General features: G+C 37.4%; 3 protein-coding genes, 1 long non-coding RNA gene and 1 pseudogene across 14 annotated transcripts in view; 3 read left to right on the top strand and 2 right to left on the bottom strand.

Annotated features, from left to right (window-relative positions):
* The window catches only part of LOC100623504 (UDP-glucuronosyltransferase 2B31-like), a 13,906-nt gene extending 5,375 nt beyond the window's left edge, over window positions 1–8,531 (top strand). The window contains exons 4-6 of one of the 4 annotated variants that reach the window (XM_021101404.2): window positions 1,729–1,816; window positions 3,077–3,296; window positions 6,695–8,531. In XM_021101404.2, coding sequence (XP_020957063.2) covers window positions 1,729–1,816; window positions 3,077–3,296; window positions 6,695–6,974 — 588 coding nt within the window. In that variant the 3' untranslated portion in view covers window positions 6,975–8,531. Of the gene's footprint in view, window positions 375–1,625; window positions 1,817–3,076; window positions 3,297–6,694 lie in introns of those variants that run through there. The other 3 variants (XR_014812630.1, XR_014812629.1, XR_014812631.1) reach the window with 3 other exon arrangements.
* A 20,625-nt stretch (window positions 8,532–29,156) lies between these two features.
* LOC146400839 (UDP-glucuronosyltransferase 2B4-like) lies at window positions 29,157–31,495 on the top strand. Its single transcript, XM_021101407.2, has 2 exons — window positions 29,157–30,632; window positions 31,238–31,495. Exons 1-2 carry the CDS (start codon window positions 29,909–29,911, stop codon window positions 31,465–31,467), a joined length of 954 nt encoding a protein of 317 aa, XP_020957066.2. The 5' UTR covers window positions 29,157–29,908; the 3' UTR covers window positions 31,468–31,495.
* Window positions 31,496–48,662: 17,167 nt separating this feature from the next.
* Window positions 48,663–56,082, top strand: LOC146400838 (UDP-glucuronosyltransferase 2B18-like; annotated as a pseudogene).
* Window positions 56,083–67,936: 11,854 nt separating this feature from the next.
* Window positions 67,937–71,508, bottom strand: LOC146400837 (uncharacterized). The gene is made up of 2 exons (XR_014812632.1): window positions 68,520–71,508; window positions 67,937–68,391 (listed from the first exon to the last, which is right to left on the bottom strand). It is a non-coding gene; the product is annotated as an uncharacterized LOC146400837 (long non-coding RNA).
* A 6,749-nt stretch (window positions 71,509–78,257) lies between these two features.
* Window positions 78,258–136,937, bottom strand: YTHDC1 (YTH N6-methyladenosine RNA binding protein C1). 8 transcript variants are annotated; one of them, XM_084972412.1, is made up of 17 exons: window positions 136,680–136,937; window positions 103,029–103,130; window positions 102,334–102,662; window positions 101,775–102,213; window positions 96,478–96,567; window positions 95,970–96,023; window positions 95,121–95,215; window positions 93,300–93,408; window positions 93,101–93,218; window positions 88,520–88,604; window positions 87,098–87,264; window positions 84,403–84,485; window positions 83,095–83,131; window positions 82,959–83,022; window positions 82,789–82,851; window positions 80,751–80,885; window positions 78,258–79,260 (listed from the first exon to the last, which is right to left on the bottom strand). In XM_084972412.1, the coding sequence occupies exons 3-17, from the start codon at window positions 102,637–102,639 to the stop codon at window positions 79,036–79,038; spliced, it is 2,070 nt and encodes a 689-aa protein (XP_084828538.1). In that variant the 5' UTR covers window positions 102,640–102,662; window positions 103,029–103,130; window positions 136,680–136,937; the 3' UTR covers window positions 78,258–79,035. The 8 variants fall into 8 exon arrangements, with proteins under 8 accessions (XP_084828538.1, XP_084828539.1, XP_020957058.1 ...); XM_084972413.1 differs by having other exon boundaries at window positions 82,959–82,998; XM_021101399.2 differs by lacking the exon at window positions 136,680–136,937 and adding an exon at window positions 114,032–114,432.
* Between the last annotated feature and the right edge of the window lie 7,242 nt (window positions 136,938–144,179).

Here is a 144,179-nt window from a genome sequence, read left to right as displayed (position 1 = left end):
CTCAGATATAAAGCCAAAATATACATGGCATATACATGGCAGGTGCTATACAGGGACTGTCTTTTTTTTTTTTTTTTAACAGCCACACCTGTGGCATATAGAAGTTTCAGGCTAGGGGGCGAATCCCTGCTGCAGCTGAAGCCAATGCTGCAGCCATGGCAACATTGGATCCAAGCAGCATCTTTGACCTACACCACAGCTGGCAGCAATGCTGGATCCTTAATCCACTAAGCGATGCCAGGGACTGAACCTATATCTTCATGGAGACTAAGTTGGGTCCTTAACCCGCTGAGCCACAGTGGGAACTCTCAGAAAGTGTCTTTGACTGACAATAATTTTGGATTAAGTTTTAATCAAAAAGAAATATATTCATAGTGCAGTGGAAACTAATCCAACTAGGAACCATGACGTTGAGGGTTCGATCCCTGGCCTCACTCAGTGGGTTAAGGATCCAGTGTTGCTGTGAGCTGTGGTGTAGGTCACAGACATGGCTCAGATCTGGCATTGCTGTGGCTGTGGCGTAGGCCAGTCACAACAGTTCTGATTAGACCCCTAGCCTAGGAACTTCCATATGCCCCGGATGTGGCCAGGAAAACCAAAAAAAAAAAAAAGAAAGAAAGAAATATATTTAAGAGATGCATTGTAAATTTTGGTATTATAATAGGATTGTGAACAGGTAAAGAAATCCCAAATTTTGCCTTATCATTTGCTCCTTTTCCTTGAAGGAATTCTGAGGACATGGTACACATACAAATGTTCTCAAAAGTGAAATTTTAACAATAGATAAACTTGTGCAATAATGTTAAGCAATACTGATGAAAGTCCAGAATACAACATGCAGTTTGTACTTACTAAGTAATCCTGGATCTTCTACTTCCTTAAGTTTTGGAAAAGACCCATTCAGGGTGGTTGTCAGGGTGCTATTCAGAGAAAGGATGGCCAGTGCTTAGGAGCTGCTTCCAGATACCCCTGCAGCCACAGTGAAAGAGAAACCTCAGCCTCCCCTATCTGACTGGGTTGTTCCTGTCTGAAGCAGGAAGACAAAAGAGAAAAGGTCAAGCTGGGGTCTTGCCCTTAAAGTGAACCCTGTGCATTGTAAAGTCTGGCCCTTAATGAACTCTGCTGCTAACCCTTCAGAGTACCCCTCCTCATTGAGGAAGGAGGAGGAACAGTAAGAAGGAGTCAAGCGTGAGGAAGATGAGCATGGAAGAGGTTCAGCTGCCTCCTTTTCCATAAAATATAGCAGCAAATTATTCTCTAATATATAAAATACACCTGGGGTCTTTGGATATTTGTAAACTACTTTTTTTTTTTCCTTGTTACAGCTGCACCTGCAGCATATGGAATTTCCCAGGCCAGAGATTGAATTGGATCCACATCGGCAACCTACACCACAGTTTACAGGAACAGTAAATTCTTTTTTTTCTTTTTGGGGCCACGCTGGCAGCATGTGGAGGTTCCCAGGCTAGGGGTCGAATCGGAGCTATCGCTGCCAGCCTGCCCACAGCCACAGCAATGCCAGATCCAAGCTGAGTCTGCAACCTACACCACAGCTCATGGCAACACCGAATCCTTAACCCACTGAGTGAGGCCAGGGATGGAACCAGCAACCTCATGGTTCCTAGTCGGATTAGTTTCCATTGCGCCATGGCAGGAACTCTCACAGAATTCTAACATTATAACTTTGAAGTTCAACTCATAGAATAAGAGATTTCTTTATCCTATCAGGTTCTGTGGAGGTACGATGGCAAGAAACCAGATACCTTAGGATCTAATACTCGGTTGTATAAGTGGATGCCCCAGAATGACCTTCTTGGTAAGAGCTGGCAGAACAAATACTGAAAATATGAATAGCAGCTGAGTGAAGTGATAATACTTCAACAGGAAACAATCTTATTGAGTATTTATTGCAACACTTAAAAAAACTCTATTCCTTTATTATTTCCAGCCCTAAGTGAAGAAAATGTAACAGTTGGAATTTTATTAGACACAGTCAGGTCCCTTAGGGCTAGAAACAAATATCTTTATCTATAGTTACTTCTAGCGAATTTTTTTTTCTTTTTTTTTTTTTTTTTTTTTTCTTTTTATGGCTGATCCTGAGGCATGTGGAGCTTCCCAGCCTAGGGTTCAAATTGGAGCTGTGGCCACTGGCCTACACCACAGCTATGCAGAATCCAAGCCGCGTCTGGACCTACATGACCTCTCATGGCAATGCCAGATCCTTAACCCAGTGAACAAGGCCAGAGATTCCAACCTGCATCCTCATGGATGCTAGTCAGATTCGTTTCTGCTGAGCCATAATGGGAAGGCCTCTCCTGGTGAAATTTTAAAGAATTTCAGTATTGGTGTTCTGTCTCTGAATTCTCTTCTTAACAATAATCATTTCCCCTCTGTGAGATATTTTAAATGCTAATGAAAAATAACAGCTCCTCTTTTATTAATACTGGCTCTCCATCTTCTATAGAAAAAAATTCACAATCTTTATCTTGAAAGGATTACACATTTCATGATACAATGTAGCTTTTCCTTCCTCTGTTTCCAGCACCACTACCTTCACCCCTCCGATTGTATTGATACCCTTCCTGTCAGACTAAACGACTTCACCTTTTCTTTAAGAGTATGTTTCTGGGATTTCCCTGGTGGCCCAGCAGTTAAGGATTCAGTGTTTTTATTGCTATGGCTTGGGTTCCAACTCTGGCCAGAGAACTTCCATATGCCATGGGCACAGACCAAAAAAAAAAAAAAAAGAGTATATATTTCTGACATGTTTTTCCCTGTTTTCTTATGATGTGGTTTCTTCTACCCAGAATATTCTTTAAATTTGTTCACCTACCAATCTTGAGTTCATTTGTGAAGTCAACTTACACAGCATTTCTTTCATATGGTCTTCACTGACCTCTCCAGCAGACCAAAGGGTTTCTTGCACTGAGTTTTGAAAGCAATTTAAATGCAGATTCATGAGTATAATCATGTCATCTAAAAGATGCTGCTTCTTTCAGTGTCTTTTAATGCTTATTGCTTATTTCATTTCTAAGACTTAAAATTAATACTTTTCTTGAAATTCACTCAATCCTAGGTCATCCCAAAACCAAGGCTTTTATAACTCATGGTGGCACCAATGGCATTTATGAGGCCATCTACCATGGGGTCCCTATGGTGGGCATTCCTCTGTTTGCTGATCAGCCTGATAACATCGCTCACATGACAGCCAAGGGAGCGGCTGTCAGATTGGACTTGGAAAAAATGTCAAGAACGGATTTGGTCAATGCCTTGAAGCAAGTCATTAATAATCCTTCGTGAGTATAATTTTTTTTATTTGATACTGTTTCTAGAGTTGTTCTCATATGAAGACCAGGGAGGAAGCAGTAAATCTTGACATAAACCCAATGAGGGGACTGCACAACACTTTGAAAACATTCAACAACCTATTGTGAGGGTGACATTAAGTAGTTTCCAGGTAGTTCCCATTTTGGCGCAGTACAAACAAATCCAACTAGTATCCAACAGGATGCAGGTTCAATCCCTGGCCTCTCTCAATGGGTGGGGGATCCAGCATTACCATGGGCTGTGATATAGGCCACAGAATGGCTTGGATCTGGCATTGTTGTGGCTGTGGCCTACACAGTTACCTGTAGCTACATCGACCCCTAGCCTGGGAACTTTCATATGCCATGGGTGTAGCCCTAAAAAGCAAAAAAAAAAAAAAAAAAGTATTTTCTAGTGATTTTAGAGAAAGGTTTGTCAGAGGTTTAAAGATACTGGAGAAATTTTGAAAGAGCTAATCATTAGAATGAAGAATCACTGAAATGGTAACATGAGAATTAAACAGAAGCACGGAGAACAAAGTTAAAGTGGGGAACAATGAATGTTAAAAGAGTGCCCATTTGCACACTTATAACTTTTAACATGTAAACTCCTCATGTTTTAAACTCTTCTAAGATGGTTTTATTTTTGACATAATCAATCTCAAATTCCCGTTACATTTATAACTTTCCAAGTTTTCTGTGCTAATATTTTGACCCCATCAGTGATAAAAGGTAAACATCTAGATCTTTCTAATATACTGAATTACAACCATGTAGAGACTACTTATAAGTGTTAGTACATCCTTAGTGCCCTTGGTTGTACTTGCTTTTGTCTTATTTGAAAGAATTCTAAAATCAAAAAGTAATTCACTTGGAAGAGACATGTTGGGATATTCCTATATAAAAGGCAAACATTCTAGAGGTTCCCGTCATGGCACAGTGAAAATGGATCCAACTAGGAACTATGAGGTTGTGGGTTCGATCCCTGGCCTCACTCAGTGGGTTAAGGATCTGGCCTTGCTGTGAGCTATAGTGTAGGCTGCAGATGCGGCTTGGATCCCCCAAGGCTGTGGCTGTGATGTAGGCCGGCAGCTATAACTCTGATTAGATCCCTAGCTGGGAACTTCCATATGCCATGGGTGCGGCCCTAAAAAGCAAAAAAATAAATAAAATAAAAGGCAAATATCCTAAAACCAGAAACATTTGACTTTCAAATCATTTCATTAAGAATGAACGCTATTAAGATCGGTTAAAATATTACTATTAAAATCATAAGTATGATGTATATATTTTCCCCCTTCAATTCATAATGACTTTGGAAAGAAAATATTTTGAGACTATATTGGTAATAATAGCAAAACGGGAATTTGTGTTTTTAAAAAGGTGCTATTTAATTTTAATTTTAGCACAATCATTATCCTAAATGAACACTGTAAGAAAAGTTTCTTCTTTTTTAAGCCATATATCTTTTTGTTTGGTAGTTTTATGTAAAAATAAATCTCTGTAATATCATTATACTTTTTTTTTTTTTGCTTTTTGGGGCCACATTTGAGACATATGGAAGTTCCCAGGCTAGGAGTCAAATTGGAGCTGCAGCTGCCAGGTTACACCACAGTTCACAGCAACACCAGATCCTTAACCCACTGAGCGAGGCCTAGGAATTGAACCTGCATCCTCATGGTTACTAGTCAGGTCCATTACCGCTGAGACACAATGGGAACTCCCTCTTTATAGATTTTTATTTTTATTTATTTATTGTTTTGCTTTTTAGGGCCACACCCATGGCATATGAAGGTTCCCAGGCTAGGGGTCCAATCAGAGCTACAGTTGCTGGCCTCCACCACAGCCACAGCAACGTCAGATCCAAGCCACGTCTGCGACCTACACCATAGCTCATGGCAACACAGGATCCTTAACCCACTGAGCGAGGCCAGGGATCGAACCTGCCACCTCATGGTTACCAGTCGGATTTGTTTCTGCTGTGCCACAACAGGAACTCCTACATTTTAAAATTTTTAATAATGTAAAGCTGGTTTCAAAAAATGAAGTTCGTTTATTAGCCAATATACACTGAATGTTTACCATATGCTACACATTTTACAAAGTCCTTCGCACATATTAATAACTTTTTCATTATAGTCTTTCCTACTGTACAACAAAAAATGTTTCCAGATTACAGCCCTTCTTTCAAAATTCCAGTGCTCCCCCTGTGACTTTTACGGAACAGGAATTAAGTTTACCTCCATTGTTATTGCTATGGGTGCCATGCCTCAGCACTTTGTGATTCAGAGTCCATGAGCCATAACTCTTTATTCTTCCTTATTCCTTGCCTGCTAGTCCATCATTTTTACCATAGAAACAAATGTAATTGCAATGCCTGAAAGGGAAAATTTGAGGCACACTCCTAATTCTAAAATAACAAGAAAAACAACAATACTAGCAAACATTTACTGAGTATCTGCTATATGCTAGGAATACTTCTAAGAATCAATATATTACCCCTCAAAAGAGGCAGATAAGATACTAGTCTTAGCCATGCCATTCAGCATCAAAAACTGATGAACAGAAAATACAGAGGCAGGCAGTAAGGTAAGTGTCAGAGTCAAAATTCAAACCAAGGCAATTCACTTTCACACTTTTAACCATCACGTCACAAGGATAAGGTCAACACCAACTCTTGACCATTGCTTCCTGGACTTATATCTAAACTTCACTATGGATTTACCTCCTATCTCTGGATTAGGATAGTATTTTAAAACTCAGAGTACCCATCATGGCTCAGCAGAAACAAATCTGACTAGCGTCCATGAGGATGCAAGTTCAATCTCTGGCCTTGCTTTGTAACTTAAGTATCTGGCATTGCCATGAGCTGTGGTGTAGGTTGCAAATGCAGCTCAGATCCCGCATTGCTGTGGTTGTGATATAGGCCAGCATCTATAGCTCCAATTCGACCCTTAGCCTGGGAATTTCCATATGCTGTGGGTGCAGCCCTAAAAAGACCAAAAAAAAAAAAAATTGTCCACCAGATCTAGTAACAATTCATTAATGGATAACTCAAGCTTTGAACACTCAAATCATATATTTCTTTTCTTCCTTTCTTTTCTTTCTTTCTTTCGTTTTTGCCTTTGGGACTTCTTAACTCATTCCATTTTTTAGATTATAAGTGTTTCTCCTCACTCATCTCCTCTCTTTTCTTCATAACTTGAAATGCTACACATTTAACAAATTCTAGCCCATAAGCCAAGATCTCTATAATCATCTCTGAGGAAAATAATCTATTTCTCTTCCACTCTATATGGCACTCATTTTTTATTTTCTGCATGAAAATTTCACATATTTATCTTCTCTTCTTTATTCTATAAGTTGAAGTCTGTTTTCTTTTCATCTAGCTACAAAGAGAATGCAATGTGGTTATCAACCATTCAACATGATCAACCTGTAAAGCCCCTGGACCGGGCGGTCTTCTGGATTGAGTTTGTCATGCGCCACAAAGGAGCCAAGCACCTGCGGCCAGCAGCCCACAACCTCACCTGGTACCAGTACCACTCTCTGGATGTCATTGGGTTTCTACTGGCCTGTGTGGCAACTACTATAATTATCATCACAAAGTGTTGTATGTTTTGTTGTCGGAAGTTTGTTAAAATAGGAAAGAAAGAAAAAAGGGAGTAGCTGTATCTGAAGCCTAACACAGGCATGCCCAGTAGATGGAACTCTTCCGTTTATTCCAGCAGGAAGGAGGTATGATAAAGCTCCTGTTCTCCTGGAACAAAATGACTTTTCACAATTTAGCATCTCAGATCAAATCTTGTTTTCAAGAGATTTTCTACTGATTTAAGAGTTAGTCATCCCAAGAGAAAAATTGATGAAAAATTAAAAAGAAATAAAAATATAGGTATATATTAGATGCCAAGACCAGCTCAGCAGGATGAGGCTGAAGAATGGGTGCTGTGAAACTTAAGGAAAAAAGTTAACATAAAACAAGACACAGAGACACTTAAGTAAAGATGGGAACCGAGGAACTCAAGGTCTCAGGGACCAAGAGCACCACCTCAAGAAACCACACTGCTTTTATTGTGCTCTTGAGGATTATGCCAAGTGAGAAGGGGATTGTAAATGCAGGATATAGGGGTTTTTTTTAAGTTATTTTAAAAGTCACAAAGCCAGTTGCTGATTAAGCTTTTATTCTGACCTTTAGGCATTTAACAATCATTAGCATTTGAGGAAGCTTGGCGTCAGCTCTCTATGCATAGCATCTAGAAAATAACCATTGTGCTTCTTGCCTATCTGCAGCAACCCTGCGGGCCTAGGTTTGCACCTGGTTCTCCTTGCTAATGCATATCCTGCTAATGACCCCTCATAACCTCTTGGGGCCATGAGGCTCCTCTGTCTTTTCTTTTTAAGAGGACGTATTTTGCTGTGCAAACCGCATGCCAATCTGCACAGGTCCAGCGTGCCTAGACCGACACATTAAATCCTCATTCAGCTGACCCTATGAATAATTTATGCCTTTAGGTCTTTGTTCTTAAGCTTAAGTCATTTACCAGCACTGCAGCACTGCGACTGTTTTCCAAGCAGGAAGATGGGGTAAAGTAAAACAGGACAAGATGTAGTTTTCAGCAAAGAAGCTAAGAAAATATTGTAGAAACGTGTCTCGTGACAATTAGAGATTATTGTTTTAATTCAAAAGTTATACTAAAAATTACTGAATGTAAGAGTGTTTCACATGTTGTGCATAGATACAAGAACCATAACAAATCTACTTGGATATTCATATAATTTTGCAGATATTCAGAATATTTTAACTTCATTTTGGTCTACAATTTTATATGTTATCTTGCTACAGAAACTGTTCAAAATTGGAATTATTTAAAAAGACTCACTCTTTCCATTTTATTTGTGAGACCACTAACATTTCTTGGTTTTCACCCTGCATCCAGTCTCAGCATCACTTCTTATCTAAAACCAAGGCAAGTCATTTGCCCTCACCCAGTTTAACTCTTTTCCCTTTGGAATGTTTGCAGAATTAGAAATAAAGCAACTGCTACCTGCTTCTTATTACAGAATTGAGCTATTTGTGAAAATCATTGATTTCATTGCCTAATTCTCTTTTTCACATCAGCTTTCAAAATATTCACCTGATTATTTACACTGCCATATTCAGCCTTTGATAATGAATGTAAGTTCTCAATTAAAAATTAAGAAAATATATATAATATGTATTCTAAAGGGACTTAATGAATTTTTATTCTCTCTAGTTGTATCTGAATATATCTATTTATCTTATCTATACTATACTAATATTTATATCTATATATGTATACATAGATACATTCTTTCAAAACAAGACATGGCATCACATAGCCACTTGCAGATGCAGTTACGAAATTCGATGTGTTTGCTGAACACAGACTGTATTAATGACCATTATATTATAATCGACTATCACCATACTTTAGATCAGCATGTCCCCATCTTTTGTTTTTTTACTCAGAGCTTATTGCTTCGTCCTCCTGTGATATTTATATGTAAAATTCCATCCTTTGGTGTTCCCGTTATGGCGCAGTGGTTAACGAATCCGACTAGGTACTATGAGGTTGTGGGTTTGATCCCTGGCCTTGCTCAGTGGGTTAAGGATCCGGTGTTGCCATGAGCTGTGGTGCAGGTCACAGACTTGGATCTCACATTGCTGTGGCTGTGGCTGTGGCGTAGGCCGGCAGCTGTAGCTCTGATTAGATCCCTAGCCTGGGAACCTCCATATGCTGTGGTCGCAGCCCTAGAAAAGGCAAAAAGACAAAAAAAAAAAAATTCCATCCTTTGTTGTGACAAAAAAATAGTATAGACATCATTTTACTTAAACCTAGGCTCACTATAACTGTCACAATCAATAAGCAAAATATAAAAATTATATAAACTTTAGGGAAAATTGGTAAATCAAGTGAAAGCAATCTGAAGGCACTCCTGAAAACTGAACATCGGGAAAGCATTTTATGATCAAAATGGTCCAGGTGAGGAAAAATGTACTTCTCTTATTGATCAAGAGGAACATCATCTAAGTCATATGACAAATATTCTTTAGCCTAAGGCATAAATGATTTTAAATTTAAATTAAAACATTGATGCTTGGGAAAGTATTGGGAAAATTTACCACAGAATTTTCCATTCAAACCCTCTAGATAATGGATATATTTGTAAAGAAAAATAGAACTTATATGGTCCCATCTTAGATAATATTGTTAAATAATGCATTTAGGTTAATCACTTTTCCTCAAATCTATCATGCAACACTAGAAACAGAAAAAGGATTGGTAGTCATTGTACAGTGAAAATTACTGCAAATCTCACACAAAAAATCAAATAGTCCAATATGACAATAAATAAAAGATATCAACAGGAAATTCACAGAAAAGTGAAATGGCTAATGAGATATAAAAGATGACAAAGTTCACTGATGCTTTGGGAAATGGAAATCAAATTATAAATTATTTCCTACAAATTATTTGTGGAGCGGATAATCTGATAGGACCGTTTTTCTGAAAGTATATGTGGAAATATCCTTTTAAATAAAATTTAAACATACTCTTTGACCTTGTCACTATATATCTAGGAATCTATCATGCAGAAAGACTTGCACATGTTCATAATTTTATTCTGAATATTCCCACTGGCACTTAAATGGCTATCAGTTAGTGAAGGCACTTACTTACAGCATTACATTGGTTAAATAGCCATGAGTGGAATGGATTGATTATAGATCATATTATTGAATGCTCTACATGTCACATTACTAAATAAAAAATAAGTTCCAGAAATTATAAAAAATAAGTATGACACTCTTCTTTGGAAATAAAATAAAATATAGGTAAATTTTATACCACAGAGAAAATGATATTAAAGAAAATGCTGAATTTTCAATGAATAGAATTTAAATTTTTATTCTACATACTTCTCCATTTTTTGACCTTTCATGTTTTCATGTATTATGTGAATTTACATAACTAGTAAACATATTGATTCATGATATTAAGTCCTAAGATACACATAACATGTTATCATGATGTAAACATTCAATCTTCAAAGTACAAAGGCACACACCAAAAAAAAAAAAAAACCACCACAAAAAAACTTCAAGACTGTAATAGACAACTGTTTTCCTAAATTCAAAGAGATAGAGAAGGTTCAGTGAGAAATACTCCCAAGGCAGAGGAAATACTCCCAAATAGAAGAGCAAGAAAAATCCCAGAATAAATTATGAAAGAATAAATAATGAAATTGTCATCACCAGTCTACCATATCCTGAGTTCAAAAAGGATGAAATAAAAATGCTAATTGAATTATGAAAAATTATAGATGTAAACATTGATCTCTGTAATATGGAGTTAGAATTTTAAAGATCAACCATTCTAAATAGATAATTTAATTTTTGAGATTAAAAAAACTGGAAGTAATAAATTACTGACTAAATGACACAGAAGAACACATAAATTATCTGGGTGATAAATAATGGAAATTACCTAATCAGAAGAGCACACAGAAAAACAAATTTTAAAAAATGAAAGCAACATATGAGACCTATGTGATAATGTAAGAAGTGCCAATTTACACGATAGGGGTCTAGAAGGAGAAGAGATAGAGAATGGGACCAAAAATGTATTTGAAAAAGTTAAGGATGGAAACTTCCCAAACACAAAAAAGGAAAAAGATTTCCAGGTACAGAAAGCACAAAGGGTATAAAATGAACCCAAACAGATTCACAACAAGACATATTATAATTAATACAGCAAAAATTAATGATAAATACAGATTTCAAGGCAGCAAGAAAAAAACAGTCATTTTCAAGGGAACTTCCATAAGGCTCTCAGCTTATGTCTTTACAGAAACTTTGCAGGCCATTAGGAGAGTCATGCTCTACACAAAATCCTGAATGGGAAAACCCTGTACCTAGGATACTCTTACCAGCAAGATTATTATTTAGAATAAAAGGAAAAATAAAGAATTTCTCAGATATGCAAAACCTAAAAGAATTCAGTAGTACCAAACACACCTGAAAGAAATATTGAATGGCCTTCTCTAAATGTGAAAGAAGCAAGAATTTTTGAGAATGTGAAATCCCAGTGTGAAAGGTAGATACATAATAATGACTGAAGATCATTTAAATAAGCCAATACATAGATTTAAAAACAAACAAAAAATTGTATAAGTGTATATAATTATAAGAAACAGTAAATGAATAAGATCAATGGTGAAAATAGGACAGCAAAATTAAAAAATGTAGGAAAAAGTAAAAATCTAGGCACATGAAAAGATGCTTAAAATTTCTAATTATTAGAGAAATACAAATCAAAACCATAATGAAGTATCACTTCACACTGCTCAGAATGGCTATCAGCAAAAAGCCTACAAATAGTAAATGCTTAAGAAGACATGGAGAAAAGGAAAACTTCATACAATGCTGCTAAGAATGAAAATCGGCACAACCAACACGGAGAATGGTATGGAGATTCCTTTAAAAACTAAAACTGAACTATTACATGATTGAGCAATTCTACTTCAGGTTAAATATCAAAAAAATTAGAAAACTCTAATTCAAAAGATACATGCACTTCAATATTCATACCAATACTATTTACAATAGCCAAAACAGGGAAACAACCCATGTGCCCATCAATGGACAACTGTCTTAAAAAGATGTGAGATATATGTACAATGGAATATTACTCAACCATAAACAAGGATGAAATAATGTCATTTGCATCAACATGGATGGACTTAGAGAATATTATGCTAAGTGAAATAAGCCAGAGAAAGAAAATATCATAAAATATGAATTATATTTTGAATCTAAAAATTAATACAAATGAATTAATATACAAAATAGAAACAGATTCACAGACAGAGAGAAACTGATGATTACCAAATGGGGAGGGAAAAAGGACAAATTAGGAGCAGATTAAACTACTATACAAAAAACAGATGGACAACAAGAATTTATTGAACTGCAAGAAGAATTATACCTAATATGTTGCAATAACCTATAATGATATTTAATCTACAACAATACTAAATCATTATGCTGTACACCTTAAACTAACAAAGAAATATTGTAAATCTTCATAGGATGGAGGCTCCATGATGAAAGAGGCAAACTAAAAATAGAGGCAACTGTTTTATCCCCAAAGCATAGATGTCAGTCAGAGAGAAGTGTGCCACTGTCCCTATCCCCAGCTCTGGAAACCAAGATTCAGAGAGTTTGACCAGAGGGAGGCTCGGGACACAAAACAGAGAGCTCTAAGCTATGACCGAGGAACTCACGTTATTTGAAGGAGGCCCTGGGAAGATCAAGCCTAAGAGTGCCCTCAAAGTATGAAAGATTGTTGGTAGGCAGTTAAGAGGATACTGATTGCTTGACGATAGATACAGGCTAAACCAGAGGCAAGCTAGTTTATCAGAGAAGACCAGAGAAAAATACAACTAAGTGCCTTTCTGAAGTCAGAATATGCCTCGAATTCTGACTTCAAAGAATATCTCTGCAAAAGAGCCTGAACTTTTTGGGATCAGACTCTGGGGCAATTTATGTTTCCAAGATATTATTAAAAAAAAAAAAAAAAAACAAAACTATGGCACAATCACCCAACAATTGGTGAAAACTAAAAGTAAGAAAAGAGACAGTCAAAGGCTCGCACAACTAAAATGACTGTTAGCCCAGGAATGTGACTATGTCCAGGTCTGCACCATGTCATGTCAGAGGTTTTACACTGTAGGGGAAAGAGACTTCACCAAAATAGTCCATTTAGTCACAAACAAATAATATTAAGAATACATGGAACTAGACCTGGAGAGGGCCAGTACCCAGAATTGTTATACTCAATTACCTAAATGTTACAGTTTAACAATAATTTCCCAAAACATGTAAAGAAATACAAATATGTAACCTAAATAGGGAGAAAAAAATCAGGCAATACAAACTGCCTGTGAGAGGGACTAATGATTAGTTCTAACAGGGAGGACTTCAAATTAGCTGTTGTAAATAGAGTCAATGACCAAAAAGAAACTACTGTAAAGATAGAATACACAAATAAATAAATTGAGAAATTAAAATAAAAAATATAAATGATCATGAGTCTGATGTGGATCATTATATTCCAACAAACTGGAGAATTAAAAAAAAATGGATTAATTCCTAAAAGCATGCAACCTATCTTCAGCAAGCCAGGCTTAAAGAAGTATAATAACAATGCCCCATTCAATGGTGTCTATAAAAAAAAAAAAGATAGAAATCATATTTTTCAAAATTATCAAATGGAAATTTTGAAGTTGGAAATTACAGTAACTAAAATTTTAAAAATTCTCTAGAGGGAATCAACAGTAAATCTAAGAAGCTGATGAAAAACCCTGCAAACTTGAAGGGAGATTAATAATATAATCCAACGAACAGAGATAAAAGAATAAGGAAAATGAGGAGTTCCCATCGTGATGTAGCAGAAACAAATCCGACTAGGAACATGAGGTTGTGGGTTTGATCCCTGGCCTCACTCAGTGGGTTAAGGATCTGGCGTTGCCATGAGCTGTGGTGTAGGTTGCAGACATGGCTGGGATCTGGTGTTGCTATGGCTCTGGAGTAGGCTGGCAGCTATATAGCTCTGATTAGACCTCTATCCTGGGAACCTCCATATGCTGCAGGTGTGGCACTAAAAAAGCAAAAAAAAAAAAAGAAAAGAAAAGAAAAGAAAGAATAAAGAAAATGAATGAAGGGGTTAAGAATTGTAGGACAGGAGTTCCCGTGTGGCACAGTGGTTAACGAATCCAACTAGAAGCCATGAGGTTGTGGGTTCTGTCCCTGGCCTTGCTCAGTGGGTTAAGGATCCAGCGTTGCCATGAGCTGTGGTGTAGGTTGCAGACGCAGCTCGGATCCCGCGTTGCTGTGGCTGTGGCATAAGCTGGCGGCTGCAGCTCCGACTGGACCCCTAGCCTGGGAACCTCCATATGCCGTGGGAATGGCCCTAGAAAAGGCAAAAAGACAAAAAAATAAAAAAATTTTAAAAAAAAGGAATTGTGGGACATAATTAAGCATACTAACATACACAAAATAAAAGTGTCAGAAGGAAAGATAGTAGAGCAAAATAGTCAAAAAATAATGCCTGAAAACATCACAAATATAAAAACATATTAATGTACAAATCACAATTGTTCAACCAATTCCAAGCAGGATAAACATAGAACAGCCATACACAGATATTGGTGGAATGTTGAAATCTAAAGACAGAAAAATCTTGAAGCACTAAGAAAAAAATAACTAATCTATACAAGTGAACTCCTTAAAACACTACTTCTATCTCGTTAGAAAAAAAGGATGCTATGTGGCAGTAGGATGACATTCAAAGTGCTGAAAAAACAAAACTTTTAACAAAAATCCTGTATTCAACAAAACTACCATTCAAAAATTAAGGCAAAAAAAAATAAGATATTCCTCTTCTCCCACCACCCAGAACTAGAATTCATTGCTGGGACACCTGTCTTACAGGAAAAACTAAAGGAAGTTCTTCAGGCTGAGGAAAGTAAACCCAGACTGCAATTCTAATCACCATGAAAATCCAAAGAGCACTGGTGGAGATAATTAAGTAATTATACAAGACAGTGTAAGTGCTTATTTCTTCTGCTTTCTTCCCTTAACAAATATTAAAAAACAACCATGTAAATTGTGTATACAGTTGTATTGTTAGGCATGTGACAATTATTATATTTGTCAAATGCAAGACAAAGGAGGCGGTTGGAAACAAACAATATTGAAGAAAGGAGTAACACTAAATGATAACATGAATATGCAGAAGTAAGTAGAGACAACAAGAGTTAGTAACTATAAAGGTTATTATAACCACATGTAATTATATATGTTTTCCTTTCTTTTCTCAGCTTATGAAAGTTATGCAAATACTAATAACTATATTGCTGGGTTTATAACATATATAGATATAATATGTATAATAATAACAGCACAAAATTTTGCAATAAACAAGAGCTATTTAAGAGTAATTTTTCTGTATTTTTTTGTTCTTTTTTGGCCATCCCACAACATATGGAGTTCTCAGGCCAGGGATCAGATCCAAGCTGCACTGGTGACCTACGCTGCAGCTGCAGCAACCCCAGATCCTTAACCCACTATCTGGGCCAGGGATCTAACCTGCATCACAGAGCTCCCAAGATGCTCCCAATTCTACTGTGCCACAGTGGGAACTCCTATTTTTTCTATATTAAATATGAATCAAGTTAGTATAAAGCTAAAGTAAATTCTGACAATTTAACATGTATATATAATAAATCATAGCACAGCTGCTACAAAAATAATTTCAAAAATAGTGAAAAATAATTATTTGAGTTATAATGTACTAGTAAATATTTATTTAATGTAGATGAAAGAAATTTTTAAAAACAGGAAATGACATACATAAAAATGTAAAACATATAAATAACAGCTGTAACAGATATAAATCTACCAAGAGCAATAGTAAACACTAAATGTAAGTACACTAAAAATTCAATCAGAAGACATATATTAGAGACTGTATTTAAAAATATTCAACTATGCTACTTAAAGAGACATAGTATAGGAGTTTCCACTGTGTCTCAGTGGGTAAGAATCCGACTAGCATCCATGAGGAGGTGGGTTCATTCCTAGCCTTGCTCAGTGGGTTAAAGGATCCGGCAATGCTGTGAGCTGAGGTGTAGGTGCAGCTCAGATCTGGTGTTACCGTGGCTGTGGTGAGGGCTGGAAGCTACAGCTCCAATTTGACCCCTAGCCTGGGAACATCCATATGCCACAGGAGCGGCCCTAAAAAGAAAAATAAATAAATAAATACATAGACAATATAAATTCAAACATACAAAGGACTGAAATAAAAGAATAAAAGAAGCTATATCATATGACCAGCAACCATACAAAAGCTGGAATAAGAGCATCAGCCACACTGACATTAAAACCAAAAATGTTACCAGAGATGAGGCATATTTAAAATTATAAAAGTATCACTCTTAGGAATGTATGCATACATATATATTACAATTTACATATAAAGATATATTAACATCAGAGACCAAAACATATGAAGAAAAAGCAGGCAGAAATTAAATAGAATTAGACCATTCAACATTAATAGTTGGATACTTTATTTTATATTTAATAATAAATAGAAAAACTAGGCAAAAATCAACAAGGAAATGAAAGATTGCAATAGCACTATAGCTGGACCTAAGAGACATCGACAGAATATGCTCCATTCCCAAAACAACCAAGTATGCAATCTACTCAAGTGCACATAAACGTTTTCTGAGATAGAGAATTTTAAGTCTCAGTAAATTTAAAAAATGTAAAACATATAAGCGTATGCTCTCTGGCCCAAATAGAATAACCATTAAAAAATAACAATAGGATATTGAGTAATTCACAAATACATGGAAGTTATACAATATGTTCCAAAAATAAATGGATGACAGATGAAAACAAAAGAAAATTTTTAAATAATTTAAGAAAATGAAAGAAAAAAATTTAAAAAAATGGCAATGTATTTTAAGAGGGACATTTATAACCCTAAGCACCTACACTAAATAAAAATATTTCAGGTCAATGGCTGAACTTATGCCTGAAGAAATCAGAGAGCCTGGAGAAATACAGGTTCCAGTCCAAGAAGGAATGCACAGGCATAAGTTGTTTCACAGTTGGACCCAATAAAATCTAGCCTCTTTTGCAGGAATGGTTTTCAGAGTCAGTATTTGTGGCCAGTTCTGACCCCAATAAGGCTTTGCTTAGCTGTGCCTTTCTCTGGTTTTCTCTAATAAACTAGCTTGCCGGTGGTACAGCTGGTATCTCTCACAAGGCTGCAGCCTGAGGGTAAAGCTTCTAATTTAAGCAACCATCTAAGGCCCAACTGACATCTTCAAAGAGCAGGGAGGCTGGTAAGGGCCATCCTCACTCTCCACTCCAGGTTGCTGTTCTCTCCCTAAAAAGAGCTGCTGCACGTATCTGGTACTCTCATATCGAGGCTTCCACCCAGGGGATCCACAGCTTAACAACCTAACTCTGGTGGCTCACAGAAATTGAGTCCCCAGTTCCATAAGATTGAGGCAAAAAAAAGAAACTCTCCTTTATCAGCTCTCCCCCTAAGAATCAGCACAGAGGAAGGAGGCAGAAATGCCTGTCTCCCAGTCGATTCCCTGCAAGAGGTCTATTTGCATACTTCAAAAACTTCTGCCTGAGGACCAGGATTCATATTTAGCACACAATGAGGAACAGACTGCAAACCTCCCCAAAGTCAAGGCAGGTCCCACCTCCAAGTTCTCCCTCTGTTCTACTCCAGGTCACCACTGTCCCCTTGGAATGAGCTTGTAAATATGTGTCGCACTGGCTTTTGTGATAATTGCACAGGGGACACAAGCCTTGATAATCTGGCTCTGAGATTTGCATCTTCAGGTTGCATAGGGCTCTAACAGAGAAATATTTTTAATGGTCTTTCCCCTAATGGCTTAGTCCTGAGAGAGGAAAAAAATAGGTCCACCTTCAGTCATTCCCTGAAGGAGCTCTCTGACATACTTTATTTTTTAAATTTTGTATTATAGTTGATTTACAATATTCTGTCAATCTCTCCCATACAGCAAAGGGACCAGTTGTACATATATAAATATATATCTTTTTCTCGTATTGTCTTTTCTCAAATTATTTTCCATAAAATTCCATCACAAGTGATTTGCTATAGTTCCCTGTACTGGAACCTCATTGCTTAAACATTCTAAATGTAATAGTTTGCATCTACTAACCCCAAATTTCCAGTCCACCCACTCCCTCCCCCTCCTTCTTGGCAACCACAAGTCTATTCTCTATATTCATGAGTTTGTTTCTGTTCTATAGATAGGTTCATTTGCGCAATACTTTAGAGGCCACATATCAGTGATATATGGTATTTGTCTTTCTCTTTCTGACTTACTTCACTTAGTATGAGAATCTCTGGTTATTTCCATGTTGTTGTAAATGGCATTATTTTGTTCTTTTTATAGCTGAGTAGTATTCCATTGTGTATCCATACCACATCATCTTAACCCATTCATTTGTTGATGGACATTTACATTGCTTCCACGTCTTAGCTATTGTGAATAGTGCTGCAATGAACATAGGGGTACAAGTATCTTTTTGAATGAAAGTTTTGTCCATATATATACCCAGAGTGGAATTGCTAGATCATATGGTAGTTCTATATTCAGTTTTCTGAGGTTCCTCCATGCTGTTTTCCATAGTGGTTGTACCAATTTACATTCCCACCAACAATGAAGAAGGGTACCCCTTTCTCCACACCCTCTCCATCATTTGTTGTTTGTGGGCTTATTAATGATAACCGTTCTGACAAGTGTGAGGTGTATCTCCTTATAGTTTTGATTTGCATTTCTCTAATAATTAGTGATGTTGAGCATCTCTTCATGTGCCTGCTGGCCATCTGTATGTTTTCTTTTGAGAAATGTCTATTTAGGTTTTCTGCCCATTTTTTTCAATTGGGTTGTTTTTTTGCTGTTGAGCTATATGAGTTGTTTGCATATTTTGCAGATTAAGCCCTTCTCAGTTGTGTTGCTTGCAACTATTTTCTCCCATTCTGTAGCTTGTCTTTTTTTTTTTTTTTTTTTAGGGCCACACCCACAGCATATGGAGGTTCCCAGGCTAGAGGTCGAATTGGAACTGGCCAGCCTATACCACAGCCACAGCAATGCCAGATCTGAGCCATGTCTGCAACATATGCTGCAGCTTGAGGCAATGCCAGATCCCTAACCCACTGAGTGAGGCCAGGGATCAAACCTGCATTCTCATGCATACTAGTTGGATTCTTAAACTGCTGATCCACAACAGAACTCCATTTTTTTTTAATGGTTTCCTTTGCTGTGCAAAAGCTTGTAAGTTTGATTAGGTCCATTTTTTTTTTTAATCTTCATTTTTATTTCTATTGCCTTGGAAAACTGACCTAAAAAACATTTGTACAGTTGATATCAATGTATTATTTTGAATGTTTTGCCTATGTTCTCTTCTAGGAGTTTTATAGTGTCTTGTCTCATGTTTAAGTTTTTAAGCCATTTTTAGTTTATTTTTGTGCATGATGTAAGGGTGTGTTCTGGTTTCACTGATGACATGCAGCTGTCCACTTTTCCCAGCACAACATGCTAAAGAGACTGTCCTTTCCCTACTTTATAGTTTTTCCCACTTTGTTGAAGATTAATTGATCATAGGTGTCTGGGTCCTCTATTCTGTGCCATTGGTCTGTATGTCTGTTTTTGTACCAGTACCACACTGTCTTGATTACTTTAGCTTTGTAATATTTTCTGAAGTCTAGGAGAGTTATTCTTCCTGCTTGTCTTTTTTTCCTTAAGATTGCTTTGTCATTCTGGGTCTTTTATGGTTCCATATAAATTTTGGATTGCTCTAGTTTGGTGAAAAATGTCATGGGTAATTTAATAGGGATTGCATTGAATCTGTAGACTGCTTTATGTAGTATGGCCATTTTAATGACATTAATTCTTCCAATCCAGGAGAATGGAATATCTTTCCATTTCTTTGAATCTCTTAATCTCCTTGATTACTGTTTAATTGTTTTCAGTATATAAGTCTTTCACCTCCTTGGTTAGGTTTATTCCTAGGTATTTAATTTTGGGGGGTGCGATTTTAAAAGATATTGTGTTTCTATATTCCTTTGCCAATATTTCATTATTAGTATACATAATACAATCAGTTTCTGAATGTGAATCTTGTATCCTGCTACTTTGCTGAATTTTTTGATTGGTTCAAATAGTTTTTTGTGTGGAGTCTTTAGGGTTTTCTATATATAATATCCTATCATCTGCATAGATTGACAGTTTCACCTCTTCTTTTCCAATTTGGAAATATTTATTTCTTTTGTTTGATTGCTGTGGCTTAGATGTCCAATACTATGTGGAATAAAAGCAGTGAGAGTGGGCAACCTTATCTTGTTCCTGATTTTAGTGTGTAAGGCTTTCAGCTTTTCTCCATTGAGTAATATGTTGACTGTGGGTTTGTCATAAATGGCTTTTATTATGTTAAGGTATGTTTCCTCAATACCTGCTTTCTAAACATTGGCATTGATTATCAGAAGGAGAACTTTAAAAAGTGATACCATTTACAATTACATCCATAAAAGATAAAATTATTTATGAGTACATTTAACTGAGGAGAAAAAAGAAGCTGTACACTGAAAACTATAAAACACTGATGAAAAAAAGTGAAGAGCACAAATAAATAGGATGATATTTCATGTTTATAGATTGGAAAAATTAATACTGTTGAAATGTCCATGCTAACCAAAGCCAATTACAGATTCCATATAATCTTATCTAAGTTCCAGTGGCATTTTTCATAGAAATGAAACAACCCTAAAATCTGTGTGAAAGTGCAGAAGACGACTTTCCCACCTAGGGAAAGCAATCTTGAGAAAGAACTGCAAAGCTGGAAACATCACACTTCCTCATTTCAATTCATGTTACAAAGTAAGCAAAACAGCATGATACTGGAATAAAAAAGAAAAACAGATCAATGAAACAGAATCAAAAGCTAGAAATAAGCTCACATATATGGTCAATTAACTTATAACAAAGAAGATAGGAAAATACAATGAGGAAAAGACAGTCTCTTCAATAAATGATGCTGGGAAAACTAGACAGCCTCATCCAAAATAAGGAAACTGGACTCCTTTCTTAAACCATACACAAAAATTAATTCTAAATAGATTAAAGAATTGAATATAAGAGCTGAAACCACAAACTGTATAGTATGAAATATAGAGGGGCAGCTCCTTGACATTGGCTTTTATAATAATTTCTTTAATGAGGCGTGACAAGAATGACAAAAGAGGCAAAAACAGATAAGTGGGACTAAACAAACTAAAAAGCTTCTGCATAGCCAACGAAACTATCAACAAAAACAAAATGATATCTATAGAGTGAGAGAAAATATTTGCTAGTTAGGTATCTGATTAAAGGTTCATATCCAAAATATGAAGAACACACAGCTCAACAGCAAAATAATAAACAATCCAATTTTTAAAATGGGCACAGGAACCAAATAGATATTTTTGTGAAGACACACAAATGGCCAACAAATATAAGAAAAGGTGTTCAACATCACTAATCATCTGGGAAAGGACAAAAATAAGACAAATTGTAACTATATGAGGTGATGGATATAAATTAAAATACGATCATCATTTTGTGATCTATACATATATCAAATTATTATGTGGTACACCTTAAACTAATACAGTGTTACTTGCCAATATATCTCAGTAAAAATGGAAAATAATTTTAAAGGAAAACCAGAAACTAGAAAAAGAAAGAACTAAACTCAAAGCTCATGGAAGTAAGGAAATAATAACGATGAGGTTTAAGACACCAATAATAGAAACTAAAAACCAATAAAGGAACAAAATCGAAAATTTCTTTCTTTGGAAAATCATTTGCTTTTTTTTCAAAATCTGATGAAATTAAGCTGGCTAGATGGACACTCCAAAAAAGAGAAGACTTACATTTCTAAAATCAGAATATCATTATTAACAATCTTGGAAAAATAAAAAGAATTGCAAGAGAATACAAACAGCAATTGTACGCCAACATATGTGATAGCTAGAGGAAAAGGATAAAACATTAGAAACACATGAAATCAGACACAGACTTAGAAGGAACAGAAAATGTGAATAGACCTATAACAAAAAAAGTGATTTACTTTTTATAAAATACTACCCACAAAGGAAAGTTCAGGCACAGATGGATTTACTGATTGAGTCTATAAAAAATTTAAGATTAACATCGATTTTTCTAAAAATCCTCCAAAATTATGAGACGAAAACACATTCAAAAAGATATGACAATAAAAATAATGACGTCACAAGAAAAGTACAGACTAATATCTCTATGGATATACATTAAAAATCTTCAATCAAAAACTGACAAATAAAATCCTGAAGTTCCCATTGTGGCTCAACAGGTTAAGAATCCAGCTAGTATCCATGAGGATGTGGCTTTACTCAGTGGGTTAAAGGATGCAGCGTTGCTGTGAGCTGTGGTCTGGGTCATAGATGTGGCTCGGATCTGGTGTTGCTGTGGTTTTGGCAAAGGCCAGCAGCTGCAGCTCTGATTCCAACCCTGGCCCAGGACCTTCCATATGCCAAAGGTACAGCCCTAAAAAAGAGAAATCAAATCAAATCGAATTAAATCAAATCAAATCAAATCATTAAGCATGCTACAATAAACATTAGGGTGGGTTATCTTTTTGAATTATATTTTTCTCTGGATATATGCCCAATATTTGGATCACTGGATCATATGTTAACTCTACTTTTAATTTTTTAAGGAACCTTCTTACTGTTATTCATGGTGGTTGCACCAGTTTACATTCCCACCAACACTGTAGTAGTGTTCCTTTTTCCCCATACCCTCCCCAGCATTTAATGTTTATAGACATTTTGATGATAGCCATTCTGACAGATGTAAGGTGATACCTAATTGTAGTCTTAATTTGTGTTTTTTCTAGTTATTAGCAATGTTGAGCATTTTTTCAAGTGCCTATCAGCCATCTGTATGCCATCTTTGGAGAAATGTCTTTTTATACTACTGTCCATTTTTTGATTGTTTTTTTTTTAATATTGACCTGTATGGATGGTTTGTATAATTTGGAAATAAATTCCTTTTCAGGTGCATCAGATGCCAATATTTTTCTCCCATTCCCTAGGTTGTCTTTTCATTGTTTGTGGTTTCCTCTTCCATGCAAAACCTTGTAAGTTGATTAGGTCCCATTTGTTTATTTTTTATTTCCATTACTCTAGTAGACTGATTCACCTCCACTACAAATTTTATAGTATCCAATTTTAATTTAGATTTTTAATCTACTTTGAGTTTATTTTTATAGAGAATATTTTATTCTTTTACATATAGCTGACAAGTTTTCCCAGCATCACTTATGGAAGATACCTGTCTTCTCCCATTTGTATATTCTTGCCTCCTTGGTCATGGATAAATTGACCACAGGTGTGTGGGTTTATTTCTATACTTTCTATACCGTCCCAGTATGTCTGTGTTAGTGCCAGTACCACACTATTTTGATGACTATAGCTTTGTAGTATGGTCTGAAGTCAGGGAGCCTGATTCCTCCAGATCTATTTTTCTTCAAGATTGCTTTGGCTATTCATGGTCTTTTGTGTTTTTATGCAAATTTTCAAAATTTTGTTCTAGTTTTGTGAAAAATGCTGCTGACAATTTGATAGAGATTGCATTTAATATATAGATTATCTTGGATAGTACAGTCATTTTGGCAATATTTATTCTTCCAACCCAAGAACACAGTGTATCTTTCCATCTGTGTCATCTTCAATTTCTTTTATCAGTGTCTTATAGTTTTCAAGAGTACAGATGTTTGCCTCCTTACGTAGGTTCACTGGTAGGTATTTGATTCATTTTAATGTGATGGTAAATGTGATTATTTCCATAATTTCTCTCTCAGATCTTTTGTCATTAGCATATAGAAATGCAAGGAATTTCTGTATTAATTACATATCCCGCAAATTTACCAAATTCACTGATGAGCTCTAGCAGTTTTCTGGAGGCATCTTTAGGATTCCCTATGTATACTATCAAGTCATATGCAAACAGTGATGATTTTTCTTCTTCTTTTCCAATTTGGAGTCTTTTTATTTCTTTTTTTCTCTGATTGCTGTGACTAGGACTTCCAAAACTATGTTGAATAAGACTGGTGAGAGTAGTCATCCTTAACTTACTCCTGATCTTAGAGGAAATGCTTTCTGCTTTTCACACTGAGTATGAAGTTAGCTGTGGTTTGTCATATATGAGCTTTGTTATGTTGAGTTTCCCTCTATGCCCACTTTCTGGAGAGTTGCTATCATAAATGGATGTTGAATTTCATCCAAAAGTTTTCCTGCATCAATTGAGATGATCATGAGGTCTTTATTCCTCAACATGTTAATGTGGAGTATCAAACTGATTGACTTTTGGATATTAAAGAATCCTTACATTCGGGGATAAATCCATTTGATCATGGTATATGACCCTTTTAATATATTGTTGGATTGAGGTCACTAGTATTTTTTTGAGAATTTTTGCATTTGTATTCATCATTGGTATTGGCCTATAATTTTCTTTTTTGTGATATCTTTGGTTTTGGTATCAGGGGCCTCATAAAATGAATTCAAAATTGTTCTTTACTCTGCAGTTTTTTGGAATAGCTTCAGAAGGATATGTTAACTCTTTTCTAAATGTTTGGGAGAATTTACCTGTGAAGCCATCGGATCCTGGACTTTTGTTTTTTGGGGAGTTTTTAAATTACTGATTCAATGTCAGTACTGGTAACTGGTCTGTTCATATGTTGTTCAGCTTCCATATGTTTGGGCTTCTGCAGCTTTTTTTTTCTCACAGTTGATTTCTAATCTCATTGTGTTGTGGTCGGAAAATAGGCTTATGATTTCAATTTTCATAAATTTACTGAGGCTTGCTGCTTTGAGGCCCAGCATGTGATTTATCCTAGAGAATATTCCTCATGAACTTAAAGAATATGTTTTGTGGCTCTCAGAGAAATATCAATTAGGTTTATTTGGCCTAATGTGTCATTTAATGCCCATATTTCTGTACTGATTTTCCATCTGGATGATCTGTCAATTGATATAATTAGGGTGTTAAAGTCCTCCTCTATTTTGTGTTACTGTCAATTTCTCCTTTTATGTCTGTTAACAGCTGCCTTATATATTGAGGTGCTCCTACATTGGGTGCATATATATTTACACTTGCTGTATCTTCTTGGATTGATCATTTGATCATTATGTCGTGTCCTTCCTTGTCTCTTGTAATAGTCTTTATTATATTTTATTTAATTTTAATTTTATTTTAGTATTCTCTGTCCACACCCATGGCTTGTGGAAGTTTCAGAATCAAGGACTGAGCCTGCACCATAGCAGTGACACAAGCTACAGCAGTGACAATGCCAGACCCTAAATCTCCTGGGCTACCAGGGAACTCCAATGGTCTTTATTTTAAAGAATATTTTGTCTGATATGAGTATTACTACTCCAGCATTCTTTTGATTTCCACTTGCATGGAATAATTTTTTCCATCCCCTCATTTTCTGCATGTAGAGTCTGTGTGTATCTCTAGATATGAAGGGGTCTCGTGTAGACAGCATATATATATGGGTCCTGTTTTTGTATCCATTCAGCCAGTCTGTGTCTTTTGGTTGGAGCATTTAATTCATTTATATTTAAGGTAATTATTGATATGTAAGTGTCTATTGCCATTTTGTTAATCATTTTGGACTTTTTTGTAAATTTCTTTTCTTTCTTTTGTTCTCTTCTCTTGTGGTTTGTTGACTAGCTTTAGTGTTATGCTGGGATTTCTCTTTCTTTTTTATATGTATATCCCTTATGGATTTTTGGTTTGGTTTACAGTTACCATAAGATTTGGGTATAGCAGTCCCCCACCAAACTGTGTGTGTGTTTTAAGTTGATGATCTCAATTTCAAATGCATTTTAAATACCCTGAATTGGTATCCTCCTCCTCTCACAAGTACAGATTTTGATATCATATTTTACATTTAATTGTTCTGAGTATCCCCTAAATTCTTATTGTGGATACAGATGATTTTACTACTTTTGTTTTTTAGCCTCCCTACTAGTCTGTGCATAGATGATTCCTAGCTTTACTGCATGCTCTCCTTTGCCAGTGACCTTTCCAATTTTTAAATTTTTTTTCTAGTTTTTGGCCTATTCTTTTTCACTTAGAGAATTTCCATTAGCATTTGTTATAAAACTGATTTGGTTGAGCTAAATTCATTAAGCTTTTACTTGTCTGTAAAGCTAGTGATTTTCTGTCAAATCTGAATGACAGCCTTGCTGGCTAGAGTATCCTTGGTTGTAGGTCTCTCTGTTTCTTCACTTTAAACATATGGTGCCACTTTCTCTGGCCTGCAGAGTTTCTGCTGGAAAATCAGCTGATAACCTTATAGGGATTCCCTTGTATGTTATTTGTTGCTTTTCCCTTATTGCTCTTCGTGTTTTCTCATTATTTTTAATTTTTTTCATTTGATTACAGTGTGTCTCATGTTTCTCATTGAGTTAATCATGTATGAGACTCTTTGCATTTTCTGGATTGGAGGACTATATCCCCTCCTCGGTTAGCAAAGTTTTCAACTATTATCTCTTCATATACATTCTTGGCTCCTTTCATTCTTCCTTTCTCCACCCCCCACCCCACAACTCCTTCTAGGACCACTACAATATGAATGTCAGTGTGCTTGATATTGTCCAGTTGTCTCTTGAACTGTCCTCAATTCTTTATTTTGTATCATGACAGTGATTTCCACCACTCTGTATTCTAACTCATTTTTCTGTTCTTCTGTTCCATTTATTCTTCTTTAGATCCCTTCCATGTATTTTCACTTCAGTTATTCTTCAACTCTGTTCTGTTTTTCTTTATATTTTCTGTTAAAAACAACTTCTAACTTCTCACTCTGTTACAATTCTTTCCCTTTGCAATCATTACTCTGAACTCTTTCTAGGGTAGATTTTCTATCTCCACTTACTTATTCTGGAGTTTTATTTAGTTCCTCTGTCTAGAATGTATTCCTTTGCCATTTCATTGTGTCTAAAATTCTATTTGTGTTTTTATGTATGTGGAAATATGTTTCTCAATCTTGAAGAAGTGGCCCTCTGTAGGGAATGTCTCATATGTCCTAGCAGTACACTCCCTTTGCATCACTCAAGGGTCTGTAACCAGCTGGTCCCAAGGTAGAGTTTGACCTGTGTTTGTGGACTCAGTTCCAAAGACTGCAGGATCATAATTTTCTTGCTTCTAGTGTCTGTTCCCTGGTGGGAGAGGCTAGTCTAGAGGCTTGTGCAAGCTTCCCGTTTGGGGGGACTGGTGCCTGACCACTGGTGGGTGGAGCTGTGTTCTGGCCCTCTGGGGGAAAGACCTTGTCAGGGTAGTGTGTAGAAGTGGCTGTGGGGTTAGGAAGACTTTGGGCAGCCTCTCTGCCAATGGGTGGGGCTGTGTTCCTTACCATTTGGCTATTTGGCGTGAGCATCCCAGCACTAGAGCCTATTGGCTATTTGGTGCAGCTAGGGCTTGGCATTAATGACCCATGCTGGATGTCAGCCTCCAGTGAGAACTCATACAGATTAATATTCCCCAATATGTCCATCACCTTACTGATGTCTCCAGAGTAAGACACAGCTGCCTGCTGCTTCCCCAGGAAACCCTCCAAAGACAAGCAGGTAGGTCTGGTTCAAACTCCCATGAAGTTATTGCTTTTGCCCTTGGTCTTGTTACACATGAGATTTTGCGTGTGCCGTATAAGACTGAAGTCTCTGTTTCTTGTTTGGGGATATTTGAATTTCATGTATTGGATGGCCACCTCTCTCTGCAGATTTGGGAAATTTTCATTCATTAATTTTTTTAATAGGCTTTCTTTCTTTTCTTTTTGCTCTTCTCCTTCTGGGATTCCCATAATGTGAACCTTGTGTCCTTAACAATATACCACATTTCACAGATATTTTCTCCTTTTTCACTCTTTTTTCTTCCCTAACTGAACAGTATGAAGAAATGTACTATAAGTAGATTCTTTCTTCTGCTTAATTTAGCTTCTTGTTAAAGCTCTCTATTGAATGTATTCATTGTATTCTTCAGCTCCAAAATTTTTGCATAGTTGCTTTTAAAATTAATTTTTTAACTTCTCATGTTGTTCATGAATCATTTTTACTGACTTGATTTATTTCTGTCCTCCTAAATCTCACTGATATTCCTTACATAATCACTTGGAATTGTTTTCTGGAAATTTGTTAATCTCCACTTCTGTAGGATCACTTATCTGTGCAGACTGTAGAGGCTTTCAGTGACCAAGGTTATAGAGGTCTGGCTGGTGAAAGTAGTGGCTAAGGATCTTGGCGTCATTGGCAATGAAGTCACCAGAGACCTGTTCCTGAAGTTCTTTTTTGGCCAATGGTAGATAGCTGTATCTGAAAAGATATATCTTGGCACCAGGTCCAATGCATTGGCACTCAGAGTGGCAGTATAGCCATGTCTTGGGATCAGGCTCATGTGGAACTACTACATTTTTTTTACCTGAGGAGCAAGTGTACTTGCTGGAACAGTGTACCAATGTCTCAGTTGCAATCATGTTCATATTTCCCATGGAATTTGGGTCTGTCTCTATGGTTTGCCTCAGCAACTTGCAGGAGGTAGGGGCAGGATGTAGCAGTGCTTCAGACCGAGATAACAAGGTGCAGCAATGGCTTGGGTTCAGGGGACAGGCACTTATAGCAGTACAGCTTGGGGATGGTTTGTCAAAGAACCCACCTCTGGCTCCAGAGAAAGTCACAGAGTAGCAGCATAATGTTCCCAGGGATGGCCTATTAAAGCCACATGTCATAACCCATGGAGTGGGGTGTAGAGAAACAGTGGTGTGGTCTCGCTAATGAGGGGTCAAGGCCCAGATATAAGACCCACAGTAAGGTGCAAAGTAGCAGCACTGTGGGAAAAGCAATAATATGTTAAAGCTGAGGCTTAGAACTCAGGGATGGGATGTAGAGCACTAGGAACTCAGCCTAGGTAAGGACCAATCAAAGCCACAACTAGGTATACAAGGTGATGTAGAAAGCAAGAGCAGCATGGCCCCAGTTATGGCAGGACAAAGCATATAGGATCTGAGGGCAGGGCACAGAGCAAAAGCTCTGGTCCCAAAGATGGTAAGGTTTTGTAGCATTCCAACCAGAGAAATAAGGTGATAAAAACAGAGGCCCCAAGGGTCAGGTCTCACCAGAGCAACAGCTCCAGCCTCGAGAGAGACAAAAGCAGGGTCTCTAGGCAGCTCTGTCATCTGGAATCAGTGTTGGTGAAAAGTGTGGAAGTCCTAAGCAGCAAAAGCTGAAAACATTTATGGTAGTCAGGCTTGCTGAGGTTTTCCTGCTCTCCTGCTGCCTGTGTGGTAAAATTTTCTGAGGGATCCCTGCTGGTGCCAAGTTCCTCTGAACTGGAGGATGGAGTGAGGTAAGTAAAATTTCCCTATGCTTTCTACATGGCCATCCTCAGTTGCACTCTGCAGGGTTTCTTCTGCTGCTTCATTGTAGTCCAGTGTTCTCTCAAGATAGTTTTCATTGGTTTATAGTCATGCATTTATTGGTTTTTGTTTGTTTTTGTTGGGGATACAAGAGTGCAGACCTCCTAACCCTCCATCTCACTGATGTCACCTTATTTCTAATTATGGGTCAAAGAGACTGCAGATACAAGAGACTCTTACTTGCCACTGTTGTTCCTCAAGTCTCACCTCTTACAAAATGTTTGACTTCCACGTGCAAGGACATTGACTTAGATGGGTGATAGCATTGACAAAACAGTATTAAACTTACTGTATAATCATTAAGTATTCTACACTTTGCCCTTTCATCTGCTTTCTACAGGTGCTGGCTCTTCATGGAATGTGTTTACTTGAGGTGTGGGAGTTATATTTTAACTTCCTGATTGAGTTTTCCTTGGATATAAGCTTGAGAAATGGCAAAAGGATACAGTAATTTTTGCACATGAACAAGATGTCTCTGAAATGTCTCTCATTTTTGCTGCTACAGCTGACTTGCTACTTTAGCTCTGGGAGGTGTGGAAAGGTGCTGGTGTGGCCAGTGGAACACAGTCACTGGATTAACATCAACACAATTCTGGATGAACTTGCCACCAGGGATCACGAAGTAACTGTTCTGGCATCTCCAGCTTCCATTCTTATTGATCCCAACAAACCATCTGTTACTAAATTTGAGACTTTTCCTTCATCTTTAACTAAAGATGATTATAAAAAATTTATCAATCGTTATGTCAAGACAAGCATGTATGCAGCAAAAGTTTCATTTTGGACATATTTTTCAACATGGAAAAATTTATTTAAGGAATATACTGATATTACTCTGAAGCTCTGTCAAGATGCTGTTTCCAACAAAAGACTTATGGCAAAACTACAAGAATCAAGGTTTGATGTTGTTCTTGCAGATGCCATTGAACTCTGTGGTGAGCTGCTTGCTGAGATACTCAACATACCTCTGGTGTACAGTCTCCACTTCTCTCCTGGTTATTTAGTTGAAAAGCACAGTGTAAAGCTTCCATTCCCACCATCCTATGTACCTGTTGTTATGTCAGAACTTAGTGATCACATGACATTCACAGAGAGGGTAAAAAACATAATATTTATACTTTATTTTGACTTTTGGTTCCAGACATTTAATGAGAAGTGGAATCAATTTTACAGTGAAGCACTAGGTAAGTCCTATTTTTAGTTGGTGGTATGAAGTCCTAACTTTCCTACTCCCTTCAAAAATGAGTTTGTATAAATATAAAGTCATAGGAATTGGTCTCCTATAAGTGAAATGATGACAAGAAAATATAAAATGATCCATTGAACTCATTAATATTATGGCAAAACTTAATTGAGATAGAACCCTGTGGCCCATTACTGTTATAGGATGTTCCAGGAAGTAATAAAACACAAATTTAAGTACTTACAATTCTCCAAGCAACTATATATCCATCTTATTAAAATTCTAGTTTTAACTTTAAAAAAGTCACTAGAAACCTCTTAAAATTTCTTGATAGATGAAGACACACATTGAAGAGTTACATATCTGTAGCATAAGTATCTAGGTAGCACTGAAAAATTTTTTTCTATTTGTGTATCTGTTTCCTTAATTATGTTATATATATTATATATTATACATACACATATATTTTTTAAATCAAATAGACACTTTCAAACATCTTTGTCTACATCACTGCAAGCTTCTTTCCAAAATTTATGTAATATAGTCCCATGACCATATTCTCATTTCACCTTTTATTCTTGTTTTTGTTTTTGTTTTTCCTTTCAGGAAGACCCACTACATTATTTGAAGCAATGGGGAAAGCTGACATGTGGCTCATTCAAACTTGCTGGGATTTTGAATTTCCTCCCCGACTGCTACCAAATTTTGAATTTGTTGGAGGCCTTCACTGCAAACCTGCCAAACCCCTACCTAAGATCACATATTCCTGTTTTGCTTTATTTACTTTACATTTTCTTTATTTTGAATGTTTGATTACAGTGAGTCAAATGTGGTAAGCCATATAAAGTGACCTGCCAATTAAAATCTCCTATATTTATTTCTATAACAACATAAGTATCTGAATTTCATTATCACTACAGAATAAAGTGGAGTAATTGGGAGTCTTTGAGACTACATCAGTTAAATTATGACTTTATTATTCCGCACGTAATAAAGCATCAGACAGTCATTAGATAATTATAAAGTGACTAGCATGTTCCCAAGTTAAGTGCTAGCAGGCAGAGAAATGGTGTAGACAGAGATTCTGTCACCTGACACTGCACGGGGAAAGACAGACTATAAGTAATCATAAAAACTGTGTGAGAAGTGTTATAAGGAAAGATTAGAATTTTAAGGAAACATGCATCAGGAATCATAAAAAGTATCTCTGAGGCATTGGTAATTAAGGTGAGATCTGAAGGAGGTACAGAAATAAGAAGAAAGGATGGGGTGGAGGAAGACACAAAAGAAAAACAAGTAAAGTGGTAATGCCAGTTCCCAAGAAGGCCAAGTTTAGTTTGAACAGGAAGAGGCTGAGAGGCAGATGATGCTGAAGAGTTAATTTGGAGACACAATTATGAGAAGTTTGAAGCATCTAATAAAGGCATTAGGAAGAAAACTAGAAGGGTTAAGAAATGAAGGAGTTCCTGTTGTGGCTTGGCAGTAACAAACCCGACTAGGATCCATGAGGATGCAGGTTTGATCCCTGGCCTCACTCAGTGGGTTAAGGATCTGGCATTGCCTTGAGCTGTGGTGTAGGTTGCAGATGCGGCTCAGACCCTGAATTGCTGTGGCTGTGGATACAGCTCCAATTCGACCCCTAGCCTGGGAACTTCCATATGCCTCAGATGTGGCCATAAAAAGAAAAAAACAAACAAACAAAAAAAACCCAAAAAGGTTAAGAAACGAAGAGATGAGATCACATTTTCTCCAAACCCCGCCCCCCAAAAAACCAAACAAAAACCCAGAGCATGTAGTCAGTGGGTTGGATTGTAAAGGAGTGGTAGTGGAAAAGGATACCATTTAGCAGGTTATTGAAAGACACAGGCAACAATGATGAAAACTAGACCACAATGTTCATAGAGACACAACCCCACACTTCTCTTATAATAGTAGTGCCAACCTCAAATTGTTGTTTTGAGGAAGAAAGTTGTTTAGTACATATGAAACATCTAAAATGTCACTGACACATGTTCAGTGACCGAGGAGAAATACTGTCATTATTGTTATTTTGTTAGTATTACATACTATCAAAAACCCAATGTGGATCAGCCACCTGGATCTAACTCCTAATTAATAAGAACTGGTTTTCTAACACATCAAGGTTATATTCTCTAGCAAAGTCCTAGACAGTGGATATCACAAAGAGGTTTTTTTTAATTAAAAATAAAGGTAGGAGTTCCCGTTGTGGCTCAGTGGTTAACGAATCCGACTAGGAACCATGAGGTTACATGTTTGATCCCTAGACTTGCTCAGTGGGTGAAGGATCTGGGTTGCTGTGAGATGTGGTGTAGGTTGCATATGTGGCTCAGATCCCACGTTGCTGGGGCTCTGGCGCAGGCCGGCGGCTACAGCTCCAATTAGACCCCTAGCCTGGGAACCTCCATATGCCGCGGGAGCGGCTCAAGAAAACGCAAAAAAAGACAAAAAAAAAAAAAAAGTAATTTAAAGTCTTAATACATTTTTAAAGCTAATTTAAATAAAATATAAGTAAATACATTTAATTTAAAAATTTTAACAATAAGAATTTTTTAAGGTTTCTGGCAATCAGATGAGCAAGATAAAATGCTAAAATTGGGAGAGAGGACAAGATGGCGGAGGAATAGGGGGACATGCTCGCCCTCTCCCACAAACACAACAAAAAAATCACATCTACAGAATAAATGACTCTCACAGAACAGCAACCAATCGCTGGCAGAGGAACCTAAACTCCAATAACGGCAAGAAGTTCGTGACATTTCTGGGCAGAACGGGAGAAAGGAGGAGAGTGAGAGAAGGTGAATCCGAGCGAGACGGGCGCTCCCAAAAGGGAACTGCAGAGGAGAAAGTGATCCCGCACCATAGAAAGTCACCTACACGGGGGAAAGATCAAACGAACCGGAGGAATCTCCAGATGCAGAGAAGAGTGTAGCAGTAAGTTGGAGTACGGAAAAGCCAATCAAGAACCGAACGGACCATCTGAACTACCGGCACAGTCACCAAAAATTGAGACGCCTGGGTGGGGGCTGGGCACCGAGACCTCGGCTCCAGAGGTTAGTCCCCGAGAACAGGCGGGGGGGGCGGGGCAGAGCGGAAACTGCTTGGGAGGTCTAGAAACCATTTGACGGGGCAGAGACTGCCTGGGAGACTAGAAAACAAAGCTGTGGCAGAGGAAGGGAGCAATACTCTAGGGGCGGGGAAGTGGAAAGCCACATCAGAGGGAACCTGGGAGAAGAGCCTGGTCTGCGCCCGTGCTGGGGAGGGGAGAGAAGAAGGGGTGGGTCCCCATAGAATACCCCACACACCACAGCAAGCTTACAGGCCCACTAGCTAGCTGAAAGCTGTGCTTCCCAGTGCATCCCCTCCCCCAACCCCCGCCACACCCTACGCTCTCGCCAAACCTGGGGCTGCCTGCCATCCAGGAGGGCTGGCCTCAACAATTGCCTGAAGCCTACCACCGCAGGGGCTGTCCCTGCACAGGCCTGCTTGCCCTTTGGAGGGGATACACTTCCACAGAGCAGCACCAAACACCACCACCCCTGAGAAAAGGCCTGCAGCCCAGAAAAGCTGCAACAAGCCTAGCCAGGCCATGAATAGATCTGCCAAATTCTCGGACAGTTTTTCTGAGTCAGGCTACCCCGGGGAGGAGCCTCTTGGGTTTCCAACGGCCCTGCTACATGCCCAAGCCCCCAGGGGGTGCCCCACTCCCTCGGAATAGCTGCTCAGCACCACCAGCCCCCTGGAGTACCCCCTGCAGCCCAGAAAAGCTGCAACAAGCTTGGCCAGGCTGTGAAAAGATCCGCCTACATTCGCAGGCCGTCCTTCTGAGTTGGGCTGCCCTAGGGAAGAGCCTCTTAGGTTCTCAGTGACCCAGATAGCTGCTCCAGCCCCCAGGGGGTGCTGCACTCCTGAGGAATAGCTGCCCAACACCACCAACCTCCTGCAAGAACCCCACAGCCTAAAAACACCAGAGCAAGCTCTGCATGACCAAGTGAAATCTGCTACCATCGTGGGGTGGACCTCCCAGTCCTGTCTGCCCTCAGGAAGTCCTCCTTTGCTTCAAAGAAACACTGTTAGCCCCATCAACACTCCAGAAAAGCCACACTGCCTCAAAAAAGATTGACCAACAACGCCAGCCCTCAGGAAATATTCCACGGCAGTGACAAGGCAAACACTGCCCGACAACGGAGAGTACAACTCCCTCAGGAGAAAGAAAACAACAAGCAAGATGAAGAAGCTGAGAAACCACCCCCAGTCAAACCAACAGGAGAACTCACCTAAAACAGTCAACAATGAAACAGATCTCGGCAGTCAGACAGACCTGGAGTTCAAAAGAGAAATAGTGAAAATACTGAAGGAATTAAGAGAAGATATGAACAGTAATGCAGATACCCTCAGAAAGGAACTAACAAATATAAGGAGAAGCCAAAAAGAACTAGAACATTCATTTGCAGAGATGCAAACTGAACTAAGGGCAGTAAAAACCAGAATGAATAATGCAGAAGAACGAATCAGTGATATGGAAGATAGAATAATGGAAATCACTCAATCCGGTCAACAGACAGAAAACCGAATCAAAAAACTGGAAAGCAATATAAGAGACCTATGGGATAATATAAAGCGGGCCAATCTACGCATAATAGGAATTCCAGAGGAGTAGAAAAAGATAAGGGGATGGAAAATATATTTGAAGAAATTATCGCTGGAAACTTCCCAAATCTAAAGGATACTGGATTCAAGATACAAGAAGCACAGAGGGCCCCAAACAAACTGAACCCAAACAGACCCACACCAAGACACATCATAATAAAAATGGCAAAAGTTAGTGATAAAGAGAGGATCCTAAAGGCAGCAAGAGAAAAACAGAATGTTACCTACAAGGGAACCCCCATAAGAATATCAGCTGATTTCTCTACAGAAACACTACAGGCCAGGAGGGAATGGCAAGAGATATTTAAAGTGCTCAAAGGAAAAAATATGCAACCTAGAATACTCTATCCAGCAAGAATATCATTTAAAATAGAAGGGGAAATAAAAATTTTTCCCAACAAACAAAAACTTAAAGAATACAGCAACACAAAACCCAGGTTAAAGGAAATATTGAAAGGGCTTCTCTAAACCAAAAAGAAAGGAAGGAAAGGGAAGAAAAAAGAAAAGAAAAAAAAAAAAAAAGAAGAAGAGGAAGAACTAGGACTGAGGAAACCGCAATCAGAGAGCAGTCACTCAAATAAGCCAGCATACAGATTTAATCATGAACATGCTTCAAACAAAATAAAATTAAAAAGAAAAAAATAAAAAAGAGTCATCAAAACCATAAAATGTGGGCAAGGGAAGTTAGGAGGTAAATAACCCATTTTGTTTGTATGTATGTCTCTCTTCTTAATTTTAATATAGTAATGAAGTGTTTGAACTTACAGGACCATCAGGCTAAAACACACAATTATGGGAAGGGGTTAGCATACTTAAAAAACAGGGCAACCACAAGCCAAAACCAAATATTGCACTTGCAAAAAATGAAAAAAAAAATACACTCAAGCAGATAATAACAGGAGACCATCCAACCAAAAAAAAAAAAAAAAAAAAAAAAGAAAGGAAGAATGGAGAACCATAGAATAGAAGCAACTGGAACACGAGGTTCAAATGGCAATAATAATCATCTATCAATTATCACCTTAAATGTCAAAGGACTGAATGCCCCAATCAAAAGACACAGAGTGGCTGAGTGGATAAAAAGGTAAAAACCTTCAATATGCTGCCTACAAGAAACTCACCTTAGGACAAAAGATACATATAGATTGAAAGTGAAAGGGTGGGGAAAAATATTTCACGCCAATAGACATGACAGAAAAGCAGGAGTCGCAACACTCATATCAGACAAAATAGACTTTAAAACAAAAGACATAAAGAAAGACAAAGAAGGACACTACTTAATGATTAAGGGATCCATCCAAGGAGAGGATGTTACTATCGTCAACATATATGCCCCAAATACAGAAGCACCCAGATACATACAACAAATATTAACAGACATAAAGGGAGATATTGATGAGAATACAATCATAGTAGGAGACCTTAATACCCCCCTCACATCAATGGACAGATCCTCTAGACAGAAAACCAATAAAGCAACAGAGATCCTAAAGGAAACAATAGAAAAGACAGACTTAATTGATATCTTCAGGACACTACATCCAAAAAAAGCAGAATACACATTCTTCTCAAATGCTCATGGAACATTCTCAAGAATCGACCACATATTGGGACACAAAGCGAATCTCAATAAATTTAGGAGTGTAGAAATTATCTCAAGTATCTTCTCTGACCACAATGCCATGAAATTAGAAATCAACCATGGGAAAAGCAAAGACAAAAACCTACTCCATGGAGACTAAACAACATGCTACTAAAAAACCAATGGGTCAATGAGGAAATCAAGAAGGAAATTAAAAACTACCTTGAAACAAATGATAATGAAGAAACAACCTCTCAAAATCTATGGGATGCTGCGAAAGCAGTGCTCAGAGGGAAATTTATAGCAGTCCAGGCCTTTCTCAAAAATGAAGATAGATCCCAAATTGACAACTTAACCCTCCACCTAAATGAATTAGAAAAAGAAGAACAAAGAAGTCCTAAAGTCAGCAGAAGGAAGGAAATTATAAAGATCAAAGAAGAAATCAATAAAATAGAGACTCAAAAAACAATAGAGAAAATTAATAAAACCAAGAGCTGGTTCTTTGAAAAGGTGAATAAAATTGACAAACCCCTGGCCAGACTCACTAAAAAGAGGAGAGAAAGAACCCAAATAACCAAAATTATAAATGAAAAAGGAGAAATCACAATGGATACAGCAGAAATACAAAAAACCATAAGAGAATACTATGAACAACTATATGGCAATAAGTTTGACAATCTGGAAGAAATGGACAATTTTCTAGAATCTTACAGCCTGCCAAAACTGAATCAAGCAGAAACAGACCAACTGAACAGACCCATCACTAGAAATGAAATTGAAGAGGTCATAAAATCACTCCCTACAAATAAAAGTCCAGGACCAGATGGCCTCACAGGTGAATTTTATCAAACATATAAAGAGGAATTGGTGCCCATCCTCCTTAAACTCTTTCAAAAGGTTGAAGAAGAAGGAATACTCCCAAAGACATTCTATGATGCCACCATCACCCTAATTCCAAAACCAGACAGAGATACCACCAAAAAAGAAAACTATCGCCCAATATCATTGATGAATATAGATGCAAAAATTCTCAACAAAATCTTAGCCAACCGAATGCAACAACATACCAAAAAAATTATACACCATGACCAGGTTGGGTTCATCCCAGGTTCACAACGATGGTTCAACATATGCAAATCAATCAGCATCATACACCACATTAACAAAAAAAAAGTCAAAAATCATATGATCATCTCAATAGACGCAGAAAAAGCATTTGAAAAAGTCCAACATCCATTCATGATCAAGACCCTCGCCAAAGTGGGTATAGAGGGAACATTCCTGAATATAATCAAAGCCATTTATGATAAACCCACAGCAAATATAATCCTCAATGGGGAAAAACTGAAAGCCTTCTCACTCAAATCAGGAACAAGACAGGGATGCCCACTCTCACCACTGCTCTTCAACATCGTTTTGGAAGTCCTAGCCACAGCAATTAGACAAACAAAAGAAATAAAAGGCATCCATATAGGAAGAGAAGAGATAAAACTGTCACTGTATGCAGACGACATGATACTATACATAGAAAACCCTAAGGACTCAATGCAAAAACTACTGGAATGGATTAATAAATTCAGCAAAGTAGCAGGATATAAGATTAACATTCAGAAGTCAGTTGCATTTCTGTATACCAGCAATGAAACATTAGAAAAGGAATACAAAAATACGATACCTTTTAAAATTGCACCTCACAAAATCAAATACCTCGGAATACACATGACCAAAGAGGTAAAGGACCTATATGCCGAGAACTATAAAACTTTAATCAAAGAAATCAAAGAAGATGTAAAGAAATGGAAAGAGATTCCATGTTCCTGGATTGGAAAAATCAATATTGTGAAAATGGCCATACTACCCAAAGCAATCTACAGATTCAATGCAATCCCTATCAAATTACCCAGGACATTTTTCACAGAACTAGAACAAACAATCCAAACATTTATATGGAAAAACAAAAGACCCAGAATCGCCAAAGCAATCCTGAGAAGCAAAAACCAAGCAGGAGGCATAACTCTCCCAGACTTCAAGAAATACTGCAAAGCCACAGTCATCAAAACAGTGTGGTACTGGTATCAAAACAGACAGACAGACCAATGGAACAGAATAGAGAACCCGGAAATAAACCCTGACACCTATGGTCAATTAATCTTTGACAAGGGAGGCAAGAACATAAAATGGGAAAAGGAAAGTCTATTCAGCAAGCATTGCTGGGAAACCTGGACAGCTGCATGCAAAGCAATGAAACTAGAACACACCCTCACACCATGCACAAAAATACACTCAAAATGGCTGAAAGACTTAAATATACGACAGGACACCATCAAACTCCTAGAAGAAAACATAGGCAAAACACTCTCTGACATCAACATCATGAATATTTTCTCAGGTCAGTCTCCCAAAGCAATAGAAATTAGAGCAAAAATAAACCCATGGGACCTAATCAAACTGAAAAGCTTTTGCACAGCAAAGGAAACCAAAAAGAAAACAAAAAGACAACTTACAGAATGGGAGAAAACAGTTTCAAATGATGCAACTGACAAGGGCTTAATCTCTAGAATATATAAGCAACTTATACAACCCAACAGCAAAAAAACCAATCAATCAATGGAAAAATGGGCAAAAGACCTGAATAGACATTTCTCCAAAGAAGATATACAGATGGCCAACAAACACATGAAAAAATGCTCCACATCGCTGATTATAAGAGAAATGCAAATCAAAACTACCATGAGATACCACCTCACACCAGTCAGAATGGCCATCATTAATACATCCACAAATAACAAGTGCTGGAGGGGCTGTGGAGAAAAGGGAACCCTCCTGCACTGTTGGTGGGAATATAAACTGGTACAGCCACTATGGAGAACAGTTTGGAGATACCTTAGAAATCTATACATAGAACTTCCATATGACCCCACAATCCCACTCTTGGGCATCTATCCAGACAAAATTCTACTTAAAAGAGACACGTGCACCCACATGTTCATTGCAGCACTATTCACAATAGCCAGGACATGGAAACAATCCAAATGTCCATCGACAGATGATTGGATTCGGAAGAGGTGGTATATATACACAATGGAATACTACTCAGCCATAAAAAAGGATGACATAATGCCATTTGCAGCAACATGGATGGAACTAGAGAATCTCATACTGAGTGAAATGAGCCAGAAAGACAAAGACAAATACCATATGATATCACTTATAACTGGAATCTAACAGCCAGCACAAATGAACATCTCCTCAGAAAAGAAAATCATGGACTTGGAGAAGAGACTTGTGGTTGCCTGATGGGAGGGGGAGGGAGTGGGAGGGATCGGGAGCTTGGGCTTATCAGACACAACTTAGAATAGATTTCCAAGGAGATCCTGCTGAGTAGCATTGAGAACTTTGTCTAGATACTCATGTTGCAACAGAACAAAGGGTGGGGAAAAAAATGTAATTGTAATGTATACATGTAAGGATAACTTGATCCCCTTGCTGTACAGTGGGAAAAATAAAAAAAAATTATAAAAAAAGAAATGCTAAAATTGTTTTTGTATGGGTTGAGGCTCTACGCCAGTGCTTGAGCTAAACAGAAGACCATTGAGAACTATGTCTAGATACTTACATTGCAACAGAACAAAGGGTGGAAAAAAAAATGTATACATGTAAGTGTAACTTGGCCCCCATGGTGTACAGCCGAAAAATAAATTAATTAATTTTAAAAAAAAGAAAATAGAAAAAAAAAAAGAAGACCGTTTTTCAATAATATAAAGGTCTGCCGTAATAATTTTTGCAGCCAAATCCAACTTTGGCTTGCTTCCACAACAGCTTCTAAATCATTCCTCATTTACAGTTCCAGGTTTCCTATCTTAACAGAACAAAAGGGAGAACTCAGCATGTAAGAACAGGTGTTTTCTGCCTACACTAACACTATGGAAAATCTCAGTAAAGCTCCATTAAAGAATGTTAGTTGTAGCTGCCTGACAGAATGAACACAAAGAAAATGTACACTGCATGTACAAGAACCACAAATTCTGCGCTTATAAGAAAGACCAAATAATTTCCCCCATATAAATCTTAAAATTGCCCATAGTTTAAAATTATAGAGAATCCCCTTTAAAGGATGATATTCCTTATGAAAGAAAGCAAGAATCTAATTTGTTTTCAATTGAAACAATCCATTTTAAATTGATTTAAGACATAAATAGGAAACAAGCAATCTTTGTTTTTCTTTTTCTTTTTTCTTTTTTTGCTTTTTAGGGCTGCACCCACAGCATATGGAGGTTCCCAGCCTAGTGGTCAAATGGGAGCTGTGGCCGCCGGCCTACACCACAGACAGAGCAACAAAGGATCCGAGCCGCCTCTGCAACCTATACCACAGCTCACAGCAACTCCGGATCCTTAACCCACTGAGCAAGGCCAGGGATCAAACCTGCATCCTCATGGATGCTAGTCAGATTCATTAATCTCTGAGCCACGACGGGAACTCTGGAAACAAGCAATTTTTGGCTATTTTGTCATCTCTTAAGAGATCTTTTTGTCTACTCCTGATTGGTGGCAAAATAAAACTGCTATCTTTTTCAAAGGTAAACACAATATCACTTTTGACTGCAAAGTTTGGGTTATCTATGGTAACTTTCACTGTGCCCCAAGGCTGAGTTGTTCTGTGCTATAGAACCCTATTTTTTGAAATAGTTCCTCATTCTCATTTCAGGAAAGTGACAATTTTAGTAGGAGAGGAGGCTAGGAGGAGATGAAGAAGGTCAAAGAGAAAGACTGATAGCAGTAAAAATAATTAGTAATGTTAGGTGTTATTAAGTTACAAAAACAAGATTTGAATGTGAGCCAATGATTGTGAAGACTTCATTAAATAAAGAAACTATTCCTTCAAATGTTAACTCTTCCATTAATTATTAGGTTCTTAGAAAATTTCAGTAAAGAATTAAGTCATTTGGCAAAATGTATCAAGAATCTTTGTGGGGTTTTTTTTGTTTTTTGTTTTTTTTGTCTTTTTTTAGGGCTATACCTGTGGCATATGGAGGTTCCCAGCATAGGGGCCGAATTGGAGCTGTAGCCGCTGGCCTACACCACCGCCACAGCAAGGCCAGATCAGAGATCTGTGACCTACACCACAGCTCACTGTGACACTAGATCCTTAATCCACTGAGCGAGGCCAGGGATTGAAACTTCATCTTCAGGAATACTAGCCAGGTTCATTTCTGCTGAGCCATGACGGGAACTCGAGAATTTTAAAATGCTTTTATGGCCTTTGGCTTCATAATATACTGCTATAAAACTCTACTGAGAAAAATAATCAAGTTGTGCAAAAACAATATTTGGAGAATTCATAAATGTCAACACTGGAAGTAATTTAAATATCCAAACTTAGGCCATGATTAAATAATGTATAAATGTGCACATCACACCATTCCAATCATATTATCAATGAATGCTAAATTACACAAAGCTAAATTACACGAAACAGGGTGAAACAGGGTGAAAATAACAAATATAGTAAGACCATAAGAATACAAGTTAGGATAACAATTTCCAAAATATATGTCATAATGTGTATTTAATTATAGGAGTAGAATAAAGAAGAAAATGAAAGCACAAATTTTAGCATATCCTCACAGTCCATCCATGTTGTCTAATATGGCAGAATTTCCTTCTCTCTCATGGATGACTAATCTTCCAATGTGTGTGTGTGTGTGTGTGTATGTTGTGTGCATCTCAGACCTTCTTTATGCATTCATCAATGGATGGGCACTTAGGATGTTCCCCTTGGCTACTGTGTATAATTCTGCAAGAAAGGGAATTGCTCTCCTTGTTGTTATTTTCTTTGGGCATATACCTAGAAGTGGAATTGCTAATTCATGTAGTAGATCTAGTTTAATTTTCTTTCTTTTTTTTTTTCTTTTTTTTTTGGTCTTTCTGCTATTTCTTGGGCCACTCCCGTGGCATATGGAGGTTCCCAGGCTAGGGGTCGAATCGGAGCTGTAGCCACAAGCCTACGCCAGAGCTGCAGCAACGCAGGATCCGAGCCGTGTCTGCAACCTACACCACAGCTCACGGCAATGCCGGATCATTAACCCACTGAGCAAGGGCAGGGATCGAACCCGCAACCTCATGGTTCCTAGTCAGATTCGTTAACCACTGCGCCACGACGGGAACTCCTAGTTTAATTTTCTTAGGAACCTTCATTTTGTTTTCCATAGAGGCTGAACCAATTTATGTTCCCACTGACAGCACACAAGGACTCCCTTTACTTCACATTCTTGCCAACACTTATCTCTTGTTCTGGATGGTAGCCTTACCAACAGGTGTGAGATGATATCTCTGTGGTTTTGATTTGCATTTTTCTGATGATTATTGATGTTGAACATCTTGTCATATACCTGTTAGCCATTTGGATGTCATCTTTGGAAAAGTGCTATTTTGTTCATCTACCCATTTTTAATTAAATTTTGTTTGGTTGTATAAGTTCTATATATATTTAGATATTAATCTTTCATTCATTATATGGTTTGTAAATTTTTTTTCTCCCATTCTGTAGGTTGCAATTTTTCCCTTGTTTATTGTTTCCTTTGCTGTACAGAAACTTTTAACTTTGATTTAGCCTTTATTGGTGTTGTCTTTGGTTGTAGTTGCTACGTTATATCCAAAAAAAACAAAAAAACAAAAAAACAATCATTTTAGAGATCAGTATTAAGGAGCTTGTTCCCTATATTTTCTTTTAGGAGTGTTGTGGTTTATGGTCTAATGTTTGACTCCTAGATCCATTTTGAGTTAATTTTTGTGAAAGATGTAAGATAGGAGTCTCATTTCATTTTTTGCATGTATTTATCTAGTTTTCTCAGAGGAGAAAGAAGAGACTATTCTTTCCTCACTGGGTATTCTTGCCTCACTTGTTGAATATTAGTTGACTATATATGCTGGGATTTAATTATGAATAACCCTGTATTCTGTTCCATTGGTGTATATGTCTTTTTTTAGGCTAATTCTATATTGTTTAAATACTATAGCTTTATAGTATAACTTGAAATTGAAAGGTGTGATGTATTTCACTTTGGATAGTGTGGACATTTTAACAGTATTAATTCTTCTGATCCATGAACACAAGATGCCTTTCCATTTATTTGCGTTTTATTCTATTTTTCTCAATAAAGTCTTGTAGTTATCACTAGATAACTCTTTCACTTCATTGGTGAAATTTATTTAATTAATTATTTTATTGTTTTGATGCTATTGTGAATGGGAAAGGTTTTTTTTCAGATGTTTCCTTACTAGTATATAGAAATTAAACTGATTTCTATCTGGTGATTTTATATTCTGCAACTTTTTTTAATTGAATTGCTGGGGTTTTTCATCTTAAAAAACTCTGTAATCTGCAATAAATGTCACTTCTTCCTTTTTGAATTGGATATCTTACTTCTTGTATTGCCGAGTTGTTCTAGCTAAGACTTCTAGTTCTATATTGAATAAGTATGAGTGGGCTCCATGTCTTGTTCTTGATCTCTAAGAAAAAGTTTCCAAATTTTCACTGTTGAGTGTAATTTAACTTTGGGTTTGTCGTATATGACTTTTATTACTGAGGTATGTTCCTTCAATAACCAATACGCTGAGATATGTTCCTTATATTCCCAGTATGTTGAAGGTTTTATCAGGAAAGGTTATGATATTTTGTCAAATGCTTTTCTACATCTATTGAGATGATCAAGTTATTTTGTCTATCAATGCCATGTATTACATTGACTGATATGATTATGTTAATCTATCCTTGCATCCCAGGGATAAATCCCACTTGGTCATGGCATATAAGCAGTTTAATGTGTTCTTGAATTTGGCTTGCTGATATTTTTGCACCTATGTTCATCCTGGATGTTCCCGATAGTTTTCTTATCTTGAAATGTTCTGATCTATTTAATATCAGGGTAATGTTTGCCTTGCAGACAAAGTTTGGAAATGTTTTCTTCCTCCTTTTCAAATTTCTTGGTAGAGCTTTGGAAAGACTTGCATTAGTTATTCTTTTTTGTTTTATTTTTGTGGTTTTTCTGTTTTTTTTTCAGAGGGGCTAAAGATGCAGCATATGGAAGTTCCCAGGATAGGGGTTAAATTGGAGCTGCAACTGCCAGAATATGCCACAGCCACAGCAAGGCAGGATCCAAGTGGCGTCTGCAAACTGCACCACAGCTCATGGCAATGACAGATCCCTAACCCACTGAGTGAGGCCAGGGATCAAACCTGCATCCTCACAGATACTGGTCGGGTTGGTAACCCACTGAGCCACACTGGGAACTCTTTAATTATTCTTTAAATGTTTCATAAAATTCATCAGTGAGGCCATCTTGTCCTAGAGTTTTCTGTGTAGGGAGGTTTTTAAATTACTGATTCATTATGTTTACTGATTATGACTGTTCAGATTTTCTATTTCTTCCTGATTCAGTATTAGGAGGACGTGTATTTCTAGAAATTTATCGATTTTTCTTGGTTATGAAATTCGTTAGCATATAATTCTTCATAGAAATCTCTTATGAGCCTATGTATTTCTGTACTATTAGCTTAAATGTCTCCACTTTCATTTCTAATTTTATTAATTCAAAACTTTTTTTTTTTGCTTAGTCTAGCTAAAGGGGGTCAAGTTTGTTTATTTTTTTTAAAAGACAGATAAAGAAAAATGCTATTTGATATCCCTTATACATGGAATCTAAAAAATCAAACTTATAAAAACATTGAGTAATATGGTGTTACCAGGGGCTGGGAGAATAAAAGAGATGTATAAACGTGAATCTTATAGTAAATAAATCATAGAGATCTAAGGTACTGTATAGTGAATAGAGACAATAATATTATTTTGTAATCATCAAACTTGCTAAAAGACTAGATCTAAATAATTCCAACCACAAAAACAGAAATGATAATCATATGACATTACAGAGGTACATACCATCATTAAAACAGCAATTGTATTATAATATATAAATGTATCAAAACACATCATAGGAGTTCCCGTCGTGGCGCAGTGGTTAACGAATCCGACTAGGAACTATGAGGTTGCGGGTTCGATCCCTGCCCTTGCTCAGTGGGTCAAGGTTACGGCATTGCCGTGAGCTGTGGTGTAGGTCACAGACGCGGCTCGGATCCTGCGTTGCTGTGGCTCTGGCGTAGGCTGGCAGCTACAGCTCCGATTCGACCTCTAGCCCGGGAACCTCCATATGCCGCAGGAGCGGCCCAAGAAATGGCAAAAAGACAAAAAAAAAAAAAAAAAAAAAGAAAAAATCATAAACTTTAAACTACATTATGTTATACATCAAATGTATTTCAATTTTTTAAAAAAGCATACAAATTTTAAACTAAGGATATGCATGGATAAAGATTATAGGTAAATCTTACTTCTTTTTTATAATTTTTCATACTTATTCATATTTTCTTGCCATGAGCTCATATTATTTTCATAAGGATTTCAGAGAATTATAATAACCACATAGTGTTAGTGACTAATTGTAAGAGAGGATGTATTACAATAATACTGCAGGGATCAATTTTCCACAAGAAAGATAAAGCAGCTTTGGGAAGCAAGCCAATGGAAAAAAAAAAAAAAAGAAGACACTGAAAACAAGTTTACAGCAAACTGTAACATTTGGAATGGATGGGCAGTGGGGTCCTACTGTATAGCACAGGGAACTGTGTGATTGGGTCACTTTTCTGTACAACAGAAATTGAAGAAACACTGTAAATCAACTATACTTTAATAATAAAAAAAAAGAAAAACAAGTAAGTTTAAATGTAGCTAAGGTCCCTGGAAATACACACAATTACCTGAAGGTACCATGTAAATCATAGGAAAATACAGTGACCTTAATTGAGTAAAACTATAATTTTGAAGAACATTCTATACAAAACATAATAAGCAAAGTTAAATTTTGGAAAAAAAAAGATTTCCTCTTTTTTTCTGTTAAAAATAGTTTGGGAAAAAAACTAAGACTATAATTAGGACAGGAAAGTATATAATTTATGATGAAAGCATTGGGTCATATTTTCCAGACAGAAAAGAATAATGAATTTTAAAATGAAGAAAGAAACAAATTTAAAAAAGAGAGATGGGTATACTGTTTTGATCAGATATCCAGGAAATTTTTACTCCTCTATATTTTCCTTACACATTAAGCAATGTGGACTTATTCTAGTATGCAAAGTGGCAACATTCTTTCTAATTGGTAAGGATCTGGGACCACAAGACAGAATAATTCTGAAACAATTCCAGGCAAATACAGCTTCACCAAGGAGCTTTCTTTAGTTTGAAATGCATTGTTCAAAAAGGTGACCTCTGCTGCAGAAAGTTGTGGTGTACGTCTCCCCCTGCGGGACAGGCCTTCTGGGGGACTCAGTGAGGTGAAGGTGAGGGCCCCTCACAGCCAGTTACACATTCACATCCTACTGCAACATCAATTCAGGGCTAAAGAAGTCTTACGTAAACAAATGCAGCAATATGGTCACTCAAAGATGAAAAAGCACAAGTATATTACTAGGTTGTAAATAAGACTGTTCCACAGAAATTCCAGACAGCAATACTAAGACTCCTCAATATCAGCGAGCAGTGATTTAGACAGAGAGTTTAGGAAATTTGGACAAAGTTTAAAGTATAAGGATTACAGACCTTAGAGAATGATAGAAGTGAAATCATCTGAATTACAATTTTTCCTTGGTGTTTCCTCATAGTCAGGGAAATGAAATACTAATGACTAAAGTAATCTTCCAGAAAGTCTGGCTGGAGTAAACAAACACTTCAGTAGAACTGTAATAATCAACAATTAAAGGTGAGTTAAATCCTACATGGCCACTCTCCAAGAATCTACTTAAAAATTAACAGCGTTAACTGATGATGATTCTGAGTTGTAACACTGTTTAACAGTACCTTCTCCTCACTACTGTGTACTGGCTCTATCTCATTTCTTATTAATACACACACACACACACACACACACACACACACACACACACACACACTTGCACAAACAGACAGCAGAAGAAACTGACATTAGATCAGACTTCAATCACCTTTCCAAGGACCACAGGGGTGAGGTCTGTTTAGAACAGCCATGACTGAAAACAATATGGCATTTCCTCAAAAAATAAAAATAGAATTACCATGTAGTCCAGCAATTCCTCTTCTGGGTACATATCCCCCCCCAAAAAAAATGAAATTAGGTTCCCAATGAGATATTTGTACACCATATTCCTAAAAGCACTACTCATGAGTCAAGAGGTTGAGGCAACCCGATAGCTCATCAACAGGTAAAGCAACAAACAAAATGAGATTTCTACAAACAATGAAATAATACTCAGCTTTTAAAAGGAAGTTGCAAGCACATGTTGCACTGTGGATGAAACTTATGCTAAACAAAATAAGTCAGTCACCAAAAGACTAAAATACTGTATAATTCAACTTACATGAGGTACCCAGACTAGTCAAATTTGAGGAAACACAGAGTAGAATGAAGGTTGCCAGGGCCTGTGGAAAGAGGAAAATTGAGTCTTAAATGGGCATAAATTTCTAGTTTTACCACATGAAAAATCCCAGAGATTGGTACACAATGTGAATATAGTTAACACTTTTACTTGTGCACGTGGGAATGATTGAGACAGATAAATTTAATATTATATGTAGTTTATCACACTATTTCAAAAATAGCACTACTCAATTCCAGATAAGATAATATCAGATTTTATCTTATTCGTAGCAATCCTTTCCACTTTTTTTGGTCATTGAGCAAATATTTTTCACAGGAAATGGAAGAGTTTGTCCAGAGCTCTGGAGAAAATGGCATTGTGGTATTTTCTTTGGGGTCAATAGTCATTAACCTGACAGAAGAAAGAACCAATACAATTGCATCAGCCCTTACCCAGATTCCACAAAAGGTAGATAAAAATAACTTAATAGTAGACAATGATTTAATGAGTATGTTAATCTCTATAAAAGGTCTGTTTACAGAAATTTTCTGCAAGAAGTACAAAGTATTATGATAGCTCCAAAGTATCTCAGATATATTTAAAAACCAAAATTAACCTGGCAGGTCTTATAACCATACAGAGAGTGTGTGGTCCACAATAGTTCTGGATTAACATTGTAATCAAAAAGAAATTTATTTAGGAGATGCAGTGTGAATTTTGGTATTATAATGAGATTGTGGACAGGAAAAGAAATCACTAAATTCTACCTTGTCATTTGCTCCTTTTCCTTGAAGGACTCCTAAGGACGTGGTACACATAGAGATGTTCTCAGGAGCTAAATTTTAACAGTAGGTGAACTTGTACAGTAATGTTAAGCAATACTGATGAAAGTCTGGAATACGACATGCAGTTCATACTTTCTAGGTAATCCTGCCACATTTTACTTCTCCTAAATTTTAGAAGAGACCCATTCAGTGTGGTTTCCAGGCTGCTGTTCAGAGAAAGGATGGCCAGGGCTCACTGAGCTGCCTCTAGGTACCCCTGCAGCCGCAGTGATTTAAAGAAACAGAAACATCAGCCTGCCCTGGTTGACTGGGTCCTGCCAAAGTCTGAAGCAGGAAGATAAAAGAAAAGATGAAGATGGGGTCTTGCCCTTAGTGTGAACCCTGTGCACTGTAAAGTCTGGCCCTTAATGAACTCTGCTTCTAACCTATCAGAGTACCCCTCCTCATTGAGGAAGAAGGAACAATAAAAAGAAGAGGAGCATGGAAATGGTTCAGCTGCCTCCTTCTCCGTAAAATATGGCAGAAACTTATTTTCTAATATGCAAAATACACCTGGGGTCTTTGGACATTTACAAACTACTTTTTAGCTTACAATCTGGTATTGTTATTATTCTCCTAACCACCTATGCTATTTTATTTATTTATTTATTTTTGGCTAGAAACCTAAAATTACTTCATAGCAAATAAAAGTTAAACACTTGTAAATTACAATCTGGTTTATGCAAATTATTTAGGAATTCCGAAGTTAGTAACTCATTTTGGTACTGTGCATAGAAACCACATTAATCAATGCTGTCAATGCTTTGTGCTTCATGGTTGAAGTGTTTAGGGCCAGTTAAATAAATATTAGCATCACTATTTTGAAACTTTTCAACAGCACTATCGACACTTATAAGTTATCAACAGGCTCTTCTTTTCTAAATTTAAACAATTTCCATGCCCAATAATAGTGGTAATACTCTGGATTCATGTCAAAAATTACCAATTGTCATTTTTCTTGGAAATAGTGCCTCACAATTTGTAGTCTAAGAAGTTATACTCTCTAGGCAGCATTAATTAACTTATTATTAATAAATTATAAATAAGCAGAAATATTTATTTCTCCTAAGTGGTGGTGCATGCATTTTCATTTGGTAAAGAAAAAGATGTAAAACTAAAAAACAAGGTATATTAATAAGTGGATATAACTTAACTACCTTCTATAATAGTTAAAAAAAAATAAGCCATTAAATATCTTATTTGAAAGTGAGAGCTAGTATATAAAGCAAAACAAAGTACAGGGGTTATTAACAATTTGCCACAGCCTGTTTGCACTAGAATCAAGACCATCGAACAATTTCTTAAAAATTTGAATTTGTCATTGAAAATCTCATTTGTTTATGTCATCATCTGTGATATGTCATGATTGCAGTCCATACCTGATTGAACATAACAATAAGTATATAAAATGTGGTTATTCCTATAGATGTTAGTGCATTAGCAGTTATCATTACTTTAGACCTCTTGCCCTTGTTTTTTTATCTGTCATATGGAAGACATTTCACCAGAGGTCTTCTAATCTCTTTGGAACTCTAATGTTAAAACCCTGAAGTCCAACATGTGGAATAAGCTATTTTCTTTACCCTAACAGGTTCTGTGGAAATATGATGGCAAGAAACCAGATACTTAGGACCCAATACTCAGCTGTATAAGTGGATCCCCCAGAACGACCTTCTTGATAAGACGTGGAAGAACAAATACTGAAAACATGAGTAACAGCTGATCAGAGTGATAATACTTCAGGAAATAAATTCATTGGGCATTTATTATTGAAACACATAAAAAGAAAACTTTATACATTCATTGTTATTTCCAGCTCTAGGTAAAAAAAAAAAAAAAAGGAAAGAAAGAGAGAGAGAGAGAAAGAAAGGAAGGAAGGAAGAAAAGAAAGAAGAAAGAAAGAAAGAAAGAAAGAAAGAAAGAAAGAAAGAAAGAAAGAAAGAAAGAAAGAAAGAAAGAAAGAAAGAAAAAGAAAGAGAGAGAGAGAGAAAGAAGGAAGGAAGGAAGGAAGGAAATAGAGCAGTTGATATTTTATTATGTACAGTCATGTCCCTTATGGCCAGAATCCAATATCTTCATTTTGGCTGTAACTACTTCTTACTCTGAATAACTTTGGGGATTGTTGTTCTGTTTCTGAATTCTTGCCTTACACCTAACTTTTCTCCTCTGTAGGGATGCTTTAAAGGCTATTAAAAAGTAACAGCTCCTCTTTTTGTTAGAGAGAGTCCACGGACTCTGTATTTTCTATACTGAAAAAATCCACAATCTTTTTCTTGAAGCAATTATGCATTTCATGATACAATGTAGCTTTTCCTTCCTCTGTTTCCAGCCCCACTACCTTTATCCTTCCTGCTGCCTGACATCCTTCCTACCAGACTAAAGGACTTCCCTACTTCTCTAAGAGAATTTATTTCTGACATGCCCCTCATACCCCCCCCTTTTTTTTGCACATACGGTTTCTTCTACCTGGAATGTTCTTTCAAGTTGTTCACTTGCCAAACTTGAATTCATTTGTGAAGTTCAAGTGACACAGAACTTCTTTCATGAAGTCTTCATTGACCTCTCCAGCAGATTTAGGGGTTTCTTGCTCTGATTTCTGAAAGAAATTTAAATGCAGTTTCAAGTACATAATTGTCTGATATCTATAAGATGCTGCTTCTTTCAGAGTCTTTTAATACTTATTGCTCATTTCATTTCTAAGACTTAAAATTAATACTTTTCTTGAAATTCACTCAATCCTAGGTCATCCAAAAACCAAAGCTTTCATAACTCATGGTGGCAACAATGGCATTTATGAGGCCATCTACCATGAGATACCTATGGTGGGCATTCCTCTGTTTGGTGACCAGCCTGATAATACATTGCTCACATGACAGCCAAGGGAGCAGCTGTCAGATTGGACCTGGAAACAATGCCAAGAACAGATTTGGTCAATGCCTTGAAGCAAGTCACAAATAATCCTTCGTGAGTGTGTGAGTGTGTGTGTGTGTGTGTGTGTGTGTGTATAATTTTTTTATCGATGCTATTTATAAAGAAGTTTTCATATGAAGACCAGGGAGGCAGCAATGAGCCTTGATATAAACACAAGAAGTTAAGATTTGCTCAACATTTTGAAAACAGGCAACAATAACCTATTGTAAGGGTGGCATTAAGTATTTTCCAGTGGTTTTAGGGGAAAGGATTGTCAGAGGTTTAAGGACAATGGAGAAATTTTGAAAGAACTAATGATTAGAATGAGAAGTCACTGAAATGGTAACAGAAGGATTAAGAGGATGCATTGGGAACAAAGTTAAAGTGTGGAACCATGAATGTTATAAGAATACCCATCCACACAGTTAAGACTTTCCTTCAGCAAGACAACTCCTCAAAAGTCTAAATTTTCAAATGGATTATTTCCAGTAAACAACCATGTCATAATCAATCTCAAATTCTCATTACATTTAATAATTCCCAAGTTTTCTATGCTAATATTTTGACCTCTGCGGGGAGCCGAGAAGATGCAGGGAGTCAAAAAAAGGACCTTGCCTGAGGCAGAAAGACCTGAAGGCAAGTTCCTAACCAAGGAAGGGCGCTCACCTGAACGGTACATGCTGAAGGTGGGCCTCCGGTTAGGATGAAAGCCTGCCTGTATGGTACAAGCCAAGGGCAGGCCTCAGGTTACACAGCTCTCATTTTGATGTTGATGGGGAAGAACTGGGGCTTTCCTGGGAAAACAATTTCCATGTTTATGCTGGAGAACATGAATTGCTTCTCAGGTGACCTAGTCTTTCCTGTTTTATTTGTTATTCAGTTTTTCTCAGTCTTTCCTGATTATTTACTTATTATTCTTATTTTCCATTCTTATTTTCCTGTGGTGATTTGTGATTTAACGAAGTTACAATAATAATATAATAAAAATTTCATCCTGAAGGACTTTTCCCTATTCATATCCAACTTAATTAATATATAGTGTTTATCTACTAACTAGTTAAGGTAGTCTTTAGAGTTAGGATTTTAATGAGGTTTGTAGAAGTTAGACATATATTATTCTTGATCAAAAGAAACCCAGCTGTGAGTTTTGTCCTTGATTTTAAAAACTTTTAGCGGTAGCTAGCTAAGTTGATTTGTATTTTCTCATACTGTTTCCCTGTCAAGGACGCTTTAAAGATAGACACTAGTCTGAAGACAAAAATTGTTATGTTTGTGGCCTCTTCAGGTTGTGGGAATTGGCCGGCCATGAGATGGTTTGTGCTGAGTCTCCTCTTTCCCACATGATATGCTACACCTGTTTGTCCTTGAATTGTACTCATTAAATTTAGTTAAGTTGAAGATTTTAAAATGTGATGTATTGCTACTGTACCATGTGATCAAAAAACAAAGCCTAAGAGTTAACCAATGTACTTTTAACACTATGATGTAATCTGTAGTAAAAAACTGTCTATATAATCAACCACTTATGCTAATAAAATTTGAGCAGTCCAGCGCCCTGAAAGAAGGGACAAAGAGGATGTCTCCGTAACTGTACATTCGTTGACACCGTGTCCCTCTCCTATCGGGATGTATACTCCCTGGCCTCCAGAGCTGGCCTCCGGCAGACCTCATCACTAATAAATGGTAAACAATTAGAATTTTCTAATTTACACAGTTACAACTATGTAGATACCACTTAAATGTAGGTACATTTTTAGTTCTTTTGGTTGTGCCTGGTTTTGTCTTATTTGGAAGAATGTAAAATCTAAAAGTAATTAACTTTGAAGATATGTTGGAATATCCTATTAAAAAGCCATATTTTCTGAAACCAGAAACATTTCATTTCCAAATCACTTCAGGATATAAGTGAATTTCAGTAATACATTACCATTAATATCATAACTATGATAAATATTTTTCCCCTTTTGTTTTGCAATGACTTTAGAAAGAAAATATTTTGAGAATATATTGGTAGTAACAGCACAGTGGACATTTGGGTGTTTTAAAAGTAGTGTCATTTGGAAGTTCTCTTGTGGCACAAGGGGTTAAAAATGCGGTGTTGCTGCAGCTGTGATGCAGGGCCAAGCTGCGGCACAGGTTCAGTCCCTGACTGGGAACTTGCACATGATGCAGGTGCGGCCTAAAATAAAATAAAGGGGTGTCTTTTTTAGCACAACTATTATTCTAAATGAGCACCATAAGAAGAACAATTTCTTCTAAAAAATATATCTTTCATTTGGTGGTTTCATGTAAAAGTATATCTCTCTAGTTTTATACATTTTTTTAAATGATGTAAAGCTGCTGTCAAAAAAATGAAGATAATTTGGAGTTGCGTTGTGGCTCAGTTGTGGCTCAGTGTTAACGAAACTAACTACTATCCATGAGGACGCAGGCTCCATCCTGAGCCTCACTCAGGGGGTTACGGATCCGGCATTGCCATGAGCTGTGGTGTAGGTTGCAGACATGACTTGGATCAAGTGTTGCTGTGGCTGTAGTGTAGGCCAGCAGCTGTTGCTCCTTTGACCCCTAGCCTGGGAACTTCCATATGCTGCAGGTGCAGACCTTAAAAAAAAAAAAAAAAGATAAAAGAAAAAAAATGAAGATAATTTATTAGCTAATATATACTGAACATTTGCAATATGCTACTCTTTGTACTAAGTCCTTTGCATATATTAAGTAACTTCTTCAGCAAAGTCTACTGTACTACAAAAATGTTTCCAGATTACTGCCCTCCTCTCAAAAGCCCAGTGCTTCCCCTGTGATTTTACAGAACAGAGGGATAAGTTATCTCACTGTTATTGCCACAGTGCCATGCCTCAGCACTTTGTGATTTGGAGTCCATGAGCCATATCTCTTTATTCTTCTTTCTTCCTTGTCTGCTAGTCCATCATCATTTCTACAATAGAAACAAATGTAACTGCAATACCTGAAAGTGAAATGTTAAGCAGAGTTCAAATTCTAAAGCTACTAACAAGAAAAGCAACAATACTAGCACACATTTACTGAGAGTCAATATATGCTAGGAATACCTCTAAGAATCAACATACTATTTCTCAAAAGAATCAGGTAAGGCATTATTCCTATCCATTCTATTTAATAATGTAAAACTGAGGAACAGAGAATAAAGAAGCAGACAATACGATAAGTGTCAGAGTTAGGATTCAAACCAAGGCAATCTACTTCCACACTTTTAACCACTACTTCACTAATATAAGGTTAACACCAACTCCTGATCAAACCTGCCTGGACATGTCTCTGAACCTCATCATGGATTTACCTCCTATCTCTGGATTAGGATAGTATTTTAAAATTTGCCTACCAGTCTCTTTACAATTCCTTGCTGGGTAATTCAAGCTTTGAACACTTAAAACATATATTGTTTTGTTTTTTGCTTTTGTGACTTAACTCATTCCATTCTTTAACCTACAAATACTTATCATATTCTCTCTTTTCTTCAGAGTTTGAAGTCCTATTTATTAAACACATTCTAGCCTATAAGCTAAGACCTCTATAATCATCTCTGAGGAAAATAATTTTCCACTCTTTGTTCCACTCATTTTTACCATCTGCATGAAAATTTCATGTATTTATCTTTTCTAGTTCATTCTACAAATCAATTTCTATTTGCTTTTCCTTCAGGTATAAAGAGAATTTTATGTGGTTATCAACCATTTAACATGATCAGCCCATGAAACCCCTGGACCGAGCAGTCTTCTGGATCGAGTTTGTCATGCACCACAAAGGAGCCAAGCACCTGTGGCCAGCAGCCCACAACTTCACCTGGTACCAGTACCACTCTCTGGATGTGATTGCGACTGCCATTTTCCTTGCTATAAAATGTTTCTTGTTTTGCTATCAAAGTTTTGTTACGATAGAAAAGAAGAAAAAGAGGGAGTAAAGTTTGAGATCCAAAGCCAGTAAGGCATAAAAGATAAGATTACTACCTTTAATTCAATCATGGTGACATAAGATTAGATTTTCCTTCAGAAATTAACAGAACATTGTAGATCAACTATAATAAAAAAATTTTAATTAAATAAAAATTTTAGCATGAAAACAAAAGATTTTCCTTCACATTTAACAAGAACTGTGCCTTCCTGATGTACCCAAAGATTTTACTCTTGGTTAAACATATTGTGTTAGTTAATCCATTCAACCCTAAGAATGGAAATAATCCTGTACATTTTTTGATAAATACTCTTCAGAAACATCTTCTGCATGAAAAATGCAATTGAGTAGAATATACGTGTACTTGTCAAGTAAAAAGAGGACCAGATACCTATGAAAGGCTACAAGACAAATTTTATTCAAACAGCCAGAATAAGGTAGAGAAAGATTCCAGTATAAACTGAAGGTCAACTCCAACTAGGACAAAAGTCACTGAGGTTTTTAAAGGGAAAACAGATAAGGAAAAAAAGAAACTAGGAGGAAATGAGTGGGGGGGGGGGAAATGGGACAAGGGAGCTATGTAGAAATGGAATACTACAGAAAAAGTGGAAAAATTACTAAAAATGGTTTGACAAGGTGGGTTAGACAATGTACATTTTATGGTTTGGCAGGATCACATTTTCTTCAGCAAAAACTCAGCATGGAGGCTGGGAGGTCATCTTTAGGGACATAAGCTACAACTTACTGCAGGTGCAAGTCAATTAAAGTTTGGTCAAGATGCTTAGCTAAGTATTTAGGCAAGTCCTTTGTTCTGTATATGCTTTTAGAGTTCAGAACCTTCATGAACCCAAAACATTCCTTCACGTAAATTTTGTTTCTGAAATTCTGAATGGTCCTAACTGGCGTGCTACCTAAAGCTATGTAAAAAGTGTGATGTCTACACAGGCAGAGCCTCAGACCTCTGAAAGCACATAAGCCCTACTTAGTGGTGACGTCTACACAGGCAGAGCCTCAGACCTCTGAAAGCACATAAGCCCTACTTAGTGGTGATGTCTACACAGGCAGAGCCTCAGACCTCTAAAAGCACATGAGCCCCACTTGCTTCAGCTGCCTCTCTTTTGGGGAAAAGGATCCAGTGCAGGAAGAAGGAAAAACACACACTTAAAGGGAACAGAGCCAGCTCAAGCTGGACCCTCATCTTTCTGCTCCAGCACCTTGTGAACACACACCAGCCCTGACAGGGCAGAGATGGCCACTGAGAAGAGTGGAAGTCTCGCTTTCCTCCCTGCACAAGCTCTGGCTCTTCCATCACCAGCCACAGCTTCTACCAAGATTATAGTGGCCAGCACACCCTGAGGAAATGTGACTGGCCTCCACATCAAACCCAACCCTCCCACCAAAGGTACTGAATAACAGCTACATAGAGATACTTCCACATAATAACACTGCTTCAGGACCAAAATAGGTAACTCACTACATTTGTAGAGACAGAGCAAGTTAAATAAAATGAAAACGCAGAGGATCTATTCCCAAAGAAAAGAGCAAGAGAAAACCCCTGGAAAAGATCATGAAATAAAGATAATTAGTCTATGAAACAATGAAGTCAAAACATTGGTAATAAAAATACTAACTGAATTAGGAAAGAGAATTGATCTAACCACAGATCATTTTAACAAGAAAATACAAAATAAAAAGAAGACCCAAATAAAAACAGATAATTCTACCCCTGAGATAAAAAGCACTCTCGAAGCAATGAATAGAAGACTAAATTTCACAGAAGAATTGACCTAGAGATTATAATCGATCTAGCAGATAGAATAATTCCAACCAAAAGAAAAAGTGGTTGACTGGATCAAAAAAGAAGATCTTTCAATATGCTGCCTACAAGAGACTCACTTTGAGGCAAAAGACAAACACAGACTAAAAGTGAAGGATCTGGCATTGCCGTGAGCTGTGGCCTAGGTCACAGATGGAGCTTGGATCTCAAGTTGCTGTGGCTGTGGTAGGCTGGCAGCTACAGCTACAATTCGACCCCTAGCTGAGAACTTCCATATGCTATGCCGGCCCTAAAAAAAAAAAAAAGGAGGAAAACAAAAAAGATATGTGCACCCCAGTATTTACTGCTGCACTATTTACGATAGCCTAGACATGGAATCGACTCAAATGTCCATTAACAGAGGACTGGATAAAGAAGACGTGACATATACATGCAAGGGATTATTACTTAACCATAAAAAGAAATAAGAGTTCCCGTCATGGCACAGTGGAAAGGAATCCAACTAGGAAGCATGAGGTTGCAGGTTCGATCCCTGGTCTCACTCAGTGGGTTAAGGGTTTGGCATTGCCATGAGCTGTGGTGTGGGTCACAGACATGGCTCAGATCCAGTGTTGCTGTGGCTCTGGCATAGGCCTGTGGCTGCAGCTCCAATTAAACCCCTAACCTGGGAACCTCCATGTGCCACGGCTGTGGCCCTAAAAAGAAAGAAAAGGCAAAAAAAAAAAAAAAAAAAGAAAAAAAAAGAAAGAATGCCATTTGCAGCACATGGATGGACCTAGAGATTATCATACTAAATCAGAGAAAGACAAATATCATATGAGAGCACCAATATGTGGAATCTAATAAAAATGATACAAAAGAACTTACAAAACAGAAACAGGCTCAGTTTTCAAAACCAAACTTATGGTTACCAAAGGGGAAATGTTGGGGGGGATTAAATTAATGATTGGGATTGAAAAATACACACTTATATAAAAGATAGATTAACAATGTCATATAAACAAACCTCACTATTTCTTCATGAATTTGCTTCCCTAAGCCCAAATTTTTTATCATGTCATTTTTGCATAAATGTATTGTATGTCTAAAAGGTATAAAGGGGCCTGCTTTGGTTACTTCTTAGAGTCTTGTATTTTTATGGGATCCATATGCACAAAATTAATTTTCTTGTTAATCTATTTTTATGTCAATTTAATTCTTACATCAACTAATGAACCTAGGAGAGAAGGAAAAATTTTCTTACCTACAGGCCCACATGTGACGTCCCTCTCTGCATCCATCACCAATCTGTGCAAACATTCATTAAGCCAGCGCTAGAATAACCAGTTATTTATTTGGTGCCCATTCTGTGATGAATATTAAGTCTCGCAATCCACAATATGTGGAAATACAGTATTTCATTAACTGTCAAATCTCTAATTATTAATATGATTGACCGTCATTTTGTTTTTCTGGGTTTTTTTGGTCCATTCCAGGATCTTCTTTGCATGTACTGTGCTCTTTTTCCACTGTGGTGTTTTTCTATTGACTTCTTTGGTTTAGAGAAGGTACAAAAGGTCAATATGTCATTTGCTAAAAAAAAAAAAAAAAAAAAAAATCAAGAATCCCAGAATCATGGATGACAGTAGCTGCGAGTGACTGGCAAAAAAACAAGATCCATGAAAGTCAGATAAATTGGTAAAAATTAATCAGAAAATCAAGGTCAGAGAAGATGAGCTTTGGAGCTGGGTTGATCAATCATAATGAGGACATGCAGTTGCAAGAGCCAAGGCGGAATGAAAGAAAAGCTGAGGCAGGAGTTCCCGTCGTGACGCAGTGGTTAACGAATTGGACTAGGAACCATGAGGTTGCGGGTTCGGTCCCTGCCCTTGCTCGGTGGGTTAAGGATCTGGCGTTGCCGTGAGCTGTGGTGTAGGTTGCAGACGCGGCTCGGATCCTGCGTTGCTGTGGCTCTGGTGTAGGCTGGTGGCTACAGCTCCGATTCAACCCCTAGCCTGGGAACCTCCATATGCCGTGGGAGCGGCCCAAGAAATAGCAACAACAACAACAACAACAAAAAGACAAAAAAAGACAAGAAGACGAAAAACTGAGGCAAACACATTGAATCAGATTGCAAACACTTCAGTGCAGCACAGGATGGGTAAGGCCAGGAAAACAATTAGAAACAAGAGAGCTTAAAAGCATCACAGATCATCAGGTGAGCTCTGATGTAAGATACTAGCAAATAATACATACTCCATAATCAGTTTACAGAAAATCCCTAGAGCTTGTTGGTCTAGGGGTCTCACTCAGTCAAGATTCAGTCAGGAAAACATAAAATTCACAAATTCTCTCTAGAGTTGATCATTCTATCCACTGTTTCACTTTATTTCATATAATCATTGAATGTATTTCTGATTTCTAGAATTTCTAAATGGCTCCTTTTATATTCAACCTTCCCACCCCAGGCCATCCTTGTTAAATGCTCTTTCATCAATGAACATTTTAAAATACTTCAAATACTTTTAAATTTTTAATGGAAAGTTGTGTTAGCTTTTGGTGTACAGCAAAGTGTTTCACTTATACATATATATCTATTGTTTATATTTTATCCATCATATAGTTTATTATAAGATATTGAATATAGTTCCCGATGCAACACAGTAGGGCACTGTTGTTTGTCCATCCTAAATAGTTGGCATATGCTAACCCCAAACTCTTAATTTATCCCTCTACCTGCTTCCCCTTCGGTAACCATGAGTTTTCTGTTTGTGATGTTTCATTTTTGTATATAGACTCATTTGCATCATATTTTAGATTCCCTATATAAGTGATATCACAGTATCTGTCTTACTTCAATATATATATGATGTGTGTACATCGAAAACAAAGAAAACCATAGAAAAGATCAATGAAACAAAAAGCTGGTTCTTTGAAAAGATCAACAAAAGTGATAAACCCCTAGCCAGACTTATCAAGAAAAAAAGAGAGAGGACTCAAATCAATAAAATTAGCCATGAAAAAGGAGAAGTAACAACGGACATCACAGAAATACAAAGGATCCTAAGAGACTACTATATGCAACTATATGCCAATAAAATGGAAAACCTAGAAGAAGTGGACAAATTCTTAGAAAAATACAATCTTCCAAGACTAAACCAAGATGAAACAGAAAAGATGAATGAATGAACTGAAATTGAAACTGTGATTAAAAAACTTCCAACAAACAAAGGTCCAGGACCAGATGGCTTCACAGGCAAATTCTATCAAACATTGAGAGAAGAGCTAACACCTCTCCTTCTGAAATTATTTCAAAAAATTGCAGAGGAAGGGATACTCCCAAACTCATTCTATGAGGCTACCATCACCCTGGTACCAAAACCACACAAAGACTCCACAAAAAAAGAAAACTACAGGCCAATTTCACTGATGAACATCGATGCAAAAATCCTCAGCAAAATACTAGCAAACCACATCCAACAATACATTAAAAGGATTGTACATCATGATCAAGTGGGATTTATCCCAGGGATGCAAGGGTTCTTCAGTATCCACAAATCCATCAGTGTTTTGCACCACATTAACAAACTGAAGAATAAACACCATATGATCCTCTCAATAGACGTGGAAAAAGCCTTTGACAAAATCCAACACCCACTTCTGATAAATACCCTTCAGAAAGTGGCCATAACGGGAACCTACCTCAACATGATAAAGGCCATATATGACAAACCCACAGCAAACATCATTCTCAATGGTGAAAAGCTGAAAGAATTCCCGCTGAGATGAGGAACAAGACAAGGATGTCCACTCTCGCCACTACTCTTCAACATAGTTCTGGAAGTCCTAGCCACAGCAATCAGAGAAGTAAAAGAAATAAAAGGAATCCAAATTGGAAAGGAAGAAGCAAAACTATCCCTGACATGATACTATACCTAGAGAATCCTCAAGGCTCTACCAGAAAACTGTTAGAGCTCATCCACGAATTTGGCAAAGTCGTAGGATACAAAATCAATACACAGAAATTGACGGCATTTCTATATACTAAAAGAGCAGAAAAGGAAATGAGGGAGGCAATCCCATTTACCATTGCATCCAAAAGAATAAAATACCTAGGAGTAAACCTACCTAAAGAAACAAAAGACCTGTACTCTGAAAACCACAAGCCACTGATGAAAGAAATCGAAGATGATGCAAATAGATGGAAAGATATACCATGCTCGTGGATTGGAAGAGTTAATATTATCAAAACGACTATACGACCTAAGGCAATCTACAGATTCAATGCAATCCCTATCAAATTACCAAGGACATTTTTCACAGAACTCGAACAAAATATTTTAAAGTTTGTTTGGAAGCACAAAAGACCCAGAATAGCCAAAGACATCCTGAAAAAGAAAAATGGAGCTGGAGGAATCAGGCTCCCTGACTTTAGACTATACTACAAAGCAACAGTCATCAAAACCGCATGGTACTGGCACAAAGACAGAAGTAGAGATCAGTGGAACAGGATAGAAAGCCCAGAATTAGGAGTTCCCATGGTGGTGCAGTGGTTAACAAATCTGACTAGGAACCATGAGGTTGCGGGTTCGGTCCCCGCCCTTGCTCAGCGGGCTAACGGTCCGGCGTTGCTGTGAGCTGTGGTGTAGGTTGCAGACGCGGCTTGGATCCCGTGTTGCTGTGGCTCTGGCGTAGGCCGGCGGCTACAGCTCCAATTCGACTCCTAGCCTGGGAACCTCCATATGCTGCAGAAGCGGCCCAAGAAATAGCAAAAAAAAAAAGACAAAAAGAAAAAAAGCCCAGAATTAAACCCACACACCTACAGCCAACTAACCTATGACAAAGGAGGCAAGAATACACAATGGAGAAAGGACAGCTTGTTCAATAAGTGGTGCTGGGAAAACTGGACAGCCACATGGAAAAGAATGAAATTAGAACACTCCCTAACACCATACACAAAAATAAACTCCAAATGGATTCAACACCTAGATATAAGACCAGACACTATCAAACTCCTAGAGGAAAACATAGGCCAAACACTCTCTGGCATAAACGACAGCAACATCTTCTCAGATCCACCTATCAGAGTATTAACAAAAACAAAAATAAACAAATGGGACCTACTCAAACTTCAAAGTTTCTGCACAGCAAAGGAAACCCTAAACACAAAAAGACAACCCACAGAATGGGAGAAAATCTTTGCAAGTGAATCGACTGACAAAGGATTGATCTCCAAAATTTATAAACACCTTCCACAGCTCCATACCAAAAAAACAAACAACCCCATCAAAAAATGGGCAGAAGATCTAAACAGACAGTTCTCCAAACAAGACATACAGATGGCCAAGAAACACATGAACAGATGTTCAACATCACTCATTATTAGAGAGATGCAAATCAAAACCACTCTGAGGTACCACCTTACACCAGCCAGAATGGCCATCATCCAAAAGTCTACAAACAATAAGTGCTGGAGAGGGTGTGAAGAACACTAGTACACTGTTAGTGGGATTGTAAATTGGTGCAACCACTGTGGAAAGCAGTATGGAGATTCCTCAGAACACTAAACATAGAACTACCATTTGATCCAGCAAGCCCACTCCTGGGCATCTATCCAGAGAAAACCACGACTCGCAAAGACACATGTACTCCAATGTTCATTGCAGCACTATTTACAATAGCCAAGACATGGACACAACTTAAATGCCCATCGACAGAGTTGTGGATCCAGAAGATGTGGTGTATATATACATAATGTATTATTACTCAGCCATTAAAAAGAACGAAATACCAGCATTTTTTGCAACACGGATGGACCTAGAAACTATCATGCTAAGTGAAGTTAGCCATACAATGAGACACCAACATCAAATGCTTTCACTGACATGTGGAATCTGAAAAAAGGACAGACTGAACTTCTTTGCAGAACAGATGCTGACTCACAGACATTGAAAAACTAATGGTCTCTGGAGGAGACAGTTTGGGGGGTGGCGGGATGTACCTGGGCTGTGGGATGGAAATCCTGTGAAATCAGGTTGTTATGATCATTATACAACTACAGACGTGATAAATTCATTTGAGTAATAAAAAAAAATGGAAAAAGAAAGTATTAAGTGCCCCATTATAGCTGCTAGCATTTATCCTGGAGCTTATATGCAGCCATTAAAGAATTTGGGGCTGGAAAACGGCATCGCACGTGCATATTAGAAAGATTACTCTAATGGCATCGACATATTAATAAACAGATGAATGAATGAATGGAAGAGGATGGCCTGGAAGGTTGAGGAACTGGAGGAGGGGAGTGCAACCATAAGGAAGCTATAGTATTCGCTTCATTTCATTAATTCCTTTGTTTAGCATGTATTAGTTAAGCACTCCTATATCCTCCACTTTAAGCCAGCTCCTTAAGAATGATACAAGAGTGAGCAAAGTAACGACCTCTCTAAAAGGCATACTACTCTGTAAGTATGCTGTAGACACATTTTTGTGTCGATCTAAGTACAGCTGTCCTTTCTTATCTGTGGTTTCACTTTCCATAATTTCAGAGACCCTTGGCCAAACAAGGGTCTTTATCCATTAATCTGTTAATGGAAACTAATTTTGCTTCCAAATCTTCGCTATTGTAAATAGTGCTACTATGAACACTGGGGTGGTGCATGTATTTTTTAATTAGCTGTCTTTTCCAGTTAAGTGCCTAGGAGTGGGACTATTGGATCACAATTTGTTATTAAAGAAACCTCCATACTGTTTTCCATAATGGCTACACCAATTGACATTCCCACCAACAGTGTAGGAGGGTTGCCTTTTCTCCACACCCCCTCCAGCATTTATTATTCATAGAATTTTGTATGATGGCCATTCTGCCTGGTGTGAGGTGATATTTTATTCTAATTTTTTTTTGCACTTTTCTAATAACTGTCTATGTTGAGCATCTTTTCATGTGCCTTTTGTCTATGTCTATGTCTTCTTCTTTGGAAAAATGTCCATTTAGGACTTCTGCCTATTTTTTGACTCGGTTGTTTGGGGGTTTTGTTGTTGTTAAGTTCTATGAGCTGTTTGTATATTTTAGAAATTAAGCCCTTGTTAGTTGCATCATTTGCAAATATTTCCTTACCATTCATAGACGGTCTCTTTGATTATGGTTTCCTTCGCTGTGTAAAAGTTTACAAGTTTGATTAGGTCTCTTTAATTTTTGCTTTTATTTCTACTGTCTTCAGAGACTGACCTAAGAAAATATTGTCAAGATGTATGTCAGAATGTTTTATCTGTAAACATGCTTACCTTATAAACCAGCTATGATGGAAAAAATAAAAATCATTAAAAAAAAAAACAAACCTAATTACTGTAAAAATCTCATCCTGGGAGTTCCCACTGTGGTGCAGCGGAAACGAATCCAACTAGGAACCATGAGGTTGCAGGTTCGATCCCTGGCCTCCCTCAGTGGCTTAAGGATCCAGCGTTGCCGTGAGCTATGGTGTAGATCGCAGATGCTGCTTGGATCTGGCATTGCTGTGGCTCTGGCGTAGGCCGGCAGCAACAGCTCCAATTCAACCCGTAGCCTGGGAACCTCCATATGCCACGAGTGTGGCCCCATAAAAACAAAGACAAAAAAATAATAAAAATCTCATCCTAGTATTTTTTCCTCTATCTACAATTCTTGGGTACAAAATCATCCTATTTTGTATAATTGGTTATTTCCTTACATGATTTTCATGAATTTATCTTCAATAGGTGTTAATTTCTGCAAATATTCCACATGTCCTGTACTGTAAAAGCACCCCTTCAAAACAGCTTTTGGATTGGGCCTGTACTGCAGCTTAGGGGGATGACCAGTTCCATTTAAATTTAATTTTTTGTTGGCCTAAAGACACTGCATTGTACAGATAAAGTAAATTTTGATCCCTGTTGTTAAGGTGCTCATCTTTTAAAAGTTCCTCCCCAAAGCCATGTTTTATGGTTCTTACTAGCATCTTTTCATGGAATTTCCTCTTATGTTAAAAATTCATGGTTATCTTTTCTCAGTTTCATACTTGGCTATATATGCAGTTCTACATTGTCTTTTCCTTGGTACATACACGCAACTGAAACAGAAGTGGCAAAGGGTTGAGTCATTCATAATCAGCTCAGTCCATGACTACACTAAATTGCACTCTTAAATGTGTATGCTTGAGGATGAAACATTCTTTTAAATATTTTTAAAATTTTATTGTGCTATGTAGTCAGATCTTTCACATAAATACTTCAGAATTTGTTGAGATTTCATTTGTGACCTTGCCTAAGGTCAATTTTATTTTATTTGTCTTTTGTCTTTTTAGGGCCCAAACCATGGCATATGGAAGTTCCCAGGCTAGGGGTCCACTCGGAGCTGCAGCCACTGGCCTGCACCACAGCTCACAGCAACGCCGGATCCTTAACCCACTGAGCGAGGCCAGGGATCGAACCCGCAACCTCGTGGCTCCTAGTCGGATTTGTTTCCGCTGCGCCACAACGGGAACTCCCTAAGGTCAATTTTATAAAATATTCCATGTGTGTGCTCTTAAAACATATATATACACTCTCTATGGAGCTCCAGGATTCAATAAATGAACCCTCTTATTTTCGTTGCCAAAACAGTCAACTTTCATACTACTTTTTGTTTGCTCTGAGGGTATATTAAAACCTCACAATTTTTTTAGGTGCTACTGCTCAGTGTATTACTTTTATTCATAGAAATGTATCACATTTCATACTTTCTGTTTTTATTTTACTTGTTTGAAATTAGTAGTATTACATCAATTTTCATTTAGTTAGTACTGGAGATTTTTTTTATGTATATGTATATATATGAGTTTCATTTTAAATTTTAAAAATCATAATATCACAGGAGTTCCTGTTGTAGCTCAGTGGTTAATGAACCCGACTAGTATCCATGAGGACATGGGTTTGATCCCTGGCCTTGCTCAGTAGGTTAGGGATCCAGCGTTGCCATGAGCTGTGTGGTGTAGGTTGCAGACACCTCGGATCCCACGCTGATGTGGTTGTGGTGTAGGTTGGCAGCTGCAGTTCCGATTTGACCCCTAGCCTGGGAACTTCTATATGCTGCAGGTGTGACCCTAAAAAGACAAAAAAAAAAAAAAAATCCTAACTTTACAGTATAGGAACACCTGTAGACATCATCTTAACCAAGTGATCAAAGATAGAATCACCATTAACGAGATACATTAACATCATATATCTCCTGAAAATGATGTACTAAGAAGTTCACATCACTTCAGCAGTATTATTGCCAAAAATGCATAATTAGAATTGAATCATAAATATCAAGCAAACGTAAATTGAGGGTCGTCTTATAAAAGAACTGGGCAAGAACTCATCAAAAGTGTCAAAATTAAGACCAAAAAAAACCCCAAACCCAAACCCAAACAATACCAAAAGATTATCTCAGATTTAAAGAGAGACTAAGGAGGAGTTCCTGTCGTGGTGCAGCAGAAATGAATCCGACTAGAAACCATGAGGTTGTGGGTTCGATCCCTGGCCTGGCTCAGTGGGTTGGGGATCCGGCATTGCCATGAGCTGTGGTATAGGTCGCAGATGGGGCTCGGATCTGGCATTGCTGTGGCTCTGGCGTAGGCTGGCAGCTGCAGCTCTGATTGGACCCCTAGCCTGGGAACCTCCATATGCTGCGGGTGCAGCCCAAAAAAGACAAAAAACAAAAAACAAACCAAAAAAAGAGACTAAGAAGAAATATGACAACTAAATGCAGCATATGAACCTGGATTGGATGCTGGAGCAGAAAAATTCAGTGAGAGAACAGAAAAACTAGATGCTAGAACCTTACACTGTGGTGACTACATCCTACTTACCCTCAATACCGCCTTCCCCTAAATCAAAGTCCTTCTCTAAAGAAACTGAAATTATCAAGGGTGAAATAGAGTAACTGAAGTTGATGTACCACATCAAAGTAAAGCTTTTCTCATTCTCAAATGTGTGGGGCCCTTAGGCAATGTCTAGTAATACATACTCAGCACATAAGTCAAAGCCAGACAGTTAACCAATCCTTCACAGGTACAAAAGGTTCTCAGTGAGCTCTTGGATCTACTGCCTCATTCTTAAATATGAACAGACAACCAACAATCAGCAAATATTCAAGGAAAGCTAATAAAATGTCAGGGTAAGGTCAACATAAAATAATCACAAAAACTCATGACCAGAACGAACACAGTGAACAAACGAGAACTTTAATAAAGTTTTGGAGTTCACACTGTGGCAGAGTGGGTTAAGAATCTGACTGCAGCAGCCTGGGTAACAGCAGAGGTGTGGGTTTGATTCTTGGCCTGTTGCAGTGATTGAAGAATCTGGCATTGGTGTAGCTGAGTGTGGGTAGCAGCTGTGGCCCAGGAACTCCCACATGCTGTGGGTGGGGCCATAAAGGTAACAAATAGGAGTTCCCATCGTGGCTCAGCAGTTAACAAACCCGACTATCATCCATGAGGACACAGGTTCGATCCCTGGATCCCTGGCCTCGTTCAGTGGGTTAAGGATCCAGTGTTGTCATGAGCTGTGGTGTAGGTCACAGATGCGGCTCAGATCCTGCACCGCTGTGGCTGTGGCTGTGACTGTGGTGTATGCCAGCAGCTACAGCTTCAACTGGACCTCTAGCCTGGGTGTGGCCCTAAAAAACAAAATAAATAAAATAAAATAAAATAAAAAATACAAAAAATAAAAACTCCCAACAAAAAGTCCATGACCAGAAGACTTCATAGGCAAATTCTATCAAACATTTAAAGAGTTAACACATACCCTTCTGAAACGATTCCAAAATATTGCATCAGAAGAAACACTTCCAAACTCATACTATGAGGACACCATCACCCCAATGCCAAAACCAAAGACACCACAAAAAAAATAAAAAAGAAAATGAAAGGCCATTATTACTGATGAACACAGACACAAGATAACAGGAAACCAAATCCAATAATATACTAAAAGAATCATTCATTGTGATCAAGTGGGATTAATCCCATGGATTTAGTGACTTTTCAATATGTGCAGGACAACTGGTATGATACACATTAACAAACAGGAATAAAAATCATATGATCATCTCAGATGCAGAAAAAGCTTTAGACAAAATTCAACATCCATTCATAAAAACCCTCCAGAAAGTGGGCAGAGAGGGAGCCTATCTCAACATAATCAAGGCCATATATGAAAAACCCACTAATAACATCATACTCAGTGATGAAAAGCTGAAAATCATTTCGGCTATGACTAGAAACAAGACAAGGATGTCCACTCTTACCACTTTTATTCAACATAGTTTTGGAAGACCTAGCCACAGCAATCATGGAAGTCAACAGATTTCCCAAGTGTCGAATTTGGAAGCATCATATTGGAGACCCCGAGTTCCCGTCATGGCTCAGAGGTTAATGAACCCAACTAGTATCCATGAGAATGTGGATTCAACCCCTGGCCTTGCTCAGTGGGTTGGGGATCTGGTGTTGCCATGAGCTGTGGTGTGGGTTGCAGACGTGGCTTGGCTCCCATGTTGCTATGGCTGTGGTATAGCCAATGGCTTCAGCTCCGACTGCACCCCTAGCCTGGGAACCTCCGAATGCTGAGGGTACAGCCCTAAAAAGACAAAATAAAAATTTTAAGTCAATAAATTTCCAAAGTGTCAGGAAAAAAAATCAAACAAAATATTGTCAAATTTGGAAGTTCTCCTGTAGTGCAATGGGTTAAGGATCTAGTGCAGCATAGGTTCCATCCCTCGCCTAATAACTTCCACATGTGCAGCCAAAAAAACACAATAGCAACAGAAAACATAAAATAACATAATCCTAACAAGAAATATGTAATACATATTTGAAGAAAAAAATATAAAAATTTACTTAGCATGAAAAAAAGTAAAGAAAAAAATGTACACTTAGATAGATAACCTCAATAGTTAAATCATTCTCTCCAAATACTTCTATGATCTCAATGCATTTACTTCAAAATCCTGAAAATATTTTTAAAAGGCACAAAAATGTTATATTTTTAATATGAAATATTAAATGCAAAAAATGGAGTTCCCTTGTGGTGCAGTGGGCTAAAGATCTGGCATTGTCACTGCAGCTGTTCATGTTACTGCTGTGGCACAGGTTTGATCCCTGGCCAGGAACTTCCACATGCCACAGGTGAGGCCAAAAATAAATAAATAAAATGTACAAATAAATAAATTCACAAAAATAAGAAAAAAATTGGAAGTGAAAAATATATACTAGAGTGGATCACAGTTATTAAAAAAAACACTGTTGCCCTGGTGCAAGATGACACAGATAAGCAGATCAATGAACACTCTAGACTCCAAAGCAGACCCAGGTATATACAGAAACTCAGTGTGTGATGATAGGGGCTTTGAAAAATCATTCAGACATGATTAAGCAATTATAAATGGTGTTGGGACAACTGTATCATGAGACCCCATGCCATATTATAAATGGTAGATTAAAGATTTAAACATAAAAAAACTTCTAAATTTTAAAAATATATACACTTTTCAGAAGCTTTGAAAACAGTATAAAATTAAGAATCCATAAATAATTTACATGTCAACTGTATGAAAGATTTATGTATTTGACCATGCCCACAGCATGGAGAAGTTCCCAGGCCAAGGATTGAAAGCATGGCACAGCAGTGACAACACCAGATCCTTACTACTAGGCCACCAGGGAACTCCAAAACAATCACAGTTTGTTTTTTTTTTTTGGCTACAGTGAGCAGCAGCCTGATGATTGGATTGAACCTGGGCTGCAGCTGTGCAAGCAGCTAATCCTAACCACTAGGGAACGCCCATATGAAAGATTTAAACTTGCATATGGAGGAAGATACCATAAACAGAATAAAAAGACAACCTATCCTTAGCTGAAAATATAGATAATACATATCACATTAACTTTCCTACATATAGTATTCATATGTATAAAGTATAATAAAATGGTAAACTCAGCTATAAGCAGAGAATAGGAAAAGGCAATTTCTAGGAAAAGAAATACAAATGTTCCATAAATTTTTGCACAGATGCTCACATTTATAAATAAATTGAGAAAGTGAAAATAAATATGACAGTGAAAGAGTCTGAAAGGATTGCAGGAATTTAAGAACACTATACTTCCCAGTGCTGAGTAGAATATATAGTAAATGGACAAGTCCCATAGACTGTTTAAACAAATTGTAAAACTATTTGCAGCATGATTTGACAATAGCTATCAAAATGTAAAGTGACTAAACCATATAATTTTAAGATCCCTATTTTATGGGAAATAGTTTAAGTGTTAAGATATATGTAAGAGAATACTCAATATAGCACAGCTGTAATAGCAACATTTAAGAGTTATCCAATTATCCAGGAATAAGTTAATGGATAAAGATATTTTGGTACTTCCATACATTAGAAAAGATGGAGCCATTCATATGCTCTACCTCAGAAGTATGTTCATTTTATATTGTTAAGTGGAAAAAAGCTATTTGAAGAAATATTCTCTAAAATAATAATTTCACACAATGCATGCAAATGATTATATATAAACAAAGAAAAAAGCCTGGAATAAATCAAACTGATAACTGATAACATACTACCTACGCTTTCTTGGTTAATCTTCAGGGACAGAGACACCATTTTCACCATTTTTTCTCTTTCCTCTTTCTTCTGAACAAGTGCTACCTTCATGCTCTCCCTCTGCTGGAGTCCTGATTTTTGTCACTGCCACCTAGGGGACACCACTTGATTGCCAGTCCCTGAAGGCCCGGGGGCTTGCACTCCTGGGTCAGATGGCGCTGTAACTAACAATCAGAGAGACAGTTCTTGGCAAACTACCAGTGCATGGCACGGAACAGACAGTAGACAGAAACACCCCCAGTCCTTCTGAGAAAAAGGTCTATTTGTTTGTCCTGGAGCTTTGGCCTGAGAGGTAGGCTTCTGGTCTGGGATACTTCAAAAGATCTAAAGAGACACTCTCAGGAACTGTTAGAACTAATAAATTCAGGAAGTGTAGGATATAAAATGAATATACAAAAATCTGTTACATTTCAATACACTAATAACAAACTATCAGAAAGAGAAATTCAAAAAAACCATTTATATAACTGCATGAAAAAGAAAATACCTAGCAATAAATTTAACCAAGGTGAAAGATTTGTACACTGAACACTACAAGACACCGATGAAAGAAATTGAAGACGACAAATAAATGGGAAGGTTATCTTGTGATAACAGATTGGAAGAAATAATACTGTTAAAATGTCCATAACAACACCATAGTGATCTACAGATTTAATGCAGTTCCTATCAAAATTCCAACAGTATTTTTTCACAGTAATGGGACAACCCTAAAATTTGTATGAAATCACAAAAGACCCCCAATATAACCAAAGCAATTTTGAGAAAAAAGAACAAACCTAGAGGCCTCACACACTCTGATTTTAAACTATCCTACAAATCTATAGTAATGAATGCAGTGTGGTACTGGCATAAAAAGATACATAGATCAATGGAATAGAATAAAAAGCTGAGAAATAAACCCACACATACATGGTCAATTAGTTTACAACAAAAGAGTCAAAAAATATACAATGGGAATAGGGCAGTCTCCTTAATAAATGGCACTAGGAAAATGAGACAGGCACATGAAAAAGAAACTGGACATCTTATACCATAGACAAAAGTTAAGTCAAAATAGATTAGACTTAAGAACCTGAAATAATAAACTCCCAGAGGAAGAAAAACAGGCAATAAGCTCCTTGACATAAGTCTTTGTGATGTCTTTTTGTATCTGATTCTAAAAGCAGAGTCAATTAAGAGCAAAATGAGTTTATTTTGGACCACAAGCAACCTTGTTTTATTGTACTTCCCTTTACTGTGCTTCACCAATACTGCACTTTTTACAGATTTGAAGGCTGGGGGAAACCTTGCATTGTCAGATGATGGTTAGCATTTCTTAGCAAGCGCCTTTTAATTAAAGTAGATATATTGCTTTTTTAAGACTTACTAGACTATAACAACCTTGAATTGTCAGATGATGGTTAGCATTTCTTAGCAAGTGTTTTTTAATTAAAGTAGATATACTGCTTTTTTAAGACTTACTAGACTATAACATAGTGTAAACATGATCACAAAGACAAGAAATAACAACCACTGACAAAGATGTGGAGAAAAGAGAACCTTGCTGCAAATTGGTAGTCACTATGAAAAATAATATGGTTCCACAAAAAATTTAAAAGTAGAACTACCATATAGTCCAGCAATTTCACTTCTGAGTACTTATAAGCACTAGCAAACCAAAAAACCCATTAAGACCAGTTTTATTCAGGTATTTGCTTAGTGCGGTGGTCTGGAACTGAACGTGCAATCAATCTCTCCAGGGTATGCCTGTACATCAAACGAACGTACTTCTGGACAGTAAAAGGAAACCATCTACAAAACAAAAAGGCAACCTACAGAATGGATGAAAATATTTGAAAATTACATTTGACAAGGTGTTAATATCCAAAATACATAAAAACTCAAACAACTCAATAGCAACACAAAAGAACAAAACCCAAAAACTCCAGTTAAAAAACAGCAGGAGTTCCCGTCGTGGCGCAGTGGTTAACGAATCTGACTGGGAACCATGAGGTTGCGGGTTTGGTCCCTGCCCTTGCTCAGTGGGTTAAGGATCCGGCGTTGCCGTGAGCTGTGGTGTAGGTTGCAGACGCGGCTCGGATCCTGCATTGCTGTGGCTCTGGTGTAAGCCGGTGGCTGCAGCTCCGATTCAACCACTAGCCTGGGAACCTCCATATGCCGCAGGAGCGGCCCAAGAAATAGCAAAAAAAAAAAAAAAAAGCAAAAGATCTAAATACTCATATTCCAAAGACCCTCGGATAGCCAATAGGTATATGAAAAAGTGCTCATCACTAATCACGAAAATACAAATAGAAACAGAGAAATATCCCCTCACATCTGTTAGAATGGCTATTATCACAAAGACAAGAAATAACAAGCATTGACAAGGATGTGAAGAGAGAACCTTTCTGCACTGCTGGTGAGACTATAAGTTGGTAGTCATTATGGAGAATAGCATGAAGCTTCTACAATTAAAAACTAGAACGACCGGAAGTTCCCATTGTGGCTCAGTGGTTAACGTATCTGACGAGGAACCATGAGGTTGCAGGTTCAATCCCTGGCCTTGCTCAGCGGCTTAAGGATCTGGCATTGCCATAAGCTGTGGTGTAGGTCACAGACGCAGCTCGGATTCAGCGCTGCTGTGACTCTGGTGTAGGCCAGCGGCTACAGCTCCGATTAGACCCCTAGCCTGGGAATCTCCACATGCCACAGAAAAAGCAAGACAAAAAAAAAAAAAAAGAAAAAAATGAACCATACAATCCAGCAATTTCTTCTGGAGACTTACCCAAAGAGTATGAAAACACTAGATATATGCACTTCCATGTTCGTTTCAAATTTTCAATTGCCTAAATGTCCATTAATGTCTGAATGAAGTAAAAGGGGCGTATAGTCACAATGGATTATTATTCAGCCTTTTTTATTTTTTATAATAAAGATTTTTATTTATTTTTTTCCATTATAACTGGCTTACTTATTCAGCCATTTTAAATAAGAATGAAATCTTGCTACTTTTTGACACGGATGGAACTTGAAGGCATTATGCTAAAAGGCAGAGAAAAACAAATATTGTATGATGTCCCCTAAATATGGACTCTAAAAGAGAAATTCAAAGTAAAAATTTTATAAAGTTCAAAAATATAGAAAATAGGTTGGTAGTTACCAAAAGCGGAGGGGTGAGCAAAATGGGTGAAAGGGTTAAAAAGGTACAAACCTGCAGTTACAAAATGAACACGTCATGGAGACCTAACATGCAGCATGGTGGAAATACTGCATATTTCAAAGTTACTGAGAGTAAGCTTAAAAGTCCCCCTCGCTAGAAACAAAAGTTATAACTATGTGAGGTGATGGATGTTAACTAGACTTATTGTAGTGGTTTCACCATATAAGCAAATACGTAATCACGCTATACACCTGAGATGAATATGCTACATTTCAATTATGCGTCAATTAAAAAACTAAAATAAATTAAAAATTTGTAACTGTTTTAAACAATATTTTGTTTTCCCCTTCATTCCTAATCACCATCGTATCTGGACTATTTTGCCAGACTGCACTAGGAAGCACATTCCCAAATGCAGAAAAAATAAACTCTTCTTCCTCTCAGAAGAGTTTATGGAGTTTAAACAGTTGAGCCTGACTGTATTGCATGCTAGCAATAAAGTCAGAAGCACCCACCACAGAGGATGTTCAATGTGACATCACTCAAGTTCTTCCCCTTTCTCTTTTCACCCTTTACCAGATTTTCACTATGCAACTCCAATGTGCTCTGAGCATCTTTTCTCATATCAGCACTTGGGTCTGATGCAAACCACCCTGTCACTCCTTCCTGAGAAGTACACTTTTTTTTATGACATTGGTCTCTATTGACACTATACCCTCACTCGCTCACTGCTTAACTCAGATCTATAACCTCTTCCCAGTGATCTTTCCTTTTCTGTAAATCCTTGACTATACTTAAATCCTCTTTGGTTTAAGGCCCAGTGAAGTAGAAAAGCCCCTCAAAGATTACAGAATGTTCTACCATATTCTATGATGCAAGATAGACTGGGTTGTCCTATTGCTCGTGGGATTTAAACTCAAACCAGTTCTCCAAAGCTGGCAAAATAACTAACAGTTCCAGCCTTCACATTCCCATAGTTGAGTCCCCTGAGGTGAAAAAGCATCTATTTCAGTGACACTAAGAGCAGATGGCCTTTTCTAGCCAAAAAAACCTCCCATGTTACATCATCAGCCTAAGTATGGTAAACTGCCTAGTTTTAAGCCAAGTCCCAGCAAAAGGAAAGCCATGCCCTGATTTAGGAGTTCCCAAACAAATGGGATAACCCAGGCCAATTAAGCCCACTCTGAAGGCCGGGCCAGCTATTCCTGAACCACAAGTTCTAGAAGGGTGGGATACTTGAGTGATAGCTGAAGAACTATTAGGAGGGATAAAAAGGATACATGGAAGCTATTTAGGAAATTAGTAAAAGTCACTATAACTATTACTTAGAATTTACGGAGTCAGTAAATCTATCAAATTCTCTATCAAGCTGTATGACTGCAGTGATGAAAGATAACTGCTATAGTACATTTCTAAAGATGTCTGCTTACAAAGTATGAGAAGAACCCCAGTTCTTGCACAAGTATTCTACAAAACAGAATATGGGTTTGTGATTTTTGAAATGAGTAACATCACAAATGGGGATTTAAATTTATCCAAAATCCCAAAAAGGAAGTTTATATACAGTAGATTTTTATGTGCATTTAAATTTTTTTGAAAACACAAAAATAAAAAACAAATTGAGCATTTGGAGCTTAAAACTTACCCCAACATTTAACTTAGACTCGTTAAAAACTCTGAGGAAAAAACAGTTACTCCCATTGTCAAAGAAATACTTTAAATAGGAGTTCCCATAAAAAAAATCAAAATTCTTATCCACTCTTAAACAACTAAAGATGAAGTAGATAGTTGGAATTTTTGCATTTTATAAGCCAGTTATTTGCCAATTAGTTATGTATTTCCAACCAAAAATACTGAGCTCACATTCCGAAATCACTGAGTCCCCTGAAAACTCCATGAGGCTAACTGCAGCCATGGAATTCAAAAACTAAGTTCCTATGAGTGAGTTCAGTGGAAGCCATTATCTGGAAGTTTTCTGACCTGTTATACCCTGAATATCATTTGTCAGATTGAAGAGTCTTTCAGATGCCACAGGCAAGTTTACGACATAAGAAGCTGAAAGGGAAACACAAAGTTTAAGAATGAAAAATATGAAAAGGAAAAAAAAATTCGATGGCTCATGGTCCAGATAGACCACTATGGCTTTGTTATGCTCTAAAATTCCTACTCCTACTACAAGTAACTTTAAGTCACATGTGCTTCAACGTACACTTAGTAAATGTGTACATTTCATTATGTATAACAAATTACATTTGGGATGTTTTCTACCCAATTCAAAATTTTATAAATCGGAATAAAATGACCCATATGTCAGTCATCCTTACCTTGGGGTCAGGAAATTCTAGGATCTTACTTTATAATGGTATGACAAAGTAGGATCTATGTCCTTCAGAAGTGTGACCAAGGCGTTCTAAACAGGATGGTAAAAATATATCAGGAACAGAAGGAAGCTATACCTGTGATGACAAAATATTCTAAGTGAGTGATGACAGTTCTACGTGACAACATGCATTAAAAGGCAATGCTGAAACTAGAACTTGGGTTTCTTAACATAGTTTCCACCATACTGCACATATTTCAAATTCTTGTGTTAAGACTGAGTATAGTTGTTCCCAGTGTGGCGCAGTAGAAACGAATCTAACTTGTATCCATGAGGATGTGGGTTTGATCCCTGGACTCGCTCAGTGGGTCAGGGATCCAGCGTTGCCAAGAGCTGTGGTGTAGGTCACGGACATGGCTTGGATCACATGTGGCTGAGGCTGTGGTTATGGCTTAGGCTGTGGTTATGGCTTAGGCTGGCAACTACAGCTCCGATTCCACCCCTAGCCTGGGAACTTCCACATGCTGCAGATAATGGCCCTAAAATGCAAAAAAAGACCTGAGTATAAAACTGTATTTATAATTTGATATCGAACACAATTATAAATATGACAATGAATGAAGACAAAATATGTGCTCAAATATCCTGAATGTTTATTCTACATAATAAAGACCAAACTATAGGATAACTCAAAAGGAAATACAAAAATCTTTCATAAACTATATTTTATACAATTTGTATAAAAGATTCAGAAAGCATGGTGATTTAACTTAAAATTAGTAACTTTAAGAGGGTTAAATTTTAGAGTGTACTTTTTTTTTTCTGCTTTTTTAGGGCCACACCTACGGCATATGCAAATTCCCAGGCTACAGTCAAATCAGAACTGCAGCTACCGGCCTACACCAGAGCCACAGCAATGCAGGATCCAAGCTGCATCTGCAACCTACACCACAGCTCACAGCAACCCACTGGGCGAGGCCGAGGATCAAACCTGCATCCTCATGGGCACTAGTCAGGTTAGTAACCCAATGAACGACAACAGTAACTCCTAGAGTGTACTTTATAAAAGTAAAATAGAAAACACCTAAAGTAGCTAAATTAGCAAAGATTAAAACAACAGAAAATTTGAAAGAAGAAAACAATCCTGTACCCCGAGTAGATTCAAAAATGTTATCAAATGAATAAATTTGAAATTTAACCAGAATATCAATGTAACCTCCCTGTGTATCATTAGTTCTTTTACATTAGAAATAAAATATAATTTTAATATAATTGACCTAGATTAATCATTTTTAATAAACATGCAAAAACAGGTAAATGGAGTTCCCATAATTCCTAAACAAAAAGCATTCTTTTATGTCCACTAATATATAAGAAAACAAACCTGCATCCAGACAAGAAAAGAAATACAACAGATAAGTGTCAATCTTTACCAATTTATTTTATACAAAACAGTAGCAATGTAGAATATGAGAATTATCTTCCGCTGACACACACGCGCTGCTGTGAACATTCCAAGCCAATGTATACAGTTTGGAGGGGAAAGCTAAATAATACCATCAACCATGCTACTGAACATAGGAATTTTTATTTAAAAAGATTAAAAATTAGATACCAATGTCTTCTTAATATTGCTCTCATCATTGAAGACAGAAGAAAAATAAAAAGTGACTTTTTTTAAGATTAAAAAAAAAAGAGGGAAGGGGAAAAACCAAGAGGTTGAACACTGCCATACAGTCAAACCATCATACTTCAATATTTGCATACTTGATAGCAGCATTATTTTTACTGAACCGTGTGTAACTACATTTAGAAATACCTCAAAGCAAAATATCATGGCAGTCATCAGTCAAGATCCAAAAGAAGGAAAACAAACAAAAAATAACTCTAGGATGAACACGCTCTAGGAAGATGAACATTTATGGAGACTGAATCAGTATCTACATTCTTGGACTCTTCCATTCTGCCCCAATAGAAGTGTCAACTCAAACTGTCAACTGTGCATCTCCGGAGGATTTGAGTTTTTCCAGTTCTTATTATACTGCATGCTTGGAACAAAGAGGGTCATAATAAATCCTTCTACACAATGAACTTTTAAGTAGACAGTTGAAATAAATTTACTACTTGTAAACACACACAAAAAGAAAAAATACAAGATTTTTATCTTTAAACAATCAGTGCTTCCAAAAGCGCATTATCTTCTATATCGACCTCGCTCCCCCCGGTCTCTGTCCCGATCACATAATCGCTCTCTTTCTCTTTCTCTATCACGTCCTCTATCTCGCTCTCTGTCTCTTCTGTTATCTCTAGGGCGGTCTCGCTCTCGCTCCCGATCTCTTTCACGGGGTCTACTTCTCCGACCACTGACAACAGCTTGTGTTCGACGAAGGAAATCATCCACCCTCATATCATAATCATGCTAGAAAAGGTAAGAAATGGGTAAAGTGTATGTCAAAAACCAAATGGAATGAGTCCCTTTATTTTAATTATTTTCTGATAAAGAGAACGAGTCTAGAGAAATCACTAATGTATTAATTTCTAGAATATAATTTGGACATTTAGACAAAGGACTTTGATGTCTTACTAATTAAACACCTACAAGAGAGCAATATTCAAACCTTGTTAAAAATGAACTTCACACAGTCAATTCTCTATTTAACTTTAAGGATTTCTCCCTCCAATACCTATAAGATTTAGGCCAAAATAATCACCTAATGATTGCCACTAACTATATGATCAATACATCAATACATGCTGCCAAGTGTGCTAAATGTCATCAATGCTTTTCTAGAACAGGTGAACCCTACTTATTTTTCCTCCTTTGAGTCTAACAACTAAACCAAACCAATTCTGCCCTCTTATGGTGAAATTAGGAATTGTTCCCATTCCTGACTTTACTGTTAATGACAAACAATTTACAGAATTTGGTAGCATCTTAAGAAAATACATACTGCAGAAAGACTGTGAATTCTATTCTACACAGAGCTAATAATACACGAAAGGTTAAAGGAGGACAATGAAGGGTAAAACAACCACTAATTGCGGTACAAGGTTGTCACTGTGGCTACTTCTAGGTTTGACCCCCGCTCTTAGCTCTCAACTAACTCATCTTTACTTACTGAACTTGGTCTCTTCAAGTCAGCTTCAGTATATAGAATATAAGGTTCAAAAACAATCCCACACTTCCTTTCATACATAATAAATATGTGAATACTACACAAGCATAAATATATATACAAAGCAAAAAGGTACTATATAAAGGTGCATGAAACAGAACTTGTTAAAAAGGACAACTATATTTTGTAAAAGAATCTTAGAAAAACTTTCCTTTTTGAAAATAATGTGATCATTTACAAAAGGCATTTTTAAAAACACCAAAACCTATCTAGTCAACTGACATTTCATTATACATAGGCTGAATATTTCTTCTTCCATAACCAGAAAAAAATAAAACAAAAAACAAAACCTACTAAATTAAAGTCTATTAGTAAATTAAGATTCTCAAATTGTTTCACTGATTAAAGGTCCTTGTATGACTTTATTTTGAAGGACTAGTATCTTTGAGAATAAGGAAATAAATGACAGATGACAGTATCTCAAAGATAGGCTAAGAAACTACTGCTCTGTTCATCATGTGACAAGATAAAAGGATGTTTATGTGGCCCAGCACACCTGTGTGTATGTCATTTAATAAAGAAACTCAGTTCAACTACTATACTAAAGACCCAGAAATCTCAAAATCAAATACAGTTTACCTAAATCATCAAAGGGATTAGCCATTTTTAATAAAAGAAAAGGTTTTAAATACTTAAGAATCTAGAACGCTACATAATCTGGTATGCCCCACGTTTAAATGATCTGCAGAACTCTAAGTAGTTCTCTCCCACTCTGGCCTCCCTATGCACTTACTACACGCTTATCTCTGTATCTTGCTTCGTGTGGGACGGGGTGATGTCCTGAGTAGGGGGGGTGAGCTTGAGGGGGTGGAGCATGGTGCTGATAGTAAGGGTGATGTGGAGGTTGTTCCATTCCAGGATAAGGAGTCTGAAAAAGAAAATTACTTCCATAAGCCTCTATCAAACACCCTTGTAAACAAGTCATTCTTAGAAATCCCTATCAAAACCATGCATACCAAACAAATAACTTAATCTGTACTAGATACTTGCTTTGATGGCATTAGGATTCTTCAAAATACCCTCTATATTTGCTTGTTGAAAATATGTAACAACTCTCTACACATTTTCTAAGAATTAACATTTTAGCTTTTATAACATACCATTTAAATACTAACAGAAAGAGCAAGCCCTTACTACACAGTGATTTATTATAAACCAGGCACTGTACTAAGCTTTTCACATATCTCATTTAATTCTCTAGCAATCCTACAGATAGTTTACAAAAGGGGAAACTAAGGCACCAAATAGTCAACACTGCTAGAAAAGGGGTGGAAGTTAGACATAAAATCAGGCATTCTTGTGTTAAACTCAACCATCTTAACCACTATGCACAAATCCATTCTAAAACAAAACAAAACCAAAAACAAAACAAACCTCCAGGGAGTTCCCGTTGTGGCTCTGCGGTAACAAACCCAGCTAGTATCCATGAGGATGTGGGTTCGATCCCTGGCCCCTCTCAGTGGGTTAGGATCCAGCACTGCCATGAGCTGCGGTATAAGCTGCAGAGGTAGCTCGGATCTGGCTGCTGTGGCGAAGGCAAGCAGCTGCAGCTCCAATTCAACTTCTAGCCTGGGAACTTCCATATACCATGGATGTGGGCCTAAAAAGAAAAAGAAAAAACCTCCAGGAGCTTTTGAACTTTTAAATGTCATTATAAGGGAGGGAAAACAAAAGGCACTTTTCTCCCTAGTTAGTGTCAAGACAATATTATCAAACATACATACATATTTTACTTCATCTACAGTACCTTAACTGAAACAAAGTCAGATGAAATGGATACATTAAAGGCAGCATTTAAAATCTGAAAGTGTAGGAGTTCCCGTCATGGCCCAGTGGTTAAGGAATCTGACTAGCATCCATGAGAACGCAGGTTCAATCCCTGTCCTTGCTCAGTGGGTTAAGGATCTGGCGTTGCCGTGAGCTGTGGTGTAGGTCGCAGATGCGGCTCAGATTGCACATTGCTGTGGCTGTGGTATATAGGCTGATTCAACCCCTAGCCTGGGAACCTCCATATGCCACAAGTGCGGCCCTAAATAGCAAAAAAAAAAAAAAAAAAAAAAAAGTTTGAAAGAAACAATAAAAACTACTTAAACTTGCAAGTCTTTTATTTCTAAGGAATGCTTCAGCTATTCTCAATACCTTAAAATATACTCTAAGAAGAATCTAGTTTTCTTAAAAAAAGGAAAAAAATTAAACTTCAGAAACAGGGTTTTAAATTAAGCTTATTTTACAGAGTATTTACTGAGTATTATGGTCAAGCACTACGCTCAACTTTACATGTATTTTGTAAATTCAGTTTCTTGACAATCTTACGAAGCTGACATTATTCCATTAAATTGTAAGCCATATAAGGATAGGACCAACGTATAACTTATTCACCTATGTATGCCCAGCGCAAGTGCAGTGCCTTGCAAACGGCAAATGCTAAACATTAGTCTGATGAGCCAAAGAATGGATGCATGCTCATCGAGTTTTACAGTTAAGGAAAACTTAGAAAAAATTTATTATGAAACTTCTCCAAAGGTCAGAGTTGAGAAGAGGAGGTATTTGAAGAGTTTGCACTACTAGCCACTACAACTAACACCTACTAATTAATAAGCCTGTGTTATTAATACAAACCATTCATTAATCTTTAAAGAGCACATAGTTCTTTATCACCAAAGATTTTAAGCCTCTTAACTCTAACAATCATATTCTATCCAAGTAAGCACTTAAAATGTACGGAACTAAAAATAAAATTAAATAACTTCCAAAAATAGAAAAATACAAACCATTCCTTGCCAAGGTGGTGGCGGTCCCATGTTATGAAATTCCCTCACATAATCATTGTAGGACTAAAATGAAAGATGATAATATTGATCAATAAATAAAAAACCTAAAACTACAAAATAAATCAGATACTGATTTTATGCACATTAAATATAAAAAATAAAATGCTTACCCCATTTAAAAACACATCTCGGCGAACTCCTGAAAATCGTCTGTTGGGAATAAGATTTGTGAAACTAAATTCAGGTAATTCATAAACTAGTTCCAAGAATGTAATTCAAAACTAAGCAAGAGTGAACCCAACTTACCTATCTACTTCCTGGTATCGTGGATCCTTTAAATACCCTGTTCAAACATCAAGCATTTTAGTATATCAAATTTATATTTTTTATTATGGCATTATAATTAAACCTTCCTTACCACTCATTTGAATTCTTCCCATGAAATAATAGTGATGCTATTAAATGATGCTATTATTGTATTACTCCATTTTCAGATTTTCTTCTCAGATTACATAACTGCAGAAGTAACTAATTAACTTGCTGATATCACAGAATTATAAACTTCTAAAGAGGTTTTCATATGGATCTTCTAAATCCACACCCCAATTCTTGCTAGACAGAAACATCTTCATGCTGCACCGTAAGGAGGGCAGGGCAGAGGAATTAATCTTGAGGACACTGTAACAGGACTACCTTAAAAACAAATGTTTTCCTTCCACCTTGAGTGTACATCTAAGTCTTGCTAAATCAACCACAGATAGTTTTTTAAAAATGTAAACTTTAGGAGAGAAAAAGTTACAGAAAAGTTGCAAAAATGAAGAAATACACATTTTGAAAGGACGGACCATGGTAATAAGAGAAATATTCTCCATCTTTCTTTTAATAAGGACTCAGCAAATTAAAATGTAAGCAAATGTGAGTGGCCAAATTACTGGGGAAAAATTAATTTTACTCTCCAGAATATCCTGTTTTGAAGAATGAGGCTTATCAAAGCTACTTGTCACCTAATAGAGCTATAATGCTTACTCACTAACACCAATTTCCAAACTGCCTAATTTTTAAAAGTGTATCACTGACTGTTTTGAATAAATATCTTCTCAATAGTTTGCCTTTTTCAATTCCAGTAAGGGAAAGACTAACTGAAAAGCTGCTTCTAGATTACAAACCAAGTATTTCCCATTCCTTTCTAAAAATATGACGTCAAAGATACTTTTATTTAGAAAAATATAGTGTAATTTCAATTAGAAATTCAAGGTATTAGAGCTATATACCACATAAAATACATTATCTAGAAAAATAAGAGTATGAGATCATTGCCTTCCCTAACTACATTTTACCTTAAAACACATGTGCAGTTTCCATTTCTGCAATAATTATAAATTAGCAATTTCAGGTAATTAACAGAATATGAGAATGAATCACCCTGGAATAAACAACCTTAACAAAGTAGAGGAATAATTACTAAGTGAGATTTAATAATAACTTCCTAAGGTTTAAGGAGCCGCATCTGCAAAGTTTTCTCACTTTTAAAACTATAGGATCATGACAGAAGTTTTTGTGTTGTTGCTGTTTTTAATAATAAGTCAAATATCTGCAGGATTATAAAATATTAACCTGGTCTCTGATGAAACTCAGGGGCATAGTCAATCCTTGGTTTCTTTCTGCTGTTATGAATATCATACTCTTCTGGTCGACGCCTACACAAATTAGACACATTAGAAATTAAACCAAAAACTGCTGGAGAACAAACAGCAAAGCAAGAGTTTCTGACAGAAATCAATACAAAGAATATTTCCTTTAAAATAACACCCTAATTTTTGGTGAGCAAATATCTTAAAATCTCTTAAATTTACCTTCCTCAAATTAATCACTATAAACCAATCCTTAGATGTATTGCTGGAAGTAAGATATTCTCTGTCATCTTCATGCTATGGTGAGACATTTGCAAAGAGTAATCTGCTCAAAATAAGTTAATCACCTTTTAGTAACCTAAACATAAGTAAATGAACTGCCCTCCAACTAATGTAAATATCCAGCTTAACAATTAAAACTTTCCCAAATAAAGTCTTCACTCAGGTGAAACAGAGTAAAGACTTTCCCATTATTAGATATTAGGTAACTCTAAAATCTACATAGTTAAAAGTTATTGATGTCATTTTAGGCTAAATCTGAAGAAAATTAAGAATTTCTTAAATGTCTGGCTTCTGCTTTACATAAAATTATACTTTTCACATGTCCATACAGAAAATCTGATACTATTAAAACTGACTTTACAGCAAAGTTCTGAAAAATCTTAATACTTTAAAAAACTAATTTCTAAAGTTAGTAACATTTAAGAATTAAGAGAATGCCTTAAAATAAAACTGGCCAGTAATGGGACAGTTTTAACAGAGTTCATAAAATGAATTCAAAGTATATTATTTTTCTGTGGCCGCACTCACGGCATGTGGAAGTTCCTGGGCCAGGGATCGAACCTACGCCATAGCAGTGACAATGCCGGATCCTTAACTTGCTGCACCACAAGGGGACTTCTCAAAGTGTATTCTTTAGAAGGTGAAACTTTACTATCTGCAGAGGGCTGCTCTTTATTATTTTTCATAAATCTCGATGGCTAATGCAAACGCATCATTAAATACATGTCATTTTACTTAGCATTTAATAAAGAGCTATACAAAAGAAAATAAAAAATCCAAGTCTTAAAGGTAATAAATATAGCTTTTTACCCTTAATGTCAAAAACTCCAGCCTGGCATCACTAGTTTTCCAACTATTTCTCTGATTATCAACTGCTTTCATTAACTTTTGCAACACAAGTTCACTCAAACTGCAAAGCTGCAATAATAAACCCAAGCCCTCCCCCCACAACAGAATAAAAACAGTTGCATCTACAATATCAACACTAAGAAAATTAAAAGCTGGTTTAAAAAATAAACATACCGCTTTCTTGTAGTTTGGGAAGTGCATTTACGACCGGTATAAAACATGATAGTAACAGTTCATAAAGTAGTCCAACTACTGACTTTAAGCTGTAAGCCACATACAAATATGGAGGCCCTGGCAGGCTTGAGAGAAGGTGTGGTGGTGTAATAAGTAAAGTTTACAGTCCATTGCAAAACTGAGGTAAAAACTTCACTTGTATGTACTGTATTGCACTGGAAATCGCTTAGCTTAAAACTTCAAAAGCCATCTTGGTGCTCAGTCCTTTTAAGCCAAAAGTAATGGGGCTCTGCCAGGTTTCCTCCTACCTACTTGACATTGTCCTTCTTAAGCTCAAAGAAATGGGGACTCTTGTTGGATTATCTGTACCTACCACAGGATGTTTCCACCAAAAGGAAACTTAACCAAAGGTTTCATCCCATCAACCATATATCCAACAGTCTTTAGCAGAATATTTTAGATTTAGCTGAATGCAAATCTATACAGGGGAAGGTGTTGGGTAGAAGGGCTTAAGCAGTCCTTTGCAAAGACTTCTCCAATTCTGTAACAAGTTAAACCCCCTTTTCCTGGAAAATGCTGTTTAGTTCATAAAGTAGTGATCAATAACCATGGCGATCCTCTAAAAACACTTTAAGTCCACAGGTACTGCCAGCATCTGGAAAAGCTGTAAACAGACACAGCAACAGCCCTTCTTTTTGGTTTGTTGCCGGGTCTCCCAGGGCCACTTGATCCCCTTTGGAAAGAACCTATTGTTTTCAGAAGCTCAGCAAGATGTGTGAATTCACTGGGTACATGTTAGACAATATTTGACAATGGGGTTAACACATCACGATGGTAAAATTTGAAACAGTCCCAATAATGCTCCTCTTGAATATCAAAATTATTTAAAATATTTTATCCTCTAAATGAGGCGTCATCTTCTGAAAAGATATTAGTGATCCTTTATACAAGTCCCATATCTGATAAGGCTTATCCAGAGACACACCTGAAAAAAAAGGCTTTTTACAAAATATTAACAATTTTTGCAAATAAGACTTCCTCCTCTTCCTCCTTTCTAGCCTGTTCTTAGCAACAAAGGCCTACCTCGTTTCAACGGTATACATTGTATTATCAAATATCTAATCTAAACTGGTTATCGCTCTTTAGCAAATCATTTTTTCTGCATAAGGAAAGATCCCCATTTTCCTCTTGAAAAATCAGTGAGACCAAGGTGACCATGTGAAATCCTCAATGAAGCCACAAACTAGTCCATGCAGCTTGATTTGAGGATTTTCTCTTTCTTCTTTACCGCAGGACAAACTTTTGACGAATCACTCCTCCATCATGTTATTCTGATACATGTGCCTATTATCAGTCCAAAGAACGTTTCTAACCTTCCCACATCCCGGACTGGTTCTCGACGGGATGGACGTCCTCTTGATCGGGGCTGAGAATGCATTCTTCTCTTATGACGCATTTTATGAATGACCTGATACAAGTCAATACTTTCATCAGGAGGAAATAGAAGACAAAGCTGGGTTCCACATTCAAGTTCAATTTCCTAGAACAGGAAAGCAGTAATTTACAAGATGAAAAAACGGAGAACCTTTCAGTAGACTTGTGTTTTCTTGATGTACAAGAACAAAACCAGACTGACTTGGAGGCTTCCTTCCCAAGGCTGATGATCATGAGATACCAATAAACTTCCTTGAAAGGTTTTCTTAAACCTTCAAAAGTGTTTGATGTATTTAACTTATGTAAGGATAAAAACCTTATAGTGTACAATCTCCAAAGTGATCTACAAAAAAACTCTGTGACAATCACCCTCGGCAGCAAAGGAGTATTTCTTTGTACAAAATATAGAAGTATCAAGATAAAGGCATCCATCCTAACACAGTGGAGCAAAGACATGTTAGTGTAGGTCAACAACTTTCATAATTATGAAATCTAAATGCACTGAAATACATCGTATTAACTACAAGGGCAAACTAATCTATGAGCTTTTTAAGTTTTATTTTCAATTATCCACATCTTCACTAATGAACAACAAAAACCTGGTTCAAAATTACATGTAAAAACTGTAAGCGTCACAGGTTTATTTGAAATCACTGTAGTCTTTTAATATTTTAATTTTATTTTGCAAACTTGAAAACCTTACATATACTTATCTAATTTTCATAAAGCTTCCTTATATTCAGAAAACTTCAGCAAAGATGTTAAATGGCATTTCTAAAACGTATTATACAAAGTTCAGAATGTGTTAAAAACAGTAATAATATAATGAAAACCCATTTAAAGTCAGGCCAATTCTCTTCAAACATTTTTCCTTCAATTTTTTATCAATGAAGTACCATGTAAAGCTATTTATCTTTCAACATTAATAAAGGTCATATTCATCAGTCATAATCACAGTAATCACAAGCTCCAAATAAGAACATTTACCTTTAATCTTTCCTACAAATTCTTTTTTTTTTTTTTTTTTGTCTTTTTAGGGCACCTGCGGCATATCGAGGTGCCCAGGCTAGTGGTCCAATCGGAGCTGTAGCCACAGCCACAGCCACAGCCACGCCAGATCCGAGCCACATCTGTGACCTACACCACAGCTCAGGCAACTCCAGATACTTAAAATCACTGAGCGAGGACAGGGATCAAACCCACAACCTCATGGTTTCTAGTCGGATTTGTTTCCGCTGCATATTGACAGGAACTCCTCCCAAAAATTCTATTTAAAATGGTTTTAAAATGTCTTTCAATAAAGATTTCTAAAAGGGCTGATTAAATATGTGTTTTTTAGATAATCAGTTGAAACAACAAACCTGTCCATCACGTCCAATCTTTACTGGCTTATGTTCATTCCAAGGATTGGTGAGATGAGCTGACTTAGTAAAGGGTAATTCACGCCTAAATACAAAATAAGATCATTACATTCTTTTGCAGAATCCTTTATACTACTTAAGTAGCAAATTCATATGTTAATCATGATTTAAAGGTGACTAAAATTTGAGACTAGCAAAACTTATTCCCTACAAAGGAGCCCCCTTCTGCGATGTACCCTTTCCACATTCTCCGTGTTCTCAAAAAACCCTAAAGAATATGCTTAAGAACATGAGCTTGGAAACCAAGGCAATTTGGGGTTTAAATCCTAGCTCTCTCTCAACTTCTCTAGGTCTGAATTTTTTCATCTTCTAAACAAGGATAGCACTACTTTCTTCATACTTAAGTAGTTTGTCAAAAAACTGACATATCAAATATTTAGCATATTTCCTGCTTCTGCGAACAAAAAAAAATTATGTTTTTATTTTATTTTGCTTTTTAGGGCTGCACCCTCAGCACATGGGGGTCCCAGCCTAGGGGTTGAATCAGAGCTATAGCTGACGGCCTACACCCACAGTCACAGCAATTTGGGATCAGAGCCACGTCTTAGACCTAACACCATAGCTCACAGCAACGCCGGATCCTTAACCTACTAAGCGAGGCCAGGGATCAAACCCATAACCTCATGGTTCCTAGTCAGATTCGTTTCCGTTGTGCCATGATAGGAACTCCAAAACTGTATTTTTAATAACTGATCAACAAAGAAATGAGCCTTAAACCAGGCAGTTAGTACAAAAGAAAGTAAGTGTCCCCTTGGTTCAGGGCTGCTTTCCCAGATTCATGTCTTCTGTTGTTTTGTTTTGTTTCGTTGTTTTTTAGGGCTGCACATGTGGCATGTGGAGTTCCCAAGCTAGGGGTTGAATAGAAGCTGTAGATGCCTGCCTACACCACAGCCACAGTAACACCAGGTCTGAGCCACTTCTGCAAACTACACTGCAGCTCAACGTAACGCCAGGTCCTTAACCCACTGAGCGAGGCCAGGGATAGAACCCATATCCTCATGGATATGAGTCAGGCTCATTACCACTGGGCCACAACATGAACTTCAAAAACTCTTTGTATTTTAATAGTTTCTTAGATTTTTCCTCTAAATTGCCGGTTAAAAAGGGTTATAGGAAAAGAATACCTAACCTACAACTACCAAAGTACAGGAAGGTTATAAATTATTGCACAGTTACCACTGTTATTTAAATATCACAAATGGAAAACCCTAGGTCCAAAATAAAAGTGTATGTCAAGCTGGTGTGAGTCACTTGTGGTTAAGATTCTTCTGTGGTAGTGGTTCTAACTAGATTCTAGAGACATTTGCCTACTGTTCTGATAGTTAATCCCAGCCTGAATATCAGAGAACTATGAGGCTTTAGGCAAAAGAGGGCTCAGATTAATAAGAAAAATTGCATGTCAAGGGTCATCACAATTATAGAACAGGCATCTTCAGTTAGTCTTCGAGCAGATATGTAATAAAGCAGGCTATAAAGATGATATCTTTACTGTGAGTATTCTAGGTGACATAGAAGTGATTCTCTGACTTAAGGACCTTAGTAAATGGCACAAATTTAACAAAAGAATATGAAACGGTACAGAGGTTCTTATGTACTGGATAGTGGTCTAGACATTAAAAATAAAAGGAACAGAGAAACCCTGAAAGAAAAGAGAAATAAGTTACTTGGAATGAATATGACAGGGGTGAATATAAAATATAGTCAGAAGATTTAATTTTGACCTATTACAGATTTTAGCTTTCTTCTGATCTAACTCATGGTGGCAACCTGGAATCACTTTTTATGTTCCCTTCTCCTATATGCTACCAGGCACCATCTATTCACACGTGATTAAAACAGAGAGTCAAATGCAATTCTCCTTTCATACAAAAAACTTAGTTCAAGTGACTTAACCAAAGAAATAATGTAATAAATATCCTGTGCCCCGTCAGATTTCTTTTAAGTATAGAAAAATAACTCTTGACAAACTTACGAGTATTAAAAAATAAAATTAGTTTCTAAAACTTAAGAATATTCTTTTAAGATAAACCTAAAACTTACTTAAAAATAATAAAAAAGCATAACTACCCCAAATTTTCCACAAAATATTAGCAGGATGGACTATTTGGGTTTGTATCTCTTCTGTTATTATATATACTTCAAATAAGTTGGTATAATAGCCAGTAAGTCAGTGAAGAAGAAAGTGAAGACAATAATTTGTGAATAAATTAAACCTATCTTCTAAAATTAAGAAACAAATTTTCTTAACAATAATTTGAAAATAAAGGTTAATAAAACAAGTTACGTTCAAAACACAATTTGCTACCACCAATCTAAAATTGGGTAAATATTTTTTTTCAATCCCTAAGAAATCATCTCCAAATATTGCTCCAGTGACATTAATGTTTCTATTCATAAAACCACAGACTTATTAACAAACCTCTCCTCTGGCCATTATCCATCCAAAAAATACTAAATAAAAATGTCTATCTCTACTAAGAAATAACTGGTACCCTGTCTTCCCTATAAACTATCATCGGATTTTTAAATGTTGTAACTTTAATTTACTATTTCATTTTAACTGAACTATAACTTTAATTTCTAAAGAACTATAAATCTATATTTAAAAACCCTAGGTTGGGTGGAGTATGGGAATATCATCTATGGTCTCAGCACTCTAAGGCTGCATTCTAACACTATAACTGTATTCTTTATGTTATTTTTCCACGTTATTACATGGACAATTATTTTTGCATATTACATTTAAGTGACAAACCCTAACTTAACCAATTTCCTATACGGAAGAATTCAGATTGCCTCTCATCCCCATAGAAAGTAATGATGGGATAAATACCTGATAGATTTATATGCATATAGCTTCTTGCTACTTTATTAAACAACAACTTAATATACCATCTCCACTATCTCACTGCCCATGTACGTTCACAGTTCCTCACTGCCCCACAGTAAAAGTTGAACTCCTCAGACTGGCCCACATTATTATTCATCTTTGCCTTTTGTTCTTCTCTTTACAATGTGCTTTATAAAATAGGTGGCTCCTTAGCCCACCACATACCCTACTCCCACCCTATGGTTTCTGATTCCATGGCTTATTCTTTGCACTAGTCTGCCTTCCTGAACATGAACAGCATTTTTCTGTCTTATCCAATTCCTCCATCTTCATCAAAATCTACATAAGCCAACTTTTGACACAAAAAAATCCATATGGTCCCTTTCAGGTAATTCTTATTTAACTAAAATCAATTTTACAGGTAGTAAGCAAATTTGCACATGCCAAAGTTCACTTAAATCATCAGCTTTTCATATTGTTGAAATAACTTCCTAGGGCCAAGATGGAGCCACTTCTGCCCAAGGTGCCTGAAAACCAGTAACTTTCACGTCCCTGTAAATGCTCCACTTGAGCAGAAAAGCAATATATCCAGTCAGCCAATTCCCAAACACCAGGCCAACTCTGGGCCTCCCCATCCCAAACAAGGCTGACTATTTGGCCCCATTCAATCAGTTATTTTCTTATTCATTTCTTCCTTGTTCTTTACTATTTATCCCATAAAAGCTATCTGCCCCCTGTACTACTTTGCAGTTCTCCACAAGAGACTATCCATTTTCTCAAGTGTTTTTATTTGTTTGTATCACCTACACTGACCTTTTTTTTTTTCTTCTTCTTCTTAGGGACTCACCCTTGGCATATAGAGGTTCCCAAGTTAGGGGTCAGATTGGACATAAAGCTGCCAGCCTACACCACAGCCACAGCAATGCCAGATCCTTAACCCACTGAGCGAGGCCGAAACCTCATGGTTACTAGCAGTGTTTGTTTCCACTGCGCCACAACAGGAACTCCCTGAACTGACCTTTTAATCATTTTTATGTACAATCACCACTCAATAAGGAAATAATGATTGCACAGTAAGAAAAAAAAAACAATGGTAAGTAATGCAGAGTTCAAAATAAGTCTATTTTTCTAACAAACATTTAAATCTTATACTATAGTTTCAAAAAAGCATAATGACAACTAATGTGATTTGCTAAATAACTTTCTTAAAAAAGCAATGCTTGTTTAACTAAATTAATCACCTCCAAAACATTATTAGCCAAGTCAGAGCGACTATTTCCCCATTCCACAGTAATAAAATGACATGTTAAATCAACTAAATAAAAACAAGTGCTAAATAACAATCCAAGAAATTGGCTGATTCATAAATTTATTGCCACATCACTAACACAGAGAACAAATAAAGTACATAAAACTCTTAACTAAGTAAATCTTTGCCTTATCTATGCATCCCATATTAGATTATAAAGATGGTAAATGGACAATCCAAGCATATGAATGCTAATTTTACTTTTAACATTTGTTGAATAAACTTTATGGATTCTAATCAGGCTAGGAATGAGACCAAAAAAAGGGGGAATAATCAGAATAATAAATTGAAACTAAGTAACTTGGAGTTTTAACATTCTTCTCAACTAGCCCATTCAAAACAAGGGTAATTTTAATTATCTACACTGAAGTGTGTAATCTACCTGCAAATCCAGTCAATTTTAAAGACACCTCCCAGCATCTTAGCATTCATTCCTGCTGGAAGTACCCAATGGATAGGAGATCCTCCATGATGTGATTCTGAAGAAAGTCTTGCAAATCCTAAGAGAATACATCACAACATAATAAATAGATGCAAATATAATTAATGTTTTTATATGTCCAAATTATTTTTATTCTTACCTTGAAATTTTCCACTCTCTCTTACAGAAAATATTAAGATAACACTCCTTGCAGATCTGAATGCAGCATTTAATTTCTTCTCATTTACTGGCAGTGTAGACCATACACCCTATATAAATGAAGTAAAAATCAGATTGAAATTAATACAAATCTTTTACGTTTCCAATCATATTTGCAAAAGACCAATACTACCAATAAGCTATAATGAATAAAGGTCTCATTTTTCAGCTGTGCAAATGAGATAATCAAAATCTCAGGAAAAATATGAAATTATCAACCTTAACAAAATCATTAAAACAATGAGTAAACACATTGACGAGCTGATCGTATCATATGGGCTAGAGTTTCATATAATAAAAACAGCAATGTACAATTATTTTACTATCAGAACTATTTACTATGGCAAAAACATTTTGTTTGAAGGTTACTCACAATATATACATTTTCTTAAAAGACTGTGCCTGCCTAATCAAATAATTAAAAATTATTATTATGTTAGTAAATCCATAAGTGAAGGCTTTCTGTGAAACTGCAGCATACATTTTTTTCTACTTAAGTTCAAATTTTCATGTATTAATAGTTCGACTAAAGAGGCCTGTGTTTTATGTAGAGCTGCAACACAGTTATTAATTTCCAGAGCATTTTAATCAATTCTTTGTTCATGAAAGATTGATACTGAATGGTAAAGTAAGCCAGAAGTTCTCATTCAGTTTGAAATGCTGATACATACTACATCTCATTCACACTAAGTACTTAATTACTTTTGCCTAAATCTACTCCAGCTGAAGAACTGAATAAACTTTTCACTAGATAGTTATTTGGTGTATTATTCCTGCCATCTGTAAAATTTTATGGGTACTCCTTAAATTAGAAGTATAGGACCATTAATATTGACAAACACAGTTTCAAAATGCTTTAGTTTTAACTTTCTCCAAGTCAGTAGAAATTAATTTAAACCAAATATAGTAAAACAGCTGGTATAAAAAGTAGATGTAGTTTTAGAGCAAAAACATAAAAAGAAAATCTTAACATCCTACAGCAACTGGGCATATATCCCTTTTTTGAAGCCTAGGGTGGGCCTTTAAGCCTACTCTTTTTTTTTTTTTCTAAATTCAGATGATTTTACTTCTAAAAGTAAAATAAACTTTCCATAAAAGAATGATGTCTTGGAGTTCCCATCATGGCTCAGTGGTTAAACGAACCCGGCTAGTATCCACAGGTTTGATCCCCGGCCTCGCTCAGTGAGTTGGGGATCTGGCGTTGAAGGTCGAAGACACGGCTTAGATCCCACATTGCTATGGCTGTGGCATAGGCTGGCAGCTACAGCTGATTCAACCCCTAGCTGAGAACCTCCATATGTTGTGGGTGCAGCCCTAAAAAGACCAAAAAAAAAAAAAAAAAATGATTTCTTTTCAAGAAAATCTCAAAGTATAAAACAAGCAGCAATATAAAACAAAAACTAGTTAACTAAAGAAACTCTTTAAAAAGTGTTAGTATAGTAAGTTAGCAATTGAATATAGAAACACAAAAATCCAAAGAAGCACATCTCTTGTAGTACAATGTATATTTATACACATTCTTCAAATATTTAATATTTTTATTTCTAAATTCATCCTTTTAAAAAGATTTAAAAGAAAACTCATATTACTACTAGGTTGCCTAACTAGTCAAAAAAGCAGACCCCACATAGGAGATGGGCTATGGATCTTTAAAGCTTTAATGAAAATTACAAAATCTCATGTACCCAAGGGATACTTAAGTACACCTTCACATTTAAAATTTTTAAGTTTAGGGTAATTTCAACAGAATTGATGCTAATACCTTAGCTTTGGCAAGGGACACATTCTCATGGTTGTTACTCTTTATGAGAAAAAATCTTGCATCCTGTAGGACATATTTGAGTTTACTGGTTTGATCTGAAAAAAAGAAATCCAAACTGATTAACCCCAGGCCATTAACACACAGAGGGATATCCGCTGTACTAACTGAAATTAGCCCTCCACAACCCAGCTAAACTTTTAAAATTCATAATCACCCATTCAACCTGGAGAGCTAAGCCACAACACATAATAAAGCAAAGCTAAGAAAAGACACCAGCATTTTCCAAGAAGGTAAACCTAATATAGTGATGTTCTGATATATCAGATTCATCTTTTAAATGTAAAAATGGTTATATACTTCACAAATTTTAATCAGATTCATCTTTAAAAATTGCTAAAACCATTATGCTATTAAAAGTATATATATACCACTCACTCTATCCAAAAACTGGTAAAATATCCTAAGATGTTTGCTACTGTTCTAAAAGGTACATAGGAGTTCCTGCTATGGCACAGTGGGTTAAAGACCTGACTGCAGCAGCTTGGGTCACTGTGGAAGTGCAGTTTTGAATCCTGCCTGGCCCAGTGGGTTAAGGATTCAGTGTTGCCACAGTTAAGGCTTGGATTCAATACCTGAGCCAGGTGCGGCCATTAAAAAAAATGAGAGAAAAGATATGCAGTAAGAAGTGAGCATGGACTTGTATGTAAGACTACATTATTAATTTTTTTCCTTTAATGTAATATATCAGAACATTACTACATTAAAATCAAATATTAATGGAGAACCAATAGGGCAAAATAATGACTTTAGGCAGCATGCAATGAAAACAATTTCAAATTTAAATGATACCTTTTCGGACAGCACGAACGGAAGATGATAATTTCTCATGCTTCTTTTCTGAACCTGTATTTAGCCAAAGTACATTTGTTCAGATTGAGCTTTAATAGAGATAAGACAAAATTTCTACAGTCTTGTCACATAAAGTTCTCATTCAAGACAAATTATTCTTCCTGGCGCACCCACACACACAAAAAAAAATACTTCTCAATGTGTACGAGTGTTTTGCTTTTTTGGATTGTTTGGATTTTTTAAAAAATATTTGAACAGTTTCTCACTCAGAAAACTAGTCACTGAATCATCATCTTCCAAGAAAAAAAAGTGAAATTCCACTTAAGCAGTAACAGAACAGGATTAAAATAATAAGAAAAAGCTTAGTTTCCTTTGGAATTATTACACTGAACATGCCAGAAATCAATACTAATGAACAAGTTCACGCTAAACTACAGCCTCCACACACTTTTTACAGCAGATTACGTTAGAATCATTCAGATGTGATCACAAATCAAAGTGAGAATACCTGCATATGACTCTGATGCAGAGCTCCCACTTCTATCAAAAATTATAGGAGATATGCCTCTAGCTCTCTTCCTTTCCTTCTTTTTCTCATCTACAAAAGAATTAAAACAAGGTTTTAAAAACATTACAACATAGGTACTGGTAATTAAAAAGAATGTATGTCATGTGTCTGGATTCTGCATAATTCCTAAGTAATAGTTCTAACTAATCTCTCCGTACCCCTCAATTTCCTCAGAAGGTGTTCCAATTCAAAGACACTGTTCAAAAACTAAGGATATTGTGTTATTTCTCCCACCAATTTTAATGAAATAAAAACACATGGCCAGGAGTTCCTGTTGTGGCTTGGCAGTTTAAGGACCTGAAACTGCATCTGTAGGGATATGGGTTCAATATCTGGCCTCACTCAGTGGGTTAAGGATGCACTGCTGATGCAAGCTACAGCAAAGGTTGCAGATGCAGCTCAGATCCGGTATTTCGGTGGCTTGTGGCCTCCGCAGCTCCAATTCAACCCCTAGCCCAGGAACCTCCATATGCTGCAGGTATGATCATGAAACAATAAGGAAAAAACACATGGCCATAATTAAGGACCACTTATCCTATATATAAAGGTGGTACTGAATAAAGTCTTAAAAGAAAAAAATTCAGCAAAGTAAATTCAACTTTTCTTTCAATTAAATTTATGGTGTTCCCCTTCTATGCAATGGGTACTGTTGTTTAAGTCCTCTTTTTAAAAAGTATACTATCATTCTTCATTACAATTCCAACTCTGAATCTATCTTAGATGTTTGATAGAATCCCAGAACCCAAAGCTTTTCAACTGCTTTAAAAAAAAAAAAAAAAAAAAATACACACACTACAGTAAATTAGTTACTCCCTTCTGGTTGCCATTGCTTACTTTTGTATCTTCAATTCCATTCTTCTTAACCACTTCCTTCTTGAATTACTGCTTACTTCAAAATCAATTTAAAATTATCTCTAGGAGATCCCATCAAGGCACAGTGGAAACAAATCCGACTAGGAACCATGAAGTTGCGGGTTCGATCCCTGGCCTCACTCAGAGGGTTAAGAATCCAGTGTTGCCATGAGCTGTGGTGTAGGTCGCAGACATGGCTCGGATCCCGCACTGCTGTGGCTGTGGCATAGGCCAGCAGCAACAGTTCCGATTAGACCCCTAGCCTGGGAACTTCCATAAGCCATGGTATGGCCCTAAAAAAAAGACAAAAGACCAAAAAAAAAAAAAAAAAAAAACAACCCTCTAAAATCTCAATGATAGTGTATGTTTTTCTATAAAACAGGAGACAGAAAAGGGTTGCATTACCTGTCATATAACAACAATTTCATACTTAATTTGGAACTTTCTAAGCATATAAATGAGAGCCTAACATGGCATCAGGCTCTTCAGTCTATCTGTATTTTAACTATACCACTATAAACACCTTAACTTTTCAGCCAAAAAGAGTATGACGGGAGAAAATGCATATACTTATTTTTATAAAAATAAAAGAATGCTGAAAAAGATTAATGATCTTGCATACAAACTCTTATCTTAAAAACCTTAAATAAATTATTTCCCTTAATCCTCATTTAAAAAAAAAAAAACAAAAAAAAAAAACCACTCATGAGTTACTTAATACCATTATTCTCATGTGCCAAAAAATAAAATTTCAACTTAGAGAAAGTGGTTAGGCAACTTGGCCAAACTCCTATAGTTTCTAGGTGGCAGGACCTAGTTTCTAACTTTCAAGTACAAGCAATGAGCTCTATTCTTATTAAAAGAACAGAAAAGATATTTTACTACTTTTTTTTTTTTTTTTTTTTGTCTTTTTGCCTTTTCTTGGGCCAGTCCCACGGCATATGGAGGTTCCCAGGCTAGGGGTCTAAGCAGAGCTGTAGCCAACGGCCTACACCAGAGCCACAGCAACGCAGGATCCAAGCCGCGTCTGTGACCCACACCACAACTCACCGCAATGCCAGATCCTTAACCCATTGAGCAAGGCCAGGAATCAAACCCGCAACCTCATGGTTCCTAGTTGGATTCGTTAACCTTGGCGCCACGACAGGAACTCCTTTACTACTATTTTTGAAAGGGGATTCTAGGTCTACTAGGTTAAAGATGGAAAACTCCAAAGACATAAGTTCCTTTTAAGGTTTTTTTTCCTTTGTAATTTACTACTAATTGCTTCTCCAAATAGATCTTAACAATAAACTGGTAAATGATGCTGCCTTTCCTAACTTAGGGTAAGAAGGAAGGGCAAAGCAGCCTATTTATCTTTCTGTATAAATACTGGCACAATTACAAAGCCAAGCCCACTTAAAGTTAGTAACCTTGGAGGCATAATGATATTCAAATAACTAGCTGTAGAGAAAAGCATTTGTTTCCAGGCTTGTTGGCTTTGAATAATGATACCTAACTTTCAAGTTTTAAAATCCTTTCCCTCAGGGCAAACTGTAAGACTTCAAGAGAACAGACTGAAGCCTTTTAGTATAAAAAACAGATAAAACAACTGGAGGTTTTGTCAAATCACAAATTTCTTTCTTATCCATGTCTGTTACTGAACCACATTCTTATATAGTGTCTGGTACACAAAAGGAACTAAATTCACTGAATCAGTATGACAAGCACATGAAAGAGATCAGAAAAATAAAACTTAAAAAATTTTTAAAATTATTTTTCAATTTTTCCTATTTGAATAGTTAGGAATCTAAGCATTATAAACTGATAAAGGATAATGCATCTCTTATTGTTATTTAAAAATAATACTTCATGGTTTTAACTACTAAAAGGATCTCTAAGATGATGCAGGAAAAATAACAGAAGCAGATCTTGCCCAACTATTTTTATGTAATGTCAAACAGAGCATCATATGAAAAATCCCAAAGGATTTTTTCTTTTGTATAAATAACTTCCATTGCTCTTAAGTTTATAATCTCCTCTATTATTCTCCAGTCAAAAAAACAAGAAAATCATTTATCAAATAAACCTGTAACCACCACCAAAGTTTGTCACTTTTGTAAGGAAGTTACTAAAATTCTGAGGTAAAATAAACCGAAATCTAGAAAATCTATAAGAAAATAAATCATGATCTTCTGTATTTAAAAACTGAGATCTCTTAATGAAGGAGTTCCAGATCCACCCCATTTTCCTTTCATACACTATTATAAAGAAACTAATCCATGATTTAAAAAAATAGTAATGTCCTATATACTAAATACAGTTTCTAAAACATGTTCCAGGGAGTTCCCGTTGTGGTGCAGTGAAAACGAATCCAACTAGTATCCATGAGGACGCGGGTTTGATCCTGGCCTTGCTCAGTGAGTTAAGGATCGGGTGTTTCCGTGAGCTATAGTGTAGGTCGTGAGCTATAGCGTAGGTCGCAGATGCAGCTTGGATCCCACATAACTGTGGCTGTGGTGCAGGGCAGCAGCTACAGCTCGGATTCAACCCCTAGCCTGGGAACTTCCATGTGCCATGGGTACAGCCCTAAAATGCAAAAATAAATACATACATACATACATACATACGTGTTCCACATAAGAGCTCTTTTAAGGAAAAGCCACAAATTTTTCTTTAATAAGGGAAGAAAGTGTTCCAGGTATCTCTTTTAAAACTATAAATCTCTTAACAGTTTAAAAATTCAGGTTTTATAAAACTATTGGCTACCATTCAAGCTGAAATGTCTTATCCACAAAAACAAAGTAACTTGATAAGTTTCAGCATCTAGGAGCTTATTAAAAATACAGATTATTTCAGACAGTGCACGACTAAAACGGTAAAACTCTGTAATAACGAAATTCTAACTATCAAGAACAGGATCTTTATTTCAATGTTTAGTACACTTGGCCTATGTAGCATAACAGGTTGCATTTTTTTTTTTTTTTTTTTGGTCTTTTTAGGGCTGCCCTGTGGCATATGGAGGTTCCCAGGCTAGGGGTCGAACTGAAGCTGCAGCTGCAGGCCTACACCACAGCCACAGCCACACTAGATCTGAGCCACATCTGGAATCTACACCACAGCTTATGGCAACGCTGGATACTTAACCCACTGGGCAAGGCCAGCGATCGAACCTGTGTCCTCATGGATACTAGCCGGGTTAGCTAACCACTAAGCCTCGATGAGAACTCCTCTGGCTGCATCTTTCATTAGACAGCCATGAGAGTATAATCACATAGTGGCCTGGGGTCTCTCCTTGCTCTAGCCATCTGAATTTCTCCCCAAAAGAGGGCTCCTCCACCTAGTTAACTGTAACTACTCAGCATTTCTACATTTAAATCTCAGGGGCAGGAGTTCCCGCCATGGTGCAGGAGAAATGAATCCGAGGAACCATGAGGTTGCAGGTTCGATCCCTGGCCTTGCTCAGTGGGTTAAGGATCCAGTGTTGCCAGGAGCTGCGTAGGTGGCAAACTCAGCTTCGACCTGGCGTTGCTGTTGCTGTGGTGTAGGCCAGCAGCTACAGCTCTGATTAGACCCTTAGCCTGGGAACCTCCATGTGCTGCAAGTGCAGCCCTAAAAAGACAAAAAGAAAACAAAAAGTCTCAGGGGCAGATAGAAATAAAGTGGCAGGGCATGTAGTACTGAAAGAATGACCCAAGATGGCTCCTACCCAGCCCCTCCAAGAATTTTATGCTCTTATTTTTCATCTTGTACCTTCACACCCAGCCCTCTAGAGACCCCGATCCAGTCAGTCAACCCACGGGTATAGAACTGAAAGAAAAGCTATGCTCCCAAGATAAAAATAAGTTGTTTTTGTTTGTTTTGGCCACATGTGGACGTTCCCAGGCCAGGGATTGAACCCATGCGCCGCAGTTCAATGCTGGATCCTGAATTTACTGTGCCACAAGAAACTCTGAAAGTAAGTTGTTTTGATTTTTGTTGCCACACGATGGAAATCTAGAGGCATTTAACATGAAAATATTGTTAACGCCTAGAAGACAGGTTCCACATGAATATACTTCAAGTACATCAGTGTTCAAATAAGCTGTTGTTTAGTATGGAAATCTAAGAATAACATTAAAACCTCAAATACATTTCCTTAAAGAGAAATAATTAGACTAACATACATTTATAATACAATTTGTAGCTGGGAAACACTTTTACTAAGCTATGTAAACCTTATTCAAATGCATTTATAATACTCAAAAGCATACCATGTCAAAAAAAAAAAAAAATCATAGGGCAGTCTTATTAACATTCCCCCACTGCCTCAAAAATTTTATAATTCAATTTAAGCATGTTCAAGAAAAAAAGTTAAGTCAATCGGAAAAAAAAAAAGACAAACCTTTACACATAAAAGTCAGTACCTGATCCATCTGTGCCTGAACCAGATCTGACAGACCCATCCGTGAAGGAAACAGACTCAGAATCAGAGTCGCTAGCCTCACTTCGAGTATCATAATCATTTCCCTCTTCCTTCTGGTCTCTCTCATCCTGTTCATATTCTTCTTCTTCCTCCTCCTCCTCCTCCTCCTCCTCCTCTTCCTCCTCCTCCTCCTCCTCTTCCTCCTCCTCCTCCTCTCCATCTTCATCCACCTCTTCATCTTCTTCTGCATCTTCTTCTACCTCTTCATCTTCCTCCACATCTTCTACCCCTTCCTCCTCATTCTCCGTGTTGTTGCCTTGCTCATCAGAAGAACCACTGCTGCCAGTCTCATGATCAGAGCCATATTCTTCAGAGTTCACTTCTTCCTTAGAAGACTGGCTGGATCTGCTTGCACGTCTATCCACTTCAAGCCCAATTCTCTGATGTTTAAAGAAAAAGGGAATCAGCAGTCATATAACAGACAAGGTCAGAGTGAATAAATAGTTCTAGCCTCAAAAAAGAATTGCTTTCTGTCTTATATCTGTAATAGTATTTACTACCTCAGAACCATCTGGTGTAGGGGATTTGACCCTCCTTTCAGAATCCCTTTTCCGCAGACAAGTTTTTTCAGGTTGACTCTTATAAGGTTCTCTGGAGGCACTGCTTGACAGACGAATCTTCCGATCAGCTTCTATACGCTTGTTTCTTTCAGATCTTTGATACTCCTCATTTTTATACTCTGTGACTGACTTTCCTTTTGTACTAGCCATTCTTTTGTTATTGCTAACTGATGAGCTCAGTGGCTTAGAAATCAACTGTCTTGAATGAACAGAAGGCTTCTGTCGCTTTGTGTCAGTAGACTCCATTCGGTCACTTTTTCTTTTTGATCCTTAAGAATAAAATTTAAAAAAAATATATAAAAGAGTTTGAGTATTTGACTTATTTCAACAAAGTTTAACAGGTAAATCTATCGGAGGAAAAAAGTCTCATTTCTTTAAAATGTCCTCTGAAGTATTTTTACTCCAAAGTTAATCATAAAGAAAATACAGCTTTCAAGCACTGGAATAAAATCATTTATTTGAGACATTTCAAAACTTTAAAAAAAATATATTACTTTTATACGGAATTGGGTACCGTTTGTTATGATTGTGCTTTTGGTGTTAAGCGCCATAAAGAATAAGTACAAAAGCAAAGACTCTAAGAAATTAAACTGCTATTTACACTGCTATTTTTAACAAAAATAAATCTTACATACCCTTTTTCTCATTTTTATCTTGTTCACTCTCTGGATTATATAGTTCATCATCCTGTTCCGGTACTTCAGTCAAAATATCATCTAGAACATTAAGTTCTCCATCTGAAAGCAAGAAAATTAAAAGTAATAGGGAAAAACCATTATTGTCAAGCATTTATTTTTGAGTATTTACTATGTCAAAACTACAGAAATATGGGAGTTCCCGTCGTGGCGCAGTGGTTAACGAATCCGACTAGGAACCATGAGGTCACGGGTTCGGTCCCTGCCCTTGCTCAGTGGGTTAACGATCCGGCGTTGCCGTGAGCTGTGGTGTAGGTTGCAGACGCGGCTCGGATCCCACGTTGCTGTGGCTCTGGCGTAGGCCGGTGGCTACAGCTCCGATTCCACCCCTAGCCTGGGAACCTCCATATGCCGCGGGAGCGGCCCAAGAGATAGCAACAACAACAACAACAAAAGACAAAAAAAAAAAAAAAAAGACAAAAAAAAAAAAACAAAAAAAACTACAGAAATATGAGACCATAACCTTCAAGGAGCTTTTATTTCAGGATCAAGACAAGAATAATTCCTATAAAATCATACAAGGTAAAGGATATGATACAGAGCTCTAATCTATAAACCAGAAGTATATTCCCCACAGGGTATAAAAGGATACACTGGGGTACAAAAAAAAAAAAAAAAGTGAGAACTTCTGTATTTTTATCTCATCCTTTAATTTCTAATTTTTGTAACTGCTTTAGAATGTGCACAATAAGTTAGCTAAAAAGACACGTGCATAACTTTTAAATAAACATACATTCATCAAAGATTGTGAACTCTGGGAAAAATACTTATTGGTTACCATTTTATAGTGGAGAAATATGGCAGACTCCAGCTTAACCAAGTAATCAAGTTAACTCTCCACTAACGGGTCAAATCAACATCATGGACCCCCTATGTGATACACTATGAATAGAGCAATTCCATGATATGCCTATGCAAACTGCAAAATCTGAACCTATACATAAGGAAACAAACCCAAATTAAGGGGCATCCAAAAAATGCCAATGTTATGAAATACAAACACTAAGGAAATAACTTCAAATTAAAGGAGATAACTAAATACAGGGAGTTCCCATTGTGGCTCAGGCTAACCAACCTGACTAGCATCCATGAGGACACAGGTATGATCCCTGACCTCTCTTGGTGAGTCAAGGATCCGGCATTGCCATGGAGCTGTGGTGTAGGCTGCAGGTGCGGCTCATATCTGGGGTGGCTGTGGTGTAGGCCAGCAGCTACAGCTCTGATTCGACCCCTAGCCTGGGAACTTCCATATGCTGTGGGTGTGGCCCCAAAAAGACAAAAAAAATAAATAAAAATAAAAATAACTAAATATAGTACAACATCTGGGACGTAAGTGGAAAAACTAGTGAAATCTAAATTAGGTCTATAGATTACGAGTAGCAATGTTAATTTCCTGACTCTGGCAGTACTATAGTTAAGAAAAAGAGCATCCTACTTTTTAGGAAATATGTTAATAGTATTTAGGGGCAAAGAAGCAACATGTACACAAATGACAAAATGGCTTAGGAAAAAAAAACATGTCTACCTGCATATATCCACATACATATACTGAGACAGAGAATATATAGAAAGAGGGAGAAAGAGAGAATTGGAAAGACAAATGTAGTAAAATGTTAACATTTGTGGAATGTAGTTGAAAAGCAAAAGAATTCTTTGTGCTATTCTTACAGCTATCCTGTTTGAAACAATGCCAAAGTTAAGTTAAAAGAAGAAAATTACAGCTGGACTACACAATCAAAAACATTTGAAGCTGCTGGTATGGACTATAAATGTACAATTTGTTCAAATAAGGGAACTATTAACTATAATTTATATATTCAATGTTCATGAAAACTTAGAACCCAGTTTTATCACCCCATCCCCTTCCCCACCCCCTATCAAGAAGACAAAAGAAATTTCAGAAATACATACTAATGTGTATTTACTACTTTAAACTGTTGTGTTGTGTTTGTTTTTAAATAAGGCACTAGCTAATGGTAAATGTTTCAAACACTAAACATCCTGGAATCAAAAGTACGTTTCCAAATGTACCCAGAGAGAGGTACCGATGAGACCAGACAATTTTACATATGGCTCGAGCCCCAAAGCAAAACTCACTCAAAGTATAGCAGGGGTTATAGGTTAGATGGGATTCAAATTTCCCCAAAGATGAGAGAAATCTGTGACTGACGAGAATTAAAACAGACAATGTAGGCAGAATAAGAAAGCAAGGTTCCCACACAGGATAAAGAAAAGCTAACAGTGCACCTTCCTTGGGACTTGGGAGTCACAGCTGCCACTTCAGAACATCTGAAAATTACATACATGTGGAATAGCACAGTAACCTGATTTCTCTGGGCAGCAAGAATGCTCTGCTGTACTTTTCTATTTTTCTAAAATGAATATATACTATACAGACTGTTTTCATTTTTACTTATTTTTTACTTATTTTTACTTATTTTTTAAAATGTTATTGAAAATCAAGATTTGTCAACAAATAAAGGCTTCTCTTATCCTCTGGGTTCATGTTTTCACTGAGGAAATTCCCTCAAGATCCGGCACAGTGGCATTTCTGGATGTTATATTTAAATAAATTAAAAAATATCATTTGATTTTTTTAAAATCCAAGTTTCTCAGCTATTTAATGATTCATGGATGAAAGCTTTCTAGTCAGTAAAAAGGTGGGTCCAATAACCTCGAAAAATCAAATACATTTGCAGAACCAAAAGAAAAAAAAAATCACAGCAAAATAGGCAATTAAGTAAATACAGTGCTACACACATCTTTTCATGAAATCAATAGTTCTTAATTAGAAATATACACCCAAAAGTTTGAGCATTCACATGAAATGACACACTTTTATACATGCTAATCTAATATAAAATGAAAGGACTATGCAGGCTAATTAAATCAATTTATATTCCAGACATGTTTAAACCACGGTTTCCCCTAAAAAAAAGGTATTATTGTCTTAAATGGCTTTAACAAATAATTAGTCCAATTCAAAGATTGGTTGCAGTTTTAGAAAACACCTACACATTTTTAAAATATTAACCAATGCTTACCTTTCTAACATTTTATCACTTTCATACATATCATATATGACACACACAAAGTATGTCTTATATCCAACTCTTTGCAGATAAAGAAATAAAGGCTCAGAAGTTCAAGTTGAGCAAATTCACCTGTCCAGAGTTCAGGCTTTCTAAATCTAGGGTTAAATTTGATGGGGAACATTAAAACCGCCTTGAAACAAAGTATAAGAAAACAAGATTGCAAAGTGTCCCTGAAAGGTGCCATGCTTGAGATTAATCTCACATAAGCGCACCAGAAAACTGTCTTAACACAACTAGAGCACCTTAATTACTTAAGACCAACCATAATAGCCCCACTCAATGAGCTACAATTTTTTACCCATATTCTAATCCATGACATCAATAACCTAACAGTGGTTTTATCACAATATTGGCAAACTAAGACCTGCAGGACAAACTCAGCCCATGGCCTATTTTTGGCAAATTAAGAATGAATGGTTTCTGCATTTTAAAGGTTGCATTTTTTTTAAAAAAAAAGGAAAGAATATTTGACAAACACCTTATGTGGCCCACGAAGTCTAAAATATTATTTTCTATCTGACCCTTCACAAAATACTTGCCAACCCTGATATATAAAAGATCATGTTTTAAATTACTCCTCTCCACCACTGAAACTACTCATACATTTGGTGAGGTATTATACGCAAGAGAAAGAGATTAGTATTTGGAAGAAAACGCAGGTCATCATTAAGAGGTAGGTATCCTAGGCAAAGTCCTAGTCTGAGATCTTGTTTCTTAGTCTCTGATAAGAGGCATTTTGATTAAAAAGATCAGTGTTTGGGGAAGGAACAGGAAGGCAGTTAATTGACCTTCCTGATGAGCTTTTCAATCTATAAGCTTTCCCAATCACTATCAGATTCTAACAAACCCTGTCTGCCACAAACCTTTTATTAATGACTAGGCTACGTGATACACAAAATCTGGTCCAGAACATAAAACAAAACCCTCTTTTCTCAATAAGACAAATATACAAATGTTCCGAATATCTACTGCTATAAATATATGCTACACCAAAACTTGGTGACTTAATACAATCATTTATTATTATTGCTTATGGTTCTGAGGTTCAACTAGGGTGTCTCATGGGGCTACAGCAAGCACTAGCTAGAATCATCTGAAGGCTTGTATGCCTTGGTCAGAAAGACTCAAGACAGCTGGGGCACTCCTTAGGACAGTCCTTTCTACAGGGATTCATGAGAGCTTCAAGGCAGACAGACCTCTTACATGGTGATTTAAGGTTCTACAGATACTCAGCCCAACATACACAGGGCCAGGCAGAAGCTCAGCAATACCACCACAGTATTTTATTCAGAGACAATCACTAAAAGTCTACTCAAGTTCAGAGAGGAGCCAAACCATGGACTTCACTTACTGTTGGGAGAAATGTCGATGTTTTCAAAACTACCATCACCTGCTTCGTTTTCTTTAAACTTAAGGATTTTAATTATAAATGTAAAATGTGTTCTTAAAAACCAAAATGTAGAGGTAAGAGTTTGGGGAGTTCCCTGGTGGTCTAGCGGTTAGGACTTGGCACTTCCACCATTGCAGCCAGGGTTCAATTCCTAGACTGGGAACTGAGATCTCATTATGAGGCTGTGCACGCTGTGCACGAAATTTCATAGTATTGGGTGATAAAGCTAACAAGCTGCTTCCTCCGACAACCTCATTCATAGGTTTTATAGAAAAAATATACTTTGTATGGAGTTTAATTCATTTTTTCCATTTAGAATGAATTAGTTATAAAGGAAGGATTATTTTAGTAGTCTCAGAAACTACCACTATTAAAGACAATCATCAATGGCATAGCCTTTTTGGAAAGAAATAATCATCTGTTTAAGAGAGTAACATCCATTGGATCTTTAGCGTGATTTTCTTAGTAAACTACTGTCTTAAATCACTCTCTTTACCCTAAAATTTAATATTATTATTCTGTATAGCAATATGTATATATCCAGTTTCTGCACAGCAGTCTGACAGCAGCACCTTAAGAACACTATCGATAAAATGAGCAAAGGTTAGCAAACGCCAGATTCAGAAGAATTCTATGAACACATTTCATGTACTAACTACAAAAATAAGCTGAATGCAGTATTTCTGAGTCAAATAACTTCACAGTCTATATAAAGAACTATACAGTCTTTTAAAATCCTTTTAAAACCCAGAAAAATGTTATCTTAGATGCCACAACAAACGAATTTTTTCACTTTATCAATGCAACAAGTTAGCTCAAATGCAACACAAGAAAACAAAACAATATTTCCATTTACAGCTAAAATTCAAATCCATCCAAAGTTATATACTAACAGCCTGAAGGATGAATCTAGCTCCTGGATGCTTTGTTTTTGAAAACTTCAAGGATTTAACATAATAATCCAGACCCTACATTAAAAAAAAAAAAAAAAAAAAAAAAGACTATTTGATCATTACAGACCCAAACTCTCATTTGCAAACCATCAGCTGGAGCAGTCCTAAAGGTCTTAAGACAAAAAGCAGGTAATTTATGTCAACGTTTTGCATGAGATAATCTGGGTTTATGCCCCATTTATCAGTGTACTTACTAACATTGCCTGAACATAGACCATGCTTACTCTTATTCTTTATAACCTAATACTCACCATTACTCACTGTATTGAACGAGTACTTGATCTGCCTAACTCTAGAATGCATATAAACCTGCAACTGCTGAACAACACTGATGTTAAATAACTGCAAATAAATTTAAGGTTCAGTACAAGACATGGAGGCACAGGATACCAAACTCCAGTTTTAATACATACCACACTTTGTGAAAGAGTAGAAATACTAAGGGGGACAAGGCTTCTCAACTCCAGGGGATTAAATGCCTTGACAGAATGCTAGGATCATGTCAGATCTAATGAATTTTCAAAAAGATTCTCAAATTCAGATTTTTATTTGGAATTGTCTTTTAAATGCTACCTCAATTAAAAACAACAAAGCAGACTGCTGCTAGTTTGATTCCCCCATGAAAATGCAATCATCTGCGAATATTTTTCATTCACAATATATAATTATGTTTATGGACTTCATCACTGATGAAGTGAGCACAATCTTAGTCATTGTCACAAACTATTTATTGTTAGCAAACTGAGTTTTGGGATAAAGGTACAGATCCATGGGCACAGGAAGCAAAACAAGGAAATTAAAAATAAAGTTTTTAGAGCTTTTCAAAACTATGCTAAAATTAACAAGTCTTGTGTTGCTTGACTGGGGCATTTTTGTTTGAGTAAGATAAACATGGGAATGTTAAAATCTAACTGGCTTCAAAATAGTTTAACCTTTAGAAGGTTATGCACTGAACAAGTATTCCAAAATGAAGCCTAAAGAATTAAAGTAATGTGACTAAAATCTCAGAGCTCTGAATCCAAATTTAGTGATCTTTCTTTCCATATCCCAGAATTACACTTTAATGTTGAAATTCCTGGCCCAGGAAGGCCACAAACCTTTACTCCAGGGATATCAGTGTAGAAAATTAACCTTTATCTGAGACACAGTTCATTTTTTTAACCCTAGAAGCTTCTGGGTCAGAAGATACAAAGTACTATTTATTTCAGGATCCAGCATCAGGTCAAGACCTGAAATATTTAAAAGAAAAAACAAAACAAAACAAAAACTAGGTGTTTAAATATACTACGCATTTTGTTTTCCAACACAGGGCACCAAAGTAATTTATACTTTTTAATTTAATTCATTTAACAGTCTTAGTGGGATTTGGCAATACAGCAAGATTTCCTGGCACCCCCCTTTCAGTTGCACTTCACATTAGACCAGTCTCTTAGTTACTTTTCTGTCACTCAAAACTGTCATTCCTCTAAATTAAGTGCAAAGACTTGCATTTCCCTTCCCATCCCATCCCAATTTCCTGTCTTCCAAAAATTCAAGTCTAAGGAGAGCATTTCTAATTTTTTATCCTACTTCCATTATGGGTGAAACAATATACTACAATATCAAATATATACTTTATGCTTTATAAAGGCCTAACCTAAGTGGACCAAATCAATCTAACCCTAAGAACTTACTATAATGAGGGCAACAGTATGTATATACATACGTATGTGTATATATAATCATGTGTACCTACTTATATGCACTTGCCTGAATGTGTGTAAATATATTAAACTGAGAAATTCTTAGTTTTGATATTCAGGACTGGTACTCACGTTAGAAGCAGAATTACAGGATATGGTATAGAGGAAATAACTGAAACCATGGTAGGGAATGGGTAGAAATGAAGATAGGTTAAAGAGAAGTTCCCTTAAAAGTGAATTGCTTCCTTTTGGCAAACATTCATATTGAACTACAAATAATAAGATGTACATGTTTTAAGTGTAAGCTCAGCGATATGTTACAAAGTGATACACCCATGAAACACACAAAGAACATCATCTAGACTGTCACCATCTTCCTAGATGCCTCCCTCCAGATAATCCTCCAGGAAAAGGTAGCAGAAAATTATTCTGCCCATTATCACTAGAGATGTTAGGGAACCTTAAATAATTGAAGCTAGTCAGTATGGAAGGTACTCTTGTGTCCAGCTTCTCTTGTTCAATGATATGGTTTGTGAGATGTATTTTTTCTACTTTGACCCACAGGTTATTCAGAAATGTACTGCTTAATTTTAACACATTTGGAAGTTTTCTATCATTGATTTTAGCTTAATCCCACTGAAGTCAGAAAACATTCTTGGTATTATTTCATTCCTTTGAAATTTGTTAAGACTCACCTTATGGTCTAGAAAATATTCTATTTTGGTAAATGTTCCACTGTATGAGAAAAGAATATGTATAAGAATGTGTATTCTGAAATGTTGAGTACAACGTTCTATAATTTCCAATTAGATCAAATTTGTCAATCCTAGTTTTCAGTCCTTCTCCGTGTTTATACTTTTTTTGTTTGCTTGTTCTGTCAATTACTGAGAAAAGTATGTTACATTTTCCTACTATCAAAATAAATAAATAAATATTGCTAAATTTAAAAAAAAAGAAATTCTTAGTTTTGGACATCAATAGCAAATATCACATAACCAATCAGTTATTAATGAAGTCCAACCTTGAGTTAATGATTTACAACCTTCTAAATCATTTACTCAAGGCACCAAGACACAATCATTGTACACCAAGAACCTGGTAAACTAGACACACTCCTGCCCTTAAGGAGCTTCCAGTCTGGTAATGCAGAAAACATATTACTCTTCAAAGTGGTAACTTATTATCCACATTTTAGGTATATTAAACTTGTATAACTGTTCTTCAGCGAGAACTTTATTAGAGCTTAAGAAATAAAATGTATAAAGGTGTTTATAATAGAAAACATGTATTTTCCTCCTCAAAGAAAAATGGTATTTAATATTAGTTAACACCACTAACATTTCAACATCTTCCAAATCCATTTTTTGGACAAAGACTCACCAAGGGAATCAGAGGGAGCTGGCAATTTCTCCAGCTATAGGTTTCAGCTTCTAAGTATGGGTATTACATGAGCATTTATAGATGATAACATCTGCTTATTACACAGCTAATGCCCAATAATCCAAGGATTTTGTAACTGAAAGTTTTTTTAACTGTTCTGTGATTTATAGCAAACTTCTGCAACTTAAACTCATTTCATATCAAGATCTTATACCATTTATGGACGCTTTTAAGAAGGGAATCTAAGTTTTGTGACATGTCCAAAATTCTTACAGGGCTTATTTTTATAATTACCTAATGTTTTATATAAAATAACTGTTGACAATAAGTATTTAGCTTTCCACTTTTGCTGTTCAACATGGGAATAAAGAGTCGAGTACTAACTCTAATTCCAGCTATTATTCCAGCTGTTTCACAAATATCAGGTAAGTGAGATACCCTAGGCCTGTCTCATTTGCAAACTGGTTTATTCTAGAAACCTTTCCATTCCAAAATTAAATAAGCAATTACAGTAAGATTGCATCTGCTGGCTTTTCCAGTAAACTGGAGACAATCTTAAACTATTAAGATAAGCAATTATATCATAACTTTTGAAATAAAAAGGCTGAATTATGGAAATTAAGTTTTTTAAAAACTACATAAATGTGAGGTCTTTCAAAGATTGAACAATTTATCCTAAGGATTGCTAATAATGGCATTACTATTTACCAAAAGTAGTTACAACGTTTACATACATAGACTACATTTTCATCACTAAATCCATTTCTAGAACAAAATTTTTATTTTTTATTTATTTCATTTTTTTTTGGCCACGCCCATGGCATGTGGCAGCTCCAGGGCTAGGAATCAAATCCTCCACAGCAGTAACCACAACGGATCTCTAACCCATTGAGCCACCAGGGAACTCCTAAAACAAATTTTTAAAAACATCACCTACTTTTCTTCTTCCTTGTACATTACCGTGTCTACCCTACAACTGACTCACAACTATGTTCATGGTTAACAGATAATTAATTCTTGAGAAACACTGAGCTTTATTCATTTTCTATCTAGTTCATCTCACCCACAAACACCATCACCCACTCCCAAACACACAACTCACAATCTGTTACACTCTAACACAATACAGTGTTGACTGAATTCACATTAAGTCATCTATTTAACACTACTTCACTAATTAAAAGCACTTTCTTTTTTTTCCACTAACACCATGCAATCCTATTTTCATATTCCTTCTGGATTTATCAAAGGGGGAGGGAGTATCTCTAGGATTCGTTTAAGGAAAGAAAATTAAACTATTATAACCTAATCATTGTGCTGCCTTCAGACAGGAGCAGTATCTTAAATACATTCCTGTCCACTCCATTTCCCGAGCTTGTTCCAATCCTGGAGCAGTTCACTGGAGACTCTTCTTAAGTCCAATTTAATGTTACTCTAGCCCTTTCAACAAATCACCACCTAAAATTAATTATCAACACAAAAGAGTATATCTGTGAAATACAGGACAGCAGCTGGCCATATTTTTATCAACTATTACCTTTCCAAAACTACCACCACAGGGTTGTTAAAAACCTTGCAGGATCCAGTCTAAACCACCTTTCAGCCATGTATTGATGGGGATCTACTTTTAACATTTCTAGGGCCTGGGAAGTCGGTATTTCAAAAGACATGACATTCCATTCTGGCAACATCAGTTCTTCCCATATTTTAAAGTAATTGTATCCCTCCGACTCTCTATGAATTACATCCATTTGTTTCTGATTGTACCTCTGGGGGTACGCACAACATGTGTCTATCAGAACAGTGGCTAGGATTTTTTTTTTTTGGCTTGGCTTGGCTTGGCTTGGCCTAAGTCACATAATCATCTTTCCAAACATGTTTTCCAAAATAAGCATTTGAGGAACCAAAGAGGCCATTCTTGCCATTTTGCCTAGTTAACAAGAACGGGCAGAAGTTAATTTATTGGTAGACATTTCTCGAGATTAATAACCTAACCTATACCACTTCTTAAAGATGCTTGCTTACTAAACTACCATCTTTAATTGTAGCACTAAGGGTTTTCGAAATTTAGCCTAACAAAAAAGGCTGTTCTGAAAATACGCATTACATCCGCATAATACTACCAGGAAATAAACCTAAGGGCCTGAAACTCAGAACAGGCCTAGTCTCAGCCGCGCCCAGAACAGACAAACGTTAAGTAAAGAAGAGAATTAGGATCAAAGAAAAACCCATGGCTAGATGAAGTGTTAGGTCATATGGAGATTGAGGACGAAAGGGGAAAGGGCAGGCCTGGTCTTTTCCAATGAGTCCAAACGTCTCGAAGGGGAGACCGGCCCCGCGCGGGGCAAGCTAACCTCCCCACCCCCAACCCACAACGACGACCCCGGCTCCGTCGACCTACTCCCGAGCCCCGCCTCCGCTCGTCACCTTGCTCTGCACTAACCTTTCTCCTCTCGGCTGTCGGCCGCCATTGCTCCCCTCTTGTTTCCGCTGCTGCCACCGCCGCAGCCGCCACCGCCGCCGCTTCGACGCGACTCGCGCGGGCGCCGCAGCCGCGGCAGCAGATGCACAGGCGCGTCCGTCAGTCCGTCCGCTGGGCTGCACGCTTCGCACCTTAGTCTCCACCACTCTACCCTTCCCGACTCGCCTTTTCTCCCCGCTTCTTCCCTTTCTTCCTTTCCCCCTTCTCTCCTTTCACTCCGGCGTCTCGGATCCTAGGCCCAGGATTCCCGTTGGGGCTTGGGGACGGGAGGGGTCAGGGGGAGGGAAGGGAAACAGACGGCGATGGCGGGCGGCGCTAAAATGGAGCCTGCTTCCTGCGTGAAACAATCCCGCTCCCGAAATGCCCTGCGCTGTTTACGCTTCTTTCCTCCCTGGGAACGTCACAGTGCGGAGAGGGGCGGGAAGGGAACGTGACTAACGTCATCACGTCGCCCCGCCCCCTGTAGGGCGGAAGTCCCTGCAAAGAGTTTTGTTTCCAGCGGTGAAGTCTCCCTACTTAGTTTTTCGGCGCCCAAGCTGCGCTGCTTGCTCCCAAGTGGCTTAGTTTTCTCACCCGAAACGTCTATCCAAAGATGCTTCCTATTGCTTTGGCTGACAGCTGATTCAGTTCTGGAAATCGGAGACCTATTTAGGACAAGTCTGGGCGGGTCCTTTTGCAGCCACTACTTTATGCTCCGGGTACCAGATGTACTTTCTTATTTGGTGCTCCAGACGCGGCGCAGGGTGCAACCAGTTCACTTGTCACAAAACCCTACCAGTTTTGTTTTTAATTGGGGAAAGGAATTACATTGTATTTTAATATAGCTTTGTAAATTCACACAATAAATTTGATTTAAACGTTTATCAAGGTCCTGGGAAAGAGTTGATATAAACATACTATTCAGATATTAAAACTAGGGAAGGGACCAAAAATTACTTTAGATGATATGTAAAGATCTGAGAGGAAAGGAGTTCCCCTCGTGGCGCAGTGGTTAACGAATCTAACTAGGAACCATGAGGTTGTGGGTTCGATCCCTGCCCTTGCTCAGTGGGTTAACGATCCAGCGTTGCTGTGAGCTGTGGTGTAGGTCGCAGACGCGGCTCAGATCCCACGTTGCTGTGGCTCTGGCAAAGGCCAATGGCTACAGCTCCGATTAGACCCCTAGCCTGGGAACCTCCATATGCCACAGGAGCAGCCCTAGAAAAGGCAAAAATACAAAAAGATCTAAGAGGAAACTTGCTTAAAGTTCATTGTCCAAAGGAATAAAAAATGTAGTTTTGCTTCACTGCTCCATAACCGAGTTTTACAAGGAAAAGAAAATTTGAAGGAAAAAAAAGTAATTTTGTTATTATATATATATATATATATATGCACACACACTAATGATAAGTTTAGAGAAAGACAAGTAGTCTACAATGTCTTGGTCCTTGATTGCCCTTTTAACATAGAAACCAAACTGAAGGCAACTGGATGAATTAAGCAGCGTGAAAACATAAACAGAGATGAATAAACAGTTATTTGGAGTCATTTGGAGGGTTTTGAAGGGAGAAAGGAAATCAATTCAGTAAATCTAAAATCCTCCTATGTATTGGATGTTTGGGAATCAAGAGTGAATAGAACAATATTTTTGCCTTTAAGGAATTTTCGATATGTATAGGGCAGAGACAAGATAACAGGCAATTAGTGTGTAAAAATAATAGCTAAAAAATGTGTGTTCTTACTCTGTGACAGGTCTGAGCACATGACCTATATGATCTGACTTCATCTTCCAAAACTGCCATTTTTTTTAGCTAGTATATTCCTAGCTCTATATTACTGATAAGGAAAGTAAAGTAATATGAAATTAAAGTACCCAAATGATAAGTGGTAGTAAGGAGCATAGCTCTAATCCAGGCAATTTGGAGGCAGCCACCGCCCACTTCATGACACTGCCTTATGTAGAGTAAGCTGAGAAGTTATTGGAACCCTTAGGTGCATGCTACTCAGACCAGTGAGGAATACAGAGTAAAGGAAAGCTTTCTGTAGAAGGGAAAATAAAGCCTAGTTGAGCTCTAAAAGCCTCTTAGCCTAGGTAGAAGGGGGAAGGGTGGTGGGCAAAAGAATGGTTTTCATGTAAAAAAAGTCCTAGGTGGCCGCACTGCCCATGGTTCAATTCAGGTTCATACTCAATGGTTATGTGAGAAGAAGCTGAATCAAGAAAAGCATTAGACTGGAGCTCAGCAGAAACAAATCTGACTACTATCCATGAATACACAGGTTCAATCCCTGGCCTCGATATGTGGGTTATGGATCCAGCATTGCAGTGAGCTGTGGTGTGGGTCACAGACACAGCTTGGATCCCCTAGCCTGGGAATTTCCATATGCCACAGGTGTGGCCCTAAAAAGACAAAAAAGAAAAAAGAAAGAAAAGAAAAGCACTATATGTGTTCTACTCATTATTTCAGTCAACTAATACTTAATAAATTTTGCCCCAAATGTTGTAATAGGTGCCAAGGTTAAAAAACATATATGGTATTGATCCCAGTTTCTCTCTTCAGGTAGTTCAAGTTTGTGCTCTAGTGAGGGAGACAAAGCATAAGTAAACCAATTAAAAGTTATGATGAATTCTATGAAAGAAATAAGAGGCTAATAGGGCAAGGTGGGAGGAACAGGTGGAGGCTTTTTGCATAGAAAAACTAAATCATCTCTGAGGAGGTGAAGTTGAGACTGAGTCATCCAGGCTGACAACAGCACGATCAAAGGCTCTGAGGGAGAAAGAGGCCTGGGCGTGGTCAAGGATCTAAGGAGAGCACCAGTGAGTTGCCACCAGCCAGCGAGTGCGAGTGCAAGAGGAAGTGGTGAGGTAATGTTTGAGGAACAAGTCGAATCTGAGTAAGGGCCAGGTCAGGATCCAGCCTAAAACATCTGTGGTACAAGATCTGCAGGGAGACAGAATTGCAAAGTTGAGGCCGCTGGAGGGTGGGAATGGAAAACAGCGCAGGCTTTCTACAGACCCACACCTGTAAAATGTGCAAGTTCAAGGAGATCAGCACTCCTCAGAGAAAGACAACAAAATCTGGAGTCTCTGAAATATATTTTTCAAAATATTCAATATAAAATCAGGTCAGGGCTAGGACATATAGCACAGGTTGCAAATGGGTGCCTGCTTCGCTAAGACTTTCCTTGAATCAGAAGTGTTTGTGTGGAGTTCCTGTCGTGGCACAGTGGTTAACAAATCTGAATAGGAACCATGAGGTTGCAGGTTCAGTCCCTGCCCTTGCTCAGTGGGTTAAGGATCCAGCGTTGCCATGAGCTGTGGGGTAGACTACAGACTCGGCTTGGATCCTGCGTTGCTGTGGCTCTGGTGTAGGTTCAACAGTGGCCGCAGCTCCGATTGGACGCCTAGCCTGGGAACTTCCATATGCCACGGGAGCAGCCCTAGAAAAGCAAAAAGACAAAAAAAAAAAAAAAAAAAAAGGTTTGTGTGCTTTTATTAAAGCTTAATGCCTTTAATCAGAGCATACACTTTCCAATATGACATTTCCTCCACCATCTCTCTCAATTGCCTTATCCTTGACCAATATTAAAGTGTGTGCGTAAATATATATATATATATATATATATATATATATATATATATATATAATCAAGTGTGTAGATTCAGAAAAAAAAAAAAATGGTGGTTGGATTCTATTGCACCAGGAAAGTTATGTAGAGTGAGAAGTAGAGGAGACGCAGTCCTGAGTCTTAGGGAGTATTAATAAAGGGAATATACAATATGAGCCTAGAACATCTTGTCATATTACAAAGCTGAAAGCAGCAATCAGAGAATGCTAGGGTCCTATCGAAATATGAGACATTTTGTGTAACTATAAAGATAAAATTACATTGGAGTGAAACATATCAAATATGGTTAAATCTTTAAATTCACAATATTTCAAAAAATGCACCAATCCCATTTGAGTGATGCTAGGGAACCTGTTCATTATTTTGAAAACTAATAAGCAAAGAGAAATCATGTATCCTGCCTTTCCAAATAGGACTGTATCTCACAGTTACCAAGCAAGTAATTGATGAAGGAAAGTTTCTCTTTAGGGAAGTATTCCAGCTAATATGGGGCCAGGGTGAAGCAATGATAGAAGTAAGACATCATCATTTTATAACCATTAACAAAACATGCAGATCAACACAATGGTTATTAATGGCTGCTAATCTGTATTAGCAGAAAAGCCATCAGATGTTACATGCCTCCTAGGGGAAGTACACCATCTTACGTTTCATTATGAATGAAGTAATATTGCCAAAAAAATTAAACCTGAATCTTCTAAAGACTTCTGTCAAGGCTTCTCAATCAGGGAGTTATTCTGCCCCTAGGAACATCTGGCAATGTTTGAGAAATTTGTAGTTACTCCAAGGAAGAGTGTGCTCCTAGAATAGAGTGGGTAGAGGCCAGGGATGGTGTTAAACAACCTAAAAGGACAAGGAAAGCCTCCCACCCTCACCCCTAACTGTAACAGAGAACTATCAGACCCAGATGCCAATGCTGTTGTGCTGAGAAATCATGCTCTAGGCCACAGGCGGAGCACAAGGGACGATGTTGAGCAATCCCACATAAATGCCATCAGCAAAGTCCAAACAATAGGAAACTATAGGACTAACAAGCAGCTGTCTTCAAAAATAAGTTGCAGTGAAGGAGGAAAGAAAACAGAGATGTAATCTATACATTAAATTTATGAGATATTAAAAATATTAATGATTGAACATAGTGATTAAAACCAATCATGGCACACGGATGTTATGAGTTGAATGGTGTTCCCAAAAATAATATGTTGAAGACCTAACCTGCAGTACCTCAGAATTTACTTATTTTTTGCTTTTTAGGGCCACACCCACAGCATATGGAGGTTCCCAGGCTTGGGGTCAAATCAAACCTGCAGCTGCCGGATCCTTAACCCACTTAGCGAGGCCAGGGATCAAACTGGCATCCTCATGGACCCTAGTTGGGCTTGGTAACCACTGAGCCATGACGGGAACTCCGAATGCAACCTTATTTAGATACAGGCTTATTTCATATGTAACTAATTAAGATCAGTTTAGAGTGGAGAAGTGTGGGCCCTTAATCCCATATGACCAGTATCCTTAAAAGAAGAGAAGAGACACAGAGACAGAAGCTCATGGAAGATTTGGCCATGGAACAAATGGGACAAATGGAGGGATGCAGCTAAGGAACTCCAAGGGTTACAGGCAAAAACCAGAAGCTAGGAAAGGCAAATGAAGAGTCTCTGGTACAGGTTTCCAGAGGAATACAGCCCAGAAGCATCCTGAGTTCAGACTTCGAGCCTCCAGAACTTGGAGACAATAAATTTTGTTGTTTTAAACCACCATCTTTCTGGTACTTTATTACAGCAGCCCTCTGAAACTATTGCCATGGACCTTATTTAGATCCTGATTTGAATACATGGATATACTTGCACACACACAAACATACACATGTGCATCTGTATCAGCACACTTAGCAATACTACATGAATGATGATTTTGAAGGAACTGCTATTAATATTTTTAGTTAAGTTGTGTTTAAAAAAGAATTCTTATAATTTCAATATACACTAAAATATCTACAGATGAAAAGGCATGGTATCTGGGACATGTTTCAAAATAAACTTGCATAGGGCAGCAGGATTGGGGTGGTATCATGTATGAAACAAATCTACTCATGAACTGAAGACAGGTGATGCATTCATGGAAAAACATACTCTCTAATTTTTTTAATAATTGAGATTTTCTTCAATAATTTTAAAGTAAGTCAGAGCAAGAGAAACCTGCAATAAACTGAAATGTCAAAATGTCATTTTCCCTAACACGAAGTAACTGAAAATAATCTTTAAGGCAATTAGAATTCTGTATGTAGTCTATAGCCATACCACCCTGAACACGCCCAATCTTCTCTGATCTCAGAAGCTAAGCAGGTTCGGGCCTGGTTAGTACTTGGATGGGAGAATTCTATTTTTAAATACTTGCTACTAAAATAGAGTTATATGAGAAGAAAAGCGTAACTGTTTAAATATGCTGGTTTTATTTCAGTAAGGTTAATACCAAGGAAAAGTTATAGGGGGTTTAACGAATTGAACTCTAGATCTGTGGAACACTGGTCCATTCAAGTAAAGTATTGTGCAGTTATTAAAAGCACAGGTTTTGCAGTCATAATGAGCTGGTACAGGTTCTGGCTCTGCCATTCACTAGCAGGAGATCTTAGAGAAATTAACCTCTAATCTTTAGTGCCTTTATGAATGAAAACTTAGAAGTCATTTTCAAAGAGTTGCTATAATGTTTAAAATGGTTAGAAAAGGGCAGTTAAAAGTTCAATGAGCTGGAGCTACTGTTACTTTTATTGTTTCTACAGTTCAGGGAAGATGATTTGTTTTATCAATTGTTGGTGAACTTCACCAGACTATGTTGCACCAGATGACTCTAAATTGATTTTTAGATTAGCCATCTACAGATGCATAGGATTTCCTCATCAAAGATGAATAAAATAGAAACATACAGCCAAAAATTCTCTTTAGACCTCAAGGATCATCAAAATATCTTTTTTTTTTTTTTTTTTTTTGCTATTTCTTGGGCCGCTTCCGCGGCATATGGAGGTTCCCAGGCTAGGGGTCGAATTGGAGCTGCAGCCACCAGCCTACGCCAGAGCCACAGCAACACTGGATCCGAGCCGCGTCGGCAACCTACACCACAGCTCACGGCAACGCCAGATCCTTAACCCACTGAGCAAGGGCAGGGACCAAACCCACAACCTCATGGTTCCTCATCGGATTCGTTAACCACTGCACCACGACGAGAACTCCAAAATATCATTTTAAAAACACAGTACAGCTTCTAAAGGGAGGATGTTCCTTTTAAATTGGTAATGAATTGTGAACTGAAATTAATAATTTAGGTGCAAGAAAGTGCCCAGATATATATGTGGAGAGAGAATCATGAAAGGACTGATACCAGCTTTCAGTTTCTGTGAGGTTACTATCAGAATGGAGCTCCTGGAGGAGGAAAAGCTGGAGGAGGAGCAGTGGGAGGGAACTTTAGAGATCTAGTTCTTCTGGGGAAGATTTCATTCGTACCTCATGATACTCCAGATATCCAGGAAGACACCAGCAAGCCACACCATAAGAAAAAGGACTTCAGCCCAAAGTAAACTCTAATTGGAACCTACTTAAACAGAGACTAAAACCAAAGCCCAGAAAGAAAAAAAAAAAAGAAAAAAGCAAGGAAAGAAGAAACAAATGAAAAACAAAATAAAACAAACACAAGGCAAGGCAGACCTGAAAGACATGGCAAAGACTAACTCTAGTGAACACATGAGGATTACATTACTGTCTTTATGTCTTTGAAATATTTCATTTTTAAAAATTACACCTGAAGAATTTTATGCACCTTTTTTTCTTTCTAGGGCCACACCTGGAAGTTCTCAGCTAGGGGTTGAATCAGAGCGGCAGCTGCCAGATTTGAGGGGCATCTGGGGTTTTTTAACTACTGAGCAAGGCCGGGGATCAAACCCGCATCTTCATGGATACTAGTCAGGTTTGGAACCCATTAAGCCACAACAGGAACTCTCTAAGCAGATTTTTAAATAGAACTCATCACTGCATCATGCAGTTGTGTTTAAAATAGTTGCTCAAAGCAGTAAAGAAACTGAGCCTCCTATGGTCTTTGCCTCCTGGCTTTCTCTACTAGGGGCCTCGTTCTGCTCATTCTGAAGAGCTAGGTGCAGACTTAAGAACAGTTTCTATTTTTAACCAAGTGTGTGTAGGTGAGAGGAGAGCAGGAGCTAGGACACTGTATCCTTTAATTAAAATGCTTACCTGGACCTCAGATACACAAAGCCTAGCTTGCCTCACATCCCGGCCTCCCTTCTATTCACTGCCTGCCCGAGGGCCTCTGTAAAGCACTGTGTGGGCTAATGTGGTCGGACCTGATTTGCTGCTCCAGACACTGTATACTTTCTCATCTTCACCCATGCCTGGTAAGGCTGAGGCATCTTTATCAAATAACACATCAAGAGGTTTACCATGATAACAGAATTCAATACTAGGACAGCTATAAACTTTCACTTACAAGATGCCTAAGTTCTAGGATCTAAAGTACAGCATAATAACTATAGTTAATAGTACTGTATCGTATATGTGCTGGAGACTTGTTTGGAGATGAGATCTTCAGAGTTCCCACCACACTGATGATGATAATAATAATAATAATAATAAAATAAAAAAGGTAACTATAACTCTGTGAAGTGATGGATGTGTATTTTCTTTTTCCACATCCTTGCCACATGGGGGTTCCCAGGTTAGGGGTCCAATCAGAGCTACAGCTGCCGGCCTACACCACAGTCACAGAGATGCAGGATCTGAGCCACGTCTGCAACCTACACCACAGCTCACAGCAATGCCAGATCCTTAACCCACTGAGTGAGGCCAGGGATCAAACCCTCAACATCACGGCTCCTAGTTGGATTCATTTCCGCTGCGCCATGATGGGAACTCCCATGGAGGTGTATATTAACGTGATTGTGGGAATCACTTCACAATGTACATCTCATTGTACACCTTAAATATATATAATTTCTATTTGTCAATTAGACCTCAATAGAGCTGGGGAAACAATAAAGTTAAAAAGGACTCATTTTTACTGTAGCTGCTCCACTCTGAAAAAAGATCTGTGAAGGACTTGGGCCTTTCGAAGGCAAGTGCATCTCTCTGGGCTCACTAGAGATAAAGAGGCCAAAGGGCTCAAAATTCTGAGGAGAACAGAAGGCTAGAAAAGAGAGTCTGAAGGAGAGCCTTAGAGAAGGGAACTTCCTGAACCCACTTAAAACAGGTTATAAAGACTTAAGATATCTTGATAGGAATCATTAAAAATATTTAAATATGTATTCTGCACCACCTTCTAGAATCCGAGTGAATGCATGTTTGGCTCCTAATAAGACTGGGTCATTTCTGGTATTGGACTTGCCTGAAGCTCTTCCAGAACTTCCCAAAAATGAGGAAAACTTACATTAAATATATCACATAAACAGTGCTGAACTATTGAGTGTAATCTAGCAGATTCCTCGATGTAGCACTGAACTCCTGCCTGAGCAATTTAGGATATTACGTAGTCTTAAAATAACCAACACATACTAGCTTGTTTACCTAGAACTTCTTTTTCACATATATAATCTCAATTAAACTTCACAACCAGCTTCTGGGTTAGATTTAACAAGCGTTTATAAAAACAGCAGTTATATTTTTAATTCAAAAACTCAATAAAAATAGGAATATTTAGGGAGTTTCCATTGTGGATCCAAAGGTTAAGAACCTGACTAGTATCCATGAGGATGCAGATTTGATCCTTGGCCTCACTCAGTGGATTGGGGCTCAACTTCGGTGTAGGTTGTGGATGTGGCTCGGATCTGGCATTGTTGTGTCTGTGATATAGGCTGGTGGATATGGCTTTGATTCGACCCTAGACTGGGGACTTCCATAAGCTGCAGGTGCAGCCCTAAAAAAGAACAACAACAAAAAAGGAATATTTAAATATTTTAGGGGTATTTTTTTAAATTGGAAATATGTTAATCTTTTGATTTGAAACCAGGTACCAGCACAAAAACAGAAACATATATCAGTGCAACAAGAATAAAGCCCAGAAAGAAACCTAGCACCAGTGGTTGACTAATATATGTCTGTCAACAAGATAAACATGTTCTTGGAGGCAAGAACAAACATGGAGGAAAGACAATCTCTTCATAAAGTGGTGCTGGGAAAACTGGACAGTTACATGGAAAAGAATGAAATTAGAACATTATCTGACAACATACACAAAAATAAACTCAAAATGTATTAAGGACCTAAACATAAGGTGAGATACTATAAAACTTCTAAAGGAAAACATAGAGAAAACATTCTTTGACATAAATCACAGCAATATCTTGTATGATCCACATCCTAGAATAATGAAAACAAAAAAAATAAACAAATGAAAAACCCCAACGGAACCTAATTAAACTTAAAAGCTTTTGAACAGCAAAGGAAACCATAAAAAAAAAAAAATGAAAAGATAACCCACATAATGGGAGAAAATATTTGCAAATGAAGCATTGACAAGGGATTAATCTCCAAAATATACAAACAACTCACAGTTCAATATCAAAAAACCCCCAAAAATGTAGTAAAAATGGGCAGAAGATCTAAGCAGACATTTCTCCAAAGAAGACAGACAGATGGCCAAAACACACATGAAAAGATGCTCAACATCACTAATTATTAGAGAGATGCAAGTCAAAACTATAATATCACCTCACATCTGTCAAAATGGCCATCATCAAAAATGTTGAATAACAATAACAATAAACATCGAGGAGGGTGTGGAGAAAAAGTAACCTTACTACACTCTTGGTGGGAATATAAACTGGTGCAACCACTATGGAGGACAGTATGGAGGTTCCTTAAAAAACTAAATATAGAACTACCAAAGGATCCAGCAATCTCACTCCTGAGCATACATCCACAGAAGAACATAATTCAAAAAGATACACGCACCCTAACATCCATTGCAGCACTATTTACAATAACCAAGACATGGAAGCAACCTAAATGTCAATTGACAGAGAAATGGATAAAGACGATGTGGTATATATATATACAGTGGAATATCATTCAGCCATAAAAAAGAATGAAATGTCATTTGCAGCAACATGGATGGACCTAGAGATTATCATACTGAGTTAAGTCAGACAAAGAAAGAAAAATATATATCATTTATATGTGGAATCTAATAAAAAATGATACAAGAGAACTTTAAAAAACCACAACAATCTTAAAAAGCAATCTTATGACTACCAGAGGTGAAACTGTTGGGGGAACGAAAAATTGGGAGGGTGGGAGTAATATATACTGCTATATAAAACAGATGATTAACAAGAACCTGCTGTTTAGCACAGGAAAATCTTCTCAGTAGTTTGTAATAACCTATATGGGAAAAAAGAATGGATATATTTATATGTATGACTGATTCACTTTGCCATACACCTGAAACTAACACATTAACTCTACTCCATCAACTCTAACATCAACTCTACTCCAATAAAACTGGAGATCTGGCGTTGCTGTGGCTGTGGTGTAGGCCAGCAGCTACAGCTCTGATTCAACCTCTAGCCTGGGAAACTCCATACGCTGAGGATGTGACCCTAAAAAGACAATTAATTAATTAATTAAAGACTTATCTGCTTTTGGGATATTTAAAGAATTCTGGAATTTCAAAGTTGTTCTGCTCACTTTTTACGTAAGTTAAACTTTTACGTTGATAGCAGACATTTACTGAGTCCTGACTCTGAGCCCAGTCTGTTCTGAATTCTGCCTGCATTTTACTTCACTCAAACCATGCCCACAAGACCTTACTGTTCTATTTATTTTACCGAGGAGGTAAGTTTCTTTTGAGTAAATGCTTAGTGTTTCAGGGTTTTCCTTCTTTTCCTCTTCTCTTTCTCCTCTCCTGGTGGCATCTTGGCACAGGGGTGTGCTGGATCTCTCTGGCTGCCCTGATCCATTTTTCATGGCAGGCAATGAAAGGCATAAACAGAAGACTTGAGAGTAGAGAAGAGTTGAACATTTCTTTTCCTGACAACCCCTATGCAGGGTTACCAGAGACTGGCTCTGTCTTTCTACCCAGGGCCCCAGTTCCTAGCAGTCTACACTCTCTGTGCAATTATACTATCTGAGTTCTAGTAACTCCAACCTTCATTTGCTCACTCTGGCTGAGGGTAGGACTCTGGACAGGACAGTCTCCCTAAAACTCATCTACTGAAGCTTGAACTCACAATGTGACTATATTTGTAGTGAGGTCCTGCAGAACCCAGGGGCAGCCCCTAGGTACCAGAATGGAGGTGTTTCAGTGTCATTTTTACTCTTCTGCTGTTCTGGGGGGTCTGTACTGGAATCCAGGCTGACAAATCTAGAGCACAGTTGAGGAGGAGGATTCTGGAAGCTCTACAAAATCAGTAGCAAGTGCTGTGAATGGCACAAGCTTAAAAAAGATAAAGGGAACCTAAGGCACGAAGAGCCTCACATGAACCGGTGTAGGGCTAGACCGATGAAGAACCAAAACCTAGAAACCCATGTTTCTACAGAGTTAAATCTGTCAAGCAGGGTGTGAAACCAGCTCAGTCCTCCAGATCAGAGAAGTCCAAAGAATATGCCCTATGGTGCTCTAAGAATGTTCCCTTCTCCCTCTTTGGATGGATAAAAACTTAGCTATCTTCAGCAGCTGGAAACTTTCTTCCTACCCTTTTCCCTTGGCCCAAGAAGGCACCCACCAGGTGGTAGGACCTGGTGTCTCAGGTCCTGGGGACAGTCAGATCAGTGCTCAGACTCTGCTTCCAGCAGGGATGGTATATATCCTGCCCACATGGCTTTCCATTTCCCTCTCCCCGTCTATTCCCATGTCAGACTGCTCAGCTTATCAGAGTTTTATTGAGCCCAGCTGGAGCTGCCTGGCCATCTGGATGCTGTTCTCTGAACCTCCATATGCCACGGGTGCGGCCCTAAAAAGACAAAAAAAAAAAAAAACAACAAAAAAAAAAACAAAAAAAACTTTAAAAATTAAAATAAAATAAATAAAGTGGGAAAAGATAGTCTCTTCAATACATGGTATTGGGAAAACTGGACTTCCACATGCAAAAGAATGAAACTTGATCCTATCTTGCACAATACACAGAGATCAACTCAGGATTGGAAGCTATGTGGTTCAGTGGGTTAAGGATCCAGCATCATCGTAACTATGCTGCAGGCTGCAACTGTGGTGCCAGTTCGATCCCTGGCTTGGGAACTTGCACGTGCCACAGTTGCAACCAAAAAAAAAAAAAATCTACTCTAAATTGATTAAAAATTTGATGTAAGACCTGGAGTTCCCGTCGTGGTGCAGTGGTTAACGAATCTGACTAGGAACCATGAGGTTGCGGGTTCGGTCCCTGCCCTTGCTCAGTGGGTTAACGATCCGGCGTTGCCGTGAGCTGTGGTGTAGGTTGCAGACGCAGCTCGGATCCCACGTTGCTGTGGCTCTGGCGTTAGGCCGGTGGCTACAGCTCCGATTCAACCCCTAGCCTGGGAACCTCCATATGCCGCAGGAGCGGCCCAAGAAATAGCAACAACAACAACAACAACAAAAAAAGACAAAAACAAAAAAAATTTGATGTAAGACCTAAACCACACAACTCCTAGGGGAAAACATATATTTTTTTCTTTAGGGCCACACCTGCAGCATATGGAGGTTCCCAGGCTAGGGGGTGAATCAGAGCTACAGCTGCCGGCTACACCACAGCCACAGCAACACCGAAGATTGTGGCAATGCCAGATCCTTAACCCACGGAGTGAGGCCAGGGATTGAACACCCTCAGGGACATTATATCAGGTTCTTAATCTGCTGAGCCAAAACGGGAACTCCATGGATGAGCTTCTTGACACTGGTATTGACAATGATTTTTTGGATTTGGCAACAAAAGCAAAAACAAGCAAATGGGACTACATTAAACTAAAAAAAACCTGTACAGCATAGAAAACCATCAACAAAATTAAAAGGTAACCTATGGAATGGGAAAATCATATCTGATAAGGGCTTTAATTTTAACATATTAAAAATATGTTTTAAAAACTCACAAAAGTCAATAGCAAAAAAACCCTCAAACATTCCAATTAAAAATGGACAGAAGCACTGAAGAGACTTTTTTTTTTTTTCCAAAAGAGGATAGACAAATGGCCAAGAGATACATGAAAAATACACAATGTCACTAATCATTGGGGTAAAGCAAGTCAAAACCACCAAGAGACATCTCAAATCTGTTAGAATGACTACTATTGAAAAGACAAGAAATGGCATGTGTTTGGAGAGGATGTAGAGAAAGGGAACCCCTGTGCAGTGTTGGTGGGAATGTAAATTGATGCAACCGCTATGGAAAACAATAAAGAAGTTCCTTAAAAAGTTAAAAATAGTCCATAGAGTCCAGCAATTTCACTTCTGGGTACTTAGCCACAGGAAATAAAAGCATCATTTTGAAATAATACCTGCACTCCCAAGTTCATTCCATTATGCATTATGGTGCCCATCAATGGATGAATGGATAAAGAAAATGTCATGTAAAAAAGAAGAAAATGGGAGTTCCCTTGTGGCACGGCCAGTTAAAGATCCAATGCTGTCACTGGTGTGGGTTTGACCCCTGGCCCAGGAACTTCCACATGTGGCAGGTGTGGCCAAAAAAAAAAAAAAGAAAAAAAGAAAGAAGGAAATTTTGCCATTTGCAACAACATGGACGGACCTTGAGGGCATTGTGCTAAGTGACATAAATCAAAGAAAGACAAATACCATATGTTCTCACTTACATGTGGAATCTTAAAAAAAAAGAAAAGAAAAGGAAAAAAAAAAACAAACCCAAACCAAACAAAAACACCTAGCTCATGAATATGACGTGGGGGAATGTGGAGTGGGTGAAATGGGTGAAGGACGTCAAAAAGTACAAATTTCCAGTTATAAAGTGAATAAGCCATGGGTATATAATATACAGATGGTGACTGTATTTAATAATATTGTATTATATATTTGAAAGTTGCTGAGACTAAAGCTTAAGAGTTTTCATAACAAGTAAAAAATTTGTATCTATATGTGGTGATGGAGGTTAACTAATTGTGACAACTGCTTCACAATGTATGCATACATAAAATCATTATGCTGTATACCTAAAACTAATGCAATGTTTACATCAATCATGTCTCAATTAAAAAAAAATTAAGTAAGGTAGACAGAAAAGGAGAGAAACAGAAAGAGAAGCTAGAGGCCATGAATTTCTTTTAGAAAGCCTTAGAATCAAGAGCAGAATACAGTATGCTCTTAGCGGCATAAAGGGTATTCAAAAATCAATAAAAACTAACTCATCATAATGCTAGATTGACTGCTGGAGAAGGAAATAAGAAATTCCCACTTCTGGGACATATTTGCTTGTGCTGTTTTTAAGTCAGCAAAACTCGTGAAACAATTAAAGCTGTTGTGTCCCAAGTCATCTTCCAGTTGTTTATTTCGGTGGCACCTGCCTAAAAGGCTGGGAATTGCTGCGTCCAACATGCTTTGCAACCATGACATGTTTTTCTACTTTTCTTTAATAGAATTTAATTTTAATCAATGCCCTATAAGTATGTACATCTTATAGAAAGGAAAACTATGTATTTATTTGTACATCTCTCTTTTTTGACATCATCCAGCCTGCCTCAGGTAACCACTGCCTGCTCCATAGTCCCATGACGCTTACTATTCTCCTTGTGGTTACTTGTGAAAATGGATATCTGAGCTGCTGTCTAGCTATCCAAACTCACAGTTATCTCTTAGCAGTAACTTACCTTGAAAACCACCATCCTATTTTTTGAACCAAAATTGAGATGCATATAATTTGAGTGCCAAAATAAAATAATTCACCACAAAGTGTTTCTATGGAGCAAAGGGAACTCTCATACATGGCTGGTGAGATGTCAAATAGTATGGAAGTAGCTCAAAAAACTAAAAATAGGGAGTTCCATTGTGGAGCAGCAGATCCATGGATCCAAAATCCATGAGGATGTGGGTTTGATCCCTGGCCTCACTCAGTGGGTTAAGGATCCAGCGTTGCCACGAGCTGTGGTGTAGGTCACAGATGCAGCTCGGATCTGGCATTGCTGTGGCTATGGTGTAGGCTGGCAGCTACAGCTCCACTTTGAGCCCTAACCTGGGAACCTCCATATGCTGTGGGTGTGGCCCTAAAAAGCAAAACAAAAAACAAAACAAAACAAAAAAAAAACCCTAAAAATAGAACTACTACTTAGCAATTCCACTGGTGGGTGTAAATCTAAAAAAACAAAAACCCGAATTCAAAAAGATACATGCACCCTAATATTCATAGCAGTGGGCTTCTCGTGGGGCTCACAAAATAGCAACATTATTTACAACAATTGCTAAGATATAGATGAATGGATGAAGAAGATGTGGTACACAAACACACACACACACACACACACACACACACACACACACACAGGAATATTAGCCATAAAAAAGAAGGAAATTTTGCAGCAACATGGATGCTAAGTGAAGTAAGTTATACAGAGAAAGACAAATACTGTATGATATAATTTATATGTTGAATCTAAAGAATATAACAAACTAGTGACTATAACAAAAAAGAAGCAGACACAGATATAAAGAACTAACTAGTGGTTACCAGTGGGGAGCGGGAGGATGAAAGGGCAATACAGGGGTGGGGAATTAAGAGAAACAAACTATTTTGTATCAAATAAGCTGCAAGGATATATTGTGGTGATATGGCCAGTATTTTACTTTGTTTTATTTATTTATTTATTTATTTATTTTTTTTGTCTTTTTGCCATTTCTTGGGCTGCTCCCGCGGCATATGGAGGTTCCCAGGCTAGGGGTCTAATCAGAGCTGTAGCCACCGGCCGATGCCAGAGCCACAGCAACGTGGGATCCGAGCCGCGTCTGCGACCTACACCACAGCTCACGGCAACGCCAGATCGTTAACCCACTGAGCAAGGGCAGAGACCGAACCCGCAACCTCATGGTTTCTAGTCGGATTCGTTAACCACTGTGCCACGACGGGAACTCCCCTGGCCTATATTTTATAACTGTTAATGGAATATAACTTTTAAAAATTGCAACTTGTAATCATTGTGTTGTATACCTGATATAATACTGTATATCAGCTACATCTCAATTTTAAAAGATATTTTAAAAATTGTAGAGGAAGCAACTGTATCATTATCAATAACGTTATAGTTAGTTTGAAAGACCTTATCTTCTAATGCAGTAGAGATAGTAGAGAGTAGTGTAAAAGGTATTTTGACTCCTTTAATTGTTGGTGAGCTGTTAGATGTTTAACCACCTGCTCCCCAGAAGGAAAAACCTTTTTGTAGTGTTTGCAAATTTCTGTGGCATAAATACTCCCATCATGACCTATTTCAAGCTACCAATGTGACATCATATGACTGAACAAAGTTGAGAAGTGTGTGGTACACTTAGTGTTTAGTATTTTCACCATATAGACTGCAACAGATATAAATGTAAATAACCTCAAGAACATAAATAATACTGAACTTTAGTTGAGAAAATTAGGAAGTGGTGAGTTTTCAAAATTATTGCTTTTGTTTTTAATATAATTTACTTAACTATAACTTAATATAATCTAATTTTTAATAATCCCTGTATTTAACGACCAGCTGGCATAATTTCTGAAAATCTCACAATGGCTTTCACAAGTCATTATGAGCCAGTTCCAGCACACCACTGCCCTCAGCTACACAGCTCCCAGTAGTCATATTTGTATACCATTATAGTCTCTCCTGACCATAGCTAATGAGAGTAATGTAGAATTTAGACATGAATTAAGACCAAGAATTGGAGTTCCCTAGTGGCCAAGCAGTTAAGGATTTGGTGTTGTGATTGCTGTGGCCGGGATTCAATCTCTGGCCTGGGAACTTCCACGTGTCGTGGGTGCAGCTACGAAAAAAAAAAAAAAGACCAAGAATCACTTTCTTTGTGTGATTGAAGCTATGACTAACTCATGAATATTTGAGCTAATCGCCTTTCCACCATAATGTGGAATGAGTAACAGGCAAGACTGATCTTCCCGAAAAGAGATGCAAAGGGAAGGTTGAAAAGGAAAGCACCCAACTTGGTTGTCTTACAGCATTCTAGTTTTCAGCTGCAATTCTTTCTGAGACATAGGTGCACTTTTATCTCAGAGTTAGACAGATAGCCTTAACCATCTATGATATTAATTAAAGAAGGAGGCCATTACAGTGAGACAGCTTTAATTCCATGGCAGCTGATGTAAGAAAACCAAAACCTAAGCCTGTAAATGCCTCAAGGTTATGAAATCAAACTGCTAAGGACAACCCATCACAAACAGCCAAACAGGCTTCAAGCTGTAGCCAGTCAAATATTTTCCTTTCTTCACTTCTATGTTTTCCTATATAAAGTTCTTCCCTTGATACTGTCGGCACAGTGCTCATAACTGCTTCCAGTTGAAATCCCATTTTGCTCAAATAAACTCCTAAAAATTTTAATATGCCTCAGTTTATCTTTTAACACTGGTGACAATGCAGAATGGCACAGCCATTGGAAGGCAGTTTGGCTATTTCTTACAAAATTAAACATACACCCTTACTATAGGATCCAGCAATCACGCCTTCAGATTTTACCCAAAGGAGCTGAGAATTTATGCCCACAGAAACACCTGCATATGGATGTTAATAGTAGATTTATTTATAATTGCCAAAATTTGAAAGCAACCAAGATACTCCTCAGCAGGTAAATGGATATATAAACTATGGCACATCCAGACAATGAACTATTAATCAGCACTATATAGAAATGAGCTATTAAGCGTGAAAAGATACGGGGGAGTCTTAAATGCATCTTAGTCACTAAAAGAAGCTAATCCAAAAAGGCTCCATAATGTGTGATCCCAAATACAGGACATTCCGGAAAAGAAAACTATAGAGGGAGTAAAAAGATCAGTGGTTGTCGGGAGTTGAGGGTGGGGAAAGGATGAAGAGGTGAATCACGAGAATTTTTAGGGCAGTGAAAGAACTCCGTAGGATACTGTAATGATGGATACATGGCATTGTACACTTGTCCAAACACAAAGAATGCACAACACCAAAAGTTCACCTTAGGTAAACCGTGGCCTTTGGATGATTATGATGTGTCAAGACAGGTTCATCAAGTATAAGGTAATGCACCCTCTGGTGGAGAATCCTGATAAAAAGGCTGCGCCCGTGGGCAGGGTGTGGGGTTTGCATGGGAAATCTCTACACCTTTCTCCCGCTTTTACTCTTAAAACTATGCTAAAATAATAACAATAATAATAAAGTCTTACAATCATTAAGAAACTTTTTGCTTGGGTAAGTTTGTACTTAAATTGTGCCAGACTTTCTGAAACAGCTTTCAGACCAAATTTCCAGGAACATTTTAGAAATGTTGTGGGCTGACTGGAACACAGATTCGAAGCCACAACTTCTGTGCATATGCGACTAGGACGTCAACACAGGCTGTGCTCCTATCATTGATGCTTCCATTTAAACTGATTCATTTGACCAGAATGACCAATTCAAGGACAGGGCAAGCAGAGAAAGGTGTCATAAAAAGAGGGGACGAATGAAAGGCATTTCAAAGCTGAGTAGTCACATTTACTCTTAGTCAATGATTGCCCATTTGTTTTTCAAGGGCTACCTAACCTTTTGGAGAAAGAAAAACAAGGCAGGAAACAGACTGAAGGCTGGAATTAATAGGTGCTGAGTTTTCTGTAAGAAATCTCATCTATCGTCCTTATTTCCACTCTACACCTTAATTTGATCCCAAACTTACTTAAATTGACCTACTCCCTCAAGGTCTTCCCTTTCTTGCTGCTTGGGTTTTCTTTCACAAGCATTAACTATACCTTTACTACATGCCAGGCACTGTCCAAGACACTGGTTTATGTGCCAATATAAGGAATTTGAATTTGATCCTCTTGGTCTGGAGTTCTCAAACTAACCCATGCATAAGAGTCAAAAGGAAAATCTACTGAAAATGAAGATTCCTGTCTTGAAGCCAGAAATCAGATTCAAGGGCTTGCTATAAGCCTGGGGACCTACCATTTTAACGGACATCTTAAGTGATTGAAGGGAATTACATGATTGGACCATTCGAATATGATAACTCTATCAGCTTCTCTATGCACCTAGTAATTTGGTTTGTGTTGAGCCTGATTCCATACATTTTCTCCTCTGAGAACTCTGAAATCCGGCTCTCTGTTCTAATCCAGACTCTGCCACTTAGGAGCCATTGGTCAAATTATCCTCTTTCTACTCTGTGTCCTAATCTGAGAGTATGTGGGAATCAGAGTACCTGCCTCAGAGAGTTACCATGCAGATTCAGCAAGTAAAGCACACGTAGCATCTGAAACATAGCAGTAAGCACTTTAAAAATGGAAATTATTGGAGTTCCCGTCATGAGGCTCAAGGGAAATGAATCTGACTAGCATCCATGGGGACACAGGTTCGATCCCTGGCTTTGCTCAGTGGGTTAAGGATCAGGCTGAGAGCTGTGGTATAGGTTGCAGACTTGGCTCGGATCCTGTGTTGCTGCGGCTGTGCTGTAGGCCAGCAGCTACAGCTCCAATTCGACCCCTAGCCTGCAACCATACAGCTCGAGTGCAACCCTAAAAAGACAAAATAAATAAATAAAAATTAAAAAATAAAGATGGAGATTATAGGCGTTCCTGTTGTGGCTCAGCAGTAACAAACCTGACTAGTATCCATGAGATTTGATCCCTGGTCCTGCTCACCGGGTTAAGGATCCGGTGTTGCTGTGAGCATTGCCATGAGCTGTGGTGCAGGTCGCAGACATGGCTCGGATCCCATGTTGCTGTGGCTGTGGTGTAGGCCAGTGGCTTCAGCTCCGATTCAAACCCTAACCTGGGAACTTCCATATGCCGCAGGTGCGGCCCTAAAAAGACAAAAATAAAATAATACAATTAAATTAAAATAAAAAATAGAAATTATTGGGAATTCCCTCATGGCATCATGGGTTAAGGATCTGGCCACGTCATTGCACCAGCTCGGTTGCTGGTTGCTGCTGTGGTTTGGGTTCAATCCCTGGCCTAGGAACTTCCGCATTTCGTGTGCTCCCCCTCCCAATAAAAGGGAAGGTATTGCTGTTATTATTGGTAGCAGTTTTATCACAGCTTTATTTTTTAAAAGGAAGAGGAGTAGGACATAGAGTTTTGGCCACAGTAAGTGGCTGTGTTCCTGCGGCATGACTAGGCAGACGACTGCTTCCAAAGACAGAAGGGTTCTAACTGACTCTACTACCTAGGAATAAGGCAGATTATTGTGTTACCTATTATCACTTTATTTTACACTTTCCACTTACTTACTTATTAAATCCCTGGGTAGAATGTGCTACCATTATTGGTGCTTTCAAATTTTCTTCTCATTGCTTAATTTAAAAGAACCAAAAGTATAACTAGTCCAGGGAAGGAAATAATATCTGCTTTTGATGAGCATATGAAAAAATGTCATTAACAGAGAGATAAGGAATATAGAAGAAGAATCAGGATTGTTAAAAAAAAAAAAAAAGGTAAATTTAGTTTGGGTCCATTTCTTCACCACTTACATACCCCTCGGGCCTTACATTCTTCTTTTTTTTTTTTTTTTAAAGCTGAAGCAAGGCATATGGAGGTTCCCAGGCTAGGGATCGAATCGGAGCTACAGATGCTGGCTTACACCACAGCCACAGCAACACAGAATCCAAGCTGAGCATCTGCAACCTTTATCACAGTTCACGGCAATGCCAGATCATTAACCCACTGAGCGAGGCCGGGAACCATAACCTCATGGTTCCTAGTGGGACGTTTCTGTTGTGCCACAATGGGAACTCCAGGCCTTATATTCTTAAATGCTAAAATTTAATTGCATACATTATCTCACTGACTCTTCACAGTCACCCTATGAGGAAGGCACATACACAGAACATATGGGTAGGTTCTCAGGCTTACAGAAGTGTTTTCAAGTGAAAATGGGATGATTTAGAAGTCTTGTGAATGGAAGTCAAAAAAAATTAAAATTAAAATTGACCAGTTTTTTTTAATCTTCTGTTTAAAGATAAACTAAAGCATATTAAACATTTTAAGAGTTTATTTCAGCAAAACTCAAATCACATGGGAAGTGCCAAACCAGAAGTCATTAGGAGTGCTCCACCCCCAGGAGCTCCAGCAAGACTTACAGAGAAGACTGAGCACAAATTAAGAACATTATTGATTGGCTACAGTTTAAGGCTCAATTAGCTGTTTGTAATGGATTGTTCTTAGGTTTTGATTTGGTAATCTTGGCATTTAAAGCCATAGATTTTGGTTTGCTACATAGGCTGACAGTGTATTTAGAGCCACCTCCTTGTTCAATTAATGTAACTCATCTGAGGGAAAAGCAGAAAATCACTAATTGCTCCAGAAAAAAGAAAAAAAAAAAATCAAAGCCACCTTCCCACTCCTAACTCTTTACAAGAGTTGGCTGAGTAATTGAAACCCAGAGGAATGCAGGAATTCTACCATTTAGGTGGGTTTGAGCCAAATTTTTTGAATAATACAGGGCAGACTACTTCAGTAGATAACTGGATTATACTTAAAAACTAACGCTTTTGAGGGAAACTGGGTAGTAGAGCGACAGAATCATAGCTTAGCTGAAAAGCAGAAGGGAAATCTTTTTGAGTGCTGTGTTAAGAAATCATTTTTAATTTTCCCTACAAGCACGTTGAACTACTCACGTGTTCAGTTGTTTGTTCTTAAAGATACAGAGGCCCTTTAAGAAAGTAGTTTTCAGCATAACTGACTGTGGTATATACGTCAGTGAAAAACTGAGCCAGTAAAAATAGTTACGGAATTTACTCCTATATCATGAAATATTAATTTCGACAATGCGATTTTTAAATTGCCGTGTCGCATTCCATCGTATGAAAAAGCCATTGGCTATGCTAAGGTTCAGTTGCACACGACTCTATCTAGCTCAAGCAGGAAGGAATTTATTACCGGGTATTAGATGGCTTAACTCTTGGTAATGGCAGGCGCTATGGAGCTTCCGGGAACGACTTCCACTCGCCAGAATCACACCGCCAACCCTCACTCCCAAAGCAGCATCCTCGCCGCTAGGAAGTCGTCAAACCGCGAGGGTGCAGCGGCCAGAACAATACAGATTCCTCTTAGGTTCTCAGCATCAAAACCGAGCTCCACTGCAGTCCGTGCTCACTGATCTCAGGTTCCTGACAGGTAGAACCCAAACCTATTGGCAACCCTAACAGCTGGGGCATCTGGGAAATGTAGTTTTTATTTTCCAACCTCAAAGGCACAGAAGGAATATTACAACTGGACTGGAATGCAAATAGAACATTGTGTTAGAATTAGTCATTCTTTAAATTTTATTTTTTTTCTTCTTATTTCCTTTCTATTCTTTCCAGTCGTCCTTGTTCCATTTTGTCAATCATGGTTAATGCATTTGTCTGTCCTTTTGAAAAGGAAAATGACACATCATTTTAAAAACTTCAAATTTCTTGTGCTAGTATGTTTGAACGTTTTAATTCCCACTATAGGAGAAATACAATCAAGTCCTTAGACTACATTTCCCCAGTATTCTCAGCCATGCAGTCATACATTATCTTGAAGGATAGGAAACATTTATTTTCTTCATCCACATATAATCACTACTAGTTGAATAAATAACTTTAAGACCTAGTGACCCCTTACTATAGCCCTGTGTGGTAGGTTAAGCATCCTCTTTAGGTCTTTCAAGAGAATGCCAAGGAAATTCTCTTCTGTGACTGTCTTCAAAGTGGAACTTAGTTGAACCCTGTAGGCCTTAACTTAGAAGTAAGATTATGTAACTTGATTATGATGCAACTACTTTAATTTAGGTGCAAATACTAGACTTAAATTGTAAGTCTCTGAATATCTATCAGCATAATTTTATGAGATCTGTGGGTTACATGAACATGGATCCAGGCTCTGAATTTCTTGCCATCCACAGTGAGAGCCATGGAAAAACAGCTCTGTGAGGAAGAGCTCTCTGGCTCAGGGGGTCTGAAAGGTCCAAACGTACAGCTATCACTCCATCACTGGAATCCACTGGTAGAGTCACTAGCCCTCTCTGATTTAATGTGGGTTGATGAGTTCCCAATAGTTCCCACATCTTTTTCTTCTGGCAGGCAGCATGTAGAGCACCCCGTCTGAAATGTTAAGAGATTGATTGATTGATTTGTATACTATTCTTGAGGATAAAGAGCTTCTCTTTTCTTCCCAAAATAAGCATAGGGAAATTTAGAGAAGGCATTAAAGACAAAGTTTGTTTTATTCATACTTAGTGATTTAGAGGGGAAAGAACTTGTTCTAAATTCACCTTTGAAACTAGAATATTACTTTCTCACCAGATTAATCCAAGACATTCATACATATGCATTATACTTAAACAATTATCTTTAATAGCTGTGTTTACAAGGCCATACACTGTCATTACTCTCCATCTAGTGGCAAGATGGGTTAATTGAAAGCAAGAAAATTCAGGACACGAGTGCTAGAGCCAAATATTTAAAGAGAACAGTAAATGGTACAGCACTGAATAAACCTCACCACCGTTCTGTTAAATTTTGATATAAATAAAAACTCTATGTAAAATAATCTATGACTATTATTTGATATTGTGTCAGGTCATCTAATTTGGAAATTAAAAACCCATGATGGGTGATAAACAGAATATTCATAACTACAGGCCTTTTCTTCAAAGCATTTCTTCTTAACATTTTAAATAATTCATGACCTTAAAAATCTTAACTGTGGGAATTCCCTGGTGGCCTAGTAGGTAAGGAGTCTAGGACAGAGTATTGTCCCTGCTGTAACTTGGGTTCCTTCTGTGGCTCTGGTTCAATAATCCCTGGCCAGAGAACTTTCCATGGACACAACCAAAAAAAAAAAAAAAAAAAATTTGTATAATTTTTACAAAAGTAATGAATTGTCCTTAATTGTTGCAGGGAGAAAATTTAGAAAATACTTTGCCAAGCAATTTAGAACAAATCAAAATTAGAATTGGATCACTCAGACAAGATATTTTTGGTACAAGAACTCTGCAAGCTGGGGCTATTACTCAGGATATGATGGTATGTGTAACCAGCAAAGGTACCAGGTAGTCCCAAATTAAGCTGACACTCACAGCATTGAACCCACATGGGGTAGTTATAGTGGGCATCTGTCTGTTCCAAAGTGTTCAGCCTTCTATTAGGATTAGCTGGCGTCCATGACATCCGGTTATTAAATCATCTGGGTGTTACTCTGGATTCTCAGGGACACAAGGAAAAATAACAAAGTAGGAGGAACACACATACTAGGAAAAGAAAGTAAACCAACAGCATCTTTAAAGGAAGCCAAATGAACTAACCAGACCAAACAAGAATTTTTAAAAAGCATAATAAATTACCTTAGAGAGCTAAAGGAGGAAAGTGGAAACATGAGTCAGGAAAATCAGTCATGAAGGACCAACTGGAGATACTGAATATGAAAAAATGTACCAGATGAAACACTATAGTGAATACTGTACCAGAAATACTTTATCACTGTTTTGTGTATACTGTTCTTCAGAGCAAATATACTTGAAAAACAAATTAGTGAACTGAAAGATCAGGTCAATGAACATTTCCGAAGGACTCAGGAAGAGACAAACAAAAAGTAAAAAACTGAGAGAAAAGTTAAGACAGCGACAGAACGTTGCAAATTAAAGAATGATGTTAGTGCCTAGAGGAAAGGAGCACAGAAAAAAGTGTTGAAATAGGAGAAATTTCAAATCAGCATTTTGAATCTAATTAATTATATATAAGGCCAAAATAAGTTACTGTCAGGTACACAAAGTCTGAGAAGGTGACACAAAATAGTCCCATTTCAAAACACTGTGGGAGGAAGGGTTTGAGCAAGAAAAAGAATGAATCCAAGAGGTAACTGGGAGATGTGGACAGTGTGGAAGAAGCAGAACTCAGCTTTGTGCTTGGATTAGAAGCTGCCAGAGTCAGGTTTCACAGAAACAGCTTCAGGGAGAGATGAGACTGGACTGCTTCCTTTACCCCAAAGATGTCATGGAGCATAATATGTGTGACACCATTCACTTGTATATCTCTGAGTGTTTATTGGAGGAACAGAGGCCAAAAAAACCTCCCACGGGTTTAATGACAAGTTATATAATTGGAATATCACTATTTCCTATCATCAGTGGTAATATGTAAAATCTGTAACATCTAGTACAGATGGGGCACTGATCAACAGAGCAGACATCAGTCAAAGGCATGGAGCAGATTCCGGGGCGCTCCTTCTTGATTTTCACCTGGGATTATGAGCACATATGGGGCATCTGGGGAGGCATGGGGGAGGGCTCAGGGTAGCTTCTGTTTACCAACAGATATGGAATTGTTCAAAATCTTAATTGATATGATCGGGTATACTGCCCCTGAACAGCAGTGTGCCCTCCTGTTTGCAAGATGTCATGCAATTTTTGGAACGTGCTTTACTTACTTTGTTTTTAAAACAAACCTTGAGTAAATGTTATATGTCTGAGAGTAAAGTGATTTGGCATATTGGAGAGCCTTATCTTCTTTACATTGCAAGTCAGAAAAAATAAATAAGGGATATTGTTATAACAAAGAAGAGAGAATAATCAAAGAATCTTACTCAAGATATTTTCCTGATAAGTCAACTTGGAAATTTTTTCACTAAGCTTATTGAGTTATAAATATCATGTACATTTTCTGTCCAATATTTTATTTTATTTTTTTATTTTTTATTTTTATTTTTTGTCTTTTTTAGGGCTGCACCCACAGCATATGGAAGTTCCCAGGCTAGGGGTCTAATTGGAGCTGTTACTAGCAGCTTACGCCAGAGCCACAGCAACACCAGATCCAAGCTGAATCTGCATACCACAGCTCACGGCAACGCTGGGTCCTTAACCCACTGAGCAAGGCCAGGGATCGAACCTGAAACCTCATTGTTCCTAGTCGGATTCATTAACTACTGAGCCACAGTGGGAACTCCTCTGTCCTATATTTTAAAGAAAGGTGATTTAATACAATGAACCTATTAAGCAAAGCTTTTTTCTTTAAATCTAAAGAATAGTTTCTTCTCATTGCAGACCTAAGCCAAATTGCAGGCTGGTGCCAAGCCCACCAGATCTGAGAAAAGCCACAAGTTCCAATAAACCAATGTGCACACCTATGAGTGAGAGATAAATGTTTGTTGTTATGTCGCTGAGTTGTTAGTTGTTCAGTTGTTTGTTTCATAGCAAAAGACATTCTTTTGTCACTTATTTATTCATCATTCATTTATGCACTAGGTACACACCTATGTGCTAGGCATTGCTATAAAAATCCAAAGCTGGGTTTTTTTTTTTTCTTTATGTAAAAAATTGATTAGAGAAGTTTCTTTTAAATCTAATCAGGAAAAACAAGATAAAATGCAATAAATAACAGCACTCTTGAAGTTTACATTCTACTATTGAAATGGAAGATACATAAATAAGGAGGAGAACCCAAATGATTAATAGGCAAATAGAGTTACGGACTCTTAATGGTAATCAGAGAAGTGCAAATTAAAACATCAGTTAGAAAGTCTGATAATATCATTAGAGATAAGGATGTTGGGAGTTAAACCTCCCATAAATCTTCAGAGAAAGTGAGCTGGTGCAACCATTCCAGAGAACAACCAACAAGTACTTAGTACATTAATTCTACTGACACTCTCTATAGGATGTAGCAGTTACATCCTAGGTCTCTTGCACACATCCCTAAGGATATTTTTTACAGCATTGTTTGGGGGTAATAAGAATGGAGGAAGCCTAGATGTACATATCAGGAGAAGAATGAGAAGTAAAATGAGAGATAGACACGAAATAAAGTTATATGCAATAATCAGAATTAATGTTCTAGATTAATATACAGCTAGGTGAATCTTAAAATATCATAGCAAGTGGAAAAAAAGAAACAATATGAGATTTATAAAAGAATAAATTCAAAGAGATTAAACGCACACACCCAGAAAGCGACACCACATTTATTTCTAAGGATGTATAGGTATCTAAATAATCATAGAAATGACAGGCTAGAAAAGAACCTGTTAAATGCACAAGGATGACAGAGAGATGTGGATGGTGGATGAATGGAAAAAGAAGTGAAATCAAAGTAGGAAATCAAAGAGGCATTGGACAGATGCTGATAATGTGCAGTGAAATGGAGTGTGGTTAATTCCATTTTGTGCATTTGATCATCTAAAAACAAAAATATACAGTAGAATCTGCAGTATGGGGTCTGGGGTAATTTGATAGCATATGAAGGTCAGTGCTTTCTGAGGGTGAGCATATTGAATTCTCAGGCTTCTGATGATTCCTTACTCTTAAATGCTCTCTGGGATAAGAAGATAATGCATATCATAGCAGTTATATTTTAATTCCACTTTAGTTTGGCAAATGGTAATAACAGGGTAAGCTATAAAGCTGTAATTGACACATCTATTTATACTAGTAAATATAAATGTATGAAATATATTTTAAAAGGAAGTGATGAACCATGTTCATCAAAAATTTCATATCTTCATGTGACAAGTATGGTGATATTTTTCATAGTAGGAATTCTTTTGCAATTATCTTGTTAGCTAGTGAATGTGAGGCTTAAATTGCATTCACAGATTTTATTTTATTTTATTTTACCTTGTTTTATTTTTGTCTTTTCAGGGCCGCACCCATGGCATATGGAGGTTCCCAGGCTAGGGGTCTAATCGGAGCTGTAACCGCAGGCCTATACCAGAGCCACAGCAATGCTGGATCCGAGCCGAGTCTGTGACCCACAACACAGCTCACAGCAATGCCGGATCCTTAACCCACTGAGCGAGGCCAGGGATCAAACCCGCAACCTCATGGTTCCTAGTCGGATTCGTTCCCACTGTGCCAAGACAGGGACTCCACATTCACAGATTTTAATGTGTTATCATTAGAAATTAATTCAATTGAAGCTATCATCTTGTCTTTAATTATTACTCATGACTTCAAATGAGGAATATCTTTGGAACTCAGTGCCTCTCAAAATTATGTGTTGTGCTTACTCTCTGCTTTAGATTCTTATTGTCTTGCTTCCTTTGAACAATCACAAAAGAAAAAGAAGGCAAGAGAGTATACAACCCTATTAAAGGAAATGCCTGATATCATATTTTATTAACTGTTGAATGTGAATATTAAGAGGATATTATAGTTCCCTTTCAGCCCAGTGGGTTAAGGATCTAGCATTGTCATTGCTACTGCTGGGGTCACTACTGTGACGCAGGTTCAGTCCCTGGCCTAGGAACTTCCACATGCCGTGGGTGCAGAAAAAAGAAAAGATATTGTGCTTCCACGTAGAACATTTCACTACATTCGATGTGTTTATGTGTTTTAGGATCTCTGACTGCTCCTTAATCAATGGCGTAGCGAATGTCTGTCATGTGACAAAATGCCAATTTTACATTTCAGGGAGTCTGAAGAAGGTCTTTGCTGCTGATTGAAGTGCTTCTGAAAAATTTGAAAAGGTGTATGTGTGTGTGTGTGTGTGTGTGTGTGTGTGTGTGTGTGTGTGTGTGTGTGTGTTTAAGGTGAGGAAGGACAGACGTTACCATTTGAGAAAGAAAAATCCTTATCCTATCACTCAGAGTTGATGATTACACTTCAGCTGTCATCTGTTTTTTTCATCTTCTAACTAATGAAGGTTAGATTACTTATTTCTTTGACTATTTGAACTGAGAAGGAATAGGTTCAGAAAGATTACTTAAGGAAATTGATAATTATGATAAGTTGTTTATATTCACTCTATAAATAGATGGTGATGTTGCTTTCCTCTCTGTTTTCATTATAGCTGTGCTTACTCTTTCTAGTTATTTCATGTAAGTTTTTATACATCTGCATTTCAAAATGATTTGGCTGTTGGAAAAATTAGAATTTTGAAATCTAAAGACAGATGAATGAGCTAACCCTTTGGGATCTGACTGTGTTGCAATTATATAGTCCTGCTTACTTTTCTTAGCATTGGCCTTCTGGTTGCTGATTGTTGTTACTGTTTCTTACCATTTGTTCCCCAAAGAAGTAGAATTTGTGAGACTTGGTCCCTCTCCTTCTGATTTTTTTTTTTCCTTTTTTAGGGCTGCACCTGTGACATATGGAAGTTCCCAGGTTATGGGTTGAATTGGAGCTGCAGCCTATGCCACAGCCACAACAACACCAGATCTAAGCCGAGTCTGTGACCTACATCACAGCTCAAGGCAATGCCGGATCCTTAATCCACTGAATGAGGCCAGGGATCAAACCCATGTCCTCTTGGATACTAGTTGATTTCATTACCACTGAGCCACATGTAAACTCTCCCCCACCCCTTCTGATTTTGATCCATTCCTATGAGATAGGCTAAGACACAAATTCCCTGGTTTACTGACACAGTAAGCAGGTAACTAGGAGTGACATATGGTATTTTCTTTCAGAAGATCAATCAT

The sequence above is a fragment of the Sus scrofa genome, chromosome 8 (genome assembly GCF_054392235.1).
Source record: "Sus scrofa isolate SSC_HxYL_T2T_F1_AM1 chromosome 8, Sscrofa_HxYL_maternal_Yorkshire_Landrace_v2.0, whole genome shotgun sequence".
Classification (NCBI taxonomy): Eukaryota; Metazoa; Chordata; class Mammalia; order Artiodactyla; family Suidae; genus Sus; species Sus scrofa.
The sequence above is the reverse complement of the archived record's forward strand: the minus strand, read 5'-3'. Positions and strand labels throughout refer to the sequence as shown.

Coding starts and splice junctions, on each gene's coding strand:
- LOC146400839 (XM_021101407.2), top strand. CDS start 29,909: ATGAACAAGATGTCTCTGAAATGTCTCTCATTTTTGCTGCTACAGCTG. Junction 30,633..31,237: donor ATTTTACAGTGAAGCACTAG/GTAAGTCCTATT, acceptor TTTTCCTTTCAG/GAAGACCCACTACATTATTT.
- YTHDC1 (XM_021101399.2), bottom strand. CDS start 114,059: ATGGCGGCCGACAGCCGAGAGGAGAAAG. Junction 96,024..96,477: donor TGCATCAGAGTCATATGCAG/GTATTCTCACTT, acceptor GGCTAAATACAG/GTTCAGAAAAGAAGCATGAG. Junction 83,023..83,094: donor CGATACCAGGAAGTAGATAG/GTAAGTTGGGTT, acceptor ACCTGAATTTAG/TTTCACAAATCTTATTCCCA.